The 102,153-nt window shown below is 38.1% G+C and overlaps 1 protein-coding gene across 3 annotated transcripts; it reads right to left on the bottom strand.

Annotated features, from left to right (window-relative positions):
• Positions 1 to 1,091: 1,091 nt before the first annotated feature.
• CTTNBP2 (cortactin binding protein 2) lies at positions 1,092 to 77,817 on the bottom strand. 3 transcript variants are annotated; one of them, XM_085528026.1, is made up of 23 exons: positions 77,666 to 77,817; positions 65,788 to 65,895; positions 43,539 to 43,763; positions 37,827 to 39,489; positions 31,154 to 31,357; positions 26,102 to 26,225; positions 24,588 to 24,738; positions 23,828 to 24,082; positions 20,997 to 21,114; positions 18,907 to 19,182; positions 17,907 to 18,002; positions 17,442 to 17,521; positions 16,366 to 16,452; positions 16,183 to 16,282; positions 13,910 to 14,062; positions 13,443 to 13,630; positions 11,437 to 11,615; positions 8,176 to 8,381; positions 7,779 to 7,964; positions 6,334 to 6,391; positions 5,271 to 5,403; positions 3,427 to 3,528; positions 1,092 to 2,657 (listed from the first exon to the last, which is right to left on the bottom strand). In XM_085528026.1, the coding sequence occupies exons 2-23, from the start codon at positions 65,848 to 65,850 to the stop codon at positions 2,505 to 2,507; spliced, it is 4,800 nt and encodes a 1,599-aa protein (XP_085384152.1). In that variant the 5' UTR covers positions 65,851 to 65,895; positions 77,666 to 77,817; the 3' UTR covers positions 1,092 to 2,504. The 3 variants fall into 3 exon arrangements, with proteins under 3 accessions (XP_085384152.1, XP_032298797.2, XP_015709012.3); XM_032442906.2 differs by lacking the exon at positions 77,666 to 77,817 and adding an exon at positions 77,157 to 77,236; XM_015853526.3 differs by lacking the exon at positions 77,666 to 77,817 and adding an exon at positions 77,157 to 77,236 and having other exon boundaries at positions 26,102 to 26,201.
• Positions 77,818 to 102,153: the final 24,336 nt, after the last annotated feature.

Below are 102,153 nucleotides of genomic sequence, written 5' to 3'. Positions count from 1 at the left end.
CTTACCAGCTGTAGTGTTTTATTCAAGGACTGCCTGTCTTATCTCCAAAATCTTTCTCTTAGTTCCACCTCTCCCATTTCCACAGCCCTCCTGCCCTGGCCCAGCACTACCAGCTCCATGCAGTGCTCAGTGTCCACTTCTCTCCCTGGGCTTGAAGTGCCCCACTGTGCCCCTCCCATGGACGATGTTCTTTTGGGCTCTGGTTGAAAGGACTGAGCCACATGTAAGGAGCGTGGGGAGGTGGGGTCTAAATGCAAAGGCCATGCTGGGGTTGTGGAATGGATGTGGCCTTAGTGCCTAAAAGCTGATATAGCCTGAGGAGAGCGTTTGGAGATCAGATGGAATTCGGAGATCTGCAGAACACCATTTGAGCAGAGACAAATGAAGATCAGAGGCTGCATTGAACTGACAGACAGACGGAATGACAGCACACAAAAGTCACCCAGGGAACAGATGCAGATGGAGAGAGATTAGGACAGCGGGCTGGGGAGAAAGGAGGAGAGGATCGAAAGGCAACACTACATTTAGCAACAGAGACTTGACTTTCAAACTATGAGCCAATGATCAGAGCCACCCGCTCTGCAGGTTCTCACTCGGTGTACAACAGAGGACTTCTGATCCTCACAGACAATCCTGTCTGATAGTGCATCTAAAAGCAGGTTTTGGGGCACTGCCAGAGAGCGCCCCACACAAACACACTGCAAACTTTGTTTGTAAGCTGTATCTCAGTGCAGAGCTTTGAAGCAAGGCAGAATATGGATAGTTAGGGACGCTCACTGCTGAGAGCTGCCTCCGGGCCTGCGGTGCTCCACGTGACCCATGCGCTGGAGTGTCCCATTTGTCAGCACCAAAATTCATACCACAAAAAGGGATTCTACAGAAATCACCCTTGAATAATGCAACTGAATAGGTGGGTGTAACCACTGCTGGTGCAAGAAAAAATTCAAGTGTTAATAGAACAGTGGTCACTGACAGTGACAGCGCTTCCTAAATACACAGCGAGGAAATGATTACAGACATGAACTCCTGCCAGGCCACAGCTAGGGAGATAAAACACACACACAAACTAAGAGACAGAAAGATGGACAATATGCCGTACAAAACTTTTATTGACATGAGTTTGGGCTGGTTGTTTTACATAGAAAGGTGAGGTGTTGGGAAGCAGTTATGTTGACTTCTCCTCTGCCAGAATTACCTTTGGGACAAAAGTGACTGTGGAGATGGTGCACACAGCCACGTTCTGCCCACGGTTGTCAGACCACCTCCTGAGAACACAACAGAGAGGACAACCAGGTCTGACCTCAGGGTTACCCCATGTTTTCCACTACCTCCCCCATGAGGTATCCAGACAGGAGTGCTGCCGCTCTGCGCAACACACAGCTGGGCAACTGCAGCTACGTCAGGGGAGGGCGGGCAAATACTCCTTTCATGGACACTCCCCATCTTGGGAAAATGCTCTACAAGATTTCATTTTATCTGCAACTCAAGTGTCATTTCACAGCAATTACATCTTCAATCCACAACAGAAATTGACAATTACACAGTAACTCATGTTTTTGCTGCTCCATTCTCTCTGATGATACTGTGGTTAGGCTTCGCTCACATTCCTTTCTGGTAAAATCTGCCTCTCTAAAACACTATTGCCTTTTGGATACCCTTAAAACACTAGTGAAGCATATAAATTCCGCAATAGTAAAAAATAAAAGCTACGTTAATAAATGACCGCATTGTCTTCAATTTACCAAAGAATAAGAGTCTGAGAAAAATAACTTTTATTGCATTTTAATTTCTCAATCTCTTTCCTTTTTTTAAAAGGTAAAAGTCATAACATAAATTCATGACAGTTAAGATGAAGAGAAGCTTGGGAAAAACAGAATCACAATCCAGCAGGCAGATGATGGGGAAATCAAAGTATTAATATGGCTTGGAGCTGAAAGTAATTGATCTGCGCTTCTGATCATCTTAGTTATTGCCACATTCCATTGATTTTCATTAAGTGAAGATAAAAACGTCTTTAAAATGCATGTACAATAGCTTTAAGCCGTTACTGTACACATTGTGCAACTCATCTGAATGCAGTTCAACACTTGAGCTTAATAGAATATATATTTATGTACAGCATATACACAAACAGAATCGCGTGGTAATACCCCTGAATGTCATCATTTAAACAAGAGTTGTTTTGGTAACAGAAAGAAATCTAGGAAGGTGGCAGAGCTGCCCATATCTGACCTCTAAATCCATATAATTTCCAGCTGATTTACATACAAATGAAACTGTGGTCCTGTACAAACTTTACATCACAGGGAGACAGTTTATTAAAAAAAAACAACTACTATTTACATATTTGAGAGCTTGTTTTTTGCAATAGAGATTGTGTGAACACAGAAAATCATATGGTAGGCAGGTTTATTGTAAAATTTTTCTATTCTTTTCTTTTTTTGTGTGTGTGCAAATTCCAAATCTCACTTTTTGTGTCGTTGTCTGCCTCTATTTGCCTTGTATTACTGCTGCTGCTTTTTTTTAGTACTCTGAGAAGGCTGGGTGGCTTTACTTCTCGGTACAGGAAGAAAAGATTTAACTCTTGAACCACCCAGCTCCGTCTTTGATTTGCTGCTTTCTACAGTTCGACTGCTGCTGAGAGGACGGATTCCATCCTGTGGATACAAGAAAGCATTTCTGTTCAAATAATGATTGTAGACAGAGCTGGAAAACAACCAGCCAACCAACCAACCCGCCCCCCGCACAGAACCTCTGCCATTAAGAGTCTCTCACAGATGAACATGACAGTGTCTGACTGCTCGGTGAACAGTGTTGGTTTTTTTTCCTTCTGTAATGGAAGTATCATAAACATATTATAATACCAAAAGAATTCAATGAGATTTTTGCATTGGCATTCATAAACTTTCAGTATCATTCTCAAACATCTCAATTTGAGGAGGTATGTCTTATGTTGTTAGCAGGAGTTGTAAAAGGGAAAAGAAATGACTAGGAAAAATTTACAGCTATATATCACATGATGCAATCATCGTTACTATATAAAGCTCTGGTTTGGATTGCCTGAATTGAATGTTCAGAGAAACACTCAAAAGCTGCACATCTAAATGTGCGTCTACAATACTAAAATTGCTGCTATCCATTGGAGTTTGCCCTCTGGGTTTTAAGTAAAATGACAGAAGATGGCTTTATAGAAATATGAAAACTGTGAAATAAAACCATCCATTGTTTAACGAATCTTTAATTTACATTAAGCCACATGGAAGGAACACGGCATGGTGTGCCATCAAGTTTCCTATGGTAACAGTTTATTCTTGCAATGATCAGGGCACTGGAGCGCTAATTCTTGGGATCCAATCAGGAGCTCAAATTTTAGAGACATCTGATGTTTAGCCACATTCCCTACCCTGCTATAAAATTCTTACCTACCTTTTGTTTCGTTGTTTTACTTGGATTAGTACCACTTGCTGAAAATACAGGCTTGTTCTGAGAGTTACTGAACATCAGTAGTGCATCCTTAGAATCTGCAATCTAAAAAAAAGATTAGAAAAAGGCAAAGATTTATTCACAGCAGAAATTATGTTTTTGTTTTTTGAGTTTTGGAATCTTGACTCAATTATCTTGCAGTTTCTATTTAGTGTTATGCACAAACATCCAAAGAGTTTTAACTACCTCCAAGGATGTTACAGAAAGGAATGGTCATGTTCTCCTTCTCCCATCACATTTCTTTCCTGATACTTTCCATCAAAACTTGTGACCATGCAGCAACAGCTACATTATGATCAGCCTTCTGACCTCACTGAAACCTTGATATTTTGTTCTGGGTTGAGCTGACCCGACTCATTGTGCAACTGCAAAAGCACTCAATCCCATCACAGCAGAGGTGGCAGGAACATACGGTGAAAGAGCTAATTAGAGAGCTGATGAACTTATTTTGATGGCAGCCTAGAATTACATCACACAAAGCAAACATGCGACAGCATCCTTACTGCTGTAAGCTCTACTAGGCAGCTGGGGAATTCACATCAGAAATTACAATCATGGCTGGTTCCACCCACCATGAGGAAACTGAACAAAAGACAGTGACATCTATCTCCTTCCTCATCTAACCCGTGTTTCCTTGAATTGTCAGCAACCAGCAATTGCATTTTAAATGTTACTAAACACAATTTTAAGTTGCCATTTGTTTTAGCACATCCCATTTTGTCAAGTGCCAATATAGTAAATCCCTGCTGACTAAGGATTATCTGACCAGTGTGGGCCATGCGACTCACCCAAGTATTGTAAGTTTTAAAGTAAAATAATAAAATCAAAGATCAAAAAAATTCCACAACCAAATAATCACCCCCTGAAACCAACAAAATAACATAACGAAGGATGTAATAAACAGGTTGAAAAATCTTCCCAAACATACATTTCTTAATAAAAATACGGTTATCTTCAAGAACAAGCAGCCTGTTTAATATGGTAAAACGAATGGAACTGCTGTTCAAGGAGAATCTGGAGGATACAAAGGACAGCCTGAGCTGACAGCAGCCTGGGACTGAATAAGAGTGCTTGCTCTGGGGTTCAAAATACGTGGATCAGCTACTGCCGTGTGAACACTTCTATCAGGGGAACATGGAAAAGAATACATAGGCTCAGCTACAGCGACCTCGGGAAGCTTTTAGTATGGAAGGAAAGGTAAGAAAGATCCATGTCTCTGCCCTCTGCTCCAAAAGCCTTCCATAGCCACTTAAAACCCACTCCTATCCCAAATTTGCAAATCTTTCAAGCTTCTTTCCTATTTTTGTAGGAAAAGAATACTGCCAATCCATTCTTTCTTGTGCGGGGTAGCAAAACCTAATTTTGCTTATGTGAACTTAAAACCAGTTCTCTGATGCCTAATGGGATTACAAGAAACAAAATGCACAGTGCCTATGAAGAAACTCTTTATGGATCTTTTAAGACTGTAAGAATGTTTCCCAGAGGAAGATGAACAATAATGCAAAGAATGCCACTGTCTCTAGCACTTATGAACTAATACATTTTAGCTTCTAATGCAAAAACCTCTATGATTCAAGACAGCGAAGGTGTAATTTAAAATAACACATATTAAACCTAAACTGTCTTCCTCAAATGTACAATTTACTAGTTGATTTGGGATTATTGCCAAATAGCTTTATAATTTTCTTCAGTTCAGGTAGCGTCTGTAAATGAAAAAGTTATTTGAACCATTTAGCTAACAGCTGCATATACTAATGATGTAAATTATTTAAGAACTTTGTGTTTACCTTGCTTATATCAGGCTCAGACTTGCTGGAGCACATACTTTGAAGTTCCTGGACAAGATCTACTTCATCGTCAGAACCAAGGGACAGCCTTTGCTCTAGATTCAGTGTTCTCAACTGATCTTTCTCTGAGGATCTAGTGAAAAAACAACAGCAAGAACAACAACAGCACAAACAAACCGAGAGGGAGAACAATGAGAATTAAACCATTGTACAGTTTTGAAATAAATGCTATACAAAACCAAAAAGTTTTTTCTTTCCAAGTATTTTTAAACCCACCAATGGAAAAAGCTGTCTAACTCAGCAGCGCTAACAGTTGCCAATATTTGCTATATCTAAACAAATGTCATTTCTATTCAAATTATTCTCTCCATTTGGAAATCCTCTAATGGAGGATTCCTTTAACCTCTGCCTTAAAAGACTCCTCTTTTTTTCAATGGAGCAATCAATTTTATTCTCATCTCTTTTTTGGACTTAATTCCAAGCACCTAGGCTTTAAAAAAGTCAATGTACTGGAAGCACAAAGAATTCTGTGCTGTTTGTGCCTGTGAATGTGGTGGAATCAAGCTTTCAGATGGAAGTAAAATCTCAGGTACAGACCCTGTGACCAATTCATATCCTTCTATAGAGAAACTTGGTATTAATTGGACTGAAGTGCATGTATGGAACTCCACATTTCCATTCAGTAAGCCAGAAGAGCTAGAGGAGAGATTTTTTTTTCATTGTAAAGCCATGTGAAAAAAGCTTAAGGTTGGCTTTTTGTGGCAGAGTATTTGTAGTTATGTAATATTCTTAAGTCATAGGCTATTCTGTTACATAAAAAGAACAGAAAGAGCTGCAAGGTTTGAATTACAGAAATGGATTCTAAAATTACACTGAAGTACACAAATTTTGTTTTCTCTCAGACATGAAATTGAAAAGCATTCTTTTCTTCAGACGTAAAGCCAAAACATTATCATACACAACCTCTTCAGCTATTCATTGTAACGTGCAGGGTTACAACACAATTTCAACATCCTTACTGTTTTCTAAGTGTTACACATGCCATGGATGCCATGCCACTTACTTAGTGGCTAGAGAAGCTCTTTTCTTACTGTTTGGTTGCAACATCGTCTTGGATTTTCCTGCAGAAAAAAGAGGTTGACTTATTAGTGGATTATTATGTTTGCTAAATTCTGCATTATAATATATGTGATAAATGCAGGAAGGTTTAGCTATTTATTGGCTTCTTACGCCAATAAAGTCTTCTAAAGATTGTAATACTTTCCCTTGAAACTTGTTAGAGTAGCTCTAGGAGCAGCTAAGATGGCAGTGATGGCCAGTCCTTTCATGGAAGACAGAACAAGAGTTCTCTGTGCGCGGCACACTTTCTGGTTTTCTCAAACAGAAGCCACTTGTTAATGGGAAAAGATTTAACTTCATTAAAAAAAAAAGACAACAACAAAGAATAACACTGCCTACCCTTACTTGGAATAAGAAAAACATAGAAATGAAAGGCTACTCTAACCAAAATTCAATGTTTTTTTTTTGTTTGTTTGTTTTTTGTTTTTTGTTTTTTTTTTTGGACAGTTATTAACTTGATTTCAAAAGTATCTCCAGGTCCAAAGTATGTTCAGCCATCCTACTCCAGGTTATGTTCATTTGAGTTCTTCACATCCTCTTAGTGGGATTAGATTTACTCACAAGTGAACTAAAGAGCAGAAGTGGGATGTTAGATTTGCAGTTCAGCTAAAGCAGGCGTCTTTCAGAACAAGAGCTGAGTTCAGCCGAGTTAAAAAGTACTAAACATCAGGTACTGCTTAGACTTACAGTCTCATATAAAGGTAATCGAGGCTGGAATCTTACTGTTTATAAAATGGGGGACGAAAAGCTTCTCTGAAAGCCAATGTAAGTAATTTGATTTTGTCCCCTACAAGTTTTCATGTTTGATATGGCATTCCAAAATTCTCCTTCCAGACAGATGTGTACTCATAGAAGAACAAATAGGGCATCTGCATATATCCAGATGACAGCCATTCATAATAACTGCTTGTTAGATGGCTTATGATCTTGAGGTGAAAAGACATTTTAGAAGTGTCAGCTACTACTGTAACTTGCACATGTATACAGAAAACCAAACAAAACCAAAACCCCAAGGCATTGTGTGTGTGTTGGAAAGCAGATTGAAGGGATAGAGGAAACAATCAAGTCTAGAAGTCTTCTCACATCCAGGAGTAAGGAAGATCACTGTAGGCAGTATGATGTGAAACCACTGCTCTATCATCTCCCATTGTCAGAGATCAGGCCTGCCTCACTATCAGACAACAGGAAGGGCATTAGAACAAACAGAGAAGAATTAGGATACTTCATTGCCACAAAGAAACAACTTGGAGAAAAGGTGAATTTTTTTTTAAACCAGTAAACAAAAACTCAAGTGCTATTCAATAGAAAATTATTTTGTGTTGTGGAAGAAAGTCATCCATTTTATACCCCACACTCTTTCCCCCCACAATTCAAAATAGAAAACGTTACCTTCACTACCTATATCCTGCTTATTCCATGACTGAGAGGACAAGTGGCCTGACTTTTTGCGAGGACTTGTGCTCACTTTTCTCCAAGAAGCATTCTCTCCTCTTTTCTTACTACAGTTTTTGTAGCTCGAAACCACGGATAAGGGAAAAGTTCCACCCTTAAAATCTGCTATGTAATTATCTAACTCTGAAACAAGAATAGAACACAGTTATAAAGAACCAAGTGTTGCAATGAGCGTTTCTTTGGCTACTATGTACATCCACATTAGCTTTTAACCACACGCCCCCCATCATAACTAAAATTAAGTCTCATGGAAATTTTATAAAAGGAACCAAACATTTGTAAGCTTCACTTTGGCAATACACAGCCACTTGCTTTCCGCACTGCTCACACTTACCTGTTCTGGGCAGAGGACAGCCATGCAAAACGGCTTTATTTAGCAAGATACTGAGAGCAGCTTTAACAACAGCTTGTTGACCTTGGCTAGGGTTTTTTTGGGCTATTGTTTGCCCTGGTACAGACAGTCTTCTCACAGAGGCTCTGGAGAGTATTGCTTCTTGAACTCTGGGAGCTATCACAACATTCCACAACTTGGACATCCACCTGTAGATGATGCAGAAACGATCCTTTAACCTCAGAGAAAATGAAGAAAACTCCAGATTTTACACTTTAGTTAACATATCAGATTTTGTGCTTTCAGGAAGCTCGTATATTTTGAACATTATATTCCATATCAGCAAGGCACTGACTTGATTAAGGCAGATTTCATTTATTTGCTTTATATTCAAATGTTTGACAAAGCTTTTTTTCACGTTGCTTTGGCAAACACTTTACCAGCTGATGCTTCTCCTCCTTCAAATATCAAGGCAAAATATCCTTTTTGTGCATAGGTGTAAGGCTGTAGGGTTTAAAGAACATCCCTGAAAGATATATAAGCACCAGAAACACCCTTCCCATCAACAACAAAAACCTTTCACCTTTGCCAGTGCATGGAGAAGTTTCCATGCTTGCAGGTGTTCACTCATAGCCTATCTGCTGCCAGCGTAGGAAAGAGAAGCTATTCATTCATGATTGCATCCTTTCCAACACTCTTCCATTTCCAAGCTTGTCCAGCTTACAAGACCTTTCTATTCGTACAGCTGCATCACTCTCATTTTGTTTATTTGATCTATGGTGAACTGCGTTTCCAGGATGCTGTGGATTTTCCGGATTGTCTGGAATTTAGAAACTGGGACTGATTACAAAAAATTGATTCGATGGGACGTGGTTCTTGTGGGATTTTAGCTTAAGAAAGAAATGTTGCACCTTTTAGCACAGAAGTGAAGAAGAAAATGTGTATTAGGAAATAAACAAATGATAGTAGTCACAGCTTAGAGTTCTCAAGGGAAAAAGGCTAAGAGCAACAGGAGTAAGGCACATCTCACATCTATAATGATCTTTTTAAAATCAAATTCAGTTCTCTTTTTGTGGGTGTTTGTTTGTTTGTTTATTTGGTTTATACTGCATGAGTCATTTTATATATATATTTTTTGGTTAGTTATGAAACACAAGACCAAAAGTTGGTGACACATAGCCGTGCAACAAAGCGCTAAGATTGAAAAAAGTTGGGTTACTTAGTAAAATAATTGGTACTGTTCATAAAATAAGCTGTACAATACATATTTAAGATATTCCTGGAAGCTTCCTTGCCATGATGTTACAGACACCATTCCATGAGTCTAGAGTTTGCTTCTACTATCTGGCTTAAGAAAGTAAACACTGTTATACTGTAACTGCTGAACTATAAGCAGAGCGTGAGAGGTGAAGTTATGTAAATTTGTATTATGTAAATATGTAAATAGCAATACTGCTAGCACAAATGGTCAGAAATGAATGTGGCAAAGATAATTAATTTGGCTCATTTAATGTAGCTGTTGATGGGCTGTACAGTGCCATCCCCTCTGAAATTACATTCCAGCCCAGTGTTTAAATTCAGTCCTATGTTTGGTTTTCATTTCTGCACATCTTGATCAAGACCCCAGTTCTTTGATACAACAGATATTTTGGAAAGACAGAGTATCCTCCACCCCTGTAAATAAGCTGTGAAAAGAACCTCTTTCCTGTTGGAATACCATCATTAATTCTCTAGATCAAAAACATGGGAAAAAGTTGCCGAAATTTTCCTCATTTATTCAGTCTATGCTCCAAAACATGTGAAATGCATGAAGCAGCACACAGCACGAAACAATTTCCTGTTCTGCCTCTTCCCAGTGGCTGGTTTTACCACTTACCCTGTGCTAACAGCCAACTCAGAGAAAAATCTGTTTCTAGATAGCTGTCTACTGTGTTCATGTATTGAAGTGACTCAGCGAAGCTTTAGCAAATGCAAAAAGCAGCAGAATAGCAGTGATAGCAGTGCAGAGGAGGGGCAAGGGGACAGGAGTTGCTAATAGACTGAAGTGACACCTACCACAGAGTTGCTAATTACATTTATTTATTGCTGGTTACATGACTATACTGTTAGGCGTTGTGCAGCTAAATTAGAAGTGGCTGGTAGACACTCACTGCAGCTGTACTTTTTAATTATCGCAGAATCACAGAATGGCCAGGGTTGGAAGGGACCTCAAGGATCATGAAGCTCCAACCTCTACCCGACAGGCAGGGCCACCAACCTCTACATTTAATACTAGACCAGGCTGCCCAGGGCCGCATCCAACCTGGCCTTGAAAACCTCCAGAGACGGGGCATCCACAACCTCCCTGGGCAGCCTGTTCCAGCACCTCACCATTCATAGTAAAGAACTTCCCCCTGACATTCAACCTAAATCTTCCCTCCCTCAACTTAAAACCATTTCCCCTCATCCTGCTATTATCTACTTTTTCAGAGAGATGAAATTGATAATAATTGATTATTAGCAGGCAAAAGCTGTGTTAAAATGAAGAGTCAGGTGGCATGTCAGTGTTGTAAAAGACATGATGGGGATGTGGTAATTATCTCAAAATAAAGCCTTGTGAATCCAGTCAAAGTTATACTTAAGACAAATCTAACCTCAGAAATGCATAGCTAAGATATCTATCATAATTCTTTTATTTCACTGGACATCTAACCACGTATCTATCATAATTCTTTTATTTCACTGGACATCTAACCACATGTACAGCTAAAAAGTATGTATCTGCCTTATTAACTTGGCTAATACAACTATGAAACTGTATGCATTTAAAAATGATAGCAGATGTTAGAAAATGTGAGAAAACATTCTACTTCTCCAAATTTTTTTTTTTATGCAACTTCAAAACAAATCTATCAACTTTTCAACTTATAATTCTTGATTCTCATTTTGATCTGCTCCCCAACAAACAGTTTTCTTTATTTTGCTATCTGCAAATGAAGAGCATAACCTTTAAGAGGTTGAGCAAAATTAGCCATTTCTGTACCCATGCTACGTTAGAACCTTTGTGTAACTGAAAGGACTCAACAACAACAACAACAACAACAAAACAGTTCCAACTTCTGTCCTTCAAATACCGAACAAAAGTCTTAAAGCTTTCACTAACTTCCACTTAAATACTTACAAGGATGCTGGGTCAGATGAACTTGGGGAGAAAAATGATTACTATGTTTGTAATAAGTACATAGGTTGCACTGAACAGTGACAAACAGGAAACAGAAATCTTACTTCACTGTTGCTTGGCCATGCCCTGGCACCACTGGACAAGAGAAAAAATGTTTTGGCCCCATAAGAGCTTCAGGTGCTCCGAGGCGAGATAAGCAAGAGTTTAGCTGGTGCCAAACAGCGAGAATCCAGTCTATGATCTTGCACACAGGATCACATGGCGGAGGTAGTTTGCCTCTGAACTGCAGGAAGAGAAAGAAACATTGACACAACTTTAGTTCTCTGCTGCAAACACTTCCTCTGAGCACTGCAGGAAAGCTCGTCTGCTCCCCCTCAACTTTTTCTTCCTTCTCCTATCAGGAAAGTCAAGTGCAGACAACAACTGGTCAACATTTCTCATGGAGTATACTGAAATCTTGCTATATTAATGATGCTGTCATCATTCGGGTAGGTAAAGGAGTTTGGTAGAGAAATTTTGATCCAAGCCATGTCTCTGACCAAGTCAGAACACCACTGCTCCCACAGTTATCTGCTTTCATGTATTGCTTGGCCTTGTACTCAGCTGAGGATAAGTCCTTCTCCCTGATCTCAAATGATCTACTATCAGAGTGCCCCTGACCTTAGATCAGGCTTAGATCCCACTTCAGATCTTCTCCAGTGTAGGTTGTATTCTCAATCTTTTCTCCTCAAGTGTATGGAGAATTCTGATACACACTCGCACTGCACTACCCTCTGGTCTATATCTCATTTCTATCACTATTGTGTGTTTGCAAGACAGCAATTTCAACCATCCCACCTCCTTGCCCACACACAATTGCTACTTGCTGTCATTCTTTGAAAGGAGTCTGGAAACCATTCAGACCCTCAGCCAGACAGTGACTCACCATTTCTGCCTACCACATCAGTGCAGACATAAAAATTTAACACTTATGGAATAAAAGTAAACAGGAGAAAAAAGAACCTGAAAATAAAGTAATCTAAGTAATCTGTTAAGAATTTAATTGATACATTTCACTTTACTCCCTATTTATATTCTGTACCCCTGTTCCTGGTAGTCAAAGAATATTCAGGACTGTTTTAAAACTTTCTCATTATCATGATTGAAATTTCATCTTTTCAATCTCTCCAAGTCAATAAGCCTTTATAGATGAGAATTGGGGCACAGGGTAAAAAGGATGACATCTCCAAGGATAGCCAAGATACGTACAGCTGTACACTCAACTGACACTAGTTTTGCTGTCCCGGATCAGAACTCTTTACTACTGACAGTTTTTTTCTATTCCTAGAACAATTTCCCTTTTTAAGTCTGTCCAAAACTCTGCTGCCAAGATTATCTTCCTTTGCAGCTGTTCTGATTAAACTCCCCCTCCCACTCTCTAACACTGCCTGACTGTCTGCAATAGCTGCTATCACACTGGAATGTTTTTGTTTTTTTTTCCAAATAACACTCAAAATTACTGTTCTGCTTTTGGCCACATCTATCTTTTCATTTCCTATCCCCTATTTATTTATTCATCTTAAAACAGGCTTCCATCTTTATTCTCCTTTGGACTTTGTTGCAACTTCAGCAAACCTAATGGCTCAAAACGATTTCCCAAATGATGTTTTTCACTCTTTCCCGTTGAACTGCTTATTAAAGCTCTTTTAGCTGCATAAAGCTTAGACAATACGCACAGGGCATACCACTATCTTATTTTTGATATACAGAATAAATTCCTTTAGAAAGGGATTTTACATTTGCTGAACAGATTTTTACTTTATATACTCACAGAAAAGAAGAAAAAAAATACTTAAGGATATTTCATACAACAGATAAACAACGATAAGCAGTATCATTATTACAGCCATCTGTGTGTTTATGCCACATAACCACAGACACACACCTTCCTATATTAGAGCCAAGCACAACATCCACAGATATTCCAAATATCCCTGTAAATAGATGTGCTTTTGTTTTGCTTTTTCCCTGAAACAATTCAGTTATCTGATCAGCTTTTGACACTACTACTGTACACATTTCAGACTTGGTGAAGAACAGAATCAGGGAAGCTGATTCAAGTTCTGCTTACCTTGTTTATAACCTTTCTTCTCAAAAACCTCTGAAGCAAGCCACACATTGGTTCTCCATCCCACCTAAGCTGAACCCAGCGGAAGTGCTGCTGGACTAGTAGGTCAGATCCGTGAAGATGACACTTGGCGATTGTCCCCAATAAGAAGCAGTTCTCATGAAAGTAAAAGGCACCAGAAGCTCCATTTGCTAAAAGTGAACCATTACAAATTTTACTGAAATACTCAAATGTTTCTACTTGATTTCATATAAAAGCAAGAGGCAGTGACTTTATTTGAAAGAAAAAATAACACAACATATAAATTGCCCTTAAAATTTAACAAGGTGTATTTAACCAATTGCATTTTTCAACAGAAGAAGAAAACAGAACGAATTACATTTTTCTTTTCTGATTTCCCCATTTTTTACGTATTATAATATAACTGAACTGCAATAAAAACATTTATTCACACCAAATTCTTTAAATACCTCTTTGAATAGTGCAAGAATTGTCTGAGCTACGATTCTCAAGAGGTGCCAGAAAATCTCCGAGTAATTCAGATAAAGATGCTCTCTCCAGATTCTCTAAAATCACAATGGTTGTCTTGCTTACAGGAGGCTGTTTAACTGGGACCAGACAAGCTGAAATACAAAAATCTCATGAATGCCTCCTTATGAAAAAGCACTGTTATTTATGTACATGCAACTTTCTACAGATACTCACACAAAGTAAATTTTTTTGCTAATTTTTTGCCTCTTAACAAGGTTGGAGGAAGCCGAACAATGTGCAAAATTAGATGTATGAAAATAGTGGAAAGAATCTCATACAGTGCAGTAGTGAAAAAGAAATGAAGGCCATTGTTAAAAAAAAAAAAAAAAAAAAAGAACACCAAAATTCATGTATAGGAAAGGTTTCCACAGATAAATAGCAAAATAGCAAAGATATCTGGAAACATTTATTTCAATTGCCACTACTTCATCCTAAACTTTTAACATCTACTCTTTCATTCCATTTAGTGATAAATGGATACAGAATATTCTGGGACTATTCTGCATTTGTAGGAAACTTAATCATTCTGAACATTAGCTGTTTGCTTGCTACTTTTGTCTCTTCAGAAGATCTATCAGTACCTCTAAGTATCATCCAAATAAACAGAGATAGTCTAAGGCACAATTACAAACAGTAGCACCTGAATCTAATAAGCATTAAAATTATATGTTATTTCATACTTCATTTTTTCTCCTGACTTCAATGGCATATGTTGAAATCTAAACAAGGAACATGTTGAGTAATAGCTCAAAATCAGTACAAAATCAGTTATAACAATTTGTGGAATTAAAAGAAAAATTAATGTGCAAAAGTCAGAGGAGACCAGAATCTTTGTCATAATATACAAGGCACAAGCACAGAGGAAGTCTGGAAAAAAAATGGATCCATCAAATTATACATTCTCAGCTTGGTTTGTTTAGGCAAAAACAAACTGGCAGAGGACAAAAATGCACTCCAAATTCATGCTGGACATACACTGGTTGTAAATATGACAAAGAGGAAAGAGCAATCAAAAAGAAGTGAGCACAAAAGAAATTAAGAGAGCAAACAGACCTAAACTGGACTTTAAAACTCAGGCTGCCAGTCAGACTTGGGGGGGGGAGGGGGAGGGGAAGTAGGAGAAAGCTACAAAGGGGGTGAATGCAGATACAAAGCTGAGAACTGCTTTCAAACTGCCAGACTGTATTTGAGCCAAAAATAATTTGAACAGTGCTAAGGAGAAAAAAGCATCATCATACCAGCCTTCAGGTTCTTATATTAATGATCTCTGCATAATACATTGTACTATATGTTACACATGATTCCCTGTCATTTTATATATAGCATATATTGGTTTTTGTTGTTATTATATCGCATAGTTGATACTGTAGTTATACTGTGTAGTTGATACTAAGAAAAAAAAAATCAGAGTTCAAATGTATGGGTAAAATGCAGTACGAACAAGTATGCCAGAGAAAATTTACCTCATCTTTCACTTCCATTCCTTCATTTATTTATTTGTAAATATTTTCTTTTTTTTAATGCCCTCCCTTCCACACCTGACCAACCCATATGCCCCCATTCTTCTGGTTCCATACTTCATTTGCCCATTCTCATCGACATTTTTCTTTGACTAATTTGAACTCTTTTCTCACTCTTACCAGTGATTCATCACTAATTTACACAGGTGAAATGTATGGATGACTCTAAGAGTACTTAACTGTGGAGCATCCAAGTAAAGAGACTTTAGTCTACATGTAGCAATTCACACAATTAACAGAAAGTTATTCATTTTAACAGAAATTCAACATTTCCCTGTACGGATGGGACATAATACAAGCACAGTAGCATTTGCCTCCCCAGGCAACAAAAATTGGGCATGTGACAACACATAAGCATCTAGTAAGTAAACAAGCATGTATCAAAAATACGTGATCTGACTTTTTAAGAATTCCTTTTCTGCTGCTTGTATCCCCACTTATAACTTCTCTAATATGTATGTTTTGAAACATTAGCTACAATTAGGCAACATTAGATTTTTTTCTTATTCAGTACATTTGAACTTTATCTCTACTTCAAAGTTTAGACTCTTATTCTCCAAGTACCTACAGAAGTATGAGTTCTGTTACAACACACCACTCACTAAGCAAAGCTTTTTAATGTATTTCCTTTCTTTGTATGAACAGAAAATTTCCTACCAATTACTGAGGTCAGATTGATTAAATAAGCTTACCACTATTGATGAACAATTCTGCAAGCTGCTCCTTGGAGAAACCAGCATCCACTTCAACTTTAATGATATCACATGTAGATCCTGCAGCCACTTGTTTTTGCTGTGTTGAAAATTTATGGATTTGGTAAAATAGTAAATACTCCAATTTACAAACTAACTAACTTTGTGTGTTTGTGTTAATACCTTCATGCAGGCTGCTATCTGATATGCTATGTAGTCTTGCAAACTCCCTTCTGGACCATGGAAGATGACATTATGGTATTGTTCAACCTGTAGATAAACAATATATTATTCTTGAGAGCTCACAGGCTCAGAATTCTTTTACTCAGATTTAAAATATACAATGTTCATATGACATGTATTTGATATATTTTTCACAGCTGTTCTTTTAAGCAACAAAATTCTATCCAAGGACACAGCTGAATTTATGCGGATTTTAAACTAATGATGACTTGATAATTAATGTTAACATGCATGATCTTGGAAAGCCAACACACATTATCTGATTATCTCTACATTTTCAGATACTAAATAACTTCTGAGAGCTACATAAACTACCCACCTATCAACATCACATATATACACATGTACATATATGTATTACACCCAGGTCATTCTGAAAGTAATGTCTTTTCTTCATAGATATTTCCATGTTATTTGAATAGTGCAAGATTCATAGATTCATTATGGAAACATAGATGTTTCCATGTCATTTTGTCAGACTGCCCCTCTGCTGCCATCTATCACACAGCAACAGAATTTAATGAAATATTGGTGTAAAGGTTCAATCCCTACTATCATAATGCCAACATCCACCTCTGATATTGTGAGCCAATGTAATAAAAGAGGAGGCATTACCTTTGTAGCACTCCTTGAGTATATGTAAATATATAAATAAAAGCTGTTAATAAAAGCCTAGCCTCAATTGCTTACATGAATTTTTATTTACTTATTTCCCAAAAGCTGTACTTATCTTTGTAAGATATAAAAGAGCTTTTAATATACTTTTTTGAGCAGTTCAGTTTATCAGATGGCAGCTATTTAAAGAATGAAGTGAATATCCTTATGTGACTACAATTATTGGGAGAAGGTTTAAGGGGGTTTTTATTTTAACATAACAACTTTTGTCCTACTTCATTTTTTTAGAAACCTTTTCATTCTTTCACAGAGTAGAAGATTGCATACTTTTTAGTCACCTCTATTAACTTAATATTTTCACAAATGAGTGACATGTGGAGAGAAGCTGCCGTGGTACTCACCAAGCGGAGGTAGTTCTGAAGAGTCTGAAGATGGATCATAGATGCATAAGTGACACTATTTAGGCAGCCTTCTTGAGGTCCTTTAAAAAAAAAGAGATAAGCAAATAGCTTCAATAAATCTCTCACGTTAAGAAGATACATATGCTTTTTATGTAGTATCAACAACTTCCTAAAACTATAGGCTACGTAAATTAAAATAGTGAAAACATCTATCAACATAGATCAGCAGTTATCCATGACATAAGTAAAGCAGATACTACTATACCAGCAGAAAAGGGAATAGGGCTTTTATTTGCTGCTGCATTTTCTAAAAGTTGTAAGCCCTTTCAAGTCTAGTTAAAGAATTAACAAAATATGACATTTCTGATTACCAAGTGATACTGAAGAAGAAAACCAGTGGTGATTCTGAAATATTTATCTGAGTGCTTTAGCAGTCAAAACTGAAAACAATGAATTGAAACTTACCAAACAAAAACACCGTGATATGCTCAGCTCTGTTCTTCTTCAAAAAGTCCCATGGTGGTTGGGGAAAAATCTGACCTGTTGACCATGAAATGTTTCCTGTTAAAAAGAAAAAATGAGAGAGAGATTCCCTGAATAGGTAAAATGTCCTATATTCAAGCATAAAGAATCGCTTGCAGAGACTGTATACCAATTTGACAAAGAAATCAGTCTCATGTACTAAATACTACTACTGTTTGATAGAGGACTAATGATACTGATGCTTTCATCCAATTAATAGATGAGTGAATAGCTAGATTGCCTTTACATCTTCACACGTAATACACTACCCTTTCAGTAAAACAAAATAACTTGACCAGTCTAATACATGAATAGGGTTTTTTCTTGGGGGGGAGCACTTAAGATGATGCATGCGAAGTTTCAGTGGCCTATGCAGCTGTTACTAGTACTCCATTCCGGACAATTTTCTTACTGTTTTGATCCTTTAAAAATATAAAAATATTTTACTTTGTTAAGTGAAACTACATAAAACAGGGGATGTTCTGTTCTACCTATTCTAATCTAAATCTAGATTTACAGTCTAGATTTACAGTACAGACAATTGCAAGAGCTTTGGTTTAACTGATTTTGTTTCATGAATAGTAAAGATACCTCTTTTAGATTTCTAAATCGAGTAAAAAGTTAATTGACTTTAGACATCAAGTTCCCCCAAACGGCACTAAATACACAGTTAAAACTAATGAATACTTTCATGCCAGCATGTTTAAAGTTTCATAGTCAGAACTGGCTTTTCTTAGTCTAACACCTGAAAGATCAAGAAACCTAAGATTTTTTTTATCTTTATAGTAATAATTGATCAGCAAGCATAAAAAATGTTTTATTAACTGAATCTGTAGTCATGATAGCATTGATTAAGTTCAGCAAATGTCAGTATGGGATAAAAGTTCACAATTTCAAGAAAACATTTCAGTTTTGCTTTTACTTAATACACCGATATTCATACCTAGTTTGACAGATAATATACTGCTTGCACTGAGGCCAATGTTGGATTCTGCAGCACCATTAAATGACAGCTCTTCTAGGCTCCTCCACCCATCAGAAGCAATTGCTTGGAAATGATTTGTCACTGCCTGATTCACTGCTTTTGAAAAATCATCCCATGTTGTTTGTTTGCGGATATTTAAAGCACATATTGTATTTTCTGTATCAAATTCCTCTGTACCACAATGGGCTGGTTCAATGCCACTGACTGAAATCCTTACAGGCACATTAAGAGCATCTGTTGAAAAAAAAAAAAAGAAAAAAATAATGAGAAAATCTGTAAAACTCAATAAAAATTATACTATTATACTTTGAAGACAAATAACATCTAATATTTAAAAGGAAAGCCACAGCATGACTCCTGCTGTAGAACAGCAAATGTAAGCAGAGTAAAGGTCACCACAAAACCAAAGCAATGATGAAAAACAAATATCAAGGTATCTATTACAAAAAATCATTATTATTACATTCACTTAAATCATAGGAGGAAAGACAAAACTTACTTAATCTTGTATTTTCTCTTTATAGACTAACTTCTTATAAATTAAGACAGATGGTAGGTTGCTTCTCAGTGTTTAAGTTTATTGTGGTTGTGCATGGTTTTATTATCAATGTAAAAAGGAATTTTTTGGCTCAATTGCACAAGAGGAAAGCACAGCCAAGCCAAATGTCTTTAAAACAAACTAAGATAGAAAATCCACTTAGAACTGTGCATTTGATTTGCTAGTGAATAAACTGAGAAGGTATTAAAAGAAAAAAAAAAGTAGACAACTTACAAATGCATTCTAGAAAAATACAGTGAAGTAATTTCATAGATTCATAGAATGGCTTGAGTTGAAAAGGACCTCAAATGTCCTCTAATTTCAGCCCCACTGCCACAGGCAGGGTTGCCAACCACCAAACCTTCCCAGAGCCACATCCAGCCTGGCCTTCAATGCCTCCAGGAATGGGGCATCCACAACCTCCTGGAGCTAACTATTCCAATTTAAATTATTTTAAACTTTACTCTTTGAAAACCAGAATAAAATTCAACAGAAGTCTATATGGATCAATCAAATGACTAAAACTGAAAATGAAACTAGTTTCAAACTTTGCTGTACAAACAATACCTTTTAGAAATTACTGCTAGAAACTATTTTAGAATTTCAATTCTAGAAACTGAAGATAAGTGTAATTTAACTGCAACAGAGGAAAATGTGAATCGGAAACAGCTCACAAAGCTTCCCTAATTTCTTGAGAATCAATGAATTTGACTAACTACAGACCTACATCCCACAACATGAACACAAAAGAAAGTGTATAAAATACAAATTTACAAAGTCAGTACTTCTGACTCTACAGAGAAACAGAAAAACAGAATTTGTGAGTGGATGGACTAAGCTGTGAATCAAGAAATATCCAGGTCAGCCAACTCCACTGGATTTTAAGAAAACTTAAGGAAGAGGACAGGCTCCAGCAAAAAAATAAAACAAAAACAAAAAAATCTTCTGAGAGAAGCTATTCATGCTGGTACAGAGAAATTGTTTGATGTTTTCTCTAAGACTTCCTTTGAATAATAAGCAAAAAATTGCCATAACTACAAAAAAGTGACAAATAAAACAGTGCTTTCAAAGACTAGATGACTGTCTTAGCCTAAGGAAATATGACAGCTGTCCATCACTCATGCTTTTTCTGCAAGAATTAGAAGAAAAGACAAGAATGAAGGTCAAGGAAGAAAATAGCTTTAGAAAAATGAGTTACCAGCATTAAATTGAGAAATTTTGAAAGTACATTGGTATTTGCATGTGTAGAGTGTGCCAGTGTTTCATATGGCATAAACTTACGGTACCAAAAAAATATGGTAAGAAAGATGTAAATCATTTAGTACTCTCCCATTAAACTTTATCACAAACTTTTGCAAAATCTGGAGAACAATGACTTGCTAAGTTAAAAAAACCAATAATTTTATGGTGACAAAAAAATGGATGACTTCCCTCTTAATATTTCCTCCTCTTTGTGCCACATATTCTTTAGCAAAGACATTTTTGCATGCTGCTGATAGTAGTTACTTACTTAAGTTTTCTAGGAGATGTTTGCAATCATCAGTAGCAACATCATGTAATGTTCGATTACATTTATCTTTTTTTTCAGCCTCTAGTCCACCATGGCTACAAAGGATTTCTAGACAGTTCTGCAGAGGTAAGAGTTGTATTATTTTCTTGTCCATTTGCTATATCAAAGAGTTCTATCAATATGCAGTTAAAATTCCTAAATGAAATTCTTATACATGCATTTCCAAAGATCAGCTACAGAATTTCTACACAAGTGTCCAAATGATGTTCAACTCTCTAGTTGAAAACCAGGTGTACTGTATGGTAGTCTTGGAAGTTTCAAAGCAAGATTTGAAAAAGCAGAACATACACAAGCCAGGCATCTTCAGTCTTCAGACATCAAGTGCTGATCCACTGAAGTGATCAATTCTTAACATCTGGTCACTAGTTTAGACATTCACATAAGAAAACACAAGTCTTACAACACGTTGCAATATGATAAAACAGCGGCCGTTTCAATACAGTCTGTTTTGAAGGTCTGGGCCTTCAAAGGCAATTCTCAAGCACAATACAGACTAAATAAAAAACTTTTCAAATGGCAATACAATTTGCATTTCAGCAAGGATGTGGTTCTTCATGTCTTGAATCTGACTGACAGACAGCAAAAGAAAAACAAGTGTTTTAAAATCACTGCAGGCCTCCCCTCTGGCTGATAAAATTCAAAGATTTAAAAATATATGTAACGTGGTTAACAAAAGCAAGGATTCATTACACTCGATTAGAAACAAGGTGCTAGCAGATCAGTATGGATTGGTGTAATCATTCCGTAACAAGAAAAAAAGTCACTTATACAAATCTTTCAGAACGAGAAGAAAAAAACCTCAGCTATATTTCAAATGTTGTTTGGTCTGTGGACAGAAGACTGATAAAGTTCTGATTTCTAATGGTCACCCATTCAACAACCATATGGGTAGCCTGCATGAAAGCATTGCCATTCTCAAAAGTGTCTTTCGAGGACTGATATCCATATTAAAAAAAGTACCGTTATGAATTATCATAATTAATACTGTACTGTTAACTTCTGGATTTAAGAGAAACCAAATGTTGGAAAGTACATGGAAGCAGCTAGCAAAAGTTCCAGTTCAGAACAGGGAATTGTAGCAAGATTGGCTGCTGTTACCTTTTTTACAGCGGCTGTAACAGAAAGACTTCTGCCAGTACATACAATACTCTTGACACATTTCATAAACATAATAGTCATTTAAGCTGTAGCTCCCCATGAGACAGAATTTTACTGGATAGTGGTTCCAGCATTTGTCAGAATGTTTCAAAAATCAATTAACCAACTAAATACGCCATGAAAAATTTATCAGGAAAAAAAAAAAAAGCAGCATATTTTCTCATCAAGTTGGTTAGTTTAACCATCTCTCAAATAGACGGAATGAATGGAAGACAGCAGAAAGGAAAGACTGAACTGTGATGCTGAAAGAGTGGAGAAAGGAAGGGAAAAAAGAAGTGGGATAGAACAAAAGATGAGGTTCATTTCCTCAGTACAATAAGAAGCTTTGTTGGCTCTGATGCCTGTGATTCAGTAGCTAAAATGTTTTAGCATAGCTCACATGTAAATTATTTATGCCTATCAATCTTGAAAACCTGTGCAGTACCAGTACTATTTACATGCAATTACCATGTAGAGTTATGAACTACATGGTATTGGCAGTGGAGGTAAAAGATTAGAGAATGGAGCTAAAGTGTTAATAGTACTTAAAGATGGTTATTAAGCAACCTCTAGACTCTTAATATCCCAAACATATTTATTGAGTCAAAAAATGCATTTAATAAAATAAACATATCTTAATAAACAGAACTTTTAAACCTGTGGCTGTTATAAATTTATCATAGCAAATTTGTCAGGAGAAAAAGCATATCTAATGACAACTGAATTAGCCTTGCAGCCACAGGATACTTTCTGAAGTCTTGGCCTGTATTACCATAAAATTTGTTCTTCTGTGTTTAGCATTCATTCTTCATTTTCTCTTTGGATAGAAACAGTAAGATCTGACCGACAGCTGATAAACAGATAAATACATCTTTTCAAAAATCAAGTAAAATACTCCATCTACAAAAATCTTCCAGTGTGCAATCAGATCTGTCAGGTTTGTCCCCCACCTTATCAGCTTTTCCCTGCTCCTAAGCTTATTAACTGCTTGCTCCAAATAAGTAATTAATTAACATATTCTTGCAAAAATGTGATTAATGTTTCTTTTCCTGCTGGGAAATTGTTTATAGTTTCCAGTTACATTTAAAGACAATTTAACGATGGCCATCTAACATCCATATTAAATACATATCGTCCAATGAACAGGCATTTAAGTAGGATTCACATCACAGTCTCACAGTCTCACAGTCTCGTGCGGGTTGGAAGGGACTTTAGAGATCATCGAGTCCAACCCCTGGGATTCGAGCCTCCTGTGTAGCAGAGCGGCACTTCTACCACTTGCACCACAGGGGAGATTCAAACCCGGGCCTCCGGTGTTGCAAAGCGGCATTCCTACCACTGTGCCACCTTAGCTTTGAAAATCTGTATCTCAGCTAATCATATTCTCTATTTTGTTATTTCCCCAGAAGTATGCATTTAAAAATAATGATTCATCCCATTTAAGCTGGATATGTAGCTTCTGCAGTTAATGATCCAAAAGAAGCATCTTCCTGTCTCTATTAAATCGAGTGTGACAACAAGTGAAATAAGGAAATTAGACTTGCCTCCCAAGTTTTAGTTTGTCAGAGTGAAAAAAGAGGATTTATCTCACATAAACACTAGCAGGTTACTGTAACTTGTTCACATGGACTGACCTTAAAGCCTTTTGATGCTGCTATGTGGGCAGCAGTCCAACCCTCTTTGTCAGCATGGTTGATGAGATCTGCAGAAATAACAGGTTTTCTTCTACTGTTACAGCCATCTTCTCTGCTCTCCAAGTCAAAGTAGTTTGAATTAGGCTCTATATCAGCAAAAGAGCTCCCATTGTTTGGCTCTCCATAGTACATAAGGAGCTTGAGACTGTCAACATTACCAGAATCCACTGCTGCGTGAATGGGTGACCAGCCATCCTAAAGAAACAAAAGCAAAAAGCACACTTCTACCAAGCATAGAAAATGTCTTCAGAACTCATACTAACAGTGAATCTGAATGGAACACTCTGCTTGGAAATTAAACCGAAAGATAAGATTAACATATTAATCCTTTGGGAAATGGAATTACTTGTATATATCAGGGGAGAAAGAAAAAGAAGAAAGGAAATGTAGCACACTAATTTTACAGTTTTGAGTAAGAGTTCTGCTTTGTATATCTGGTGCTGGAGAAGAGTCTGCAGCAAACTGCAGGCTGAAGCTGATGTAAATATATTGATTAGGAACTCAATTTGAATATTTTTACAGAAAATATACAACTTAAAAAAGAAAGTGTGAGGCAAAAACATGATACTAATCTCAAATCACATATTTTTAAGATTTAAAGAAAACTTTAAATAAAGAATGCAATTTTTTTCTAGGTGTTTGCAATTATGGAGTTTTATACAAGGTAATCTTCACAACTTTACAAACTATTTTGACTTACACTGGTTTTTACTGTTCGATCTGCTCCTCTTTCCAACAAGAGCTTAATACAATCATTGTTTCCATATTTGCAGGCCAGGTACAAAGGTGTCTGTCCTCTTTCAGCAGCATGGTTAATATCAGCCTGATACATAAGTAATAATTCTGCACACCTACAGCAAACAATAAGATAGAAAAATTATCCTGTATTTGACATTCAAAAATGTTAAAACTTAGACTATCTATATCTATATCTAAATATCTAATTTGCACATGGCAAAATACCACTTGTATAGATGGAGATCAGCCTGTGATTTTATCCATCACATACACACATAGGCCGGTATACTTTTAAACTCAGGTACAATACTGAAAGTAAGCTAGAAGGGACAGTAAATGGAAACTACCCCAGAAAGCTGTCTTGGAGTGTGTTGGTAGCAGCTATGGCAATAGAACAGAAGACCAAGTTGAGGGGTCAAGAGAACTTGTTTCTTGACAGGGGCTTGCACTGGATCCAAGATCCCGTACTTTCTCATGTCTGTCCAGTTTTCTTCCCAATAGGGTTAGCTCTCTCTCCCTACCTCTTCCCAGCATCTCTGAAGACTTCAGAAACAAAATTACTTTTAGTCTATTCTCTCTGCACTTCAGAAATGGTTTTAACAAAAGATAACGCCCATATAATCACTTATGACAACTTTTTTTTTTCAAGACAAAGGTGCTCTGCAAGAGGTCATCCAGTAGTTGCTTCCAACTTCCAGTTCTGTTTCCTACAATTCTATGACACACAGCAAAAAGTAAATAAATAAACAAATAATTCACTGTGTCAACTTTCAGCACCTCCACTTAAGAGGAAAATAAATCATCTGGACAAACTGCTGTACGTTGTTTCCCAGTATAAAGAAATGAGAGAATTTTCCAAGCACACTGTCATAGAACACCCATCTCTCTAAAACAGGAGCTTCAAAAAATAAAAGGAAATTATGATAAATACATTTTGAATAAGTTTCTTTGACTCACACATAACTTTCTGTTGTTTAAACTTACTGATATGAAAAAAACTTAAACCTTTTTTAAAAAAAAACAACTAAGTCTTTTTTGATTGTTTAAAGTCTTTGATTCTATCACTCATACCAACACTTAGGTTCTTTTGTCTCTGTATATGATAAATCACAGTTCTCTATGCTTAAAAAAGTTATGAAAAACTAATTTATTTCCTCCTCCTATGGTGAATTCCTCTATTATAGCTGATGACATGAAGAAAATTAAGAAATTTGAAGGCATGACTCCTGTGCAGACTAGTATCACATTTTGCTTACTAAGAGTACACAAGTTGCAATTGGAAACAACAAAGAAAAAGGAAAATACCAAAAACAGAAAGGCATGTGAATAGGAATTTGAGTGGTTGCTTTCAATAAATGGTATTTAAATACTAGTGCATTCTTAGCTGTAAATGAATTTTAAGAATAATGTATATAACATAATGTAAAGTGCGTATAAATTAGAGTAAGAGCTAATGGGAAAAATATTAAGACTTACTTGACATGTCCCTGAGCAACTGCTGAACACAAGGGTGTAAAGCCATTTTTATCAGCAGCATCAACTTGTGCTTCTGCAGTCAGCAGCAAACTCACGCAATCTATAAATTGAGAATAAACACAAACTGATACAACAAAAACAAGTGGTTAATACTACCAGAAGATAAGACCTGCTAAAGCAGCATTATCTTGAATCAACAGACACCAGTCTTTTTTAAGCATACACCACACTTTAATGAACCAAAGTAGAAGCTCTTGAAGAATATGCAGGAGGGCGCTGAAAATGCACCACTACTGCAAAAAGGTTCAACCCAGATCCCAAAAACAGATTATCCCATTAGCTGCCTCTAGTGGCAACTCCCATAGTGTTACCTCATTGCTGTATTTCTGAAGCTGGAAATTTGAATTACCCAGTAGTCACACTGACACCTCTAAAATGGCAGCTGCATTGGAAATGTTCACAAGCTACATGGAACTCAAACAGCAGGCTGACCAGTTTTGTTTTAGGACACTGACAGAGTTGCAATGACTAATAAGATGAGCTTACAAAAGCAAACCAACAAACAAACAAAAAACCCAACCTTTCTGACTCAAATTTTTCCAAAATTACATGCTAAATCTAATAATTAATGCTAATTAAGATAACTAATTACATGGTAATTGGATGGGTGTTCATCTATATATTGTACTATAATGCAATTAAATTTGAAGAAAACACTAAATCTGCTCAAGAGTCTTAATATTTGTTCTACACAAAAAAAGTCTTCTCTAGCTAAAACATCTACTTTGAAAACACTCCCAGCTCAGACAACAGTTCTCACTCTTGACCCAATTTCTGAGCAAGCTTAATTCTTTCTGATACAGAATTGAGGAAGAACATAGAGATGAGCTTTGATAGTGAAGTTTATCTCTAGACACCAGAAACGTATCTTCAGAATTGCTTAGAAATCTGACTCATCTAAAACGTTTCTGAACTTACTCAACTCCTGTTGCAACTCTTTCAAATATTTAAATGCGGATGTTGTGGAGCTGATTAAACAAATAAATTAAGAAGTAGGATTCTAAAACACTGTAAGTCATTATACTGCAAATTAAGAGTCTTAAATATGTAACCTGATTTGAAATGGCCCTCCTTTTTTTTTAAGGTTGCTTGTGTGGGCAAGTTACTGGAACTTAATATGTTTACTAACTTAATTACTCTTTCCATGTGTAAGAAAATACTAATTAAAGTGAAACTGTATTTTCCCTCACTTTGTACAAGAAAAAATACTCATGCCATTTTTCCCTTTTTCTGTTGTCAACCCCAATCTTACATTAAACAGTTAACTTGGAAAAAAAAAAGGATTCCTGCTTGGCATCCTAAAATACTTCTAAGGTTTTTAAAGGTTGTATTTGGTGAGAATACTATTTGATTTTATTCACAAAGCATATGTTAGCCATGCAGAAGCAACAAAGATTGTACAGAACAAGACCACTTTTCCAAAAAAGTACAGTTAACTCACTTATTGATTAGCAGAGCAGTCAGGTAGTAGCTTATCTATGTGAAAATTCTGTTTCTGGTGTCTTCACTGGAAAGAGCTGTTTATTCTCCAGGTAGGTGCAAGCATGAGGAATTACAGCTACTTTCAGAAGGCATAACCTGAGCCAGCAAGCTCTACAAAACCTGTTCTGATGGCACATCATGTAAAAGAGTAAAAGTCTCCAAGAAGCCTATGTCCTTTGGATGGACTTCTGATTGGGATTTGGAGGAGTGTAATTTGGGTCTATCCATACTCATTAACTTCAGTTCACTGCTGTCTGCCACAGAAGCAATCAGCAGTGAAGGGAATATATCAAAAGGGCAAATACAAGACAGACACTGATGTCACTCAGTTAAAGGTTTTGGTCAAAGCAAAAGGAAAAGAGGGAAGTTCATTAGCGCAAACACCTGGAGACTTCATTGCTCTCCATCAAAACTGGGTGGGTAGTTCTTCCAGAGTGCTGGCAAACACTGTGCAGATAGATCCAGTGGCTTGGCAGAGCTGACTCCATGAAGCTGTATGTCTGCACCTCACTCCTTTCTACTTCCCACATACCAGTTTTTCCTATCAACCACTGTGCCACAGCCTCCAAATACTCAGGACAGAAGAGAATTGATTACATCATAAAAGTATACGATTAACACATAGCTGAGTACATAGGATAATTATTATTCTCTTCACATTTCTATATTAGCAACTCTTGTTACTTATTTCTCTCTTTCTCAGCCCCCTTACATATGACAGAGAATGGTTAGAACTGCCAATGCTATGCAGGTATGCAGACAGGTGAGGCTTTGGGCAAATTCATCTGGTTTAAGGTGTCCCTGCTCATGGCAGGGGCTTGGAACAAGATTATCTTTACGCTCCTTTCCAACTCAAACAGTTCTGTGATTCTGTGTAATACCCACGTGATTTACTGTGCATTTTATCAAATGTGTAGCTGATTGAAGTGACTTCTGCTTTGTTAGTGGATCAAACCAAAATGGCCTGATGAAACAATCTGTTCAGTTCTCCCAATTAGGTGGCTAAATCATAAAAAACAAGCTTCCCAGCACTCATTCAAACACAAAGGAAGTATTTGTGTATATTTTTAGAGTGAAGTTGTCTCTCTCAAGACATACAGAATTCAAGACTGTGTGAACACAGAAACAAAGAAGCTGCTATGAACTTCATGTGCTGGAAGGGAACAAATATCTGCTGCAGCCCTCAAAGGGCAACTGTTTATGAACAGGAAAACTATCGATTTTGCAAATAGAACAGATTAGGGAAGAACATTTGAGTTTCTCTTTTATTGCATAGCTGTAACTTTTCTCTACAGACTGAATTCAAAGGACACAACAGCTGCTGCCACTGTCTTGGTTACAGAGTGCTCTACCTTTCTTCAGTCGTCTACAGATCTTAATTACTCTATTTATTCACAGAAAGCATATGGAGGCCATTTGCTTTTCACTCTTCCCAGACACTCTGTAACACAGTGTTTGTTTCTGAAGGGGTACTCGTGATGGGAGCCCCTAACAAATCCAGGGCTTTCCTTTTCCTCTGGCCAACTATTTCCCAAGAGAAATAAAAAAATCTGGTTAGTTGATTGAGAGGAAACAAGGGGTCCCATAAATAACCGAATCTATTTAGTCACTAACTTCAGCTTTAAAGTATTTTCGATAAATCAAATCATGGTGTTCTTACCCTCTAGGTTAAGAGTATGTGTTAGGTATTTCATAGAAAGAAAGGAGGAGGAAAAATGTACTGTAAAGGCATTGACAATCCTACTTAATGCAATGAAAAAGTTTGTAAAATTAAATGGCTTAATCCTTCTTAATATTACACCAGTGTCCCTTTTTTTCTGGCTGTTTCGTTAAGAAAGCTATTAAATAGGACTTATTAAAATAAGATACTAATCCCTATAATTCTTAAATCTATATGTATTCATCAAGATTCATCAAGAAATGCTCTTTAGTCTGAATTTTGAAGAGCTGCATCTTATCTATGCTATTTGGAACAAACTGCATGTAGCAAACAAAGGATTATATATTGAAGCACAAAAACCTTTCTCCAAAAATACTAATTGTTCACATCACTCTCAATTTTCACACAATCTATTAAGATATAAATGCTGCTGCCGTGTGATTCTCTCATTCAGAATTCATACAATTTTAGTCACTAAACCGTGATGATTTGTAAAACAAAGTAATTCTCACATCCTGACAACTATAAATGGAAGTGTAATACTAAAACCATTGTAATATAATTTTTATCTTACAAAGTAAATGTACCAACAACTATAGGATGTCTGTATACATGTTTGTTTCTCTTAGTATGTTTTCATACATCACTCCGTGGCCTCTGTTATTTGAAATTTTCACAATAAAACAAGCAAACAAATTGCTTTTGCTGTCAGTACGAGCTGTTTAGTAATTGAAATTGAAGATCCGGGTATTTGCTTGGAAACATCTTAGGAATACAAGACGAGAGAAGAATTAGGGCAAACACTGTCACCCACAAACACCACCCAAGGACATAAATCCCGAGGAAACTACAGAACATTCATTCAGTGAGGGGAAAAAAACTCCACAAGTTGTGATAAATGGGACCCTTACAACTGAAAACAATGAATTGCATAAGGAAGAAAATAAAAGGGTCATGGCAACAGCAAATATCTGTCAAACGGAAAGGCCCAGATGATTCTAGAAACTCAATTATAGCACTTAGTAAAAAAAGAAAAAATGCATTCTGAACACAAGGAAAATTCTTCCCGTCCCAATGTCTGGTAGCAGAATTAACCTTGAACATGTCAGAAAAATGTAAACTCAGCGCAGACTTTAGAATCTAACTTTACACTATGACATTAAAAAGACTTCAGAAGAAAAGGAAAAAAAAACATTTTTCTGCAAATACTGTTTTAAACAGTGAGTTACAGATTTCTAATTATGTCACAAATAGATGCACTGTTAGATAAAATCACAAAGTAGTCTTGAATGCAGTGGTCTTTAAGACATCGTGTTCCACCTTACAGCAAAAAAACTGAGACTTTACTAAAATTAGTGGAATTTCAGTCATTCGTATTGAAGAACTTCATCTTCAGTGCTGAAAATGAGTATAAAGCTCATTAAATCTGTATGAAAAACTATAGTAAGCTGTACTCTGATTTTGAGAAAGTTGCTGTTCAAAAGATTTGTGCTGTCGGAAAAAACACTGCTTGGAGTTTTTATTAATGAAATAAATACTTTTCACTACAGTTTTCCTACTTTTATAAAGTTACCCATAAAGTATGAAGGCTGTTGGAAGCCTCAAGAGATGCTACAACCTTGAGACCAAGCATTGGGAAAAATGAGAAAAGAAAAAGAAAATCGACAACTGCTTCAGTAGAATGTAGAGAATGAACTAAGATTATTTCATCTAGTTTAAAATAAAGACAGTTTGTTTCCCAAGTAACATGGTACAGTTTGATTAATTTAGTATTAAAAACTTATGAAATAAAATAAGGTTTTACTATTTCATGTGAATACTGAACATAAGCAAATCTTCGAGTTGCTTACCTGTGTGTCCATTCGTAGCAGCAGAATACAAGGCAGAATAGCCATCTTCACAAGAGTAATTAATGTCCAGTCCTTCTTCATTAAGCAGCATTGATAATAAAGTGACATTTCCCTGGGCAGCAGCTTGGTGAAGAAGGGTGGGCCTGCCACCCAGGGGGACAGGACCACCGCTTGTTAACAAAGGGGTTAGGGAGGAAGACCAGCCTGTGAGTTAAAGCAACAGAAGTTAGAAGGAAAACACAAATAAAAGAAGCTCCGTGTTTTCTGTGTTCCTTTAAACATTAAGAACGATCTTCAAGATGACCGGATTTGTTAGTTTAGCACAAGTTATGTGGCGATGCTTTGTCTTTTAGAAGGTAATCTGAAAAATAAAAAACTGTGTACAGGGGTGACCAGATGTTAATGCAAACAAGATTTCATTACAGTAAGTTAAAATAAATCTTGTTACAAACTGTAGCAGCAGCTGGATGTCCGCCAAAATCATATAACAAAATTCAGAAACTACTTATTTTTTCATATAAGTTTTAAATGAATTACTGATATGTTGGGAAGGCTATTTTTTTTTTTTTTAAGTATCCCAAAAAAATTTTCTAAAATAAAATGCATTTATTTCCACGTGAGCTTTTATCCTCCCTTACGGTCTTAGCTCAAACATCAGTATTTATATCTCACCCACTGCTATATAAACAAATGATGCAGAGCCCTTAGTAACTTAAAGTAACTTTCAATAAGTTTGTGAAGAAAAAAAGAAATAGCTTGCAGAAATAATGCAGAAATAAATACTGAGCTATGCTTTAAGACAATATTTTACTCAGCAATACTTAAACAATATGTCAATGAATAGAGATAATATAAAATTTACTAGTGAAAGCTCTGAAGCCACTCAGCTCAAAGACAATATACAATTCAAAGCTATGAAAGCTTAGGAGTTATCTTGGTTAAATGTTGCATCCATTAATTTTGAGCTTTAGTAGGGAGTTTGTTAAGAAGATTAAGTTTTTTGCATAAGTCATAAAAAAATTTGTGGATTCTTCCTTGACCCAGGACTGCAATAGAAAATAGAAGAAAGAGTTTTTCTTATTTTGATTATTGCCTTTAGAAAATCCACATTCTATTTCTCTCTACCCTAAGTAATCTTTGTATACTGTAGGCAAATACAAGCTAGGATATGAGACCAAAATCTGACAATACTAGGCAAACTTGCTGAGGTTCGGTGACACTCAACACTAAAGATGAGCTGGCAAAGCATTACTTCCAGCTTCATCGAGCTGGGTAAGCGCTACCCAACCTTCAACATGTGGAGCAGAAAAGCAGCCTATTGGGATGATGTGTGCCATATTTCAGGAAAAATAAAAAAAAAATCTAGAAGAATTCTACTGATGTAAAAGATCTGGGAACCTTGCAAGTTTCGAGCAAATTTAATTAATGTCCATATTTACACAAGCCATCATCTGAGTAGAGTCAATAAAGAATGTATAGCTTGACTCCTGCTTAAAACAACAAAAAAGAAGTGCTAAGAGCATTTTCTGTTCATTTTGAAAGCAAGTGAATTTGTCATTCCAAATTAAGTTCACCAGCTTAATACGTAAAGGAAACATATTTGCAGCATTGCCACAAAGTTAGCTTATTATTCAGCTTGTCTATTTAGTATAGTATTCATATATATTATGACTTACAAAAAGTAGTAGTAGTACAACTACGAAGTTAAATTACAAACTCAGTTTGAAGCTGATCAGAATTTCTGAATGTAACTCCATCCATCTTCATACAACTTTAACTCTGAAATTTCTTTCTGACAATCAATACCTTCATTAATAATAGTTTAATTAATAGTTTTTCTGATATTTTGGGAATCTGAACGTTTCCCAAACATGTCAAAATAGTAAGGAACGAACATACAAATTAAACTACATCTTTTGAGTGGTAAAAGAGACTGCCCTTACAGTTCTGATATTTGACAACAGATGACTGTAACAAAATCGCCAGAGGACTGAAAAATAACTCCTGTTCATCCTCTCCATTGCAAAAATGCTTTTGTTTTTCCTATCTATCATCATATTTTGAAACTAATTGTGCTAATTGTTCGTATATACGCCAATGTCTAAAAGCAGCAGTTCACATTTATTCCCTTGGAATGGTATTTAACGATAGCCAGCTTTGTTTGTGTAGCACTCCAAATACTAATTAACTTTGTTCAAGAATCTGCCTTCATTTTAGAACTTAATTCTGTTTGTCTTGGCATTACCTGTGAGAGTTTGGGGAGCCAGACACTAAGCTATCAGCAAGAAGTTTATTCTGCAAAGCTGTTTGGAAATAACATTGATGGGAATCCCTCATTATTGAAAGTGGTGTAAAGTGTGTGTTTGTTGTCTTTTTCTTTAACATTAATAGAAATGGCAAAAAAAAAAAAAAAAAAAAAGAAATGTTTATTGGGCCATACGTGGTATTTTAATTTTTGCTCTAACACGTTGAAATGAAAAAAAAAACATTGTTGCAATTGAATAATGAAATTCACTACATTTAGTTATCAGAGGATGGAATCTTTTCATACAAAGAGATATGAGAACTGGATAATAAGACAGGTTTAGCTTCTATCATCAATGTAAATGAAAACAATAATGCTGCATTCATCCAGGAAAAAAAAAATTCGACATCAGAAAATACTAGTAACCATTATTACAGGTACATCATTACAGATGCAAATAGTTAGGAAATGTGAAGCATCTGTGAAAGCGTGTAGGACATGCAGTGATGAAGGGCAGAGGGACAGACAAAAACAGCTTCTGGCATCAGCTTCAGAATGTGGAGGTGGTTAATTTCAGAGCCCAGATCAGTACCTCACCCCCCACTTTTATCTTCTAAGCCAATTGTATAGAGAGAATAATCCCAGAAATCATTATAGAAATGAGCAAAATAAAAAACATACTTCAGTGTAGAGTGACATAAAAAGCGCAAAACCAAGAAGAAAGTGAAAGCAGAAATCCCAGGGGTATGAAAATCCAACTGCCTAGATTTGTTTCCATTTTGAAGTCTTGCAGCCATTGAAAAGCAGGAATCCAAACAGAGCAGAAGCACTTTGGCACCAGTTGAAAGGCTGCTGAAGTTAATGAAAACACTGTCACAGATTTCGAATCAGGCCATAAATGTTCATTGTAATTTCTTACTGTGCAGTCTGTTCAACATTAATGACAAAAGCTGGCGTCCTTCCTTACTGGGAATGAAAAGGGCAACACAGTGCATTGCCTCACATTTAAAGGCAAATATCACAGCATTAATTCAAAAGAATGTGTAACTGAAACAGCTGGAGCTCACATTTTTAATTTTCTCTTAATGCTTGCAGTCTCTAGAACCAAAGCACCTCCTTATTGAAAATCATGTTATTGACAGGTTCTTAAAGCAATCTGACCTAGCTAGGATAGTTTTCAAGTTAATAAAAGGAATGCCTTAATATCTAGGCTATTATCAGTTCTTCTGATTCCATAGTAAGAAGAAGGAAACATAAATTTGTCAACAAACAGATATAAAAAAAACAAGGATACCTTCAATGTTTCCTAATTTGTTAAATCTTTTGCATATTTTCTTAAGTATTAACTAATTCTGACTGAAGCTCACTGCTTACTACACAATAAAATATGAATTAGATTTCACTATGTTCTGCTTCAAATGAAAGCAAAACTCAAATTCCAAACATTTTCTGGGAAAAAAAAAAAAAAAAAGGAAATAAATAAAGCAGACTAAATCCAACCAGAAAATTGATATAAGTAATTGAATCTGTGGCTAGAGGGCATGAAAATGCAGATATGGGAAAGTAGTTTCAGTAAGATCATACTCTAAAAAGAAACTGAAAAAAGAGTGAATGAGAGACATTAATTCAGGCATAACTGGCCACTTTATCTTACTTAAAATAGTATAATTAAATTTAGTCCTTTTTTTCCCCCTAAGGCAAAGTCTATTTCCACATATAATTCCAAAATCTATTTTTTTTCTAGGCATACAACTTTGAGGGAAATGTCTTTCCATATTTGTATAATATACACAGCTTATAATCTACACAGTTCTAGTGCAGTTTGCAAGAACACTTGGCCAAAATAGATTAATTTCCCTTAAACAATCCAAATGGAAAGAAATAATTTGGGATTGGAAACAAATTCAATCAAATCTAAGTTTACGTTAAAGCCACAGGAGTCCATGAATATTCACCTGAATATTGAAGACACATTTATTATAGCTTTTTTCTGCTTTATTTTAGGTTGGGAAAGGAGGGATATTAAAACTACAGCTTTGTATCAACATAATAAAAGAACAGACCACCAGCTAGAGAGTAAGCAACGATTCTTTGCATACTTCTGATAATGGGACACAATTCCCACCTGGAAACTTCACAAAAAGAAGCGTGATTTACAAAATGTGAAGTGTCAAAAGTTCATAATAGGGATTATAAGGTTAAATCATAGAATGGCTTAGATTGGAAGGGACCTTAAAGATCATTGAGCTCCAGCCCCCCTGCCATGGCCAAAATGGTTACAATTATTTCTATCTCTTCTGACAGCAAATGAATAGTAACTAAAGTCTAAATCAAAAGACCATCTGAATACATAAAACACTACAATTGGAAAAAAAAAGAAAAGGTTTTGAAAACATTCCTTCCTTTAAGATTTGTCTCTGAATTGTCAAAAAAAGATTCACAACCAACACAAATGTACTACTTGGAGGAGCCCTATTGCAAAGGCTGATTAGTTTCCTAAAACTGTTAATATGTAGAAGCACAAAAAAATTATAATAGTGCTTGCAGTAATAAAGTCAAGTGGTGGTACTTATATTTTTTAAATGAAAAGGGTTTTCTTTTTTCATTTTTAATTTATTTTTAAAAGAATCATCAAAAATTGTCTTGAAGTGTTCATCAAAGATCACCTAGTTAAGCATAACTGATATGTTTAGCCTACTTCACACTGGAAGAGTTTGAGCAAGACAGCCTCCAGCCCAAAGGAACAATTAACTTTGAAGCTGATCGTCCCAATAATTAATTAGTTGTACGTTAGTAGAATCTTAAATTCTTTACAAAGTTGTAACTCCATTATGGAGTCTCCCAGCTCCTGAAGGCAAACAAAGTTTGGATAATATCTGGAATACTGGAAGACTCATTAACTATCTGACATGGCAATCAGACTCAACTATCAATAAAAAATAAAGATGAAAATTCAGGGCATCAATATGATAACAAGCAAACCAAGCGGCAGCCATCAAATTCCATAGTTATTAATTCTGAGATGTGGTAGACAAATGGAAGCTAAGATTTTGATGGCATATTTTCATGGCACTTTTTTTTTGAAAGAAGATTCTGACAGTAGAACTAGGCATTACTCAAGAAACATGAACAAAACCTTCAATTAAGTGGAATCAGAATAAAATTTCTTAGTACCATGAACCTCGCAATCCCCTATATCTACAGATCCAAATCTGCCTCATGCTGCTTCCAAAATAGTTCCCTCGAGACTGGAGTTAGTTCAACTGCCTCATCAGTGGGGTGACTACCCACAAAAAGTGGTCCTGGTAAAAGTGGTCATTCCCTACAGATAAGATAAACGTACTAAAGTCACAAGGGACTAAAGGACCATAACTGAACTGAAAATAATCATATGAAGTTTCAGACCACTGAAATATTTTTCAGTGTTAACAAAGATTACTTTTTTTTTGCATCTGAAGTGCTCTATAATCACGCAACTGCTTCCTCACTGCAGAAGTGAGGGTAAAGAGGGTCTTGTACCTGATCTTGCATCGACCTTATCAAGGATATGAACTCAAATGTACATTAAGGCTGTCTCTATTCATTTAGCTGTCATTAAGATATCCCAAAACTGGCATCAGAGACTTTTGCTATTACAAAAGTCTCCACCACAATGCGAAATGAATAGCAGATACATGCACTGACCCCAAACTTGGACTGCTAACACAACATTTAGATCTTAACTCTCTCCAACATCATATCTTTGCAGATACCGGTTGAAGTGAATCTGTGAGATACTATGTACAAGTATTTATAAAGCCTACTACTATAAATACCTACAAAAAGCCTACAGAAAAAAAGGAAATTAAAAAAGTATATATATACTTCTATAGGTATGAAGTGATATATTTGGAACTGCACTGTTATCCAGGCAATATCCACTTAATACTACAGGAGAAGAACACAGCAGTCCCAGCTATGCCCTATTTTCTGAAAGGCTCACAAAGCACTGAAAGGCACTGAAATACATATTCTGTTGGAGATCATCAGCAGAGGTAATGTTCAAAACATTATTTCAGACTAAGAAAACATTTTATAGCACAAAATAATAATATTTAAAAGGTAGCTTATTTAATATTTCAACTACAGCTTATTTGCTGTAGACATTAAGAATCTACCATTAAAACAAACAAACAAAAAAACCCCAAACAACAGAACATTCAAATTGGAGACCTCCTTGAGGAAGCAAACTAATTAATCATGCAGAAGAATTTCCATACCCCTGGAAAGTGGAAAAAATATCAATGGAAATTTCAGTGCTTAGAAAATAAATAAAGAAAGGAATATTTAAAAAAAAAAAAAAAAGTGAATGTAGCAACTGAGGGATTTAGAGTAAAAACAAAACATTACTTTAGAGGGAGACAGTTTGTAGCATATCAATCCCTTTACCTGATGCTGTTACCAGGAGGCTGTCTGAATCACATGGTCTACAGGATGAAGCACTAACAGGGTTTATGGAGGAGCTACAGGCAATGGTGGTGGGAATGACAAAGGAATTTTCTGAACATGCAGGTTGGTTCAGTCCAGGGAAGTGGGAAGGCCAGGCACCCACCTGAGATGTGGCTACGGCTGGAATGGCACAGCCTGCAGGTGCCACAGATAAATCTATAGCAGGTTTTGGTGGCAGCTGAGGTGAGGACTTAGAAATAATTTCCTCATTTATTACCCTGATTCCTTGTGGTGAACTTGAAAGAGGTGAGGTCACAGTTTTGCTATCAGTTTTTGCACTTGTGTTTGGGGATCGACTACTATCCATTAAAACCTTTAGCTGTGGGTGTGGTGGAGAAGGAGTCTGCGAAAGCCCTGGTTTCTTAGGAGGAATAGGCGGAGGATTTCCTCTGTCAATTCTTGATACGCTAGGCGTCTTTAAATTCATTCTACCGACTGGGGGGTAGGTGCCAGCATCCATTGAATGTGACACCCCAGGGCGAGCTGGAGTGCTGCTCTGAGGGCTTGTAAATCTTGAAAGGACTTGGGTCACGGTATTTCGAGCTACTTGCTTGGCAACTAGGTTGTCACGACTGGTAGGGGATACATCCCTTGAGGGAGGGCTTTGGGTTGTGTTTCCATTTTGGTCTGGATCGTTAGCATTTACTTGAAATCTAAACCTAGCTGCTTGGATTCGTGGATTTAGGCCTGGCTGGCCAGTAGAGCTGGCAGATGCGGAATGCAAACTGTGCATAGATGAAGTCAGCGAGTAATTCTGAGTTGCAACAGTTGGTGCAGAAGGAGTGGAAAGGGAAGTACTATTTGAAAGAGGGGAAGTGCTACTTGGTAAATCAGGTGAGAGGCCTGTACTTGGTCCATTTTCCTCAATTCTGTTTGGACTCTGTGTAAGAACAGGAGTTGTAGGAGGGACAAGTTCATTATTTGAAGACTGCCTATCAATGACAGGCTTCACAAATGCTGCATTAGCACACACATTCATTTTTGTATTGCCGGACACTAAGGGGTTCACTGCAGAAGGCTTCACAGATACAGTCAAAGGCAACTTCTTCATGTTTTCAGCGCTACTGTCTACAGCTACAGGATCTGTTTGGCAGGCAATAGTTCTTGAAACTGGTTCTTCTGTTTCAACAGAAACAGAAACAAAACTCCTATCTTTACTTTTTTCTTTATTTTTAAGAGAAAGATTAGCTTTACTCTCATTCTCCTTCTTTAATTGCTCAATCATTTTTATCATTTTATCTCTTTCTTCTCTGAGGTCACTGGTGTGTGCTTCTTCTCTATGAAGTTTGGCACGCAACTGCTCCCTCTCTGTGTCAAACTCAGACAGCTGCTTTTCCATCTGAGCTTCCATTTGAGTACTCTTTTGTTTCTCAGCTGCAAGAGACTCCTCCAGTTCACTAGCCTTTTTCTTTTCCTCTTCAAATTTTGACATGACTTCTTCCAATTTCTGGGCTTCTTCTACAATTCGTCCAGATAACTGTTTACACTCTTTCACTAGCATCAACACTATGTGCTTATTCTTGCCTCGTTCTTCTTCCAGACGAGCAGATAGCCTTTTGTGCTCCAGCTCAAGATTCTGTAACTGAAATTTTTCCATTTCCAGCTGTAAGAAGGTACACAGAAACAAACAAACAAACAAACAAAAAAGCATTAACAAGAAGGAGACTTTCAATATAACTTACTATTAAATTGAGATTAGTAATTTAACCTTTGAGAGTACACCTAAAATGAACCTGTCCGCCTGGGAAAGTGATTGGTAGTTTCTCATGAAAATGCCTATAAGGAAGAGAAAGATATAGATACTCTCTGAATTGCTCTCCAGAGATAAGTAAACTTATCTCTTATTTTTTTTCCTGTTGATAACATAGAGTCTCCATTAACTGATTGAATTCTCATGATTTCTGAGTGAGGAGCTGCCTGGTCTCCAGAAATTAGGCAAGCATTGAAATTATGCACCTGATTGAACTTGTTTAACTTTGTAAGGTTCCTCTTTTCTGCAAAGGAATTAGCCACAAGCAAGAAGAAAGCTTCAGACAGAGACTTTGAGCAGAGAAATGAAAGGCTTAGGTTCTAGGTCTTCCTCAGACTGAAGATTAGCACTGAAATGCACATAATGACCATCTTATTTATTTACATTTATAACAATACATTCATTTCTGAGAGAAATGTTTGGGTGCAGACACAAATATCTTCCTGTACTTTCTAACAGTGGTATGTCTCACTGACATCTGTGATGCATGTAAACTACATTGTAGGCTAGTATCATAAGACTACTTGTTATGTGCAAATAACAGATGAGAATAAACTTTCCACTCATTCATACAGTCATTGCCTCTAACTCATCTTGCCCACTGACTATTCTTTTCTTCAAAGGCCCTGTCACTGAAAAGCACTGGAAAAATACAGATTAATGCACCCTTTTATAAAATAGCAGCTAATAGTCAGGCGACACAAATTACTTTGTGTTTTCCCAGGCAAACTTTTACATATGTCAAACTACAACAAAAGAAAAATTGGTTGTTCCGTTCTTTCTATTCCTACTTCCACGTACTGATAGAGTTGCTTCCTGTATGGCTCATCTGGATAATGAAAAACAGTGAACACCTCTTCTCCTCTACTCTTTACATCAGTTCAGATTTATCAGTTTTACTTGTGTAGAGATTCAGGAAGAACAATTCAATTCTGAACTAGTACTGCTAGCGTGCATTTTCTAGTGGGCATTGTTACAATTCTGGAAAAAAACTTTCAGACACCTAGAAGAAGTCAAGCGTTCATATCAGCTTAATTTTAACTGCAACAGGAAACTGTTTCATGCTTCTACAATCCAGTAATATTTTGCAATGTTAAAAAATACCAACTGAGGAAAGCTGTGGCAAATAGTCATATATTAAAGACCTTACTTGGAATTAAAGTTTCACTTCAATAGATGGAGAAAGACTGAGAGTACAGATTCAGATTTTAGTATTCTGGTCAAATTGATACTAATTTCAGAGTTTAAGTCACTATCAGGTACTATATTCACTGCAAAGAGTAAGAAACGATGGCTTCTAAAAGAACTGCTGTGATATTATCTTACATTCAAAAAATATAGGTAGATTTTAACATACAGATGTGATGAAATTGGCTTATCATTACCATATCTCACTCGTAAGCACTGAGTATAAATAAAGAATTCCTGACCTACATATATAGATCCCATGTTTGATTTCAAATCAGCAGGAGCAGCATTAGAGGAGATGATGTTTCTCTTTCTACTTTATCTCCCTGCCCCTCCTTCTTTTGGGTATATCTTCCTGAATAATAACAAAAACTACAAGACAAAACAAACAAACAAAACCTTTTAATATTTACCCAGTATTTTTTCCTTTGGATGACGGATTTGGAACTAGCTGTGATTAATTATGAATTTACAAACAGAAATATATTTTTTTGTAAAGTGTACTGTATGGATACACTAAGTAATATTGGTAATACAAACACTTGGAAATGTGCACAAGAAGTTTCTGAAAAGGAGAATGGAAGGTCTATTGAGAAAATTGACATGAACCAGTGAAAAACTGAACAGCAAAGGTCTTTTAAATGTGAGCGAGAGACATGCTTTGTCAGGAAATGTCAAGGGATCTTACTTAGTCTAGTAAAAGATAGACTAAGGGAACTAGTATCAGCACTCTACTCCTTGAAGGGCTATTACAACAATGACAAAACCATATTCTTCTTGGTAGTGGCAGGCTGAACCTCATTAAAAGGTAACATGACAGATTTCCCCTTAAGACATTCTTCCTAATGATGGTAGTGCAGAAGGGCTGCAATACTGCCCTTCTTGAGAGTTTTCAAGACTCAGGTAGACAAGTTCACAGATGACCAAATGTACTTTGAGCTCAAAGTTAGACTAAATCATGTCAACAGTCCTCTTCCAATCAAGAATTCTATCTTTGAGCACGCATTCCAGTACTAACTTATCTGCCAACATTTGACAGATCAAGAACTGTCAACTCTGATGATCTGGCTTTGAGTTTCTAGGAAATCTCAAAATGAATTTTGTCAGCAGCTCCAGGAAAGGCATAGAAAGAGATGGAAGAGGCTCAAGACTTAATGCAAAGCAGATGACACCTAGAGGTTAAATATTTGGTGTAACAGAAGCCTGCAACCCATAGTCATTTGTGCACCTCTTCATTTTCCTTTGTGTGTCCTTGCACATTGTTCTGACTTTTTAAGTATCAAATAATCATTTTATCCAAAGAATGTTTCAGGGTCACTATATATAGACAGTAAGTTTCCACAAAAATGAGTTCACTGTGAGCCTGCTTGATTCCAGTAATATCCATAGAAAATAAGCACAACTGTACAAACACCTCATCACTTAGTGTAATAGGCAATTTGAAACAGAAAGATACGAGTGTCACATGTCTAGAGAAGGAAGAACCACTCTTAGAGAAAGTACAGCTGGCTGAGTCTTTAGGTCGCATTTGTCTGGGCTAACATTTTTTTTCCTTACACAGGGTCACCATATTTTGTTGAACAATTCTAGAAATCCCTCCAAATACCTTTATTACCCTCTACTGAAGAGAGTGGTGGACAAGAAAATGAGGAACCAAGGAAATGTAAAACACTGAATGAATATGTTACATAGGGGCTAGTGAAGATGGCTGAAAGAAATGACAACTGTTGCTACAAACCAAAAAGCTTAAGAGGATGCCCTGTTCAAGCAGTATTTCTATTTGGATTTCAAAGAGAAAGACATAAATCACACACACGCTTGTTTAATACCAGCCAGCAAATTTTCAAGTCCTGTTCTCACTCAAATTTCCTATTCGTTATAGGAATAAAAAAGTTGGCATACTAACAGTTTAAAAGCAATAAAACATTTTTTATTTTTTTGTTCCAAGAGTAGCTTTCAAGTTTAGTTTAAAAGTTGTAAACTTTAGAATTATGTGTAATAGACGTTTAGGTATTTTTCAAGGTAAGAGAGACTACAAAATAAAGATTGAGAGATTTAAAATTATGGTATAAAGAAAAAAAAAGAATCATGTTTTCTTCTAGGAAACAAGGGACAAAATCATCCTCTTCTGTTCCTGTAGATTTAGACACTGCTAATCAAATTTACATAGCAATATTCTGACTTTGAGATACGTTTCTAATATATAAGGTCATCTTACATGCATTCGTACCTCCATACTCTAAGACACTCTTTCTAAAAAGATGGATGAACAACATATGTACACGGACGGACTTATGGCTATGCACTGACATAAGAAACTATTCAGAATGTGAAGGAAGCTATCACAGAATCACAGACTGGTTAAGACTGAATCTCTGGAGGTCATCTGGTTCAATTTCCCACTCAGAAAGTGACACCTAGAGCAAGTTGTGCAGGATAAGTCAAGGTCTCTCCCATGTGGATATACCAGCTTGCTTTTTAATATGACTTGTACTGTTCTATTTTATTTATTCCTTAATTAGAGTTACATTTATGGAACACATGAGGTGTACACAAAACATCAGCCGAAAACTAGCACCTCACTATATATAACAACTAAGCGATACATTTTCAACACTTGAGATGATAAGTTAGACAAAGGCACAAATTAAAAAGTGACATGAAAGAACAATTCAGGAAGAGAAAAAGGGGGAAAAAAAATGGTAGCAGGGTACCTTCTTTTGTCTGTTTTCAGAAGCAGCCAACTGAGCTGACATTCTTTCTTGCATTTTCCTGCAGTGAGCCATAACAGCTTCTAGAATGGACAGCGGGTTCATGCAGATTGGCTTCCTTTCTTTCTCACCAGCCCCTGCCTCAAAGTCTCTCTGAAGAGCCAGGAATGGGTCACTCAGATTAAACCTTCCATATCGTTCCTGGATAAAAACTTCTTTGCGTCGTGCCTAATAAAAGAAAAAAACACAAGATAAGGGAATAAAACTAAATGTATTTTTTGGAATACAAGAACACACAGAACAGGCCCTAACAACAAGGAAAGTTATGTTTTTTAAGTATTTCCTTTAGGTATTTCCAATTTCTAATAGACTTGGGCTGATGTGCTGCAGACATTTCATTACAATCAATACAACTTGCTAAGTAAAACCTCCTGCTTCTCAATTTAGTACAGAAATTTCAGCTTGGAACAGTTTCAGAAGTAACAGACGCTCAACTGAGAGGTAAAGGGAAGAACAACATTCTAAAGCAGTTTCCTACTTTGGTGTATTAAAATGTTAGTTAAAGGCAAGCAATAAACTCCTGAAGCATTTTTACAATAACAAAATAAGTATTTTTAAAATTAAAGAAGAATTGATGGTATCGTCAAACATACAGAGATTTGCATAAGAAACAATCACAGAGAAGCAGAGAGCAAAAATGTCACCAAGACCCTCCCCAAATCCCCAGCACAATTCCATTTCCAAAATACAGTACCATACTACTTTTAGAAAACCAAAATATTACACAGTAAAGATTGGATGTAATTTTGCTTGATAATTTTTTGGTTCTTTAGCCCAACAAGATCAAATTCAGATTAAATGTATTTTGAAACATTTAATACACACTACATAAGAAGGCCACAAATCAATAATGGCTTCTAATTTTTTTTTTAAATAAAAAATAGTGTTCCCAAACCTCAGGCTGAAGTCTCACCTAATTTATGAAACAAAAGAAAACGAAAGAAGAAAACTAAACAAAAAATTATCCTAAATCGAAAAATTTTGTTGTGGTGTTTTCATGCTCGCAGATGTAACAGAAAGCAGAAGGAAGTACTCTTAAGTAGCTTAGAGTACAAACTTAGGAAGTGAAGGCTTGTTACCGTAAAATCAAACTAATCATCAAAGCATCACTTTAATGTATGTTTCAAAAATCAGAACAAAAAACAGTGGGGAGAAATGCTATCAGAAAGAGGAATCTCAAAAATAACATACATATATATACATTAAATGTGAGAGTTATTTCAAACTCAGGAAGTTCAGTGAGTAATAAGCAAAACCTGAGGAAGAACAAGCAAATTTTGAGGGGTAAAGCAGGAGGAAGGGGCAGAAGAGGCTAATGAAATAGGTTTGGATGCCCTTCCAATAGCCTGATTTTATAACTTCAACATATGAATAGAAGGCCATAAAAGGTAAGACCCATTCAGAGCATTGGAAATCAAAGAAGGTAAGAATTATGTGAAAAAAACTCTCCAGGGGCAAGCTACAAATAATGCATCTTAGTGAATTCCCACCTTTTGCATTTACATAGTGTACAACACTGAAACTTTGGAAGAAATTCAAAAGTAAAAGATAATTTAGTTGCAGCAGATGCAAGTGTTCCTGATTACTCTGATGCTTGAAAACATTTACATCTACTTTCAAATTTGATGGAATAAATTAAACCAGAAAATATTCACATATTTGCACTACAAATAACCTCTAACTAGTCTAACATTTCAAAGCCTCAATGTATATATTATGTTTTAAAATAAAATACAATACTTATTGGGGAGAGACTATATTACAGCTTGTGGCTTTATACACAGGAGTTACAGGAATTGCATAGCTTAGGAATTCAACCTTTATGCAGGAAAGGAAACAAAACCAAAGCCAGCCCTAACACTTAATGGACTAAAGCACTAAGCAGACAAACAAGATGACAAACACAAAAGGTTAAGAATTTAAATAGAGATGGAGGCACAATCCATACATAAAACATCAGCAGCGTAAAAGCCTCTCAGTTTATATAAGGAGAGTGAGCCATCAAAGAAAAGGAAGTAATATCAAGGTAGGAGTTCAGCTGTAGGTTAAAAAATAAGAAAAAAAACACACAAAACCCATCAGAGCTTCATTCTGAAGTCCAGAGATCAGCAAAGAGAAAAATAAAGGACAAGAGAGTAACTGTTGTGTTGCAACTGTATAATTGATGTTTTGTTTGAATCTTGGACTGTGCATGCAATTACCATTCTCAACTTAAGAAGAGTTGTATCAGAATTAGGTAAGAAAGAAGGACAAGAAAGACAACCAGAAGTTTGGAACAGTTTCCACATTAGGAATGATCCACGCTATGGATGTTTTTCTTAGAGAAGACTGAAGGGAATATAAACACCTACTTTCTGTGTAAGGTCATAAACAAGGAAGGAGAATAAATGATGACAGTTTACTTATTTAATAAAAGAACTGTGAGGCATCCAGTAACTCCAAGTATCCACAGGATACTTGGCCAGATGGACTTCAGATCTGAAGCAGTCTGTGTTATATTGTTATACATAGCTCAGAAAAATGAATGGAACAGAAAGGTGAGAACGACATCATTTTGACTGAAGTCTCCCATTTATCTACTGAGATTTCAATCCAGCACTCATTAACATTTGCCTGTATTCTCAGTTTTTACTGTTCTGTCTTGGAAGCTGCAGTGCTGGTCCTGAAGCAAGTCCTGTCTGATGGAAGAAACTACCATAACCTATGGCTATCTGTTCCATACCCAAGAAGACGTTTTTATCAGAGATGAATGTTAACATCACTATTTGTGTTTTGCTCTAGTCTCAAACACATCAGCAGGGATGGACAGAGCTGCACGTAATCTCCATTGTCTCCTCTAAGCTGAACATGTGTCAGCAGTTATCAGGCACTGATAGAGCCTTTCACTGTACGTGAGACTTAGTACTCTGTCAGACTGAAACCCAATGCTAATAAGTGTATTTCTGGAACTTGTCATGCCATAGAAAAATAAAAATAGAAAGCAGGTTAAAAATAGATGCCTTAAATAAAAGAGCATTAAAAAAGAAAGAAAAAGAAACACACCATAAAGAAAAACACTGAGTGAAGGATGTCAAAACACCAATTGAGGCTGCCAAGGCACTTAAGTGTACCAAAGCATCAGAGGCTCTCACAGGCATGGCACTCTATCATTGCCACAGCAGAAGCTGCGAAACAGTAAATGAATATTCTGCACCAAGGATAGTTCTAAAAATATTCTTAATACATTTTCTGCTTTCAAGACATATTAATTGCTCATACACCCTAAGAGAAGAGGTCAGGAAATTCATCAGTCTTACAGGAAAATTAAAACGTCTGTTGGCTTTCACTTAAAATTGAAAATTTTACTCAGATCATCTACTTTACTCTCCTGCAAATTGGCTTTTTATTTTAAAAACATCTAACAGCTGCAAAAGTAAAAAAAAAAAGTGTACCACACTCAGATGAGCTGTGGTGTTTTGTTGTTCTTTTAATTTATTTTTTAACTGGAAGACGTCAACACAAAATCCAGTAAATCACACTATTTCAACTTCTCCTGAATCACAGTGGCCACTTTCTTAGTAGCTTCTTATATATCCTACTGACAATGCAAATAGCAGAGAATATCAGAAGGTCATACTGAGTTTTAAACTGATTTAGGGTAGATTTAGATTAGGCATTAAGAAGAAATTCTTCACTTTGAGGGTAGTGGGATGCTGACACAGGTTGCCCAGATAACCCATTCCTGGAAGTGTTTAAGGCCTGATTGGTTCAGACCATGGGCAAGCTGACCCAGTGAGTGATGTCCCGTGATGTCCCTGCTCATGGCATGGCTGCTGGGCTAGATGATCTTTACAAGGCCCTTAAAACATTAACCATTCTACAATTCTAAGATCTATACTTGTCAAATTTAAGCACATGCATATTAATATTACTATAATAAACCCCTGCTTCATCAAAATGATGTATGTAACCTTAGACTAACAAACATGAATAATGCACTTCAACTAAGAGTGAAAGTATATCAGCTCTTCCTATACATCACTACCTATAATAATCCCAACGTTATGATTCACATCAAATTTGCCAATTGTTAAAAGTTTACATTAATAATGAAACATTTTAAAAGAAAAGACAACCAGGATATTTTGAAATAAACTTCAGCACTTCATGGAACACTGCCAAAATGTTGGGCATTCATTTGTAATTACAATTTTCCAGACATCATTGCGTTAAGCAAAGAGAACTGCTAACATTTGAACAGACATCTAACACCATTATTAGAAATCTGCTGTTAGCCCCAGGCTTCTGAAGTGGCTACTATACATCGATACTTGCTCGAGCACATGGAAAATTAAAACAAAAGTACAACAAAAAACCCTAAGAAAGAAACAGGACAGAACCGAGCACGCTCCTTCCCAGACATAACATCCATGGTCCTTTTCAGTAGGGCCTCTTTTAAGCTTTAAGAAGCATAAGACCGGCCTGACTTAGGCAAAGAATACCACTTCCATACTTGTCTGCCAAAAGGAGCACCATGAAGTGGAAAGAGAACACAGGCTGGATCACGATCACCTTGACAATACCTAAAACACAATTCCAAATGGGTATAAATGTTTTTGTGCAGAAGGAAGTGCCGCGTTTTCTTACTTCCCGTGTTGGCATTCTTTTGAGTGAGAATCATCAATTTTCTGAGGTAATAAAATGTTTTCTGTGTAACACTGTCTGAGGTATATCTATTGCATCTTACTCTAAGAGATCTCTGATGTAAAAACAGCCAACTTGTGAATGCTGGAGCCAGGTGCTTGCTTATGAACTTAGCTTAGCCAATGTGGTAGAATCTTTGAGCACACCTAAGACCAGAACTTCTGGTATGTGAATGAAATACATCATAAAAACATAGGTGTTTTTTGACTGCATGAAGCTCTGTTTCCACAGCAACAGCAGAGCACTGACATCCTGCTTTGTCCACTCTGCGGTCCTGGGAAAGCTTCCTGTGGGGCAGCACTGGTAACAAACTGAGGGAGAGACACAAACAGGAGCTACCTTCTTTTCCTAAACAACTTTTCAGCAGGATCCACCCCACAGTTTTCTTCACAGGGCAGCTGACAAACAGCTGTGCCAAGGCATGTGAGGTGGATGCATGTTCTTGCAGTAGCAAATTGGGGAGAAGAGAAAGAAAGGGGATAAATCAGAATATCTTAAGCTAAAAACAAAACAATCCCTGATGAAAACAATTATGGAAATGTATAAAAATTATAATCATAATAGTTTTGCACTTTATTTCTTTAGTTTATGATAGCTCTGTCCCTTTGCACTTCCCCAGTAAACAGGAGAAACAGAAATACTAAAACCAGAAAATTCTCTTACATCTTTCAGCACCGAGTTTAATGTCATAACAGCTCATAGCAATACCAGGATATCTGCTTTTGATGGCACTCGTTATCTGGGGAATGTGCAGCCTAATGTCACACGGGTCATTAATCCTCTAAAATAGTCTCCGCATAATTTGGTGTCTGTGCTAAAACAGCATTAGTAGTGCCTGACATTAACTTCAATTGCACAGCAATATATAGAGAAAATAACATTTAAAATGTCTACTTGCAAATAATTAACTGAAGGTATTTTCAAACAGAAGATTTTCAAAACCAAAAAAATATGCATCCACTATAGCAGGTAATCACAACTGCTATAGTGTAAGAGGTGCTGTATGAATTTATAAGCTGTCCGCTTTTTTCTCCTGCACATCAACTACCTTTTTAATTACAGAACTGAGATTAAAAATATTTAAAGGTGTATTAAGATGTCTGTGGGAAATTATAGTTTTGCTACATATGCCACCGTTTTGCAAAATTATTACTTAAGACAAATCCTCCAATAGGAAACTGGAGAACTGCTAATGAAGGTAAGCATATTTAAAAGCAGATAAAACCCAACAACTTTAAGTGGTTAATTCATTAAATTCTCTATTGTAGTAGGGTAAAAGTGAGACAGAATTACAACAGCTTTCAAATTCAGCCCAGGAAGAACAACACATTTATACACAACTTTTAAATCCTTACACAGGATTTGAAGCAAGGAGACTGAAATAAGACTGCAGCTACCACTTACAGAACAGGAGCCTGATGTTCTCTGTGAGTAAGGCTAGTCTGTAGTTCTATGCAAGATCAAGGACAGACTTCATAAAAACAAAGCAGACCTGAAAAACGACTTCAGACAGGAAAACGACGAAAGACACAAGATGGCTTCTCTATGATAGAGAGCCAAGCAGAAATAGGACTCTTCAGTATAAAACAGAGACAACCATGGAAAACCATGTTAGAGGTCTGCATGCAGAATGGACAAGTAGCAGTCCTCCTGTGATGTACAGAGGGGAGTTCTGGTGGAACACAAATTATTCTCAGTGATAGATAGGCACTGGAATGTGTTGCCCAGGGAGAATGTATAGCATATCAATGTGAGATCTTCAGGAGTAAACTGGACAAGACACTCAGCAACATGATCCATCCTTGACATTTGTCCTGCTCATGAAGCTGAAGAGTGGATAAAGTTATCTCTCAAAGTAGCTTCCAACTTAGCTTCTTCCAATTCCCCGCTGTTTAAACATGAATACAAGGCAGCAAGCAAGACCTTCCAACAGTATCTGTCTTACTGTGGAACTAAAGCAAAAGGCAGAACTAAAGAAAACAACAAACACAATGAATTAAAACATAAGCAAGAAATAAGCCCAATGAGAAAAAAATGAAAAAATAACCACATAGTATAAACTACATTGTTAACTCCTCTTTTCAGTAATAATCTAATTTGATATTTATTGTACACATTTCCTGAAACAAGCTTCCATTATCAGCAGCAGAATAAGCAATAACACTTTAAAGGTTAATGCTGCAATTTGTGCCCAACACATTTCAGTGTCTCCCCTTCATTTATCCGCCAAGTTAAAAGTTCAGCAGGTCCAAGTCTTCCATGCAGCAGCTGGTGATAAACATCAAAAGTGGGACTGCGTGTCCTACGCTGCTGTGGAACAACTGAACTGAATTAAGGCTGCTCCAGAACCCTTATACAAAATTTCCTTCCTTTCAAGAGCATTTGTTCCTCTGACTAATTTCCTTTTCCACATATACTAAAATTGTTTCAGCAGATGTTGATAGGTACATACTAATATCTTCTTTTGATATATGCATTAGGAAGTGGCAAAAAGCCTTCTAATGCTAACTAGCACAGAAGGCAGTAGAACCTTCTTTTACATGTTACATTAAAGTGGGGTAAATTCTGGTTTGTAAATAAAATTGAAAAGATAACAGACATCTTAAGAGAGGAAAGTGGTTGAAACAGACCATATTTATAAATCTTATTCGGTGGTATTGTCTTGAAACAATTTGTTGGAACTATTTGTTTAAGCAAAACAGAATTATCAATGAATATATATTCATTAAAAAGTACGTTATATTATGATTAATTAAGAATGAAGGTGCAGGGGCTTTTTATGCAGGTGTAAGTGAATGTTTTCAAAGTATCACATGAGATGCTATACATTTAATGTTCCGCAGAGCAGACTTAAAGTGTAAATGCAGATGTCACTGCCTACTGAAGAAAGAGCATCCTGCAGCCTGGTTTTTGTTAATGACTACTTACTTGATGGTCACCTACTCCTTGGAACTTAACTATGATGTTAACAAACCTTAACAAACCTCCTCTCTTCATCACTGTGATACTCATATCTATGCAAAGTCTAAAAGGAAGTTACATTTTAACAAATTGAATTTTATGTCAAAAGCATTTGATGAATGTATTCCATCTGTTTTTAGTAGTAAGTCAAATACTATAAGAGAAGAACTTGTGTGTAAACTTTTAGGATGTTAATGAGGCTGAAAAAATGGAAACTCTGAAGAGTGATGATTATCTAACAGGTTGCTACTTCAGAAAGGATGAAAACAGTAAAAGGAATTGAGAAATAATATGTCAAAATTAAGCAAGTTAAATAAAATCAATATCTGGGTGGATTATGGTCTAATGGAGCAATAGAAATTCATACTATAAAAAAAATGCTCTCCATAGATCACTGATCAGAATCGCAAAAGAATTTAAGACAAGAAGTGGTAAAGAAAACAGACCTCTTCAGTCACTTTTAATAGAAGGCATACACATTCATAAGAAGCATTCAAAACTATCTTATGGCAGTGCTGCGTAACAGCCAAGGCCTGCTCAATCACCAGCTATGCCAATGCATCAGTGGAACTCTCTACCATGAAGTAGAATGTATCAAAGTGGAGACATAGTTATTTCTCCTGAGCATGAGCCCCTGCGATACTGGAAACAACCAAAAGTTGCACTATTCACTCTTTCATATTTCTCTTCAAAAATGTGTAACTTGCAAAGTGTCTCTTTCTGTCAGAATCACATAGCTTGAAATCTAAGCTCTTAAATAGTTGATTTTTTGGTATTGTTCTTTTCTTTTACCCGGAAAATATGTGACTATATGTTGTTTTACAAGGCTATCACTGGTAACCTCCATTCAAGAAGACACACAAAAACATCACTTTAAGGCATACAAAATCAGGTCTTACATAGAAGCTGATGAGAACAGCAAAGCGAAATTTCTCAGTTTCATGGCAAATGGTCATTCCCCATGTTACCTGACAGAAATTCAGAGGTAAAGACTGAATAGATAGAAATATGCTTCCAGTTCTTCTTCACTAGTTTTCCCCCTCAAAGTAATGAAAACCCCCAATTTTGAGGTGGGGAGGTGGGGGTGGGGAAAGTATCTAAAAACCATAAAGGCCACCTATTCCAAAGCTAAGATCAGTTACTAACAAATCACCACTAACAGAATAATAAAAGAAAAAGATAGCAAACATAAAAGATTCTTAACTTTTTACAAATGTTAAAGGTGAAACTCGGGCCTTGTATAGAACTCCTACACAAGGAAAAAGAAAAAGCTCAAATCATGTCACAACATATGGCTTTAATTGAGAATAATCATCCAGATGTTCTACATAAAGATGACATTCAGCCAATTTTATGACGGCTTTGTTGTCTGATGCTTAAACATTTGAAAGTTATAGGCCAATATTTTGTAAGGATGTATTATTGTTCTATACTGTGATTATTTAACCACCCAGATATTTATTGTTTCTGAAAATAATACAGATTTTCAGCCTGGAGGATTCTCAAAGGAAGAGAATTAAACTTTCTGGTTACTTTAAACAAATGCTTTGTCTAGACCTCTTTGCAGATTCAACTTTATAGTTCAAAATCATGCAAATCAATTCATAATTCTCTGCCTGGAAATCTGACAGTCATATTTTCAGAAGTACTGAAGGAACTCTGACTTCATGTCTAACAAAAAGAGCACTTTAACCTCTCTGTTTAGGTTAAATGCTTCTTCAGTTCAGCCACAGACAAAATGTACCAAAGGTTTAACAAAAACTGTAAACATAACTAAATCAATCTGCAATTCTTTTTCCATTGACAGCATTCAGACTTTCATATTTTCAAATAATCAAAATCTCATACAGTAATATGGGATGACATTTTAGTTAACTGTTACATGATTACCAAAACAAATTAATTAAGTCAGCAAATAGTGTGTGTACTATGCTCAACAGCAAGGATCTGTTTGAGACACAGGAAGAAAATTCAGAGTTTTCAAATTATTTTTCTAGTATTCATTTTGAAAGGAAAATGTTGAGTGTAATATAAAATTCTCCTTGGAGATAATATATTCTTGCTACTGTTCCTGGAGAAGAGACTGACTGAATGAATACAGCTAGCTAAGTATATTTAATTTCTAGAATGAAACACTGAAGTAAACAGAATCCTCACCTGCATTCTCAATGTTATGGCCCTTAAAAAAAACCTTCCAGCACATTTCAAGATAGTTCTCTCTTCACAGATACCATTACTTTAAAATTACCAATTTTACAACTGTCATATAGCAGTTAACAATTCCACATTAACTAGCTAAAATTGTATTCTGCTGTTTCACAGAGGAAAATCTATAATTGCTATTGCTCTGTTTTCTCAAATTTTCCATTTATCTGAACAAAAGGAATGCTGGCCGCTGTAACAGAGCTCGCAGTGAGTGATTGCAGCACTCTGCCAGATCTGCTAAGACAGACGTCTCTCTGGGAGAACCACCCACTGCTTACAACAGCCCCTAAACAGAGAAGGAAGGAGAAAGGCATGGGGACATAGACCCAAACACCACAAGAATTACTGCTATGTAAATATTTCTGAATATATATATATTTCTGAGAGTGATACCAATCAAATCTCTTTTTAATAACAGAAATACTTTTATAAAAATACAAAAGAACCAAGAACAGACCTCAATCTTCAAAAATCAGAAGAAGCAATACAATAAGATGCACAGATGCACAAAGAAGGGAAAGCAGCCCTTATGTATGGGTTGCACCTCAGTGCCACCATCAACAAAATGAACTGCACTATTTGTCATTCCTTAACTAAAAACGGAAAGTTACAATTAATACAGCAGGATGCACAGGATGCCCCAGTTACATTTCTGGTTCTCAGCAACATGAATAATGATAGCAACCAGATAAAACACTTTATAGAAGTCACTGTAACAGTGAAGTCACAGCTGCATTATTTATAAAGATCACAGAAACCAATAAGTAGTTGCAGTAACATGATGCTAGGGTTTTTAACATTATTTTCACAAATACTGCATACATATCTACTAAAGTAGTTTAAGATGGATTACACAAGAAGATCAAATGGGTGTAGGAGGAATCAAGTAGGAAAGGAAATGCAATTACCCAGATACGCAACCAGCAGAATAGTTCCAGCTACGTTAGTACTTACATGTCTGGCAACAACAAAGACATTCAGATCTTATGTCAAAAACAAAAAGAGAATATAATCAGTTTAACACTCACTGCTGAAAGGAAAGTTTCCAGCAATTTCATACTAGTTTCATACTGCTGGTCTCCTATTAGGAAAGTCTGGAATAAAGACTTCTCCATGAGTAGTGAAGTTTAACCTTGGTAATCAACATACATAAAGGAGTGTTCAAATATAGTTTACCAAATGTTTGGCTTTATTCAGTACCTCCTACCTCCCTTTGGCAAATAACAAATAAATAACAGATGAAGTAACGTAGCCCTAATAAAAGCTTACTTTGTCAATAGCTTCAAGAAGAGTCCATTTAGGCATCAAAAATATAGGATCTCTCAAAGTTAATCAGTTAAGGAACTGCAGCTGCTATATCCCCAGCTTCTATTGGAAAAGGTAAGATTTGGCTCCCTTTCATATCAAATAAGTCTGTTAAGGAAAATCTGCTTGATACCTTTATCGTGAAAAGACTATTAAATATCCACACCGACTTCTAGAGCTATTATTATAGAAAACCATGAAGATATAGAAAAATAAATACTGTGATGGGCAATCAAAACCCTTTACAACATCTTATATTTTACATAGGCCATTAATACATAAAGACAACCCACCATTTCTATAAATAATGCTTCTAAACTATTCTAACAGCCTCTGGCAATAGCAAGAATACAGTATAAGATTGTTCCTTTTATGCAACAACAAAAACCAGACACAAACAAAAACATTTTAGAGGATAACATTTTACACATTTCCTAAACTGCAGTGTTAGAATTTGCTGTCTCAAGAAGTATGAATTGCTTTCTTTAAATTAGACATAGCAAAGCCATTTTCTTACTGTGTACTTAGTCATGGAGTCCTCACTGGATCCCTGCAGTACTTGAGAGAAGTTATAAACAGGAGGGAGACCAATTTTTTTTACATGGGAAGATACTGACAGGACAAAGGGGATGGATGCAAACTAAAAGAAGGGAACTTTAGGTTAAATGTTATTGGGAAATTCAATGTGTGGTCAGGCTCATGAATATGTTACCCAGAAAAGCCGTGGATTTTTTTCTCCAAATCTCTGGAGACATTCAAGGCCAGGTTGGATTGGGGCCCTGATCTGCTGGTTGGCAGCCCAGCCCACAGCACGAACAAGATGAAGATAATGATCTTCATGATACCTTCCAACCTAAGCCATTCTATGATTCTTTTTCACAGCTGACTTCTGCCACCAAAGCCAGTGATCACCATCATGCTGTCTACAACCTTCGCTACATATAGTTTAACATCTTCTGCTCGTCCTTCTACTTAATTACCATTTTTCAAAGACGCCGTCTATGAAACAGTCTGTCTTACTGGCTGCCAGAAACCCCTAAAGCTGCCTTCTGTGTGCTTCTAGCTCTGTTCTTTGGTATGGGAGAACAATGAGATTCTTACAGAAGTTCAGGTTTGAATTTTAAATTCACAACTCAGCAGAACTGCTGCAAGTCAGGCTCTCAATAATTTATAGGCAGCATAGCTTTCCTTGACAGATCACACACTGTAAATGTAATTTTTACAGTCTATTTGTGAACAGCCAAGCTGTATATAGCTTCATTCCCCCTTTTCTTGACAGCTCTCAGATTTCTTCCTCTTCGACCCTGAAGTTCACTCCAGAAGCTTTAGACATTATAGTACAACTCTTGTTGACTTTCTGTTAGGGATAAAAACTTTTATATAAACACAACTAACAATTCTATTTCAACATTTAAATTATAGTGCAGAAGCAAAAAAGAAGCACCGTCCCATAAGAACATGTAGAAGGTAATAACATAAAAAGGATGCAAAAGCTCTACCTGACAAAACAAAAAAACCTTGATTAAAAGCTCAGTTTGCAATAGGCAAAGTCTGCCTTGGCCAAGTGAAGGAAGATTTTTTACCAGCTAGAACTTACCAGGAAGCAGACAGGTCAAGTTATGTAAGCACAGCTTGCAAGTTTCTACAGCTCCCCTTCTAAAGCAGCTTATTATTTAGCTGAGGTTTTGGTTCTTCCTTTTTATTTAATTTTTCTTTCCCCTGAGGAATAGCTCAGGCATTAATGGCATGCAGAGCCATGCATGAACATGCAAACATTTTGCATAATTGAAATATCAAATTTCCATAATCAATCTAGGTTACCTACTAAAAAAAAGTTGTTGGTTGTCTGTTGTGATAAACAGAATATGATACAGTAAGATTTTCAAAATATTGCTTGATCTTCACGCATGCCTAAATAATAGCAAGTGGAGTACAGAAATATTTACACATGATAATTTCATCAAAATATTTGATATTTTCATTCAGATTATAGTAGAACTATGTGCTTCAGTCCTTAATCAATTCCAGCCTTCCACAATACCCAGCTCTAGACCTGAAATCAAACTAGCTTGAGCATAAAAGGTATTCTGCCCTTTGGGAAGAAAGACTCCAGAAGAGCACTCTACAGTCATCTAGCAGTTTTACAAGCAATATTCATCTGTCTTAAATTCAAGTGTAATCATAACTGTAGAATTTGTTGGGGTATTTTGGTTTTTAGAAAATGAATACAGGGAGATATAAAGGTGTTTTGTTTGTGATCTAGACCCAACAGTATGTACTTCCTATTACACTTATACAAGATGACACAGATATGTGTAGGTATCCAATGACTTTACCTAAATCAGCAGGCGGTGCACCACAACAAGAACAAGTACATACAGCGATACAATTGGTGCTAAAGGCGTGCCTGCTCTCCATGCATTAGAAAGGAGGCATTAGTCCGGACCATCTCTGGTCTCATCATCTGGAAGAATATTATGGTTGCTTCTAACATAGACTTTTTGATTTAAGTTTCATCCAAAAGAAGATGACTTCACATAGTCTGAGGGTAGTCTGTGAGGCAAATCAAAGTCAGGGACAGGGAGGAGTGTGTTTCCAGAAGTATACTCTTGATCTGAATACTAAGGTACATTCATCCAAGTAACTCTTTCACACATACGTGCATATATACATCTGAATACTCATAGACATTCAAAACTGGCTTAAAAGTGAGCAAGTGCAAGAGCCTACACCTGGGCAGGAGCAATCCCAACCACAGATACAGGTTGGGCAGAGAAAGGCTTGAGAACAGCCCTGAGGAGAAGGATTTGCAGGTATCAGTTGATGAAAGACTCAATATGAGCCAGTGGTGTGCGCTTGCAGCCCAGAAGGCCAACCATATCCTAGGTGGCATCAAGAAAAGTGTGACCAGCAGGAAGGAGGTGATTCTGCCTCTCTACTCTGCTCTCATGGGACCCCATACTTGGAGTACTGTGTCCAGTTCTGGGGCCCCCACCACAAGAAGGACATGGAGCTGTTGGTGTGGGTCTAGAGGAGGGCTGTGGAGATGGTCAGAGGGCTGGAGCACTTTCCTACAAGGACAGGCTGAGAGAGCTGGGGCTCTTCAGTCTAGATAAAGCTCTGGGGAAACCTAATAGCAGCATTACAGTACCTGAAGGGAGCCTATGAGAAAGCTGGGGAGGGACTTTTTATTAAAGCATGTAGCAACAGGATGAGGGGAAATGCTTTAGAACTGGAAGAGGTAGATTCAGACTAGATATTATGAAGAAATTCTTTACTGTGAGGGTGGTGAGACACTGGAACAGGTTGCCCAGCGAGGCTGTGGATGCCTGCTTCCTGAAGGTGTTCAAAGCCAGGCTGGATGGGACTTTGAGCAACCTGGTCTAGAGGGAGGTGTCCCTGCTTATAGCAGGGTGTTGGATCTAGATCATCTTAAACGTCTCTTCCAACTCAAACCATTCTATGGTTCTATGACTTAACATAATGGACACTAACCCCTACAAAAGAGCATTCAGTTTGAAAGGTATTTATTTTATTTCACATTTTAATGAAAAACAGAGCAAAGTTTCCAAGTAATGTTGGATTATACCATAATAGCCTTGAAAGTTAAATTATTTGTGTTTTTCTTTGCAGCTTGTTATTTATTTACAAAACAATCTAACCACTACAAAACTAATAATCCTTTTAAAAAGTATTAAAACATTTCTATTGAGTTTTCCTTAAAAATAGCAAATTTCTCAAGCAGTTCAATGCTGATATCAATCTCAGTGGTTCTTAAATGATTAATAGTCGAGCTGGAACCTGAAAACTGGTATCCAATGTACTATTTATAACCTACATTAAAGAAACATTTTGTAATCCACACAGAGTAAAATGCAATCAATATTCACTATCATTGTTAAAAGCTCTTTATCCTTAATTTAAAACCTTTTCATTTTAGGCTGTAAGCTTTTTTATTGTAAAGCTAATAAAATGTGATCTTACATTTAATTGTGGCTATGTGATATTATTAGATGATGCATTAACTTCTGTCTTTTGATCTAAGAATTTTATTGCATGAATATCCACACTTTCATCACAAAATTCAACAACTGTTCTTCAAGAAATCAAGTGCCTTGCTAGCAGAAGTCGGAAGTTATCATATATGGATTTCTTACTGTGCCAAGAGGAAGTATGATTCATTTTCAGCTCTATTGATTTAGCCCACAAGCCCGTCAAAACACTTAAATTTAGGAAGACAGACTGTACTACCAACTCCCATTGCGCATTTATCTCCCTCTCTCTCTCTTTTTTTTTTTTTTTTAATAAGTTTTAGGTAATGCAACTTTAATGCAGCTGCTCCGAGAATTAAAGTCAGATTTTCCTTAACTTTCTGTTCTGCTGTTCATATACTGTGCCCAATAACACAGATGCTCTTCTTACACAAATCTGCAACCTTCCTTTAATCAAGGCATTGACAACTGTATGCCTTCTCTCTCATCCACCTGCATGTTTTTAAGAAACTACCCAGTTCTGAAGATTTAACAAATCCACAAACAGAATATAAGCTTTCTCAACTTGGGAAACTACAGTAAAAAAAACCTCTGGGGTTTGTAACACAGAAAAAAGCCCTACAGTCAAATTCAACTTGCCATTCCTGTCCCCTCTTCTTGATCCTGCCATCACATCCATAGCAACTGCTGATTTGGTGCTTGCTCAAGCTGAGGAAAAATGCACCACTCCATAGCAATGTCACCCTTAATTAAACTAAATTATATCTGTTGTTGGTGTTGATGATTCTTTCCAGTTTTTTTTTTTTTTGTTTTGTTTTGTTTTGTTTTGTTTTGTTTTGTTTTAATTATTTCACTGGTGATTCCCAAGGAACCTACCTTGCCCAGTATCTGGTATAGATACTACTTTTTTGGTTCATGGTAATTAAAGCATATCGCTGAATTATATAATACAGTTTCATTTTACCATTCACCATCCAATGAAGTTTACACATGCAAACAAAACTAAAGGATAACAAACAAAAATCTCAACTAGGAGCAGTACTAAATTTTCAGAAGTTAAATAAAATACCATTTAAATTAATGAAAAAATCACCATCAAAACCATTATTTAGATGTTAAAGTTCCATCCTTAACAACTAACACTAGTACTTCAATTTCTCCTAAGTGCTTTAAAAATGCAGGCAGACACTGTCACTTTTTCATGGCTAAATGGGGAAAAAAAAATACTGTATTTGAGGTCATGGTTGTGTGAGACCAGTGCCATGCTTTGAATATCTGGCCACGTTACCTTTGCATTAGGAATATATTGCCTCTATTATCCACTTAGTATAGGGGGCTAATTTGGATAAATGACAAAGATGAAGGAAAGGACCTAAAGACTTTAAAAAACAACAACAACAACAGCAAAAAAAAACTATACGCATTCCCAATAGCTGTTAAACAGTGCAATTTCTTATTAATGAAAATAACTTCAGTGATTTAAAACTCAATCTGATCTTAAATTTCATTTTGGTGCAATCCTCATCATGGATCTACTAAACAAAGAACTTACAAATTCAAAAGAGACCTACCTTAAGTCACTCAGTGTAGTAGTTACCGCAAAGCCAGAGGGCTAATTAGAGAGATTTATAGGAAGATCACCTTGTTTGAAGTAAATACTGAAGCTGACCTCCACCCCAAATTAACCATTCACTTGGAGAATAAATCTGGAAATTTGGCCCTAAGCGTCACAAAGGTCTGCTGTTCCAAGGATGCAGGTCTTCACAAAGCTGAGCTTGCCCAGCAACTTGAACTGTGATAGATGATAACCATTGTACATTTTTTCATATCTGAACTTTTCTCAATTGCAGCTTCCAGAGTCAACATTCCTTAGAAAAGAAATGTGGTTCAAACAGAGATGAATTCATTAAAATACTGTGGCTATAACAATCAGAGTATAATATAATGCATTTATAAATGCTAAAGGCAAAAATAAAAAAAATTAAAAAAAAAAACAGAAAAAACCTCTGCTTTTCTCTGTTCATATCAAAGCAGCCTTATTACAGCAAGGATAGGAGACACTGACCCAGTTAGATAATACTTCCCAATTCACCAAGTGAAACAACAGCCCTTATTTAGAAATAGGGATGTTTTGCATCATTATGTGTCTGCAGATGTACAGATAGTAAAGGAACAACAACGATGTATTGTGAAATCACAGCCATAGAAACATGTCATATTCCCTGTGAATATAGTTTGGATTTGAAGTTTTATTTTCATTTCAACTGAGACTTGAGGATATCAAAACTTTCATATAAAAAACAATGGAAACTCTACAATGTATGATACACAAAAATGCAATAAAATGAGTTAATTCTTACATGTGATACCTTGGGTTTGGTTCTCTCTAAGTTATCACATAGCATAAATTCAAGTGCTTTAATAAGAATCTATTATATCAACAGTATTAACCTTCCTAACAGAATTTATTATTATTCTCTCTGAGATGACCAGATCCCAAACTATTGGACTTTCTTACTTTTCAATGTTATTTTTACACAGGATGGCCAGAATTTCTGTGCAGTGCCCAATCTTCTGTGGGGAGATGTAAAATTCCCTCCTACTTCTTAGCAGTAAGTCAACAAGCTCTGAATCCTTTTCCCTTTATTTTCTTTATGTTACTCCTCTTTGAAAATTTCTGCAACAAGCAGGAAAAGCTCTTCAGCAGCCTAAACAGAAGATATAACTGAATAGCTGGTGAACATCTTCTCAGATGCTTACTAACACCAACAAGAGGTCAAGCAGATACTCACAAAATGCAGATCTGTTTGTAATATAATGAATGATAGGCAAATAGACAGTCAAAAGAGATGCACCTAGAGGTAGAGCCGTTCTCCCTGTCAGGAACACTACAACACTAACAACTGCTACAGTGTATCATTTCAGTTTCATTTCTTTCACCAACTTCTCAAGCAATAAATAATTAAACAGCTATTTTTTAAAATGAGTCCAAAAATAGTAATTAAAAAAAGAAAAAAAATCTCAAATCAGAAGACATGAAAACAGCACGTTCAAAAGATTATAACTGTAGATTTCCATGTGCTATGAAGTAGTAGAGCTTGCTCCACATGTAGCTGGCTCAGTTCACAAAGACATCAAATGTCATCTGCTCAATCCATCAGAACCCACACAAGAAAACCTGTTACAGCAGAGCAATACACATGGAACTATTATCTTGAAAAACAAATTGCCCAAATAAGTCAAAAAATCATTTAAAACAAGACTTAAAAATAGACTGAAGTGATAATCATGTGTGAGCAAGATTAAAACAAAACAAAAACAAAAAACAAACCAAAAAACAACACAGAGCAAGGAATGAATTCCAATCCCATATCTTATCCAAGAATGTTTTTTCTGCTCCCTAGTTCCCACTCCTTAATTCTGAAAGAAATCTCTATTCCACTCCATCAATGAATACAGAAGATAAGGTGTTGGTATACGTATTATATCATCACGATCAAGAGAAAAATCATTTGGTGTTGTGTTCCTCTAAGGGTCAGCCTGACAAAAAATCTCACTAATGGATGTTAAAGGTGAGTGGTTTATTTATTTATTCTACTTTATTTTTTTTTATTTATTTTAAACACAACTGGCCTTGGAGAATCATAGAATTACCCAGGTTGGAAAAGACCTTGAAGATCATCAAGTCCAACCACAGCCTAACCATAGTACCCTAACTCTAACAACCCTCTGCTAAATCATATCCCTGAGCACCACATTCAAACAGCTCTTAAATGCATTCAGGTATGGTGACTCAACCTCCTCCCTGGGGAGCCTATTCCAGTGGTAGTTAACCCTTTCTGTAAAGAATTGTTTCCTAACATCCAACCTAAATTTACCTTGGCACAACCTGAGGCCATTTCCCCTCCTCCTGTCACATGTCATCAGTGAGAAGAGACCTGCCCTGCTCTCACTGTAAGCACCCTTCAGATACTGGAAGAGAGCGATAAGGTCTCCACTCAGCCTCCTTTTCCACAGACTAAACAGCCCCAGCTCCCTCAGTCTCTCCTCATAGTGCTGATTTTCCAAGCCCTTCACAAGCCTCGTGCCCTTCTCTGGACCTGCTCCAGTACCTCCAGGTCTTTCCTGTACTGAGGTGCCCAAATGAGCACATTAGATCTGTCTCACACCTTCAGTAAAGCATGTGATAGCGTTTCAGACAAAATTGGTAAAGCAGGAAACACGAGAAGTCAGCAGAAGAATGTATACAATGAATGGGAAAAGGACAGACTAAGAGACACACATCAAACAGGTCCTGTTACAGTGGGAAGCGTCATGGCAGGTAAAGGTTACTAACACTACCACAGGAATCAGCCTTTTCACTATATTAAGTGTTATCAGTTCTTTTGTGGTCAGTCAAGATCACTTCATTTTAATGCCAGGAATTTTCCAGGAGAGATATTTCCAATAGATACATAAGTACTATTTACTGCACAAAGTGTACAAATGCTCAGTTAAACACTACAAAATGAGAACAAATAAGGGTATGTACATTTAAAAATGATGTATTTAAACTTCAGTGATTTCCGAAGAAAAACAGAGACAAATCTGAGATGACAGCCATAAGAATGAAGTTACTTCCTATCAGATTAAAAGAGCTGGCTCTTCAGTCTTAGAAAAAAAAAAATAGGAACACATAAAATAGCTTAATGAATATATACATAAGAGCAACTAAAAACTGTCAATAAAATCACTTAGAAGACAACTCTGTAGAATGTAACTTGAAATCAGCAGGTTCTGACCTATCAAAAAAATTAGGCTTTGAAACAGCCTTGCACTGGGATTGAAAAACCAAACATACACAAATCAGAAAAACAAACCTGCTTCCACACATCCTTAGCTTTTAGAAAAAGATCTCGGCCAGCTTTTGAAATAGTAACATAAGAGGTCATTTCCATTTTCTCGTGGCTGTAAGGATACATGGAGTAGGGTACATCTTGACAGATGGGCATACAAAATCAGTATCAAATTCAACACAGTTCCAGTGGGACTATCTTGCTATTTACTTCTTGAAAAGATCTATTTTCTGGTAGCTTATTTTGTAGGTTGCTTAGAGGCTACAGCTGACCTGTGCTTACAGGCATACTGCTGACCTGTGGTAACTGATTCTCAAGAAGCCAGAAGATCCCAAAGTATCATATTCCAAGATATCAGGCTACAGTTCCTCAGCAGGTACAATTTCCAAGTTTCTCAGTACTGACATAGTTAACCAGGCAAGCTGCCTGGAAGAATGAGTTCCATATGGATTTTGTCTAGAAGATTTTACTGGAAAAATACAGGGATCGAGATGCAAGAGAAAAGGAGACAAAAAAAAAAAAAAAAAAACAAAACCAAAAAACCCAAACCACCAAGAAAAACATCCCACAATTTTTCAATCTCTCTATACCATAGGTGACATGAAGCAATTTTCATACCAATCTGTATTGGTCAGCCAAAAATGCTGTACACACACTGACACAGTACTCATCTCAGCAGGTGTATGGGAATCCAATGTAGACTTGCTTTCCCTTACTAAACTATGGAGGATTTTTAGTGTTTATTCTCATTCAGTGTGTATCTTTAGTTTTATTTTTAAACTTCATTGAGTCTGAAAACATCCATTATTTGGTGCAGTAGCTTGACCATAAACATGTATTTAAGAAATTTTCCTGAACGTTCCATTCATATTCGTGCAAAATTAAGAATGTAAAAAAATAAAAATAAATCTCAAACAAATAAAAAGCAGTTTCTGAGTGGGGCTGTGCACATTGTTCCCCTTTTTACAAAATCTTAAATGGTAGTCAGGGAAAACAAAAGGTCTTTGCCTGGGCAAATGGGATGTGAAATTGTAAAGTGGTTAGATCAAAAGTCTATTGCCTTTTATACATACATTTCAATGTATATATATACCTGAAGGCTAAACATCACTTGACTTCAAAGTACAGTAATCCCCCAGAATCGTGTTGATTTCACCATCTTATTTTCACTACAAAATGAAGACTGTATCTTTTAATAAAAAAGGTTTATACTTACATCTAGTTATTAATGCAGATGTATCACTTATAGATACTTAAGAGACTCCTTTGCATAATGATGTGAAGTCATCACAAAATAAATAAAAACTGAATAAAAATGCATTTACAATTGTTACTGTGACATTACCAGTCAAGAGTATTTACACTTTGCCTGAAAATCATTGCATATACTACTAATCTTTAGTATTAATGTATTTTGTTACATTGAGTTTTTGCTTTAAGAAACTTTAAAGGATATAATTTGTCTCTATCTGACTGTGAAGTTGCAAATATTTTCAGCCATGTAAGATTGTTTTCCCCCCAAACCTGCAGCTTGTTTAGCAGCTCTATTTAAATTGATCCAGAACAGAATAAAATTTGGATTTATTACAGCCAGAAAAATGTATCATCTTACTAAAATACAGCTTTGTTTGTACATTACCAGTCAACTTTCAGACTGAAAGCTGCCAAAATAGAAATCAAACCCATGTGCACAACACAGCAAAGAAAAAGATAAAAATCTAATCAAACACCCATGAGTGCTGTCAGAATATCACTGAACTTGCCTTTTTTTTCTTTTTTCTTTTCTTAATAAGAAAGTTTAAAAAAAAATAAAGAAAGAAAAATGAGAATTTCCCTAGTTGGACATAACCATTCCATTTTGTTCCTCCTTCCATCTCACAGAAAACACATTCCCCTTTGAAGTTATTCTTCCATCTTGCAAATAACAGATTCTACAGTATAACAGCAAGTAAAAAGCAGGTCATTTTGCCATTTCTGTACTTCTTTCTCTGAAACTCTGTGGGCATTTTACAACAAAATTACACTGAGTTACTGAATCACAATTATTAAACAAGAACATATTTGTTATTAGTGAGATTTAGTCAACCTATAACTTAAACACCAGAATTTATTCTTCACCTAGTAACATTCTACGCCAAGTACAAAGGAAGTGACAAAAGAGAACATTAAAATCAAAAGCAAACAAGCAGTCACAATAACCCAGGAACTCACCCGCAAAGCTTCAATTACAAGGTCTCGTGCTTCTAGTTCTCCTTCCATTATACTCAAAAGCATCCGCAACTCCGGCTTGCTCAAGTTATCCACATCAAACTCTCTTTTCTGTAAGAAACAAAACACTGATGAACAAACTAAAAGAAAGGACTGCAGTGGCTAATGCAGATACAAAATACAGACATATCAGCATCCTGATTATGGGTTCCTCTAACATCCATGACTGTCAAAAGCTGCGGTGGCTTTACTTGTATTTTGTGAATACCTCCTGGGCTGGTGACTCCAGTAGCTCCCTGGACAGCCTGCTCCGATGTTTCACCACCCTTTCTGAGAAGAAATTTTTCCTAATAATCAACTTAAACCTCCCCAGCACAACTTGGGGTTACTACCTTTCATCCTACTGCTGCTACATAGGAGAAGAGGCCAATCCCCACATTGACACCGCCTCCTGTCAGGTAGATGTAGAGAGCAATGAGGCTGAGCCTCCTCTTCTTCAGCCTCAGCAATCCCAGTTCCCTCAGCTGCTCTCCATAAGTTCCTGTACAACCTCACAGTGACAGAAATGTTTCAGCAGACCTGAAACAGCACATCAGGAACAAAGGCAAGAGAGAGTGACAGCCTTCTATAGAGAAGGGCAGGGGGCTATTATCACCTACAAAACCACAAAGGTAGGAGATGAGTCTGCTCACCAAGCCACACAATGCTAACAGAAAGGACTGCTTAGTGAAATTAGAAGGACATCATGTTAAAGGAGAGAAAACATTCAGACTCAGCTGAGCAGCATGATCAGTAGCACACTATTCACTGTAAGGGAGCAGTGAGGTTCTCGCTGTGATATAGACGTGTCTTCTAGCAAAGCCCTGAGATACAGACACATATCTGTCTTCAGTATGAGATATTAAGTAGCCAAATAAGTTGAACTGCTTATCCGGACAAATAACCTTTTTCCTCTGAAGGATGAAGTCAAATGTAAGAGCACAGCTACCCCGGAACTTGACTTTCTCTCAGGAAAATCCAATAAAAATTAAAGTACCATTTCTTCTGTCTCAAGGCAAGAAGAGAGCAGAAGAGTTGTTCTCCCCTCAGGTTAGAAGGCCATGGATCATAACTTCCCAAAAGCTATAACTATATTAGATTTAACTCTGAGTTCCATTTTTCACTTTGCAGTTCAAACAGGTGCACAAATGGCCACATGCCAGAATATTAGCTGGTCATATTCAATGCACAATGGACTAAAGGCTTCCTCACCTATTTGAACAACATGGAGCAACAAAGAGGACCGATGTTTTCTATTAATCATGACTATTTCTGGGACATGGCCATACACTCCAACCAATATTACAATAATTATTTTTTATTTTTCCTGCCTGGATCATCTATTGCTCTAATCCAAAAGATACCTCTTACCCTCCATCTCAATGAATTATGGAACATAACCTGTCTCTGAAGGCTTTTTCATAAAAATGTGCTGAAACCTCTCACAATTCTACACTTTGTTCATAATCTATGGATGCGCACGTGCAAAGTTACTTTTAGTAACTAGATCTTCCTTATAAAACCTTGGGTAAGTGCAGCCCCACAGGCTCCAGCATCTCTCATTCCCAGTACTTCTAACCATTAAATTTAATTCAGTCAGATAGCAGGACCCACTTATCCACCCTTCTTCTATGAAGCACTTTATAATGTCTAAACGCTTAAGGACAGTAACTGATTTATACATAGTATTTCCCTCTAGAGAGGAAAAACTGCCTCCATTTCTCAAATGGAAAACTGATGCAGGGATATCAAGTGCTTCTTCCCAACCACAGAAAGCAGCATCAAACAGTAACAGCCTGACATCTCCATTCAGTGGTTTCCCCTTCTAAAATCTCATTGTCTCATCTGTCAAGAAGTGATGCCCAGCACTGTGGTAGGTATAGCCAAAGTGAAAAGGTGCACAAGAGCAAGAAACATCATCCTACTTTTCTAAGTAAGTAAATTCAGCTTGTCAGGAGGTAAAAGTTCCTTCTCAAAGGACTGATTGTATATCACAGGTGAAACTTTTCATTTCTAAATTGCCTACAAGACATAAATAAAAATACTCTTCTATTCAATGTAAACCAGAGACACAATTCAACAGGTGAAGTAACTATGAGCTGCCTTTTATTTATTTATTTATTTTAACTAAGCATTGATCAAAGCAATTAAAGTAAATTTTACTCAAGTACACACTTCAAACTAGAGCATATGAAAAGACATCAATAGCGAGTAATTCAGAGTGCACTCTGGTAATTTGAAGTTAGATACAAATAAACACAAAAATGCTACAGGAAAGACATACCAATGACACACACGGCTCAGTTTTCATATTTTTCATTTTGAAAACTTGAAATAAGAACAAGAAAAACCACTTCATAAACCAACAGCTCTAGTTGATCAGACTAAAAGCCCACTTAGTCTGCTTCCAAAAGCAGCCAATAATGGCTGCCTTGAAATTGCTACCAGAACAGGACAAGCACATAATGATGCCTCCCAGAAACACTCTCCCAGCCACCAGCACTTTTCAGCTTATTCACTTTCTGAGCTATAAATCACAGTTCTGCATGTACTAGTCCATGATGGACATACTTTATGTGAACCTGCCCCTTTGCTTTTGGAATCACAGAATCACAGAATTGTAGGGGTTGGAAGGGACCTCCAGAGATCATCGAGTCCAACCCCCCTGCCAAAGCAGGCTCCCTACACCATGTCACACAGGTCGGCGTCCAGGCAGGTCTTGAATATCTCCAGAGAAGGAGACTCCACCACCTCCCTGGGCAGCCTGTTCCAGTGCTCCGTCACCCTCACTGTAAAGAAGTTCTTGCGCACATTCGTGCGGAACTTCCTATGCTGTACTTTCATCCCATTACCCCTAGTCCTATCCCCACGCACTACTGAAAAGAGACCAGCCTCACCACTATGGCTCCCACACCTCAGGTATTTATAAACCTGGATCAAGTCCCCTCTCAGCCTTCTTTTCTCAAATCTTCATGTCATTTTAGAATCCTTAACATGCTGCAACTCAACTGTACATCGTGTGAAGAATTGTGACCTTCGTTGTGAATCTGCCACTAGCTTCTTTTGTTTGGTGCGTTCCAATTTATTAAACCTAAATATGGCATACAATGAAATAGACCTATGCTTCCTCAGAGACATCTTCTGGGGACCAAGCAGGGCAGACTTGCTTGAAGTTCTCATCCAGATGAAGAACTGCTGGCCTAACTTGGAGTGAAAATTGTTGTTTAGTCCCAGAAAAATAATCTTCCTAACATCTTCCAGTGGAGCAGTAGCTCTTACATCTCCAGAAAATAAAGACTCCATTAGTAGCACAGGGCTTATGTGTCATCTGGGGTTTTGTTACAATAGGTCTGGTAGAGTGCCAAGCTGTAACAATTTCACCAATGATTTAAGAACTATGTAACCGAGCCATCCTCTACATCAGTTTTACAACACAGATATATGAATATGTTGCCCCAGGGTGAAATTCAGCATACGCTACCAGAACGCAGGAGATATTTTTTCACTTCTTCTTTTGGATTTTAAAATGTCTGGTTTATTTGATTTATAAAGTAACTGAATAAGGCTGTCTCAAAAACTTCATGTTATTTTTCAAACCAACTTTGTAAGGGGTTTGTGTTGTCTGGCAGCAAGTACACTAACAATAGAGAAAACAGCTAATTAGCTAAAACTCATTCAATTTCCCACATATGCATCACAAATATATATGGTGACCTGCACTACCCCAAGACAAAAATGAGCTCTACCCTGAGCAAATAAGATGACAAAAGACAATTTCCAAACGAGAGAAAGCTGAGACAGGACAGCAGCAATTAACCTGGACAAGCATTTACCCCCAGATCACCTTAGGAAAAGAGGAAAAAGGATGGAGTGGGAAGGTTACCAAGAGGCAAAAGAAGAGACGCTTTCCCAAACTGGTTGCTATTCAGAGGAGAGATGACAAAAGCCTCTAGGATAAAGTTTGTCCCCATCACCTCTCAAGAAAACAGCCAAGTTTATTGTGATACATTGGCAGTACCAATAGTTTTGCAGATCTATCCCAGTCAATACTACTGATGACCTTAGAAGCAAAGGGTGTCATTGACTACACTAAAAACTCCAGCATCTTCAGAATTCTGGATAGGCCAAGCAGGAAAGCCACAGCTCTGTAGAAAGCAGGTTAACTGTGGATTAATCAGGGGTGACCACAGAAAACAACCTCCTACCTGCTCAAAATGCAGCCAGATGGCCTACTTAAAGATAGAGCTGGGTGATAACCCAGGACATGGGAAAGAAACTTGTGAAGCATAATTAAGGGCTGAGGGGGAAAGACAGGAGGGGAAGTTTCTTTAAAAGTGTATAGGAAAACACAGAAAGAGTCCTTTCAGAAGAAAAGGGAAAGGTACAAATCAACATTTGTTACATATTTTATATGGAGCTCCATTAAATACACACAAGAATCCTCTTGAGGATTCACAGAGTAGACTTCCAAGTTGAGCTTTTAAAAGAAAAGGATTTGGCATTAGTTATTAGTTGTACAGAGTAAACTTTTAATATCATGCTGGCCCACAGCTGTAAGGCCCATGATACAAATGCACCAGGGAAACATAACCCTGATTCACATATTTGACAACCTGAATCACGTCCAGGTAGAAGTCATCTGAACAAAGATAACCATGTTACAATTAACTCTATTTTGTTGCCTGTACATAAGGATCTAGCGCAATCTGAGGTACCAGAGAGACCTTCTGGAGGCAGGTAGGTATGATACAGAATCACCCATGCCATTTGGACAGGCTGAGACACCACAAAATGCTGCACATGGACTGTTAATGGCAGCCCTAAGGACAGGACTGAGACCCCTAAAGGAAGACTGAAGGCAGTGTGTGAATGAGGTGAATAATCTGCTCTATGCAACCGAAAACTGATCAGCCCAGTCAAAGTAGCCAAGAAAGCTCTTCAGCTAAGCAGCCAGCACAACTACTTGCTTGAGGTTCCACTTGAGGTATTGGTTGGATTTCCACTCACTGTAATAGGATAATTAACACTGTGCATATATGAAAACACATTTAAGTGCCTTAAATCCCACTAATACCTCAAAGAGTCACCAGCCTATTCACTTCACATAAAACCAGAGAAATCCATAAATACGTTTCCAAAACAGATCATTCCTTAAAACCACTCCATTCTTTCCACCAAGTATAAGAGAAATTTTCAAGCCCTAGCACAGCATTAACGTGGAAACACGTGCAAATGAATCCCAATTCTTTTCTAATTAAAAAAAAAAATAAAAAATCTGCAAACAGAAAATAGAAAATAAGTGGTTATAACATCCACACAGTGTTCATGAATAGTTCAGAGAATACATGTTATATTGTTTTATTATTGTTAGGGCCACGAAGATGATCAGGGGGCTGGAGCACCTCCCCTGTGAGGACAGGCTGAGGGAGTTGGGCTTGTTCAGTCTGGAGAAGGAAAGGTTGCGGGGTGACCTCATTGCAGACTTTCAATACCTGAAGGGAACCTACACCTAGGAGGGGAGTAAACTCTTCGAAAGGGCTGACAATAGCAGGACACGGGGAAATGGTTTTAAGTTGAAAGAGGGAAGATTTCGGTTGGATGTTAGGGGGAAGTTCTTCACTAGGAGAGTGGTGAGGCCCTGGAACAGGCTGCCCAGGGAGGTTGTGGATGCCCCGTCCTTGGAGGTGTTCAAGACCAGGTTGGACGGGGCCCTGGGCAACCTGATCTAGTAAAGGTGTATGTTTGGTGGCCCTGCCAGGCAGGGGGGTTGGAACTACATGATCCTTGAGGTCCCTTCCAACCCGGGTCATCCTGTGATTCTGTAATTCTGTGATGCTGTTTTTGGCTGTGGAAGGTCTCTTCTTTAGGAAGAAACTAGAGAATGAATTTGACACTATGCTTGTCTGGAAGTTCTATTACGTAAGCAAACATGTCCAGTTCACACCACACCCAAGACAAACTCAAGAACTAAGATGTGCCCAGTAGAAAGGTTAATGTCTAAGACTTGGATACATTTCCATACAATCTTATCTAAGAGATCATGACAGAACTTGACACGCATTTAATTATTCCCATCCATTAATTCAGTGACTTAATGAATTACAATCACTAAATGTACCTGTTCATTCTGCCCCCCTCCTCTCCAAGCACAGCTTTTTTGCTATTTGCTTGGTCTTTTTCCTTAAAGATTTTCTTTAAAAGGCAGGGGGTGGTTTTGTTTAGTGGGTGTGGAATTTTTATATATTTTTTTCCTGTTCAAGCAAACTGCAAAACTTTTTAACAGCTTTGGCATTAACCATAAATAAACCTCAGAACTGAGAAATGTATTCTGGAAACCAAAAAACAGCCCACAGCTCCTCCAAAATTAGTAAGATGCTGACCTTTACGCATACCCAGATATTCTCACAGCTGTTAAAACACGTTTGCAAACTATGAACAGCGCAAAGGTACTGAGGCATCTTTGATTTCAGGGTAAGTTAGGTATCTAGGTATGTTTCTTAAATAGATCTAGGCTTACATCAGCCCTGCTGTGACCATGTTTTAAACTGTTACTTAAGTTTAACAAGGATTTCCTGTTCTGAAAGTCACTTTCAAGTAAGCCACTTCCAAGACAAATAGTATGATTTGATCTAAATACTGGTACACACTCTTGAAGTTCTCTTTAGAACTGCTTGCAAGTCTTTCAGAATTTGATATCTTCCCTTGTCCTACTTAAGACTAAGAAACAGTGCCCGGGAAACCTTTTACTTCACACACCAAGGAAGGCAGTACCTCTGGGCCTACTGACTTCATCCTGTTTACATATGCAATGATGACACAGGGAGGAGTGGGTGCAGAGGCAGACCTCCCACTGTGGTTTCCCTATATCGAGCTCTTTCTTTCCCCTTTCAGCTTCATTTCCATCTCTATTCCCATCTTGCTATACCACTTTTGAGGCCACAGCAAGGCCTCTCTCTCCCACACTTATGCAAACATCAAAGCAGGAAAAAGACAGGATGTATTGCATCCTGAAGACTTGTCCCTCTCCAGCATTTTCAAACCCCAGGCTCACTGTGCTGTCCCTGTGCACTTCACTCTTAATGAGTGTGACGTCCTCATTTGGAAGAGAAGAGACCCTCCCAACAAAACAAGAGAGGCTGCGTGGCCAGCCATGGAGAACAGCAGCACAGAACATAAAGGGATGTAGGTTGGGCTGGGAGAGCGAGGGAAGACAGCAGGTTGGGTAGCAAGGCTTGGAGCATATCCCTGCACCACAAATCAAGGGCAGATACTCATTACATAGGAGACATAGAGCAGCAGCAGGACAAAACCAGACAACTGTGATGTCTCTGCATCACACCTACATGTTGGAACACCACAACAGTATTATGCATCTGACTGGATGAAAGTAACCTCTCTGAACATTAGCACTACACTGAGAACTTGTATTCATATGTGGGTCCTGCTAGCTAATTAAAGTCCTTTCACAGGCAACAATTTTCCAAGATGTATAGTCCCCAATAAGAGATATAGGCTTTGCTTTTCAAGGGTTATGATCTCATTTTCTGCTACATGTAGTACTTCTCAGATAAGAATCTTCACAACTTATTTGTGTCAGCCTGTGTAACTGATGTGACCAAATCACTATTTAGCATTTCACTGTATTGACCAGAATGGCAATTCTACTACAAACATTCTTACAGATCAGCAGATAATGAATACCAGCTAAATTAAAAAACTTACTTAAAGTCACTATAAAGTACCACAGAATTTCTCTCTGCTTATTTTGTTTAGTCGTCAAGTTTTAATCCACTTCATGTTGACAGTCTTTTCCCCTTAGAACAACTTTTCATACTGTTACGTGATCCCTAGCAAACCACACTGATCTTTTCAAGTACGTACACATCATCCTCCATGAAATTTAGACAGATGAAGACAGAAAATAATCCCTACATGCTTCAGAGAATCAAGGTGTCATTCCAGCAATGTGCTGTATGTGTACAGAGCCACCAGAAAGGACTGACTTCTGGAGAAAAATACCCTTTTGTGTGTTTGACCACTGGTCAAAAATAATCAGAAGACAACGTTAACAAACTCTGTTTGGAATAGCTGGCTATTCATGCTATTGGTTAAACATCTACCAAAGCCATAACGTGCGACAAGCTGGCTCTCTACATGTAGCAAATAGCATTCAATATTTCAACAAGATGACTGTCAAACTGAATTATTTCTTGCTATTATGTAATCATTTTTTGGTAGACAGCACGCTGATAGAAGCAATTCAAAGATGCTTTGAAATATACACCCATGCTTTCCTTGAATTCTAGTCCAAATTGCCCCAACACTGTTTCACTGGCTCAGGCCATCAAGCTGTACAGCTTGATAGGACAAGGGGAGAGACCTCTCAGGGGAGACCTTATAGCTCTCTATAACTTCCTGAAGGGAGGTTGTAGTGAGCCGGGGGTTGGCCTCTTCTCTCATGTAATCGATGATAGAACTAGAGGGAATGGTTTTAAGCTACGCCAGGGGAGATTCAGGCTGGACATTAGGAAATATTACTTCTCGGAAAGGGTAATCAGGCATTGGAATGCACTGCCCAGGGAGGTGGTGGAGTCACCGACCATGGAAGTGTTCAAGAAACGTTTGGATGTTGTGCTGATGAATATGATTTAGCTGGGAAGTATTGGTAATGGTTGGACTAGATGATCTTCTAGGTCTTTTCCAACCTTGATAATTGTGTGATTCTGTGATTCTGTGATTCTGTGACAAGGCCATTCCCATGCCATTTTCCCTTGTCATTCTTACCACAACAAAAGTAGCAATATTCTGTGAGAGGTAAGTGGGAACTCAGAAAGATAAGGCTATCAGCCTTACTCCTGGACATAACACTACAGAACAGTCTGGGTTTTCCTGTCATTTTCTCTAGGGGAGGAAATTAAAAAAGATTTCACATTTTCCATATTTGATCCATTTCTATGACGGTTCTAAGAACAGCAAAAAAAATAATCAAGTAGTTTTGTTTTCTATTTCCCAGTGATGCTACTGATATCGTACCTGCTAGTGTACTAAGATACGGGAGTAACAGCATTCAGTATGAGAACACCCTACTATATGTTTACTGCTTACACTGTATAATTTGCATATTAATAATTACTATTAAAAACACTGATCTTAGAATGTTTCATTGCATCGTTTATATAATCAGCATTCTGAGAACTCAGCCTAAAACTGTGCAGAGTTGTCCATGACTTACAATACTGTCACCTGAACAAGCAAGATGATTTCCATTCATAATTCTATATCTTAAATATAAAGACAGAAAATAAGAGATTCATACTAACTCTTCAACAGGAACATCGGTGTATCACTACAGATACTTTGTATAATCTTTCCATTGCACAGAGGTGTTACTTTTGCATACAAAAACTAGAAGGAAATTGACAACTGAATGTCTATAATACCAAGGAAATACAAGAAGAATCAGAATTACCCAGGTTGGAAAAGACCTTGAAGATCATCAAGTCCAACCGCAGCCTAACCAGAACGCTAACTCTAAAAACCCTAAACTAAATCATATTCCTGAGCACCACATCCAAACTGCTCTTAAACACATCCAGGGATGGCGATTCAACCACCTCCCTGGGGAGCCTATGCCAGTACCTAACTACCCTCTCTGTGAAGAAGTTCTTCCTACTATCCAACCTAAACTTGCCCTGGTGCAACTTGAGGCCATTTCCCCTCGTCCTGTCAAGAAAAGAAATACTAAAGGACTGAATGCAAACTAAAAGTCCCTTTAAAAATCTTTTATTGCTGCTTAAGCTACTACTTGAATTACAGAGCAACACACAGGTTACTTGCCAGTATCTGCAGTTTTAGAAGAATATTTTAAAAGCAATGTGGTGTAGAACTATCACTCCTAAATGACAACGAGCACCAAACTGCACGACCAGCAGATGCAGCACTGCCCAGCAGGGCAGTATTGGAGCACTGCCTCATTGTGAGCTATTCTTCTGAGTTCTTCAAAACTCAGAAAAAAAATAAATAATAAAGGCAATAATAATATGAAATACTGGAGAATTCAGCGTAAATATTTTTTACTCAAATCCATGGCTTAGAGAATTTAATATTTTGCTTTTATGAACTGTTACCTTAATAGTCTTTCATGTTACAGTTCTGCCATTGTTTCAGAAGAGCAATGTTATTCACTTTGTGAGCTTTACCTTCCCTCTTTTTTTTTTTTTTTAAAATATATTTTTATTTTCTTATTTAAGTAACTCAGTTTCTACAACAGGGCAGAAGTTAACCTTCCTCGTGTGCATTAACTGAGCAGTCAGAACACGGTTTCAGGTAAGATTTGTGCCTGCTTGAAAGAGAATAAATAAATAAATAAGCCATCAGCATCTTCAGTCCCACACAAGCCGGTGCCATCCTTCCTTCTGGCGTTACTCCCTTCAGCAATGATCCAACCTCAGAGCCGTACCTCAACGTTTTTAGCACCCTAAACTCGGCATTTCGTTACACGTTGAGGCGCTCAGGGGCTGATCTCGGACCGCCCCGGCTCTCGCACAGCTGCCCCTGACGACCCCGAGCCCCTCCGGACCGGACAGCGCTGCGCTGCCCACCGGGACCCGGGCGCTGCGGGTAGGGGAGAACCGAGGGGCGAAGCCCTGCTCTCCCACCACGGAATAGGCGACTAGACAGAGAAAGGACGGCAGAGGTGGGCAGAGGGAGTCAGCCTACATTGGGCCGTATCGTCGCACCGTGCCCACCTCACACACCGCCTCACACAGCCGGCTGCTCGGGAGCAGGGAGCCTGACGGCCCCTCGGCGCAGCCCAGCCTCTCAGGGCCCCTCGCAGCCCGGGGACGGGAGGGAAAGGGGCGCTGCCCCGGCGCCCCTCATCCACACGGGGAGGAACAAGAGAGAAAAGGGGGAAAGGAGACAGCGAGCTCCTGTGAGCGAGGATTCAGATGAGCGCTTCCCCCGCGCCGACCTGCGGGCTCCGGGCGCTGTCAGCACCTCCGCTCTGGGGAAGGCATCGGAGCAGCCCCGCCGCGCTGCCCAGCCTGCACCTCCCCGCCCCGAGTCCCTCAGCCGGGCGGGCAGCGGGAAGGAACAATGGGGCAGCCCCCGAGGAAGGCGGACGGGGAAAGAAGGGACCCCCGCGCTCGCCCCTCTTCTCCCCCGGGGCGGGACAGAGCTCCCCGCCGCAGCCGAGCCCCGTCCCGCCCCGGGGGAGAAGGAGGGCGGAGGGACGGAGCGGGGGAGGCAGGTCTCCGGGCACCGTTCCGTTCCGTCCCATCCCCACCGCAGCCCTCCTCGCCCGGTTGGGTCCGATCCCCCGGCCCGGTTACCGCTGCCGTAGCCGCCGAGTCTTCCTGGGCGCCGGAGCCCGGCTCGCCGCTCGCTCCCTCCGTCGCCATCTTCCCGCTGTAACGGCTCCGGCGCGGAGCTCGGCGCGGAGCCGAGTGGCAGCCGCCGCCGCCCGGCGCTTAACCCCCTCCCCGCCGGCACCGGGCCCACCGGCGGCTCGGAGCTTAACCCCTCCTGCGCCGCGCCAACGCCGCGCTGCCGGCCGAGGCGAACGAGTCCAGGCGTTGGGCCACCGGGCGGTCGGGTTTCCCCTCCTCCCCTCCGCCCCCCGCCATCAGGCGGCCCGCAGCCAGGCGGAGCCGGGGGAGCGGGACCCCGCCGCGGGCCGCCCGCCCGCCATGGTGGCTGAGGGGAGTGCCCCTGGCACGGCGCGGCACGGGCCCCACGCAGGCACCGCTCTGCTCCCTGCCCGCCTCTGAGGTTCGGGAGTGGGAGAATGGAGAGAGAGGATAGAGAAGAAAGAGCTTGTGCGGTGGGAGGCTCGGCTCACCTGCCCAGTGAAGCCTTGGAAGGAAAGGTGCCTCTCTCTGGGGGTGCTGACAGGGGTGTGTCAGAAGGAGCACCTCTCCTGTCACCTCCTTGTGGAGGACCGGGGAGGACGCTGCTGTCGCAGCTCCTTGTTTACTGACATGTTTACATGCCAAAGTGGCTTCTAGCCTGTAAGGGTATATTTTCATGCAGGCCGACCACAGGGGGCCAGATTAAAGCCTCCCCGTACAGCCCTAAAGCTCAGCGTGGTCTGAAGTTGCCGTTTGCCATTCCAGACCACGACGTCCTAGCTTAAAACTGGTTTTAAACTCTCCAGAGGAAACCACTACCACACAGGCGGTCTGCCCATCAGAGAACACTTCGGTGCTGCACCGCCTGCCTCAAGGCCTTACCTATTTGGTAAGCTATAGATCAACCTGAATGCGCTCTCTTCCAGAACCAACATAATCAATGACAAGCAAAATCTGGGACCTGTTTGTTCTGCAGCCACATGTAACTTCCACAAAGAACACAAATAAACACACTGAGCCTTGCTGGTCTCCTCTAACAGGGCTCCCTCACTTCTAGGTTTGTACTAAATTCCCTTGGCACTACAGCCAGGCAAAAATGGACCAATGCCTTCCCTTGATCATAGACAGCAAATGTTCTTCTAAGCATGCTTTACCTAAGGATATGAGTGAGAACATACATGAACTTTCCCCTCTGCACACCCAGAACAGGAACCAATTAGCCATTAGGGGAATAAACAACAGTAATATAAACATAGTCTGAACAGAGCAGAATTCAGCCTTCAGGGGTTCATTACAGAGCACAAAAACTCCAGTCAAACAGATGTATCCTAGGTTGAGGCTTGATTTTTTTTCCTTAAAAATCATCTAGCTCCCCTCCTACTCAAGTTTTACATTTTTTATGACTGTAGTGAGTGCTCATATCCCTTCCACTGCTGAAGCAGAAACTCTGTTGAAGTCAGAGCCCAAGCCTTATTTTTCTCAGTTCCCAGAACTCTAATACCATTTAATTGGTTTTACGACATAATGTCTCTTGCTCACTTTATTGAGAGCAAAGTACCATCATTATTATTTATATACAATTCTAACAGTATGTGGTTCTTTTCCATTGAGAAACTCATTGAAAAGTTACAGGTGTCATCTTACTTTTCTCCAAAGTGCTTTAAAGCATTGTAGTTTTTTAACTGGTTTGAGAAGATGTTTTCCCTTATTGAATCTTGTCTACCATTACCAATGTCCATATTTCCATATTGTTTTACTTGCATTGGAATCATCTGCTCACCATCACAGTTACCAAAGTGTTTTTCTATCGGAGCTGGTACAAAATATTCACAGAACATTCTGTGTAAGTTTTGTTTTTCAACTCCATCTGCACCACAGCAGTGACGTAGCAAAGTCTGCACCATTTATCTCTTGCCTTGCTGAGATCATAAACTCTGGTTTAGCTGATATTTTATCAATTACACAGTGTACATTTATCAAAATTACAATGAATATTAGGTTAATCATACTTTGCCACCTCAAGCATGAAAACTGATCTCTCTTTCTTCATCTGAAGATAAATTTAGAAGTGATTTCTGAGAGAAAATGGGTGGACTGCTCAGATCTCAGCCAACAAAAATTAATAGGATAGATGGACCAGCAACACTTCAGCTTCTAGCCCGCCCCCACACAACTAATATCCAGTACATCATCCAAGTGCTGGAAATTGACCTACTGTTGTGCTCAGAAAGATGTCAGTCAGGCTTTTGAAGGGGAAAGATTGAGATTTCTCCTTTACATCACTGAATTAATCATCACAACATTTTGAAAATATTGATTTTTGTAACTGTATGAGCCTCTACTGGATGCCTGTGTTTCTTAACATTTTCTCCTAATAACAGCAACAAGACTTACTGGTGGCAGCAGAGTACTGAAATCTGTATTGGATATTACCAGTTACTACTGGGAGTAAATTCTCATACTATGTAGCAGCGGTTTCTGTATCACTGGTAGTAGTAAGGCCCAAAAGTATTTGAGATTTTGCTTCACAAAGAACCCCTTTGGACTTGTGACCAGCTCTCAAGTAGGAAATGTTTATTCTTTGATTGTTAGTGCTGCATCACTGATAAGGTATTACCTCTTTTCTGGTTTCTCTGTTTATGCTACTTGCTCTACACCTTCAGAAATAGAGCATCTGCACACATAACACATGAATTCAGAGAGAGGGACAGCTTGGCTATTACTGCTCCCCTAGTGCACTGTCATTTCTCTGCCTGTGCTATGCAAGGTGTGCTATGCATCTCCTTAATGCAAGGCCAAACCTGAGCCTCGCTAGCAGGAGAAACTGAGTACTTTTACAGATAATTTCACCATTGCAGTAAGATAAAGGAGTTGCTTTGCTCAGAGAAAGCTGTTCATTATTTTACTACTAGTTTATGGCTGGCAAACTGGAAGTAGTTTAGTTTTTCTTCTGCTCCACTTTTGCTGGTGTTGAGTGACAGAAAGGATAGGCCAAGCCTAGGAGCAGGCGTTACAGCTGTGCTTTACATGTGTTCCTCTCCTATGATTAGAGAGCTGGCACACAAAGGTGGGAAGTCCACAGCTCACAGGATGCAGCTGCTGTGCTGAACACTGCTCATTCCCTCCATTAGCACGTATCTGCTGTGATAGAAAATGCATGCCTTGGCTGTACATTGGCAGGGAAGCAAACTGCTATGGATCTAAATCATACAGTATATCGAGGCATTACCGCAAAACTATTAACCATACTCACGTAACGACAGCAACAACAGCAAAATAAAATGGCATTTTATTCACACACTCCTAAAAAAAATAAACTTGTACCTATATTTAAAGCAAGCAGGAAAAGTTGATCCCCTGAATACCTCAATAATAACTGTATTATCAGCATCTTTACAAAGGTCAGCCTAGTGCCAACTCAAGGCATTTGTGAGTCACACTCAAACTGAGCTAAATAGCACCATTCAGATACTGGTCTGAACACCACTTTAGGGAGCTTTGGTCCTGGAGACCTGCAAGCATTGCAGAACGCTGATAGCTGAACTATTTCCTTGGGTTTTGTGAATCTTGTTTTACTTCCTCTGGAAGATGGCACTCTATTTGTCTGGATGAAATTCAGTAGGAGAATCAGTATTCTAGAATGCACGTTGGCTAAACTAACATCAGAAGGGAAGGTGAAAAAGAGATAAAAATCAAACTGTTGTGAATGAAGTAGAATCTCCAGTAAGCATCAACAAAAGAGGAGCTCTAATTGGCTACGCACAAAGAGCACAGACAATAAATAAAAAACTATTGGAATTGTTGATTTATGAACATAAATTCAACAGTGCTGCATATTACTGTAAGTTAGTGAAGTGATTCACATGACTGGAATGTTGAAAACTGGCTGTAATCTGCTTAGGAAGGCACAAGTGGACGAAAATGGAAAAAGCTCTATCAAAATGGTGTTCCATGTGTCAACATTGCTGACATCTCAGGAAAGGATATTTGAATGTTTATGACTAATATTTTAATATTTAAAACAGAAACTGAAGTATTAGTGTCTACTGTAAACTTCACATCATACCGAGGGACCAAGCTACAAGATTCTAAGGTATCTTTTACATAGGAAAACTGCTGTTGGTAAGGTTTGACTTTGACTGACATCATTCTGCAATAGTGTAACATCTTGAGGATGCCTAAAAATGACAGGTGACACTTAAAGAAGTTTACCCTAATAAGGAGAATTCTGAATGAGACCTCATTTTAACACATGGAAAGCAAGATTCAGCTGGAATCCAAAATTTGAGTGTTTAGTACGCCTGACTTTTAGGAATTTGAGCCCAGAATGGAATCTGGGAACTAAAAATGGACACAGTCTGTGAAACAACATTTATTTTAGAGTAGGTTTTGCAGTCTGTGCTATGCAAAAAGAAGAGATCACACACTGATCTCCCTGAAGCTGCAATCTATAAGCTTTTATTCTATTGATACATTTCAAGTCTGAAATAGTCGGGTATTTGTTAGCTTTGCAGCTGTCTCACTGTTGGAAATGAGTTACCCACATTTGCTATTAAGACTAAAAAGTGAGTACAGCATTTAAAGTACTGGAACGTTATAGGAGAGTTAAAAGTATCAGACTAAAAATGCATGAAATTGTTCAGAAAAATGAAAATCCCTGTGGTACTTCTCACTTTCACTCATTTTCTCATGGAGACTGGGTACCAGTCTCTGCATGATCTGCAGGAGATTGCTAACTGAAGAAATAAAGGTGCAGGAATCAAGACTTTTCATAACCAGTTTCCCTGAGCAGGCATGATGACTAATGTGCTTTTACAGGCATCAGCACTTCCAGGCCGAAAACACATTTTTTCTGGACATAGGAAAAATGCATGCTGCTGTGATCACATTGGCTGTAGTGGCAACAGGCAGGGGAATTCAAGCTGCAACTGCCAGACTTGGAAGAGTTTGTTTCTTCACTGGCAGGATTTATGCAGTGATCTGCAGTGCTAGGAAGTACACTACCTCATTTTGGAATTTAACTCTTAACCCGCAGATCACAATGCTGTAAAATTATATATATATTATAATATATTACATAATGGTTAGATCACCTTATTGTAGAATATCTCTTCTTTAAAATACATTTTTTTTGAAGAATGCGTTGATCGCCCTCCCTACTGTTTTGACATTTCTCCCTTTTCATTATGCAAAAGGTTAATTTTGAAATTTTCCAGTGCTGCCAGCATCCTATGAGCAAAATTGAATCACTAAATGCTCCCCTGTAGGGATGAAGCTGTACCACTGCCAAGATGGACCACTGTATCTTAGAAGAAACTCGTCTGGAATTGAAATGATTTTGCACACAGTGGAGGCTGCCCTTTCTGCCAGAGCTCTACAGCTCTGAGCTCACTGTGCAAGTGCAGTACTGTATGTGGGCAATCACTGAGTGAAACAGCTTCAAGAGGAGCTTTACTCTGTAATTGTGGACAGCAAATAATGAGGGAGGTTAATCAATTCATTGCCAAGAAGGATCAGTCCCGGTAAGGTGGTAACTACCTTAGCACTTGGATGAAATGTCTATACAGGGACTTGGTAATGAAATGTTGTTTGTATTAAAATACTCCGCTAGGGAGAAATTCCCTTGCTAATGAAACAAAACTGCTTCAGTAGGTTGTAAGCTCCACCACTGACACTGTAGAACAACAGCCCAGGAGAATTAGCTCCTGTGCTGCTGACATAGAACAGAAACCACTGTGCTGAGGAGTTAACTCCCTCCTGGAAAACAAGCGTTTGCCAGAATAAAGGAACAAAATTTCTTGCCTGTAGGAAAGTAATGCACTTATGGATGCAATTCAACCTTTTCAGTGTAACTCTGTATTTAGACTCTTAAGGTTGAAAAATGATTCTGTCAAAAGACAGAGATCTGAGAGTGTGTGAGTTCTATAAACTGAACTAATATGATGTTATTGCCAAGACTCATAGTGACCTGAAATAAAGACAGGCAGCTCATGTATAATCCGTGATTCAAATTTATGGCTAACAGAAGTGCTGTTGAATGTTTTAATCAGAAAAAAAAAATCAAGTAAGACAGACTTTCATCACAAAATCACAAGTGGTGAAATTATAATTGATGCGGCATTCAGTATGTGTGTAGAATTTTCTTATTTACATATAAATGAGAAAGGAAGAGGAAAAGCAGTGAGCAGGAGAGAGATAACACTGTCTATCTAGTCTTTCCTGGTAAGCCCCAGCATCTTCCAATGTACAACTGCATTGAAATCTTTAAGTAGGAGATTCCAGATTCTACTTCTGCTGTACTGTTTCAGTTCTGGTTCTGTGTAAGACTGCATTAGAATTTTACTCATCTGTCAAGACTGGGATGTTTGTCACTTAAGTTGCCTGGGACTTTGGTTCTCAATGTGTTAGTTGGGTGCCTTACTGAGAATTCAATAGGAGTGCAATTGTAAAGATGAATATGAACTAAATGTTTTGAAAACAGACCACCACAAAAACAAAACAAAACGAAAACCACCAAAACCAACACAACAAAGAAACCAACAAGTAAATCATGTTATCATGTTTATTTTGTCAACTTCCCATGGATGCTGGTGGCTTTCCTGCCTTCTGTGCCTTGAAAACTTCCTCTGAGTTGTCAAGACTGGGCATGAATACAAACCAAAGCCCTGTAGGTCTGCTGCAGCAATAAATCCATATATGTATAATGACACTAAAAAAATATCTCAAAGCACTGAATAATCTGCAAGACAAATGTATTAAGAAATGGAAAGTGTATGGATTTGAAATGAGAAATATTTGCATAATATTTGATTTTTACTGGTTTAAATCAATTACAGTTCAAAGAAAGACATCGCTGGATTCCTCATCAGCTAGAAAACATATGGCACAGATTCTTAAATAAAAGAATTATTTTAAAATAAGATTATTTTTTGTTATATCTCTCCTATTCAACAGTGCTAAATGTGTTGGTTGTTTTTTACTAAATAAGTATTATTTGTGTTAAAAATAAAAATATATTCTGATACTTCTGGTACTGGTGGCTTTTCCTTATGGACTGTCAGATAACACAGTAGCTGCTATTAAAGCATCACAGTGTCTTAGAGTCTGAAGTTCTGAGCCATCATTCTGATGGAAAAACAAAGATGAAGAAAAGCAGAATGATTTGCTAAGGACCACAGAACTGTTCAAAGGCTGTAAATGAGAAAGGAAACCTTGGAATACTAGTTTGCTCTTACTAAAGTGGCCCTCTGAATAAATATAGACATCGAATAAACTGCGATTTAGATCTCCCTGTGCCAAGATAAAGAGATTGCATTGGAAGAGAACTAGTACTTAAAAAAAAATGGCAATATCAAAAAGGAATGCTTTCACAGCTGGGAAAGACTGCATTTCAGTGAGATTTGTTCTACTCTGAACTGCACGTACCACTGAGATACAGTGGAATTTGTATAAAAACACCTCACAGCCAAACTGCTCCTTTGAATTCAGTGTATAGTTTGTCCAAAGGAAAAGAAAAAGTTTACTGTAAAAAAAACAGCAATGTCAGGGAGGGCAAACTTATTCCAATTAGAGGTAGAAATGAACCCATGCAAACACTTCCTTTGGAAACAAGACTTTGTTACTGGAAGATAACAAGAGTTGAAAGGTATCTCAAAGTATGAAAAAAGCACCACATGTGGCATTTGGCATCTGTTTAGCCATTGAAAAGGTTTTTCAGGCATGCAGCCTCTAAGGAGAGACTTATTTCACTCTGGAAGCAGCCAGAACAGAGCAGCCTAGTCCAAAGCTGCCTCTCACACTGGCAGCCCAAAGTGATCCCTCTCTTGCCTCTATTTGAAGCCTCTTCGAAAGCCTACGGGATGCTGGTTGCTAGGCAACACCCGAAGCAATGGTGTTTATAGCATTAGGTATTAATTATTGTCAGGGGTCCTTTCTATGGAAGATCCTGAAATATGCAATTAGATACGTCACAGGACAAGTTGTTTTGCATTCGGATGGAAAAGCATTATTAATCTGCAGAAAATTCAGAACCTGACAAATTGTTCAAAGGTGTCTGACTGTGCCAAGACTAATATTTGCTTTTTATCATGCTCGTGTTTTGTAATTGCAGCTAGGGAACTGGAGCAACAATATGGTTATGGTAAGCCATTGAAAGGTTCTGAACTGGAATATAATATTGCTTCATTTGTTTCCCTGAGTATAGTTCTTAGTTCCAAAGTGAACCTTACTAGCACTTTATTTTGAGTAGTTCCATAGCTGAGAAAAAAAGAGAAAGCTTTTGAATATGAATATGACAGCTCTAAAATAAAAATATTTATGAGCAACACAAGTTAGAACAGAAGTGGAAATGAACACTCAACAAAATAAATATTGTGCAAGTGACAAGGCTTAGCATGTCCCTCGAGATGAGCCTTTTCATGTCATTCATGACACTGGACACATAATAGACTCATTTTGCTGGGAGAGTTAACCATGGCTGCTCTACCTTCACTAACAATGCCTACTGGCTAATCATCACTGGCATAACAGAGTGGATACAAGGTCCCTTTCGGGCTTATAGGGATGTTAATCCATTATATGAGACAGGTTATACTCCCTGAAATGCAGCGGGCAGCCAAGAAGAGACTCCAGTCAGTACAAAGAAAAATGACATTCCCGCTAAAGTGGACAATTACCAAAGGCAAAAACCAAATGAGCAGAGTACTGAAAAGTCCTGTGAAGTGACAATGACGAAATGTAACCAACACCAAACAAATACATTACTGTCTCAGTGCATGAACTGAGTAATGAAAAGATTAGAGAAATAATTATACTTCTATAAATTACAGAAAGGGATCATGCTTCTCCTATGCCTTAAATACCTTAACATTTGTACAGAGGGAGTATGCAGTACAACAGAGGTGAAGAAGAAGCACTTTGACTTGGCCTGCCTGTAGATGAGGCAGATGATAGAAGTAACACTCCTCTCTTCTGTTCCCTGAGCTGCCTTACATTGGATACATGTATGGAACAAAACATTTTTAATGAGTACTGATGTCTGATAATCCGTCATGAGATGCTTCAGGAACTGAAACATTTTTTTCAGATGGGTGGAGCTTCAGGTTCCCACAGAGTATGCTAGAGAGAAAAATGATCAGATAGGGATAAAAAATTGTAGAATCAGAAAAATTCAGAACCCATCTCCCTTCCCTTTCACAAAGGTGTGCTACAGGCAGAGAAAGGCAGGAATTCAATTAGTCTTATTGAAATAGAAAACTAAAATCTAGTAGTTTTGCAGTGATGTCGGTAAGACCATGTTGCTCAAACATTCATTACATGGAATAAATTTCTACTAGCTAGCAAATATTTTCTTTTGGTAGTACTTTCAAAACAAGTGGATTTGCTGCCATGGTCTTGTTCTGAGAAACCAGGATGTATTGCATGATGGCAATCACAAATTTCAGGATGGCTCAGGATGCATTTCTGTAGTAGACTGACCAATACAGTTTGTTTATCTGACAGGACCCGTACAACATCCTACAAATAGGTGTGACTCATATCTTGTTTTAAAATCCTCCTAATCTACTCCTGATATTTGTTTGATCATCATTCGCATTTTCTCTTACTAGTCTGACCTAAAAGCATTAAATAAATGCAGAAATGAACTATGTATCAACATTCCCTTTTTTTCTTGTATTTTGGGGAGTATCTGTACTTCCTTGAATCATCCTGCAGAACTCATGGTCATTTGACACTGTGAACTCTGGGCTTTATGTCAAGATTTATTCATTTACTATAGTATATTTTTAAAATTTTTTTCTATTAATAGCTAAGATTTGTTTTATGCTCCTTTCATCAAAAATTTTCCTGGATCCAGCACTGTATTTATTTACAGACTCTAACCAAAACCTTCAACTCATTTCTGTTTGTCTATCTGCGTCTATCTGTGATATTGCTATGCTTAACCCAGTTGTCTTCAGCAATGAATTCTCTCAGGCTCATATACACAATTAGACCTCGGTGCTACCTTGACTTGTAAGCTTGGAGTGCAAGAAATTGCCTTAGGTTAGGAACTTATACTCATGAAAATGGTTATTTTGGAGAAAAGACTGCAGCAGGGCTATTATCAGAGCTTTTAAAGGTTCTGAAAACTCATTCCCGCTTTGTGGATAAAGAGTTTAAAGAGTCTGAACACAAGCAGTAGCTCCAAGTGCAGAGCAATTTCACCTTCTTCTGTATCCTTGAACTTTGTCAGAGGTAACACAGTAGATTTCATATTTGTGGGAGAAAGCATTCTTGGCTGTTGTATAAAACAAACAGCCAGGAGAATGAAATGGTACCAATGTAAGTCAGTTGTGGAGCTGGCTCCAACTTACAGTTAAGTTAAACCCAGCATCATATTTTTCATATTTTTCAGTGACATTAAAACACAAAACAAAACAAAAAATCCCTCCAAGTTAGTGATCTACAGTGCTGAGTAAGAAGAGCTTGATCCAGTTGTCCCCTCCAGATCATTTTTGCTAGTACTTTTGCTGAAGGTTATCCTACTATTTATCAAAAAAAGGCCATTCTTGCAGAGTTTAACTATCAATATTACAAAAAGGAAAAACATCACTTGTTCCAAGAATCACTTGTTCTCAAAAAACAGAAATGCAAATTATCACTGGTTCCTAGCCTTAAAATGCTGGAAGAAACCTCTTCCTGTCAGAGATGCTGATCTGGGAAGAGGTTTTGGTAAATGCTTCAGTCTGGTGGATGTTCTTTTAATAAAACTGTTGGCAGCATTTGTGGTAGGGCTAGAAATGAACTTAGGTTCAATATCAAATAACGTTCTCTGGGATTTCAGGTTGATTTCACAGATTCCTATTAACTGAAATGATACAGATCTGATATTCAGTGCCTGTAGCTCAATTTTTATCCTTGCAAACTCATTCATGTGAGACTTTTTTTCCCCCACTACTGAAAAGTAGTGTTCAGTGATCAATAACGATTATTTACCTTCATATCTACCCATCCTCTATACAAAGCCTCATACATTTCTAGTTCTCTTCAATTTAACTGGAAACATTTGCTAATTTGTTTTCATTTTCATTGCAAAAGATTATCTCAGTAAAATCTAAAATTCTGATACTTCTATGGAAAACACAATTTAAGATCAGAGAAATTCAAGCATATTTAAATGAACTGTTTAAACAGCAGCCATCTTCATTTTCAGTAATAGCTAAGCTACATTAATGTATTTTTGGTTATATGTACAAGAAGAACAATAGATCATTTCTAGGGAAAGTTTTGGCTTTATCTGCAAGCTTTCCTATTCAGTGACAAATTCTTGAATTACTTTCTTGTTTGGAAACAGAGGCCTCCTTCATCATACGCACTCATAATCCAAGAGAACAAAAAATCATTATAGTAGTTACTGAAAGCTAAAAAGACAGATTGGTGTAGGCAATTGTGAAGTGTTCTTGGGACACAGAATTAGAAAAGCTCATTTATCTGATTTACAGCTGCCTTCTTAAAAGATAGATCAGTACACAAGATCTGTCCAGCGCTACAAGCGCGTCATGGTGAATAATAGGCAGACTCTCAACCACACAGGAGAAACAGTAATGGATTTTTCTGTAGGCTGAGACTTCTGTATTGTTCTTACTAAGCCACTGTTTAGCTTTTAGGATGAAACACTTCTGATTCTGTAAAAATAGCTCATTCTGACCTTCTAACTTGTGTATCTTTATATTTTCATTTCTGAGTGCTGTATTGCAGTTGTGCGCTTTGTTTTGTTTGTTTGTTTCTACCTATTTTCCTAATTAGTGTTTACTTATGCTCTGTTTTCCCAACATAATGGTGCATGAATAAGCAGGAGCATAGTACAGTTTGTCAGACTGTTCTAAATATTCTGGCAGTTTTAGAAACTCGTTGGTCGCACTGGCTGCATATAAATATAATGACCTACATGATGCAGGAATGAAAGAAACGCAGTTGAAAATAATGCGTTCATTGACGTAAGTAAACCATGACGGATAGGAAAGGAGCCTGTGCTATTGGTGCCAAGATCACTATAGAAACAGAATGATCTCGTGGCAAAATTCAAAATGCTAACAACTGAAGAGAGGCACAAAGTCTGTGAGTGCAACAGAGAAGGAGAAAAGCTACTAATGCCACTGCTGATAAGGCAGCAAGGAATCCTGCCACTTAAAATGCCATACCAGTGTTCACATTGCTCCACAATGCATGAAACTAAACGAGATAAAAGTTTTCACGTTGGAACTGCACTCACCTTTCTATATTTGTTCTAGCTCCGCTGTCACAAAGCAGATATTGCAAACCACATGTGATCATTTGGAGAAGTTTCTGCAGTTCTCTTGTATATGCCTGTGTAAAACAATAGGCTTTACTTTGAGCTCAGAACTTCCCAGCCTCCCATACTTCCCTGTCACAAGAGGCAATGGGCAAAGTCCTGTATTTTATATGGAGACAAAAACATGTGGTTTGTGAATTTCTGTGATTATGGCTGTGGCTATATTAACTCTCCCTTGACTGAAAGTAATGATTGCTACTGAAGACAGATTTCTCAAATCTGAGCAGAACAATGTCAAAAAGGTTTATAACACAAACAAGACAGATTTTCAACAAACCGCTGCAGAGGAAGTTTAATCAGGACAGCATAACGGGAGACAGACAGGCTGACTAGAGGTGAAGCCATATATTTGAAAAAGAAAATATATCTGATCTAAGCTTAGAAAGTGCTTACTCTGAGAAAGAAAAGGAGGAAAAGAAATCCAGGCCACTCCCTGGAAGCATTCAAGGCCAGGCTGGATGAGGTTCTGTGCAATCTGGTCTAGTGAGAGGTCTCCCTGCCTATAGCAAGTGGTTGGAACTAGATGACCCTAAAGGTTCCTTCCAACCCAAACCATTCTATGATTCTATGGTGATACAACACAGTTGCATCTGTTCACAGATCTGTTATGTAGGAATTGTTTTAGAGAGGCTGGAGAAAGACATTGTACTGGACCAAACTTGCTTGGGAGATCACCTAGATATTTTCTACTTAAATTTCCATTGCAAATACCTTGACTTCTTATGTAATGGCATACTAGAAAATCAAGAATTAATGATAGACAGACACCACTCATTTCAACTCAAATGAAGTCTTTTGATATGTTGAAGGACTCTAATCTTCACCATCTTCTAATAAATTACACATTCAAATACAAAATAAGACCTCAGAATCAATGTAAGGAGTGTCATCACTTGCTGTGCAAACAGCCTTGTTAGCACATAGACTGGTATATGAGATAGAGACATAGTTCTTTTTTCATCTCATTCTTTCCTCCCCTTTCTACTTATCTCTGTGCCAAATCTAATGAGAGTCGGGTCTTTTCAAAGTGAGTCAAACCAGCTCACACGCAGCACGCATGTGGCTGGAGCTTTGTAGGTGGTCAGTGGTAATCCCTCAGAGGTTCACGGATGTTTTGAGCAAGTGGTTGAAGATTCATCTGCTCTGCTCTCACTTCACTGTGAAAAAACGTTGGATCTCAGCCAAGCTCTGGCAAAACATGAAGTGAGTACAAATAGAGAGAAAAAAAAGCACCCATTATAGTACCTCATTTAATGTAACAATAATATTAGAAAATTGCTAAGAGAGTGCATAGAATATTGTCATTTTGTAGATAAAGTGTGATTATGTCATTATAGCCTGAGTTCTCTTCCAAGGCAAACAGGGATCTCTAACAAAGACAGTCTGTACACTTAGCTCTCTTTTTATTCCTGGTATATAAGTCATACTTATATATTTGACTGATGACCATTGTCAAGTAACAGGAAGTCAGCAAGAGCCACTCTTCTTATAAACTTCTTTGCTGTTTTATTGATCTATTTTCTTGTCAAGTGAATTGTTGGTGAATAAGGGGTACTCGCTGAAAGGCAGATAACATGGACACTTCTCAGCGTTAAGATAACATATATGTACAATGTTGAGAGAGAAATATTTCAACGTGGGAAGAGAAAAACAAAACAGCAATGGCAAGTGGTAGCATGACTTGATTTCAGATTACACAGCATGAAGCCCATCTCCGGAAAGAAGCTGGCTGCCACATCATCCTGGTGGTATTATTAAATCCAGTAAGAATCATTGCACACATCTAGGAATGCTTCCAAGTAAATTTGCTTAATGATCTTAAACTCTAAGGAATAGATGTCCACCTATTGTTTAATTTTTTAATCTATGAAATGACATGTTCATAATGTAGTAGCTTATCTGCCCACCAGTACAACACAGCAGGAATATAATTCTCTCTAATTGTTCTATGCTGCTTTCCATTTTGGCTGAAGAACCCAAGCAGGAATTTTCATAGTCCACTAGGACACGAGCTGCTCAGAGTGAATACCTATAAATAGGTACCCATTGATGGGACAAGAGACAATGGGCGCAAACTGGAACACAGGAGACTTCATCTGAATATCAGGCAGCACTTCAGTGCAGTGTGGGTGACAGAGTGCTGGAACAGATTGCCCAGAGGCTGTGGATTCTCCTTGGAGGTTGTCAGAAGCCACCTGGACATGGTCCTGGGCACCCTGCTCTGGGTGTCACTGCAGCTGCAGGGGTTGGATGAGGTGAACCCAGATGTCCTTGCCAACTTCAGCTGTTCTGCGATTCTGTGAAGGGTGTCTGGGTCTGCTCCTGAAGTTGATATGGATGGCTTTCTTGATCTTGCCTGCTTAACATCAAGAAAGCCTACATAACAAGCTCAATGACCCAAATTCTCTCCAGAGCCTTTTTTCCATCTGAAGTCCTGGTGAGGAAGCTGTGCAAAATCAGTCAACTTATGGTCAGTAGGACTGGTGAAAACATATTTATTTTGGGTGTGCAAACGATATCCCTTCACATGCTCTGACCACAATACACTCAGTTCAGCTTTGTGTTCCTTGGCCACCATTGTGATACCTGCTGTCCTAGCTTCCCCTATGCTACACATAGCCTCCTCCCAGACCTCCCTGCCCTCTTCTCACACAGCAGGAGTCCCACAGCCTGCTGGGATTAACACAGCTCTCCCCTAACCAATCTTTCTTAAGATTCCAGGATATTCTTTTCTTTTTGCTTTTGGCTCATAAATTGTTCATGCTGGCTGGCCAGTCAGTACATGTCTGCTGATTGAGCAGCTAGGTGAGGCTGAACAGACAGTGCTGAATTCTTTCTGCCTTTACTTCAGAAGTACCAGTAAGGTCTCTCCTCTTTAGTCAACCTCTAGATTTCGGCCTAGACACTTGTTATACCTGAGATCTCTGCCACAGAGGCTGAAACGGGTCAAGGAATACCAAAAATAATATGGGGAGCTGGCTGCTATTCAACTAGAAGGAAAAACAAAGGATTTAATAATGTCAGCTTCATGTCATAGGCTGGAAAATAAAGTGAAAATGCCTCAAAACAGACAAAATGAGTATGTTTGAAGTGGCTCAGGAATGATTTTTGGCTCTTCTCCAGGAGCCCTGCAGTAGAAAACACAAATCTAAGGAGTCAATAGCCTATTCCTGAATGAATGCAAGGGCTGAGAGCAGACCCCCTTCATGGTTTTTGTATTTATGGAATAACAATGAAGTGGTAGCCTGCTGCCAAGAAAGCTATTCACCAGCATGTGATATTATTTGAAGTGTTTCATCAAAGCAACTGATTTTTCTGTACATTTGAAAAGAGAAACCTAAGTGCCACAGGAGAGAAGAAACCAAAGGTGAGGCTGTACCTTTGGTTATCAGTGTGAGCAGAGTGCGCTGGGTACCCTGCTTGTTCCAGGAGCAGCCCTCAGAGACGCTGTGTCTCTTATGCACAATGCTCTCCTTCTTTGCCTTGAATAAGAGAGAGAGAAAATGATCTTCTGGTCTCCCTGAACCCCCCATTGCTTTGCAGGGAAGGAGTGAGGTGAAGAGCACTTTGCTTCAGCCTGAACTAAGAAGTGCTTCTAAGGTCAGAAAAAAGACATCCCATCGATGTGGGCAAGAAGTAGGACAAGCTGGGTCAACATGGTATAATATACAGTAATAAAGATGCTCTGCAATGTCTTGAGTTTCTCATATTTAGCTTCTCCGTAGCTGTGTAGCTTCTCCTTATTTTCACTTTTTTGGTTTGTTTTTAGTATTTTTCTTTGCTGTCTATTCATGACCTGAAGAGAAAGCTACCATGTGCAGTTAGGCTATGTTTGTTCTGTTCCTTGTTCTTATGCATTCTTCTAGAGCTGAGAGATTATTTTAAATGGTTTGCATTTAGAAACTAGAGTTTGCCTTTGACTGTGAATGCACAGCATAAATCCTGTACTGCTGACAATAATTGCTTTCATTTTAGCTGTGACCAAAGGAAATTTTTGCACTTACGGTGAACTGTGTCTCTTGGGTGTTAAGGCAACTCTTTAGCGCTCCTTTTCTAAATGTCTTCTGTAACAAGTGGAAATTATAGCCAACTGGTCGGCAAAATATTATTCTAAGATTTATTGCAATATACCAAAAAGAACACATTTCAAAAATAAAAATGATTGCTTGACTCACAGAGAAACAGATGGGCATGAATTACTCAACCAGCTAGAATGAAAAATAGACTCCAAGTGAATTAAATGCTGGTGGGATGAAAATTAAGCTTTTTTTTTCCTATTGAAGTGAGAATGCAGTCCTACTTGTAATGGAAAATTATTCACTTTGCACTGTGGTGTAAGACAAAATCTATCACACTGGAGGACGACATTACTAGACTGTAGGAATAAAAGCTCTCACCAGTGGAATGGATTGTCTCGCTGAAAACTACAGATATAATTTAAAATTTGGCACTTCTGGACCAAAAAAGTGTGCTTTCCATACGTATCTGAAACTTCTGCTGAGCATGTAGAACAAACTAACAAAAGCTTTTAAAATGTGCTAATGCTGCGAATCCTTTCCTTTGTGTTAACTGGCTATGAGATTTCATCACGTTTTTGTCTCAATAGATCTCGCGGTTACCATTAATTACAGTTTGGTTTCCAGAAGCATTGCGTGTTCCTATAGAACCTATCACTTCATCTTAGCCTTTCAAAGGGCAAGTTCTGTAATAAAACTGAAATTGCTAAATATCAGTTAATTCCCACAGTAATTATTTAAGTATTATTTATATCACTGAAATCCAGAGAGATCTTTGCTAAGACTGAGGGCCTTTGTACCAGATATTATCTAAGAGTAAGTTTAATATTCTTAACCACATTAATCCAGCTCAATTGAGAATGGCTACTTTACAAAATATCAGCTGTGCCGCAGTGATCAGCCTTTTATGAGAGTGGTTTTAGAGAATGACCTAATTGTTCTATGCACTTGGGGCAGCTGAGCGGCTCTGAGTTCCCAGCAAACTGCAGGAATACATCTTTATTCTTTCTGGGCACCCAGAGCAGTGCCAGACATGAAGCTGTGGGAAAAGCACTGCAAGGCTAACCACGGGGCAGGACCACATCCCTGCCACAGCTGGACTGCGTAAGCCTCAGACAAATTTTTAGCCATATTTTCCTACCCACTGGTGAGCGGGCTTGACTTTTAGCAAGCTGTGGTACTGATGTTCGGGCTGTCACATGTTGCTTTATTTTGCTTTGGGGAGAATACAGGTTGTTAATGATGTTAATTTTACAGAGCTAAAACAAGATAGCTTTTGTCCAAAGGGACTATAGTCCAAATAAAGAAACAATAGACATATTTGCTACAAGAAATAAAGATCTTCCTTATTTACCAGGTGATGAACATGAAGATCAAATATTAAAATCTTTCACTGTGTAGGTTGTTGGGAATTTTGCTAGTACAACAACTGCATTGGTCTTTTACCCACAGATACTGCAGTGCACAGACAACATATGGTGGAGATGGGAACTGAAGGCAGGTTTTCTGAATTCCAGACTAGAAAATGGACTGTAAGGGCTCTTTTTTGGCTAGAGTTTGGTGCGCATGTGACGACTGTACAGTGCACTACAGATATAATTGAATTTATTCAGCAGTGTGGTCAACTGCAATTATTTCCATCCCAACGCCAGCATCTGATATTTTGACCACACCAGAAAGTGCCCTTGGGAACATGCATATCCTTGAGGAGGAACACTACAGTTTTAATAATCACTCCAAAGAGCTCATCAGGGGGCCAGTTGCGATGCATTTTTTACCATCTGGTTCTAATCAATCTTTGCATGGCACCATGCCTACCATACAAAGGTTTCCTGCTGTAAAATGACATGTTACTGCTCAGTGGCTACTCATTATTTCAGTCACTATGTCCTCACAATGTCAGGCAGCGCCTAGGGGGTCTAATAAATGCATGTGCTCCAGCGAGGAGTGTGGTGCAAGAGCAGTGTTCGTAATGGACTTCACTTCATTACAGCTGGCTGCAATGATTTTAGATGTTCCCTGCATTTCAACAACATCTGAGCATCACAGAAGACATTTACTGGCAGAAGAATGGCCATCACCCTGCAGCACACCATTAAGGATGAAGAATAAAGAATGGCAGGATGCAGTATTAACTGAATGATGGAGTTACACAACTCACTTCTCTCTGTGCAGACTTCTTGATTTAACAGGGGACAATGTTGTTACAGCAAAATAAACAAATAAATAAATAAATACATAAATAAATGTTTCCCTTATAAAGATGTACAATTCACACTGTGTTTGCTGATGAATGCCTCAAACTGAATGTGTCAGAGGTAAACGTATGATTTTGGGGCCCCTTAGTTAAGATTCTGATAAAATCATAACACACAGTGAAATATAGGTAATCTTGGTAAATGGGTAATTTTGGTAAAATAGGTAATCTTGGTCAAACGTCATATAATGTGGATTGGGAAATTAAAAAGATAAACTGTCAGAACTATGGATTACTGACTTACACACTAGACTAAAGACTAAAGGTAATGCATTATTTGTGAAGGGAATACACTTAACCAAGTAAAACAGATAAATAATCCTCTGCAGAGGACAATTCTCTTTGCAAGTGGAACTGTACTTCTGATGGATCCGAGTGGTGAAAAGAGCAAATATTGGAGATTTTTTGGATGGTGACTTAAGACTTCCATTTCCACAGAGGCTGTTTGTGGACAATTATGAACAACATCTGAAATGTGTATGAGATCTACAGTCACTGATTTCCCAGTAAAAATTTGATCCCACAGGATGAAAGATCCCTCAATATCACAACACTCAAAGTCTGTTGCGAGGGGTCCACTCTGGCCTCAGATATGACAGCATAAAATGCCTTCTGAAACAAGCGGGATTACATAAAACAGAGTTAAGTGAAATCACATGTACAGCAATACTGGAGGTTTTGTTCATGCAAGTGAATTTTAGATGCAGTAATGCTCGTGGATTTTCCTCTCTCCCCAAATAAAATTATTTTAATGAGATAAAATACCCCAGCACTAATTATACATAGGGCTCGAAGGACCGTGCACAAAGCTGTTTATTGTGTTCAGAGGAGGGCAGGGCATTTTGGTACGCCAGAGGCATGCACTTTATCCCCCCAGTGCCCTTTTCTCTGGTGCCCCCTCTCCTGCTCTCCCGCTGCCCTCTGTGTCCTCTCAGCTGCCAGATGCTTTTTCCAGAGCCTGCCTGGGAGCTGCAGAGCACCCCAAGGTGGTGGCCCTCACATCTGTCACCATCTGGTGCTTCTCTTGCCCCACTGTTGTCACGACTCTGAGTGTAGCGCACATCTCATGCACTTCTAGCTGATAATTCATGTGGATATGGACAAAAAACTGCCCGTCTCCAAGTCATGCTTGTCTTAACCTTTTAGGATCCTTTGTTTTACCAAGATAGTTTCACAGTGAGGATCAGGTTTAATTCAGACTAAATACATAGAAAAGATTGTACAACATCAGTTCTCACTCATGCCCCTATGGAGATGATTTTGTAGTGATTGCTCTTTTGCCTGAGATTAGTGCCAGACCCTGCGTGCATTCCCATTTCTTTCTCAGCAGAGTGGTGAGCTGTGGGGGGATATTACTCATGGTTTCCCAGCTTACTTTTCTGATAAGGAGAGAACCTTCTACAGAAGGAGAAGCTTCTAGTTTCAGTACTTGAAAAAATCTTCTGCAATAGGTACAATAACAACGTACAGAAACTGCAGGAAACTCTGTGTTGTGCTCCATACATAATGTTGTCCTCAGATTTAAATCAAGGCCTTCCAGGGTAATCCTCAAATGCCACCAACAATCACCCTGTCCCACAGTATTTAGGTCATTTACACCCCTACACAACTCTGATGCTGCTACTACATCGAGTATCACTTTATTCTGGAAAAAAAACACTCTGATTTATACAAGGCTTCTGGTGAAAGAAAATGCCTGGAAATTTATGGTTGTCTGAATATATTTCTTAAGATTATGGAAGCAGTTTGGAGATGCCAAACACGATGTAAATATTACGACAAAATATATGCGTCTTCACAAAGATTTTGCATGCACAGAGGTAGTCAGTGACAGTTCATGGTGGGAGCAGTAAAATCCTTCCCATTTAGAAAGCAGAGCTGTGGGGAACATCTGAGCAGGAAATCTGCGCAGTTGCTGAAACCCAACCTGTCTGCTCTGGCATTTAAAGCACACTATTCCAGAGTCATGTCAAATTAAACCCCGGGAAACGAGGCATGCAGCACCCTCAGATGTTCAGATATGACCCAAGGCGCTGTTGTAGATAGAGCAGAACATGGACAGAGATTGTCTCTAGCTAAAGGGACTGAAGAGAAAAGAAGTGATGTTGCACTTGGGCCAGAGAAATCCAAGGTATTTATACAAGCTGGGAGAAGAACCCCTTGAGAGCAGCCCTGCAGAGAAGGACTTGGGGGGTCCTGATGTACGAAAAGCTGGACATGAGCCAGCAGTGTGTCCTTGCAGCCCAGAAGGCCAACTGAGTTCTTCACTGCATTAAAAAAGGGGTGGCCAGCAGGGAGAGGGAGGTGATTGTCCTCCTCTACCCAGCTCCTGTGAGGCCACGTCTGCAGTACTGCGTTCAGGCCTGGGACCCCCGGAACAGGAAGGACATGGAGTTCTTGGAGCAGGTCCAGAGGAGGACCACTAAGATGATTGCTTCCCAGTTTTCTCATGTGGCCAGGTTAATTTAAATAAATCTACTATCAGCAGTTCAGTGATTCTTAAAGAAAATGCAATTGTGTTTGCTGATATTCATGCACAAATGTATTTTCCCACTCAGCTCACTAGTATTTTTTTATCATATCACTGGGTCACAGATTATTCCAAATATGTGAGTTTGTAAATACCAATGTAAACAAAACGCACAGGACTGTTGCATTTCTAGTTCATACAGAAAGTTAAATTTCAGAGCACCAGCCATGAGAAAGGTGATTAATAGTTCCTGAGAACCACAGGAGTTGAAAAAAGATGGAGGATAAATTTGAAAGGTAGAAAGCTTCCCCTTCCCTCATAAACTGTCATAGGTAAATACTTGGTATAATGCTCTGCTTGTTCACCCTTTCCAGGCAACAAATGATGTAGGTATGATGGATTTGGGTCTTACAGTGACAAGAAAAACCCTCCAGTTTGCATAACCCAGCAGCCTACATCCGCAGTAGTAAACCCCCAACACACAGAGCTCTCGGTGCTCTGGTCGTTGCTCAGGAGCAGCAGAAGTCAAGGCAAAAATACTCCTATTCCTGCCACGTTTTCTTGGCTTCAGGGAGCTTTAAAAAAAACAACAGCAAAAAACACAAAGAAAGCAAATGCAACAAGTAAAAAGAACAGACGTTCTTTAAATCAGTTCTTTAAATGAGAATGCCATGTATACTAATTCATAATTGTGTTCAGAATCAGCACTAATTAGTTACATATATCCTCGTTATTTTCCCTTCCTAACACAGAGCAGACAGCACCATTTATTCATTACTGGCAGTTATGAATGAGTAAGAAGGTTTACACTGTATCCTCTTCCGTATTATGGAACCTAGCACAGAAATATGGGATTAATTAAAATCTACAAAGTACAATAAGATGCCATTCTCTGCCACGTGTGCCAGCAGGTGGTGGGTCACACACTCAGCACTGCAGCACAAAGCTGGACAAACCCGAAAGGGGCCCCATCCCACAGATGGCCTCAGCAGCATTTCTCAGGTGTGCCCATGCAAGTTAAGAGTGAGGCATGGAAGATCCTTAGCTTCTGGATGTCTGAGTCCAGAGGAAGCACTGGAGTCACAGGATATTAAAGAAGTTTCAGGTCATTTTCTATAAAGATGCTCACAGGCCTTGGGACTCCTTCCTGACTGCCACTGCCCAGCACTGCTGTGCCTGCTGTGACAGGGCAGATATCCTTGTCCCTGCTTGCCCCCAGCCCACTGCATGTGCCGCCTACCTGTCAGGTTCAGCTGTAGCTTTTTCTTGGCTCCATGTTGTGGAGAACAGTGTGTGTATTCTTTGCAGGTTCCTGTAACTTGTCCATCACTTTGCTTTCAGAGCCCCTTCCACAAATCTCATTTTACAGTCTGCAAAAGATGCTGATTTTTTATTTTTTTTTAATGTGTTATGGAAACGTATTTTTTGCTGCTTGCTCTGTATGTGTGTGAATGATCCCATGTGCAATAAGAGATTCCCATTGCATGCTCTGCTGTTAACCACATTAAAGAGCCACATGTGTCAGCAGCAGTCAGGATGTGTGCTGTGGTTATACTCTCTTCTGAGGTTTTTGTGGTTTGGCTTTCAGGGCATTTCTCAAGGTTTTACTCCGTATTTTTGTTGTTGCTCATTTTGCATAGGAAGGAATTTTTAATTACTGAAACCTTTTGTCCATACAGTCTCTCTATGGAATATAATTGTGTTGTATGACACAGAATCTCCTTCTTTGGTGCAAGATGGCTGAGGTGGTTTCTTTCTTGATACCCTTGCAGCATTTTGTTTCTGTGTCTCCGTGCTTTTACTGCTGTTGGGGTGTGGGAGCCATACGGGAGGTGTTGATCTGTGCTGAATGCTCGCCTGTGAATTATAGTCTGTATTTTGCCATCTGGCTGCCTGATAATTAGCCCATTTTTTGTCAAATGAATGGCACATGTCTTCCTTTCCTCAATACATATGCAAAACTATATGTTTTGGAAAGGATTGTTCTCAGCTTCAAAAAATAACCAGAAAGCAGCATCTTCCTACAGTCACGTGTATGTCCTCAGACAAACCATATCCACGTTTGGAGCTACTTTAGCCCTGTATCATGCCATGGTATTATGCACTCAGAGCATTGGATTACTGGTTACGAAATGTTCTTAATTTACTACATATCCATCCATCCATATAAGCTTAGTTTTGGATGATATATTGATATATATTATTCTAATAAAAAGCCGCAATATGCAGCCGTATTTTCCTGTGTTCAGTAAATAAGAGAAATATTGAATTTGACAGCATATTGGGTCTGCTCTATCCTCATCACAGCTTTGATGTGTATATTAACATGAGACCCATTCCTGATGGGGCTGCATGGCTGGGGCCTCTCAGGAGAAGCAGCTGAGCAGCAGGGCAGCCTGAGGACAAGGGGAACAAGAAGCACCACAGCCTTAGCTCCTGCGATCCTGCTGGGGAAAAAAAGGGGTGCCTTTGTGGTATGTGCAATCATAAAGCCATGAAGTCAGTGAAAATCTGCTCCCAGGCACTGGGAAAAAATACATTTTTCTCGAACATTTTTCTTCTCATTTCTCAGGAAGCTCTTGGAAAAGGTTGTCCAGAAGGAGAGGAAAGGCATTTTCTCACTCTGTGTGGCTTGCCTCTCTATTTTGCAATGTTAGATATCCATTTTTGTACTTAAGAGCTATAATTCATGAGTCACAAGCTATGTATTAAATGCACAGGGAAGTTCTCTTTTATTGATATAAATTTGGAGAAAGATATTTCTGGTTATCACTACAGAAGCTGAAGGTATCTATTTGTGAGAAGTTGTTTTATTTTCACACTGCTCAGAAACACAACACATTCAAAATTAAAGATGCACGTTTGCTCATGAAATCAGGGAAAATATTTTTTTCTGTCTAGAATGAATTTTTACCACAAAATATATTCATTTATGCAACTTCAAACAGCCTGGTAACTGCCAAACTTCCTAAAAAGACAACCTAAGGGACCACTTTTGCTCAATCATTGTGGTTTTCGTAGTGTGAAGATCATCTGCTGGAAACTGGTTTGAGGCAACAGTATCAGCCATCAAAAGGAAGTGAGTAAAAATATACCATAAACTTAAATTTTCTCATGCATCTCATGCACTGAATGAGTTATAACCAATCTAAGCTGTATTCAAGCTGATGGTATTAATATGCATGAGGGAAATTACCATTTTCCTGAACCATCTAGTCCTATCCAGTGGATGTGAACAAGTATTAATTTTCTAGCGAACCTGCCTATGCATCCAACATCCCCCTTCTTTTGGAACAGCTTTGCTTTTCTAATTCAGTGGAAGACTTCATGTAAGAAAAAATTATCTTCTCTTTGTTATATGCACATAGTAAAGTAGTGGATATTTCATCACTTTGTTGTTGACATCACTGTGAATATGGCCAGAAAGAAGAAAGACATTTTGAAGGGATTTCTTTCCACGCAGCGCTGGAACAGGGACATGCAAAGATAATAGTATCTCTGTCTTGAATAAGCAATGCAAGATCAGTCTTTGGCTTGTGTTAGGTTGAAGCTTATAACACCAATTGCACTGTGCCTCCATTTCTTCAATCTGCTCTGGCCTGTTGTGTCCACTGCTATCTCCCATTAACTGTGCAGATGGTGAGATTTTGGGATAGGACATATGCTGCTGCCTTGTAGTTGTGTACAGAGCATGCCAAGCAGGAGACCTCATCTCCAGTGAGAACAGTGGGCACCACTGCATCATAAACAACATCCTTTGACATGAATATTGACTCCAATAAAAATAATTTATATTATCTTCCTAAGTTAGAAAAATAAAAACAGTTCCTTCTTTTGTTTCTCTGCCCACAAAGACTCACACATTGATGCATGCAAATGCATAATTACATTATTTCAGCTGA

Source organism: Coturnix japonica, chromosome 1 (genome assembly GCF_054131305.1).
Source record: "Coturnix japonica strain WE chromosome 1, WE-NBRP24, whole genome shotgun sequence".
Classification (NCBI taxonomy): Eukaryota; Metazoa; Chordata; class Aves; order Galliformes; family Phasianidae; genus Coturnix; species Coturnix japonica.
This window is presented reverse-complemented; position numbering and strand designations above follow the sequence as displayed.

Coding starts and splice junctions, on each gene's coding strand:
- CTTNBP2 (XM_032442906.2), bottom strand. CDS start 77,225: ATGGCGACGGAGGGAGCGAGCGGCGAGCCGGGCTCCGGCGCCCAGGAA. Junction 17,522..17,906: donor TATCACGGTGTTTTTGTTTG/GTAAGTTTCAAT, acceptor TTTTTTTTAAAG/GACCTCAAGAAGGCTGCCTA. Junction 3,529..5,270: donor CTGAGCCTGATATAAGCAAG/GTAAACACAAAG, acceptor TCTTTTTTTTAG/ATTGCAGATTCTAAGGATGC.